The 141,211-nt window shown below is 49.2% G+C and overlaps 3 protein-coding genes, 1 non-coding gene and 1 pseudogene across 11 annotated transcripts in view; 4 read left to right on the forward strand and 1 right to left on the reverse strand.

Moving 5' to 3' along the window:
* The first annotated feature begins 5,908 nt into the window (after window positions 1–5,908).
* NANP (N-acetylneuraminic acid phosphatase) lies at window positions 5,909–13,171 on the forward strand. 2 transcript variants are annotated; one of them, XM_053578757.1, is made up of 3 exons: window positions 5,909–6,111; window positions 10,057–10,524; window positions 12,846–13,171. In XM_053578757.1, exons 1-3 carry the CDS (start codon window positions 6,022–6,024, stop codon window positions 12,906–12,908), a joined length of 621 nt encoding a protein of 206 aa, XP_053434732.1. In that variant the 5' UTR covers window positions 5,909–6,021; the 3' UTR covers window positions 12,909–13,171. The 2 variants fall into 2 exon arrangements, with proteins under 2 accessions (XP_053434732.1, XP_053434731.1); XM_053578756.1 differs by lacking the exon at window positions 12,846–13,171 and having other exon boundaries at window positions 5,915–6,111; window positions 10,057–11,982.
* A 9,844-nt stretch (window positions 13,172–23,015) lies between these two features.
* LOC128576608 (small nucleolar RNA U13) lies at window positions 23,016–23,121 on the forward strand. The gene has a single exon (XR_008377446.1). It is a non-coding gene; the product is annotated as a small nucleolar RNA U13 (small nucleolar RNA).
* Window positions 23,122–32,284: 9,163 nt separating this feature from the next.
* Window positions 32,285–104,927, forward strand: NINL (ninein like). 6 transcript variants are annotated; one of them, XM_053578531.1, is made up of 23 exons: window positions 32,298–32,396; window positions 32,730–32,825; window positions 49,090–49,287; window positions 50,651–50,747; window positions 56,885–57,057; window positions 58,798–58,864; window positions 64,011–64,201; window positions 64,835–64,987; window positions 66,491–66,661; window positions 70,623–70,759; window positions 72,078–72,218; window positions 75,434–75,608; window positions 76,243–76,353; window positions 76,824–76,904; window positions 83,122–83,245; window positions 85,076–85,182; window positions 86,017–86,330; window positions 88,408–89,517; window positions 94,841–94,945; window positions 96,542–96,611; window positions 98,675–98,833; window positions 100,287–100,400; window positions 104,069–104,927. In XM_053578531.1, exons 3-23 carry the CDS (start codon window positions 49,105–49,107, stop codon window positions 104,258–104,260), a joined length of 3,975 nt encoding a protein of 1,324 aa, XP_053434506.1. In that variant the 5' UTR covers window positions 32,298–32,396; window positions 32,730–32,825; window positions 49,090–49,104; the 3' UTR covers window positions 104,261–104,927. The 6 variants fall into 6 exon arrangements, with proteins under 6 accessions (XP_053434504.1, XP_053434506.1, XP_053434509.1 ...); XM_053578534.1 differs by lacking the exons at window positions 32,298–32,396; window positions 32,730–32,825 and adding an exon at window positions 34,868–34,943 and having other exon boundaries at window positions 88,408–88,775; window positions 89,415–89,517; XM_053578529.1 differs by lacking the exon at window positions 32,730–32,825 and having other exon boundaries at window positions 32,285–32,396.
* A 4,242-nt stretch (window positions 104,928–109,169) lies between these two features.
* GINS1 (GINS complex subunit 1) overlaps window positions 109,170–141,211 on the reverse strand; it is a 32,342-nt gene continuing 300 nt past the window's right edge. Inside the window, exons 1-7 of one of the 2 annotated variants that reach the window (XM_053578775.1) lie at window positions 139,620–140,439; window positions 134,294–134,358; window positions 131,838–131,936; window positions 131,187–131,277; window positions 124,703–124,819; window positions 115,369–115,443; window positions 109,170–110,623 (exon numbers count right to left, since the gene is read on the reverse strand). In XM_053578775.1, coding sequence (XP_053434750.1) covers window positions 110,555–110,623; window positions 115,369–115,443; window positions 124,703–124,819; window positions 131,187–131,277; window positions 131,838–131,936; window positions 134,294–134,358; window positions 139,620–139,661 — 558 coding nt within the window. In that variant the 5' untranslated portion in view covers window positions 139,662–140,439 and the 3' untranslated portion in view covers window positions 109,170–110,554. Of the gene's footprint in view, window positions 110,624–115,368; window positions 115,444–124,702; window positions 124,820–131,186; window positions 131,278–131,837; window positions 131,937–134,293; window positions 134,359–139,619; window positions 140,440–141,211 lie in introns of those variants that run through there. The other variant, XM_053578774.1, reaches the window with a different exon arrangement.
* On the forward strand, window positions 135,758–135,832 carry LOC128576642 (uncharacterized; annotated as a pseudogene).

The following is a 141,211-nucleotide window of genomic DNA, read 5'->3' on the forward strand; positions in this document are numbered from 1 at the left end:
AGTGATTTTAAGGAATTACTGTTAAAATATTCAGATTTAATTATGATATTATGATAATATTTTTAAAGAATCTCTGTCTTTTAAATATAATACTTAAATATTTGTGAATGAAATTATGTAATATATGGGATTTGTTTGAAAATAATGGGGGGTATAGGTTAGGAAATAAAAATATACATTTTTCATATCTTTGTGCATATGAAACAATATTAGCCGTGAGTTTTTAATTTTTTGAACCTGAGTAATGCATGCAGAGGTGCTTACTATAATATTTTCTCTGTTTTGGTTTATGTTTGAAATTTTCCATAATAAAAATCAAATAGGTAAATTAAAATAATTTCAAATAATTGCACCAGTATATCATCCCACAAGCAGAGTGTGGGTGTGTCTGTTTCCCCATACTGAAACTGATGATTTATTTTTCATTTGTGTTACCTGATAAATATTATGTGGGTTTTTTTTCAGTCGGTGTGTACCTAGTCCATAATAATAATAAATAATATTAATAATAAATAATATTAACATTGTTTTTACTTTAAAAAATTCATCGTCCTCATCATGATGTGGATATTTTCCCGTTTGTTTTCTTCTAGTAGTTGTATAATGTTGGACGTCAGGCTCAAGTATTTAAAATCAATTTTTAGTTGATTTTATGTATGTTGTAATATTAGAGTCTAATTTTAGTTTCTGCATGTGAATATTCAGTATTCCCAACACCATATATTTGAAGAGACTGTGATTTTCCTATGGTGTGTTCTTGATACTTTTGTCCAAAATCATTGACTTAAATTAATGGGTATATCTCTTGGCTTTTTATTCTGTTCCCTTGATTGATATGTCTGCTTTTATGCCAATATCATGTTTTGATTATGATAGTATTACAATATATTTTGAAATCAGGGAGTGTGATGCTTTCAACCTTAAGTTTTTTTTTTTTTAATCAAGGTTGATTTGGCTATTTGAGGTCTTCTATGGTTCCATACAAGTTTTAGAATTTTATTTTCAATGTTTTTGATAAATGAAATCAGAATTTTGTTAGGAATTACATTGAATCTGTCATTTTCTTTCAGTAGAGTAGCATGTTTTTTTGTTTGTTTGTTTTTTGAGATAAGGTCTTGCTATGTTGCTCCAACTGGCTGGTCTCAAACTCCTAGCCTCCTACCTTGGCCTCCCAAAGTTTCAGGATTACCACCATTCCCAGCTAACATTTTAACAAAATATTAACTTTTCGGATCTATGAACATGACATATCTTTCCGTTTACTTGTGTCATCTTCAATTTCTTTCATCAGTGTTTTATGGTTTTAAGTGTACAGATCCTTCACCTCTTTGGTTAAATTTACTCATAAGCATTTCATTTCATTTGTCACGCTATTGTAAGTGGGGCTGTTTTATTATTATTTTGGGTTCTTCATTGTTATTGTACAGAAATATTCCACATTTGTGTATGTTAAGTTTGTAACCAGCTACCTTACTGAATTTATCACTTCTAACAATTTTTTGAGTCTTTAGAATTTTACTATGCATATTATGTAATTAGCAAAGAGATGATTTTACTTATTCCTTTTCTTAGACCCCAAATTAGAAAGTACCAAGTCATGCTACTTTTTTTCTTTTTTTTTGCAATTTTGGTCAGAGCCAGGTTGGAACCCATCGCCCCCTGGTATATGAGGCTGGCGCCCTACCCCTTGAGCCACAGGTGCCGCCCATGCTACCTTTGTTGAAGGTGAGACAGAAGCCAGTCCCTTGTGAGGCAGCTGATTTCACCATCTACATTTGTTTCCTATTTTATTTATTTGACTCTTCTCTGTTTTCTTAGTTAGAAATTGTTTATCAATAATATAATGATGTGTCAGTATGTTTTATGTTTGAAAAAAACAACTAAGTTTTGTTGATTTACTTTTTGGGGGGGGGGATCTTTATTTGAATCACTTTTGCTCTGATCTTTATTATTTTCTGCCTCAATGACCTGTCTACTTCTGTCAGTGGAGTGTTAAAGTTCCTCACTAGTTACTATGTTGCTCTTTATACCTCTTCTTGGCCTCCTTTAATGAATCTTGAAGGTCTTGTGTTATGTGTACATATATTTAGGTTTTGTTATATCTTCCTGTTGAATTGATCACTGTATCATTTATAATGACCATCATTGTATTTTTTTACTGTTATTTATTAAAAGTTTATTTCAGACCTGAGATAGTGGCTCATGCTTAGAATCTTAGAACTCTGGGAGGCAGAAAATTAATAAAGAAACACTGGACCTAAACAAGATAATAGAACAAATGGACCCAAAAGATGCTTACAGAATAGTCGACAAAAACAAAACTACAGAATATACATTCATCTCATCAGCATATCAAACATTCTCCAAGAAAGACTAAATAGTAAACCACACACACAAAACACAATAAAATCACCAAGCAGATTTAACCTAAACAAGATTACTTCAAGGCATTTAGCATGTTTCCAAAGATTACAAATAAAGAAAAGGTCTTAAGAGAAGAAAAAAATAACATATAAATGAACTCCACTGTGACCGGCAGCAGACTTCTCAGTGGAAATCTCATGTGCCAAGAGAAAAAGATCTCTCTTAAAAACTATATTATATGGTTCGGCGCCTGTGGCTCAAACGGCTAAGGCATCAGCCACATGCACCTGAGCTAGTGGGTTTGAATCCAGCCTGGCCCGCCAAACAACAATGATGGCTGCAACCAAAAAAAGTAGCCAGGCATTGTGGCTGGCACCTGTTGTCCCAGCTGCTCGGGAGGCAGAGACAGGAGAATCACTTGAGCCCAGGAGTTGGAGGTTGCTGTGAGCTGTGATACCACAGTACTCTACCTAGGGCTACAGCTTGAGGCTCTGTCTCAAAAAAAAAACAAAAACACTATATTATAGCAGTGGGGCGAAGTAAGATAGCGGACTAGAAACATCTCCTTGCCAGCTGCTCTTGGTGACACAGTGGACAGAGGACTTAAGCCACCTCTGACTCTCTGACTAGGAGAACCTACCCAGAAACATTGCTCTGTTTACAGTGAAGCAATAGGAGACTCCAGGAGGTCTGGAGCTAAGAAGGACCAGCATGAGGGTAGGTGCCAGGGTATGGGTAGAGGTCAACTGGCAGCCCTCCCCAGAAGACTGGAGGTAGGAAAGGGCTGTACTAATGGTTTGGTTTTTGGTCTGGACTGCTCCCTGTACTGCTTTGGAGGGGCTTGGATGAGCAAGGGAACTGGAGCAGTGTCAGGCAGCCAAGATCATGTGCCATGTGGTATGAAGCTCCCATTAGCTTGGCTACAGGCAAGCCACCATTGAAGGAAAGCTGCCTGAGAGACACAGTCTGTAAGGTCCTAGTGCACAGCTGGCCTGAGCATGGCTGCTGAGCTTGGGCAGTCATCTTTGGGGTGAGTTGAGCACCGCCACCTCAGGGAAAATGACTTCGTTATCAGGGGCACTGTGTGAAAAGTCAACCCATACCACCTAGGAGATCTGGTGAGAGCTTTGGGATCCTAATCCCATGGGGACTGAGTGCTGGTGAAGTGACCAGGCCCTGATTGGGTGCGAGTAGGTCAAGTCAGGTCTGGGATTCTGCTGTAACTGGAGAATGGCTTCTGACCCCAATATTAGGACAACAAAAACAGCCTGCATATTCTCCGTTTCCTAACACCACAGTGCCACTTGGTGTCCAGGGAATGTATTGCAATTTATATATATGTGTATTTAAAGAGTGACCATAAAGTTCATGTGTGATTTAAACATATATATTTTCTTTCTTCTTTTGCTTTTCTTCCCAGTTTTTTTCCTTAGTTTCTTCTTCTTTTTTTGTTGTTGCTTTTTTTTGTTTGTTTTGTTTGATATGGTTTGGGTGTATTTTTATTTTTTCATTTTTACTTTCTTCAATTGTAGCAAAGGCTCCTCCATTTTGGTTATGGTTTTTCAACCCTTTTATTCTGTATTTCTTTTTCATTTCTCTCCTTTTTTCTCTAATTAGGTAGAGATTATTCTATGTTTCTCATCATATCCACATAAATTTCTCATACAACAACTGAGATATCACTTTTTTCTTCAGTTCATAAAATTGTATTTTTAATTTTCTTTTACTATTTTTATTATTTTTTTCTTTTCTCTGAGGACTGAGGACAATGATATTGATCTGGCAGGAGGTATGGCATTTATGTGGCTCAAGAGGTCATGAGCTCAAAGTGTAGGGTGTCCTTCTAGCTTTGGCTTTTGGAAAGATGGTATTGGGGTAGGTGACCACTGCAACATAACTCCATATTTTTTATTGTATTTGGCGGAGGCAGGGTCTGTTTTTGCCTAGGCTGGTAAGGAGATCCTGACCCACGCAGCCTGACCCTCCCCAAAGTCCTGGAGTTGTGGGTGTGGGTCAAAAAACCCTGCCAAACACCACCATTTCTCCTCTCTCTTTCCTTCTTACTGTCCTTGTTCTTTTTCCTCAACTCTTTCCTTCAACCCTGCTTCTTTTCTTTTTCTATGTCTTTTTCTTTTCTTTCTCTCTTCTTCCACTTTACCCTTCACTTCCTTTTGGCCTGATAGCTACAGGCCACTTTAATACCTAAACTTGGGAGATAAGGTAATTTAAAGTGAAGGAGGCACTAAGAGGAAAAAGTAGGGGAAGGAAGGGAACAAGAAGAAAACACACGAGGAGGAAACCACAGCACCATGAAAACCCAAGAAGCATGAGATAGCCACTGCAGAGGATTCCACCTACAAAGATTGAATGGAAATGACAAAAAAGGGAATTTAAAACATAGATAGCAAAGGGAATTGATGAAAAAGTGAAAAAAGAGAACCAAGAAATAAATGAAAGATATGAAGAATATAGAAAGGATGTGGCAAAGCTTAAGGACTTGAACGAGTCAATCAGGGAACTTAAATATGCAGTAAAAAATATCAAAAGCACACTAGACTATGGAGAAGAAAGAAGCACAGAACTTGAGGATAAAGCTCTTGAGCTAACTCAGGTAGTTGAAGAGGCAGAAGAGAAAGAAACCAGAACAGTCACTCAGAGAATTGTGGGACTCCACAAAGATATAAATTATAGGGATTGCTGAAGGGGAAGAACTTTTCAAAGAAACGGAGGCCCTACTGGACGATATCACAAATGAAAACTTCCCAAACTCCACCTCCCTGAGTATTAGGGGTAATGGTATTTTTAAAGACAGTTTGGTGGGCAATCGGGGCAATCTGCTGATTGGCTGGTTTCAGGGGGTTGCCATCACTCCTTTGGTGTAGGCTACTGTCTGGGTGGGTCAGTTACCTGGATGCAGGTCCTTGAGTGGAGGGACCAAGACCAACTGAGCGTGTTCCTCGGTCTAGGCGGGTCCCTTCCTGGAATGCAGGCCCTGGAAGTTAGACCCTACTCCAGGGTAAAGACGCTAACAGAGCCAACAGTGATTATTCTCAAGCAAGTGAAGAGACAATGGCCAATTACTCCCATTATTTCAGCTAAGCCTGCACCTCCGCAGAGTTACGGAAACCCTCTCTAGTTTCTTCCTTGCGCCCTTCGTCAGTGTGCAGGATGGTTTTAGACCCAGACAGTTACACCCCGGCTCGGGGCCAGCAAAGAAGCGGCCAGGAGCTCCGCGCCGACGCCCGCCTACCGGGGAGAGCCGGCTCCCTGGTGCCCCTCCCGGGGCGCGACCACGCAGAAAGTCTCCCTGACGACCGCGAGAGCAACGCGAAGACAAGAAAACTGGTCCAAGGAAAGCAACCACCACTCCTCACAAACCCCACCCACAAGCAGCCCAGACTAGGGCGCAGCCTGTGACGCAGTAGCGCCTCTCGCGCGCTTTACAGACCGGGACCCCGGAAGTCTCGCGGGATCTCGCTGTTCTTAGGACTCGGACTGGCACAACTCGCGGGAGTTGGGCGAGCCGCGGCAGGCCAACGAGCGTGTCAGGTGACCTCCCGGCTCCGCCCGCGCCTCGCGGTTCCCCGCCTGCCCTCCGCACGCAGGCGCGGGTGGCGGCTGCGAGGTGGCGGGCTACGCGGGCGGGCTGCGGGCGAGATGGGGCTCAGCCGCGTGCGGGCCGTTTTCTTCGACCTGGACAACACGCTCATCGACACGGCCGGGGCGAGCAGGAGAGGCATGCTGGAGGTAACGGCCCGCGCGCTTTCGCGTCCCCTGGTTCCTCCCCGCGCTCCTCAACCCCAGGAAGCGCCCCGGCAGCTGTCCCAGTGCGGGAAAGGGCGGGAAGCGGGCTCCGGGGACGCGGGCGGTGGGGGGCGCCGGTGCCGCAGACGCCCCGCAGCCGGGCCGGAAGGATGTCCTTGCCGCGGCCACGGTGGCGGCGCTGCCCGCAGCGTAGACGGTGACCCCGGCCGCGGGACGTGCGTGTTCTCGGTGCCCACCGCGGCGCAGGGCCGTCTTCGTGGGCTCGGTGGGTCTCTGAGGAGACTTGGGACGGTGAGCCCCAGGTTTGACCCAGCCAGCGGCACAGCCGTCGGGGCAAGCCTGGACCTGACCCCGCCGCGGAGCGTTCTGAGACCTCCCTCTGGCGTCGCGGCCTCGCCGGGACCCTGGGGACCGTCCCTGGGGCGCTGCGCCCGCTGGGGTCCCTCTCTCGCCCGACCTGCCTGGCGCTTCTCAAGCCCCTGGTCCTCCCCGCTTCCCTTCCTCTGCCTTTAGCCTCATGGAAAAAACGGAGGATTTAGCAGGTTTGGGGAAGAACGCTTTATTTTTTAATTTGTTTATTTATTTATTTATCTCAGTAGATTTGGGCCGTACAAGTGTTTTTTTAACGAATGAATGAATTGTGTAGTGATGAAGTCAGGGCGTTTAGGCTTCCAGTCCCCAGAACAGTGGACGTTGCATCTGTAGGTAATTTTTGATTCCTCACTCCCCAACCCCACCCAGAAAAGCTCCACTTTCAGAAGAAGCTAATCCTTCTGACCCTCCTCTTAAGGCTTCATCGGTTAATTTTCGTCTCCTTGGATCTTCCACCTCTTCATCCTTTTTCCTTTTTGGTGCATTTCACTCCTGCTGCATATTCATATTTGCCCTATGTTTTTTAAATATTAAAAAGAATCTCTTGGACTCGTCTCCCTGACGCTGAGTGTTGCCCCTCTGACAGCGTGATTGTCAGGAGAACGCTGTACCCATTCCCTCCTTGTTCTCCGCCTCCTGTTTATTCATAAGTTCACTGCCGTGTGACTCTTCACTACAAAGAAAGAAACCTGCCAGGTCATTAGGCGCCTCCCACATTGCCGGCATCAGTGGGCATTTTCAGTTTGTCTTTTAACTTCACCCACGTTTCCCACGTTTCTGTCTGGCCTCGGGGCCTCCAGCTGCCAACCATGCACATTCACCTGTGTGCTTGTAGCAAGCCAAACCCAGGGCATCACCCTTAAATCCTTGCTTTGGGGCCCGAATGTCTGCACCATGCTTACATGGGAGTGCATGTCTGAAATCCCAGCTACTCAATAGGCTGAGGTGGGAGAATGGCTTTGAGTCCAGGAGTTCAAGACCAGCCTGAGCAACATAGTAAGACTGGAACAAAAAGATTTCTGCCCTTGTGGGTTTATTTCCTGGTGGGGATGACAGTACACATAATAAATCAAATACGTTTATAGAAAAAATAGTAGGGGGATGTATTGCAATTTTAAATAAGTGGTCAGATTTGGTCTCATTGAGTAGTTAATATCTGAGCACACAATTGAACTTTAAAAATAACAGAAGGGCTGCTTGAATTGCTAGGTAGTCCTCATATTTTTGTGATCATGTGTTTTTAAATTTGTTTTATTTGGAATTTAGCCTTTGATACTCAAAAAAATACTTAAAAGTGGTCAGTCATGGTGGCTCACATGTGTAATCCTAGCACTCTGGGAGGCCAAGGTGGGCAGATCTCTTGCTCTCAGAAGACCAGCCTGAGCAAGAGCAAGGCCTCGTCTCTACTAAAAATAAAAACACCAGCCAGGCGTTGTTATGGGCACCTGTAGTTGCAGCTACTCAAGAGGCTGAGGCAGGGAAGGTCCCTTGAGCCCGAGAGTTTGAGGTTGCTCAGAACTATTAACGCCAGGGCACTCTAGCCTGGGTAACAGAGTGAGACTCTGTGTCGCAAAAAAAAAAAATTGTTGGTGTTACAACGTGTTAGATGTTTCCTAAAACAGCCCTCCAAAAATCTTTTAAAATCAGTTAGCTAAACTCGAGTATTGATGGCATTAAGTTTAGTTCTGGATGCAGGGAGCGGAAAGCAGAATAGTTTCTTTGTTGTGTGTGGTCAGCAAGAGCCTTAAAATAGAATTTTAAAGTAGTGAAGTTTGAGTTTATTATTAGTCTGCAAACTGATACCCTCTCTCTATCAAAGTGGGGTCCCTCTCTTCAGGCCTGCAAGTACCTGGTGGGCTCATTTTACCGGAATTCTTTTAAAACCTGCCTCATCCTGTGTAAAATGACATCATCACACCTCCAAGTTGGAGCCTCCACCCTCATTTCAGTCAAAACTCCCCTTCTTTCAGTGTAGGTGTTCTGAGAGTTTGTAATAACATGCACTAATTCAATGTAAAGGTTATTTCTGTTTGACCTAATAGTAAGTGAATGATAAATTTTTCTCTTAAAGATGCTAATATTGTTTAAATACTACTTATTGTCCTAAGCAAATCTATAATTGCTGTTTGACAAAATGGGAAAGTTAATTCAAGGGATGTAGTAGGAAGAGATTTTGAAGCTTGGGAGCATGGTGCCTGCCTTTACAAACGTGGCCTCTTTAAGGTGAGCTGATCCTGCCCTTCCAGCGCCCAGGAATGTGCTCCTTACTGTGGTGCCAATTGCAGTAACAGGAAGTTGAGTGTGTGTTGGAAGCTCTCCGTTCACTGGTTACAAGCCAGCTCCTCTTGGAGCTCGAGCATTGTGGTCCTGGGTGTTTGTTTCCTTTCTCTCCTTTTCTCCCTTGCTCTCCCCCTTTTTTTTTTTTTTTAAAGAGTTGAGGTCTCACTCTGTCATGCAACCTGGAGTGCAGTGTTGCAGTCACTGCAGCTATGAACTCCTCAAGCAATCCTCCTGCTGGGACTACAGGTGCCCACCGCCTCACTGGGCTCTCACGTCCCCGTCTTTTCACTGTGTAGCTGTAGGGTGCTGAAATGCAGGGTGTCTTGTCAGTCATAGTTTAAGACTCACTCAGCTGATGTTGCTAGAAAAAATGGGGACATAACTCTGGAGCTCAAAACAACTTGATTTATTAATTGAAATTTAGCTTTATGAGAAAAATGAGATTTAGCTTTATGGAGCAAAAATTTTCAGTATTTTGCATCCCCCTAAAATTCTTAGGGCTGGTATATTTTTAAACTGCAGGAAGAAGAAGGTGTATGTTTCTCTCTTTCACTTTCACAGTGGTGAGTTTATGGTATGAGTAGCCAACCACTGGAGGTGACACATTTGTCCTTGTTTGGCTACTGTGCTAGTCCCGCCTGTGAGACGGCGTTGCCGGGCATGGTGGACTTCCTCACGCTCACTAAGACAGGGACTTTATGTGTAGGCAATTGTTAGGGAGGTGATCCTAGAAAGCCCTGTGGGCAGGGAGTAAAACAGACGGGGAAGGAGCCCAGTGCAGGGTGTGGTCAGGAGCAGGATACTGGGGCTAGGGTGCAGGGGTCTCTAGGAGACAATACAGAATGAGGTGCAGTTGTCCTTTCTAAAGGGCAAGAAAGCTATGATATTCAAAATGTGAACCGGATTTAGTAGATGAGAAAAGGTTCGGTGAACTAGTGTTATTTTTTTCTGGGAAGAATAGTGAGTAATGGTAGTTAGAAATTTAAAGTGTCTTATTAACACACGTTTTCCTGTCTTCATAACCAGAATAAAACATGTTGGACTTTACCAAATGAAGAATTGATATTGGCTATGTATGAACAATCTTCTTAGAATAGAATGTGAATGAATTACCTAGAGAGATTCTTTGAACACCAGAAATGCTGTGGAGAAGGGAGCTGCTTTGAGCAGAGGAGTGGAGCTGAAATCTCTCAGCCACCTGTAGGATGACAACTTTCTAGGACATGACTGTTAAAGACATGCAGTGTGTTAATGGAGTTATTTTTCTTTTTCTAGGTGATAAAGCTCTTACAGTCAAAATATCATTATAAAGAAGAGGCTGAAATCATCTGTGATAAAGTTCAAGTTAAACTCAGCAAGGAGTGTTTTCATCCTTACAGCATGTGCATTACTGATCTGAGGACTGCACACTGGGAAGAAGCAATCCAGGAAACAAAAGGTGGTGCAGCCAACAGGAAACTGGCTGAAGAGTGTTACTTGCTGTGGAAATCTACACGCCTGCAGCACATGACACTGGCAGAGGATGTCAGAGCTATGCTCACTGAACTCCGGAAGGAGGTCCGCCTGCTGCTCCTGACAAATGGGGACAGACAGACCCAGAGGGAGAAGATCGAAGCTTGTGCCTGTCAGTCCTATTTCGACGCGGTTGTCATAGGTGGAGAGCAGAGAGAGGAGAAGCCAGCACCGTCCATATTTTACTACTGCTGCAGCCTCCTTGGAGTACAGCCTGGGGACTGCGTGATGGTTGGTGACACTTTAGAAACCGATATACAAGGAGGCCTCAATGCAGGGCTCAAAGCAACGGTCTGGATCAACAAAAATGGAATAGTGCCACTGAAGTCCTCCCCTGTTCCACATTACATAGTTTCTTCTGTGCTAGAGTTACCTGCCCTTTTACAAAGTATAGACCGCAAAGTCAGTATATCTGCTTAAATCACGTGGAAGGGCCTAATTACAAATGTTAGCGTCGACTTGCAGAGTTTGAACTAAGAAAGGTTAGGGCATTCCACTTACTATGGTCCAATTTTAAGAATAATTTTACCTATGCCAGTATTCGGAAGGTCCTCCCGACACTGTGGCTTTTGCGTATTGATAGCCAACCATTGACTGGTATTTATATCTGAAAATTCAGATTCCACAATACAAGTCAGTAACATAGCCCAGAAAACTTGAAGAAATATCGTTAGTCTGTGACTAGAGATTTTTAAAAATTCTTTCACTGACCTTTTAGTATCTTGGCTTGGTCATACCAAGCAGGATAGCTTACATGTGGATGCACAAATATTAAGTTTTGTGTTCTGATTGAAAAATAGCTATTTTTTAAAAAAATAGATATTCTAAAATATAAGAGATCTCTCAGAGCAATCGGATCTAGTTAATGTGAAATAAGTACTAAGTCATGCAGATCAGAGCATTTCATAGTAAAAATATTTTGCATGTTTTCTTTTTTAAACTATATTTTTGCCGATTTTGGATGTTTACTTCCTTTTCTATTAGGAATCTGATTTTTCTGCATGACCTTTTTTGGGGGTGGGGCAGTTTTTTCTGTGGTGTAGACATGACAGATAGTCTTCCAGTAAAGCTGCTAAAACCAGCCCATGGTGCTCCTTCACCGTGACATATCGTGCCTTCCCAGAGTGAGCATGCGGCTGGAGCCCCTTGCAGCCTCCTCCTTATGGAAATACTCTCCCTGCCTTCTCTCAGGCACAAATGAGGTTGAGGGAACTCGACTGTCTTGCTGGGTACAAGTATGAGCCACATAGCACCAAAAGTCATTCTGCTGCTGTGGATCCGCAGGAGGACGGTTGCCTCAGTGTGGCCTGCCCACGCAGCCTGTTCTCTGCTGGCAGAATAGTCTACCCATATGACAGACCTAATAGAAAATCAGCTTTTGCTATAAGCCATTTCCAGGGTGCCATTTTAGTACTTGAGTAACTCTTGTTGGAGTTACCATCTGCCTTAAATCTTTTTTGCACGTTTTTAGAAATAGATTACTGTTCCACATATTTCTGTATCTGATTCAGGGTTCACTTGGAGCTTGGTAAGTCTCCATAGCAAGGCATCATCTGGCGACCAGAAAAGCTTCCCTAGACGGTTAGGCTACACAGTCGGAGGAGTGTACTAACCTAACTTGGAATAAGATCATTAAGGGATAAAGTAGTTATTAAAGTGGCTAATAAAGGAAACATGATTTGAGGGTTTCAGGAGGGTTTAAAAAAAAAAAAACTAGTAAAAGAAACTGCTAATGTGAAATGTTGACTGTAAATTAAGATTATATATACAGCTATGTCTTCAAGACTGATACTCAGATTCAAATTCTAGATTGTACCATCTGTGAGCCTATTTCTTTAGATAGTTGTTTTCTGTCTACTACCAAGAAACAAGATTCTCTGCCTTGTGCAAATGCCCTTTTGTGTTTACTGCTTATTCTTGATTTTTAAAAATGTGATTGTGCCCTTGACTGTCTCAGGGTGCTGTCAGTATAAAAGTGAACATTTGTGAACAGGATGTGTTCATAATTCCAGGTACATGCCCGTATTTATACCTTGATTATCTTTTCACTATTTAAAACTTAAGTTGGAGGGTTTTGCCCAACATAGTCATGATCTCTAGTAGGTTGACTGGTGTGCGATGCTGAGGGCAGGTCCTTTTCACTGTCCACGGGATGGGTGTAGGCAGCATCACATTCACTGTGCTCATTGGCGAGGGTCCCTGCTCCTACGTCATGGTGGCAAATCTTAACAAGACACCTCCTAGCTATGAAGTGAGCAGGTCAGCAAAAATTTTATCTAGGAGGAAAAATGGAATCACCGACTTTCCTTGTCTTCACAGTGTGTATTCTACATAGCACAGAAATGCAATATTACATTCCATCTGCACCCTTCCTCAGGGAAGGACTTCATGGTTTTCTACCTTCTGAGTGGAATGTTACAGAAGATATTGTAAAATATTGGAATAAACCTATAATATTAATATTTCTTGTCTTAGAATAAATTCCTGAAAATAAAAAATGTTATAACAGTGATATTTATCATCTTTATTTTTTTTTTTAACTTTCTCCCTAGTGGCATGCTGATAAGAACCTGCCAGAGCCTCTCCCTAACACTGCACCACAGGGCGTGTTCTGAATGCGTGTACACGTCCACCCACGGGGCACAAACATCTTGGATCGGGGAATGCCCCCGACCCAGTGGGTGCTGAGTAAATACTGCAGGGAGACAGGATTTACAGTTACAGAAGTACTTGGTTTACCTGTTGCAACCTATAGTAAGAAACATTTTATATCATAACCCTGTAAACACATTTGTAATGAATATTGATACATGTGCATTAAATAGTTTTATATATTTAAGTTTCATAAAACTTATCCTCACTATGTCTGATGCTCAAATCTTTTTAATTCTTTTTTAAATTAGAATATACATTAGTTCATTTTTGAACAGTTACTATTTGCAGTACACAAATCACAAAAATAAAAGCGTGAGTGGTAAAAAGACTCCTTATCTTTTTCCCAGGGAACCACAACCCACCCGACCTGAAGGTGGCTGCACATAGGTGTTTGTGAGGCTAGATAGAATTCCTAAAACTCTGGCAGATTATTTTCTCTTTTCAGTTTTAGGAAATAATGTTCTTGCTATGATAATGCTTAGAAGAGAGTCGTGATGCTTTTGTTTAAGCCATCTGTGTTTAGCATGACATCGCAGGTCTCAGCCATACACGAGATCCCTGTGGCTCTCCACAGTCAAAGTGACAGTTTGACGTGCCTGTCAATTCACTGCAAGGGGAAGCTTGGTACAGCTGTGGAGCCCAGGTAGTTGCCTTCTCAGCTGTGCAGAGCACCGACCTGCTCGCTCCTTTTGCCTCCGACTGCAGATTTCCCGTTCTCTGTGTCCTGTGTACTCCTTTTTTGGTTGGTTCCTTCTTTTGTGGCATTCGTCATTGATTATGTTCCCTGTACATGTGTTGAGAAGCAAAAGATACTCTCAAGTTTTTTGAGATCTTATGTGACTAAAAATGTCTTTATTCCCTTCCCCCGTCATTGACAGTTAACAGTTTGTATTGGATTTCATTTCCAATCAGAATTTTAATGGTGTAAGCCTGTGTGTGTAACCAGTTCCTTTTCCTCCCATGGTCCATGGTGATGTATCGTGGTGGCTGTTTCCATCCTATGTGCTTGACACTCCAAACACTTTCATCAGAATCTTTGGTGTTTTAGACCTCACTGATAATTGCCTCCCATTTTGTTTTGTTTTTCTTCTTATTTCTCTTTCTGGAACTCCTGCTGTGCAGTTAGATGTCCTCTGCTGACCTTCTGCTGTGCAGTTAGATGTCCTCTGCTGACCTTTGTGTGTTTTGTCTCTTCTGTCATGTTTTTCCATCTCTTTAATTGTGTTTCTTCTACTTTGTCTTCCAATCCTTCTATTGATTTTTTTCTGACTGCTATCATTTTTTAATTCACGAGATTTTTTTTAATGTTCTAAAGATTCCTTTTTAATTTAACATGTTTTTCTTTTATGAGTGGAATAGCATCTCTCTCTCTCTCTCTCTCTCTCTATATATATATATATATATATTTTTTTTTTTTTTTTTTTTCTGGTAGGGACAGAGTCTCACTTCCTTGCCCTTGGTAGAGTGCCGTGGCATCACACAGCTCACAGCCCTCCAACTCCTGGGCTTTGGCAGTTCTCTTGTCTCTGCCTCCCAACTAGCCGGGACTACAGGTGCCCACCACAATGCCCCGCTATTTTTTGTTGCAGTTTGGCTGGGTTCGAACCTGCCCCCTTTGGTATATGGGGCCAGTGCCCTACCCACAGGTGCCGCCCCTGTCAAAATATTTTTAAAGCTGAGCATGGTGGCTCACACCTATAATCCCAGCACTCTGGGAGGCCAAGGCAGGAATATCCCTTGAGCTTGGGAGTTTGAGATTAGCCTGAGCAAGAGGTAGACCTAGTCTCTACTAAAAATAGAAAAACTAGCCAAGTGTGTTGGCAGGTGCCTATAGTTCCAGCTACTTGGAGGCTGAGGCAGAAGGATCCCTTGAATCCAGGAACTTGAGGTTGCTGTGAGCTAGGCTGACAATACTGCACTCTAGCCCATGGAAGAGAGAAACTCCTTTAAAAAAAAAAATTTTATGTTTTTGAAGAATACATTATTTCTTCCCAGTTTCTCTTGCTGTTTACTTGTATGTTCCTATTAGATGCTTTCCCCAAATGCCCTTAACCCTTGGTTATTCATGATTAGGCAGGGACAGATGAAAATGCTAATGGGAAGCTCTGCACGAGAGGGTGGACCTTGAACTCAGAGGTTCCTTTACTATGGAATATCTGGGTGGGCTGTTAGTTGAGGGCCCCCTGAGGTCAGTGTGTGAAGGTCTTTCCTCTTGGTTTGTCTGGTTTCCTAGAGAAAAGTCTCCCAGACTGGAGAGGAGAGGTCTAACATCAGCATGCAGGAGCTGGGTGGTGGCGGCATGCAGATGGCCACCTAGTCTGTGGTACCTGAGCCTCACTAAGCCTGCGATTCTCTACTCTGAAGTCCCTCTATCTTACGTCCTCAAGAAGCATCCCTGTGTCTGCTGAATGAGGAGATGACATTGCAGTGGAGGCAGGGATCCATTGTACCGTGAGCACCTTTTAACCCAGCCTGTCGCGTTCAGGGTGGTGGCTCAGTGCCCGCGTCTTCAGCAGTGCCTGCCTTGTAGCGCGTCCCTGCTCAACTCTCCCCACTGCTGGTGTAGACGCAGCTTTGTCTGGGTCTGCTGAATCCTTTGCCACTCGTCCATGTACTTTCCAGCTTCCAAAACTTTGTTGTAGGGCGGTGCCTGTGGCTCAGTGAGTAAGGCCCTGGCCCCCTATCCCGTGGGTGGCAGGTTCAAACCCAGCCCCGGCCGAACTGCAACAAAAAATAGCCAGGGGTTGTAGCGGGTGCCTGTAGTCCCAGCTACTCAGGAGGCTGAGGCAAGAGAATCACCTAAGCCCAAGAGCTGGAGCTTGCTGTGAACTGTGTGACGCCCCCGCACTCTACTGAGGACAACAGAGTGAGACTCTGTCTCTAAAAAAGTTAAAAAAAAAAAAAAAAAACTTTGTTGTAGCTAGTGCCTTCCTTCTTGGTCATCATGAGTCTGTGTGTATTTGTCCATTTAAATTCCTTTACTGCAGTTTTAGTTGAGTTTGGCGTAGAAGCTATCAGCTGATGTATACTTCAGCTGCCTCCTTGATAGGGAAACTTTCCTGTTTGTTTATTCCATGTGGGTTAAGACCAACAAAACTGATCGTGTCCCCGCAGTCACTACGTACAACTTCAGAGGTGCTCATTTGAGGTGGAAATTTACAACATGCCTGTAGCTTATTTTTCTTGTAATTTGTTTTGAATTTTCCAACTTTCTGTTACCTCTGTGTTCTTGTTTATGTTACTCTTGGCTCAGGTCTCATGATGTGGGTCTCCGTATGGTCCTGCATTCCTGCGTTTTCAGCATTGAATGGGTGTTTATTTTGATTGACACATTTGCACAGTCTGATCAACATTGGCAACTATGGTGCTATAATCAATTCTTAGATTATTCTTTCTTAGATTTCTTTATATAGATTTATATTTTTGTTTCTATTTTTTTAGACTTACACTTTTAAAAAGTTAACTTACTCCTAGCAGTAGGACTAAAATTTAATCAGAATAAGCTGTATTTTTTTTAAACCAGACTTCACGTGTGATATACAATAATACTTCCACTGGATCTGGATTTCTTGGGAGAAGTCATTGTGGTTTTTTTCTGATAAGTCAACCTGATAAAATCAACCTGAAAAAGTCATGGAAGTCATAGATGCTAACTCAATACTCTAAATAGTCCTATTTAAAATCATAGTTTTTAATTTTTTTTTTTTTTTTTTTTTTGAGGTAGAATCTGTTCTTGCTCTGTCTCCCAGGCTGGAGTGCAGTGGCACAATCACAGCTCACTACAGCTTCACACTCGTGGGCTCAAATGATCCCCCTGTCTCAGCCTAGCTGGTTCTACAGGCACACACCCTCGCACCTGGCTTTTGGTTAATTTTTTTGTAGAGATGAGGTCCACAAGCTGATCTTGAACTCCTGGTCTCAACTAATCCTCCCACCTCAGCCTCCCAGTGTGCAGGGATGACAGACGTGAGCACCCAGCCAGGAGTGTAAGTCCTTAAATCCCCGTGATCGTCTCCTTGGGGCTTAGCACAGACTGGCCAGTGTAAACCCCAGGTATGTGTCCTCAGCCTGTTTGGCATCTCAGCTCCAATGTTGCGTAGCCACTACCAGCCTGACTGGTCCCAACCTAGCTGGATTTCTTACCAGCTGTCGTCCTGTGGTCTCCACATCATACCCCAACAGCAGGACTTTGTTTTGTTCACAGCTGTCTCCCACACTGGGAATGATTCTGGCCTGTGGTAGGTGCTCAATATTTGTTGGATGAAGGAGTGATTGATAATTTAAAAAAATTCTTACATCCCTTCCACAAAGGGTCCCTCATCAACTAGTTGGTTTTTCTTAAAACTTTACTTTTTCTCCATTTCATATGTTGAATTGACCTTTACACAATTACCAGGGAAAATATGCAAAATTCTGTTTTGAGGAATATGATCATGACACAAGTTCACTTCCCATAATGGGCCTATTTCCAGGTACCAGCTAATAACCTGAACCACCTGTTCTGCTAATATACAAATGACAGTTCACAGAATAGTCACAGAGCTCCATTTATTTGACAGATGTTTTTCATGAAGAAAATCTTGACTGCATTTACAGACTCCAGCAGTGACGATCCTTCTGATGGAAAATATTCTTAATACATTTAAGTGTGCCTTTATTTGGAAGGGCTGATTTAAAAAGTGGATGCTGTGGGCTGTTTCCTGAGTACAGCACTGAAGGCATCAGCACACGAAGCAGGAGGGGACAAGTAGCTGGAGTCAGCTGAAGAGGGGAGTAGGGAGCAGTAGAAAATCCACTGTTGTTTCACTAATTATTGCTGAGAAGAACAGTGGATTAAAACAATTATGTATTTGCAGTATCAGCTGGGGTACTAATTTGGAAGAACTACAGTGGCCTCACAGGGCTGGCAAGTCCCACAGGCTGTCAGCCTGGACCATTGCCCAGGATGGCTGGAACAACCTGACCGCTTCGCATGCAGCAGGGTTCCAGGAAGCGCCACTCGAGGAGGCAGCCCCAATGTATAAATGCTTCCAAGCCTAGTTTGCATCATGCTTTCTAATTTATTATCTGCAAGAGCTAGTCAAATAAGATAAATTATTATACCTGTGAGTGGGGTAGGTACTGCTTCAGCCACATAACTGGACAGGGAACAGTTCCAAAAGAGGAAGGAAGGAAGGGAAGAAGGGAAATGTTCCCTCAAGTGAGGTAGCAAGGTGGATTCTGGTACATACTGAGATATCCCTTTATTTATATTTCTGTTCTTATTTACAATAAGGAAATGAACCACTGATCTCATTTTCTTGGCAAACAGACCAGCTGCTGTATTTGGTGTACTCAACCACTAGCTCTACAGTTCAGTTACTTAATTTTATACCAGTGATGTTTATCTGAGTCACTGGCACTTTGAGAAGTCTAAGAAAAGTAATTGGCCTTCTTCCTCCAAAATTTATTCACATACTCAAAAGATTCACATATTATTTCAGGAGCCCACAGAACCCCTGCTCCCCACAAGTCCATCATAGACCCCTCTGTAATAAAGCCCAGTTTATTCATTGATGTCTATCTCCCTTGTTACACTTGGCAGGTTTTTAATAATTAGGGATGTCTATTTCATCATATTGCACATCTCCCAAGCTTGAAATCTGTGCTTGAAAACATAATAAAGTAAATAAAATTACAGGTAATAAAATACACTTTGGAAACCACACAGACAGTGCTTACTGAGTGTGTAGCAGATGCCAGTAAAGTAAGACACTGACACTGCACCTCTAAACAGCTCCATTATTACGCTCAGCTCCCAGGAATGGCCAGTTTGGGGGATTCTGTGGTTTGGCTTCTCCCTCTGGGACCATCAGCAACATGAAACCAAACACAGCTGTGGTGGGTCTGCGTGGTGCAGACTGGGACTGCGTGGTGCAGACTGGGACTGCTGTCAGTGGGAGCATTTTTATTGATTAAAAATGTTAATTTTGGGGCGGCACCTGTGGCTCAATGGGTAAAGCGCCGGCCCCATATACCAAGGGTGGCGGGTTCAAACCCGGCCCTGGCCGAACTACAACAAAAAAATAGCCGGGTGTTGTGGCAGGCACCTGTAGTCCCAGCTACTTGGGAGGCTGAGGCAAGAGAATCGCTTAAGCCCAGGAGTTGGAGGTTGCTGTGAGCTGTGTGAGGCCATGGCACTCTACCGAGGGCCATAAAGTGAAACTCTGTCTCTACAAAAAAAAAAAAAAAATGTTAATTTTCATGGCTGGGCGTCCATAGCTCAGTGGTTAGGGTGCCAGCCACGTACACCGAGGCAGGCGGTTCAAAACTGCCCAGACTTGATAAACATTGACAACAACAAAAAACAGCCAGGAATGTGGTGGGCGCCTGTCGTTCCAGCTACTCGGGAAGCTGAAGCAAGAGAATCACTTAAGCCCAGGAGTTGGAGGTTGCTGTGAGCTGGGACACCACAGTACTCTACTGAGGGCGACATAGTGAGCCTCTGTCTCAAAATAAATAAAAATGTTCATTTTCTAAGGATCTTTACAACTTTTCTGACACTTTTTCTGTGCAAATGGGAAAACCAAAGCCCCACTTGATAAAATTGTTCCCTGTGCTCGCATGTGGAGCACCCGGCAGCTACGGAAACCAGAAAACAACTTTTCAGGAAACATGACGGTAACCAGGCTGCTGGTGACACCAGGGTTTAATTTCAATGAACTTTTCTATCACATGCTGTTCCTCTTACCTCTACTCAGTGAGACATGTTCTTCCTGCCAAGGGATGGAGCCTACATGAAAATGCCAGCCTTTTTTGCTCATTCCCAGGAAATAGTCCTGTGGTCACTTCACGTCATAAGCACGTCTTGACTGAGAAGCGTGAAGGGTCTAGCCCAAGGGACCATCCACTTGAATCTTTGTTCAAGGGTAGGACCACCAGTGGGGTAGGGTCCTTGCCTGTCCTCACACAAGATTGCTCACTGGGGCCTCCCTATGGGGATGAAGGTGGTGGCTTCTTTCTCCCATGCTCACCTCATAAGTTCGGGGAGAGCTGGGAGGGTGGGCAGGGGAGTTCTCACCTGGCTGGGGCCTGTGCCTGTCCTGAGTTAGTTCCACAGCCTCCAGGCCAAACTGCCTGTCTGGTGGGCACCTTTGTGGAGTGTTTAAAGGTCCTGCTGGGGCAGGTACAGTGGCTGTAATTACACCTGTAATCCTCGGCCAAGGCAGGAGGCTCACAAGCCCTGAAGTTCTAGACCAGCCTGGGCAACATAGCGGGAATCTGTCCATAAACATTTTTAAATGTGCTTATTTTTTTTTTTTTTGAGACAATCTCACTGTGTTGCCCATGGTACAGTGCTGTGGCATCACAGCTCACAGCAACCTCAAACTGTTGAGCTCAAGGCTGAGCTCTTGCCTCAGCCTCCCTAGTAGCTGGGACTACAGGCGCTGGCCTCAATGCATAGCTATTTTTAGAGACAGGGTCTCACTCTTATTTAGGCTGTTCTCCAACTCCTGAGCTCAAGCAATCCCCCCACCTCAGCCTCCCAGAGAGGAAAATGTAATTACTTTGTTTAAAAAGGTCTTTGCTGGTCCTCTCCACCTTCAGCTGAGTTTGCTCCTCTTCTCGAAGGGGGCTGTCTTCCAGCCCTGGGGCTTGGGCAGGCTGCTCAGTAGTGGGGCCCCCATCGTCCTGGGAAGGACTTGCAGCAGCTCCAGGGCAGCATCTCCCCCATGTCCCAGCCCGTCAAGATGGGAGTTGAGTGGCATCCCACCTGTACCCTCCACTGGTCCTTATGCCCCTTGAACGCCCATGGAAATACTTTCGACCTGCTCTCAGTTTCACCACTGGGCCCCACTCTCAAGGCTTGTGGCGAAGGATGTAGTTCTGTGACATCGCAAAGGAAGGGGGGACCCTCAGGTTGCAGTAGCTCTCTCCAAAGAGATCCTTTCAATTCCTGCAGTGGGTGCGTAGACGGGGGTCACGGCCGCGGTGGGCTGTGTGCGGTGGGTGTGTAGACAGGCACCGGCCACTTACACCGAGGAGGCTGGCAGTTCATACCTGGCCTGGGCCAGCCAATGACAACTGCAACAAAAAAATAGCCGGGCATTGTGGCGGGCGCCTATAGTCCCAGCTACTTGGAAGGCTGAGGCAGGAGAATCGTTTAAGCCCAAGAGCTGGAGGTTGCTGTGAGCTGTGACACCTTGGCACTCTACCAAGGGCGACAAAGTGAGACCCTGTCTCTAAAAATAAAAAAAAATTGAGGAAGAAGCAAGGGGGTGTGGGCATGAAGCCAGGGTGCTGGACTTAAGTGAACTCCTGTTTAGTTTAATGGGGAGACAGGCTGGTCAATGACGATGGGTAGGTAGATAGATTAGATAGATGGAGAGATAGACAGAAATTTATAGATACATGTCTATCCATGTCATCATATATGTTTATTTCCTGAATCTGTGCCCTGAGGGCCCCGGAAGCAGTAGCACCCCCAGTTGCAATGAACACACTCTCACTCAGATTGTGGTTTCTAAATACAGTTCTCCAATAAAGGAATCAAGGCTCCTTGGGGACCTGGCTGTGTACTAGGGCAGAGGCAGGGGACTGTGTGGTGAGCCTGGAACGTGGTGTGTTGCCAAGAAGTGCTCCAAGAGCAAAAGGACTCGGGCATGCCAGGGGACACAGGGGCCAGTCCAGAGCACCAATGGCCAAAGCTAGGACAATTTGGGCAATGAAAGAAATAACATAGCATTAGATCATTACTGAGAGTGTAAAGTAAATATACAGGAGTCCATACTGAAATGGATGAATGACTGAATAATAAAACAGAGGACAAGAGACAGATCTTCCTTACAAAGAACTCTAAATAACATCTGTAGATACTGGTGGAATTTAACCCTCCCCTTCTTGAATGTGGGCTGGGCTTAGTAACTTGCTCCCAAAGGAGAGTCTAGAGAGGGAAAATGAAAACTTAGTAGTGGAGAAACCTGGCAGGCAAGATGTGAACAAAGTGACCAAGAGTAACATCACCAACAACGTCCCTCAGTCTGATAGGATGTATGAAGGGATGACAAGGGCCCATCACCTCCAGTGTGTTCTTAAAAACCTGCAGCGTGGGGCAGCGCCTGTGGCTCAGTGAGTAGGGCGCCGGCCCCATATGCCGAGGGTGGCGGGTTCAGACCCAGCCCCGGCCAAACTGCAACCAAAAAATAGCCGGGCGTTGTGGCGGGCGCCTGTAGTCCCAGCTGCTCGGGAGGCTGAGGCAAGAGAATCGCTTAAGCCCAGGAGTTGGAGGTTGCTGTGAGCCGTGTGACGCCACGGCACTCTACCGAGGGCAATAAAGTGAAACTCTGTCTCTACAAAAAAAAAAAAAACAAACAAACAAAAAAAAAAAACCTGCAGCGTGAATCTAATCATGAGAAAACATCAAACAAGCCCACACTGAGGGACCTGCTGTGAGATGCCTGCCCAGTGCTCCTCACCCCGTCAAGACCATGAAAAACAAGGGACATCTAACTGTCACAGACCACAGGAGACTACAGGGACACGCTGAGTAAATGCCAGGGGGGGTCCAGAAAACACTGGTGAAATCCAGCTGAAGTCTGGAGTTAGGCTAATGTCATAGTTGTGCCATTAATTTCCTGACTCTGATCATTATACTGTGGTTACGCAAGGTCTTAACATTAAGGAAAAGTGGGAAGGGGTATATGGTAACTCTCTGTTGATCTTGCAACTACCCTATTCATCTAGAAGTATGCCAAAACAAAACCTACTGAAAGGAAAAGAGTGCCAGGCACAATGGCTCATGCCTATAATCCTAGCACTCTGGGAGGCTGAGACAGAAGGATTGCTTAAGCCCAGGAGTTCAAGACCAGCCTGAGCAAGAGTGAGACCCCGTCTCTACTTAAAAAATAGAAAAACTAGCTGGGCATCATGTTGGGCACCTGTAGTCCAAGTTACGTAGGAGGCCATCACAGGAGGATCAATTGAGCCCTGGAGTTTGAGGTTGCTGTGAGCTGTGAAGACACCATTGCACTCTAGCCTGGGTGACAGAATAAGACCCTGTCTAAAAAACAAAACAAAACCAAAAGTAGATCCATTGTAGTTCATAAACATAATGATTGGGTTTTCACGCTCCTATATGAAATGTGCCTCCCTCAAAATTTGTAAAGATGATGTCAGCATATCACCAGTCTGACATAAAAATAAAAACAAACAAACAAATGCAGTATCTTGTGGTCATTTGTCAAAGCGCAGCATCCAGGGTGATGGGCATTTCTCAGCTCCCCGTATCACACTGGAATTCACATAATGGGCTATCAAAGAAAAATCAGACTGTCTATATCATAGAGAAAAACTACACTTCTCTACCCTACATTAATTGAAACCATTGTCAGAAACAAAATCAACAATATAATTCAATAAAGTAAGGAAGCCTCGCTGTCTACAAGGCTTTTAACCAGGTGTTGTGGGAGTGTAAAAGCATAAAACTCGCTGTTCCTGACTGTGGGACTCAAACAAGTAGGTCCTCCTGGTAGAACTCTAGATAGTGACACTGGACTTAACACATCAGGACACCAGAATGAATGGCCCAAGTAGACCAGAACAGGCTGACTTACTCAGGGGCTGGGGCATGTTGCAGGGGCATGTTGCAGGGACCACGGGGTCTTCTCAGAAGAGGACAAAGTTGAGCACAGCCTTAATGAGTGGATAGGCGCAAGTGGATGCAAAGGAGACCTGCAGGCCGGAGGACCAGGGAGTTCCCAGGAGTCAGGACATGCACGATTATCCAGCGACAGGAGTTGGAACAGTGGGCTGAGATGTCCGTAAAGGATGCTGGACAGCAGTTGGTGAATCTGGATTCCTCCGTCCAGCAAATGTGGAGTTATGAAAGGGCTTAGGGAAAGGAGTAGTGAACAAAGCGAGTTCTTTTTTTTTTTTTTTTTTTTTAGGACACATTAAAATTTGCTTTAATACTTCTTTGGGGGGGGGAACCACACTTGTAGTGAATGAACAAGGAACATTTTTATGCTATTATTTGTATCTACCATGCCATGAATTCATAGGGGAAGAGGTTCCAGCAGCTCAGGGAGGCACCTTGCCATTGACTGTGACAAAGTGTTGATTGACTTTTGAAGTCGTGGGAAATAGGTCCCAGCACCTTGTATCACTGTTACATGGGGGCTATTGGTTATCCTGTGTGCTGTGCTGTACACGTATTATGCCATGAGCTCATGGGGAGTAAATAGGTTCTTGCTCCTAAAAACATGGGTCCACTAGTACTCCTGTGAGCTATGTTATATGCTTATCATGCCATGAATTCATAGGGAATGGGTTCCAGGAGCTCAGGCTCCTTTCCGTTAGTTCTCACAAAGTGGGCTTCTCTGGGTGGCGCAGGCTGGCGCTTCAGTTGAACCCAGGTACCTTTCTCTTTGGCTTCCTTCTTTTTCTGATCATTTTCCTTCACACGTTTCAGGAAGCTATCTTGGCTCTTAGAGTGCTTAATATGCTCAATACGAACATTAATCCTCTTCGCGAGGATCTTGCCCTTAACGTGTTTGTTTACAACAATGCATGCTGGGTGACACTGTAGACTCTTCCAGTTTTGCCATGGTAACATTGGTGTGGCATGCCTTTTTGAACAGTACCCATTCCCTTGATGTCTACAATATCACCTTTCTTGTAGATTCGCATATATGTGGCCAAAGGAACAACTCCATGTTTTCTAAAAGGCCTAGAGAACACGTATCGGGGGCCTCTCCTCTTTCCCTTTGTGTTTGTCATTTTGGTGAATTACTGGAAGATGGCAGCTCCGGCCGAAGGGCAACAAAGTGAGTTCTTGGGAAGTAGCAGCTCACTTGGTGATAGCAGACAGAGTGATGGGAGAAGGGTTTGGGAGGTACCTGTGACTCCAACGCAGTGATGTGGGAAAGGAATCCTCACAACCCTGACGAGAATGTAGCCACTTGGGAAAAAGCTGGTGAGAGAAAGGCCAGAAACCAAAGTGCATGACCACGGAAACCCCCTCCCCACCCCCTAAGCTGCTCAAGGGCAGTGTGCAGGAAACAACTGAACAGTAACTCTTCCTCTGGCCCTGGCTGGTGGCCAATTAAGGGAGTAACTCCTAGATTTGCTCTGAGTACAAAAATTAGTCCCTCTGCAGAAGGGATGACTCCCCCTGGGAACCTCCCTCCCACATTCAATCCTACTGATGGGGGGGGGAGCCTCTTTAAACTGTGTGAAAATGAGCTGGCTCCTAGTTAACCCCACTCTGCACTTTTTCTCTCCTTTCTCTACTAACAAAGCCGGACTAATCCCTGACCTGGTCTCCTTTCCTTCCTACAGACCCTCCTGACGCTACCTTGTTCCCCTGAGGCAAGGCACACCTTACATTGTGCGGGGACTCTCTCCATCTCAAGGAGAACTCTGGAGCTGCCTTTCTCTCCATCTCAAGGGTCCACTGACCGTGGTGTCCTGCACATTCAATGCTTCTCTTTTCTGATGGTATCAATTAGACCCTGCTGACATCAAGTGTGCTCTAAAGACAGAGTGACCAGGTGTGACCCGAGATTGATAAAAGTTTTCCAGGGGATGAGACTTACCAGCTTCTCCACAGTTTCCCTGGGTTCTTGACCTCTTAGTGTTGTTTTTTTCTTCTAAATCGAGGCTGAGGGTAAGACATTAGGTTTCTAAATGCGGGCTCTGGAGTCCAACTCTGAGCCCTGTCTCTGGTTAATAAATCATCACAACTCCATACCCATTAGCAATTCACGGTGAGGACAGGGAGCTTAACTTTTCCCTAACCCAGCAGACAACAGGGCAACTTCACTTTCCACTCAAGTGGGACGACTGGGCGGCATTTCTGATGCTGATTTCTCTCTGTCTCACTTCACCATGGAGTTCCTTTTCCCACTAACATATCAGCTCACTCAATTCGTGCCCATCTTTCCAGCTGAGTTTCCCATGAGCATCTTCAACAAACCACTACTTCTCTGTCTTCATTATCTGACTGACCTCGCCGGCCACTCAGCGTGGCTTTCTCCCGCTTGTCTCTGGCCTCTAAGACTCGATTCGTCGATCTGGAGGATGGGCAGTGGTGGCTCTCACATTGGGCTGTGCAGGTGGTCAGGTGAGAGGGGGAGGTGGGCACCCCCGTCAGCCTCCTAGAAACAGCCTAGGAACTTAGGTTTACTGACTGTAAGGCTTGATTAAGTAAATTAAGGCACCTGAATTAAGTAAGACCTGAATGTCCTTCAACAAATGTCTGGAAGGCTGCTTGTCAGCTGCGCCCCATACCGACTTCTTCTCCCTGAATCAGAACATTGGTAATCCCACCCGCTTGCTGGGATTACAATGAGGGTTTCCCCTAGTATGCTCCCCATGGACAGAACCAACCCAAGCAGTGTCTTCATATTTCCCCTTTATCTGCTGACTGGATGAGTGGAAATGGATGCTAAGGAGAAAACCATGGAATGCGCAGAGTGCATGTGGCGATGGAGTCCCTGCTCTGGGTGGAGGGAAACAGGATTGAGAAGGGACGTGATTGTTGCTCAGCTCTTCTAAGCAGGAACAGAGCCCAGATATTCTAACAGGACTGCACCCACTTCTGCAGACCCCTCACATGGCCCACCCCAGCCCTGGCGTGCCCTCTGGTACTTACTAGCCTGCACCAGAAGAAACTGCAAAATACTCAGTGCTCATAAAACTTGGAGAGAGGTCAACTGTCAGATACCACGGGCAGGGAGTCAGGCAGTCACCCAAACCACTCAGGGCAGAAAGTCTTCCGAGGGGGCCCCTGGAAACCATGGTCCCTCTCCTCCTCCCTAGTGAGGAAAAAGAGAAGCAAAAAAATAAAGCACCAAACCTAGAAGAAAATGCAGCCCGAGGAACAAAAAGAAACTTCCCACAAGTGTGTCACACTGTGCAGCATCTTAAGAATATAACGTTAATTTGTGAACAGGACACAGGGACAGATGGACAAAACAACAGGATGAGATGAAACAGAAGCTGTGGAGCTGAGGGAGAGAACAGGAGACTGCAGCTGGACCAGCACAGGGGTGAGGAGAACGTGGGGACGGCTAGAAGCCAGCAGGGCCGGAGGCTGCAGCTAGACCAGCACAGGGGTGAGGAGAACGCTGGACGGTTAGAAGCCAGCAGGGCGGGAGGCTGCTGCTGGACCAACACAGGGGTGAGGAGAACGCGGGGACGGTTGGAAGCCAGCAGGGCGGGAGGCTGCAGCTGGACCAGCACAGGGGTGAGGAGAACGCGGGACGGTTAGAAGCCAGCAGGGCGGGAGGCTGCAGCTGGACCAGCACAGGGGTGAGGAGAACGCGGGACGGTTAGAAGTCAGCAGGGCGGGAGGCTGCAGCTGGACCAGCACAGGGGTGAGGAGAACGCGGGACGGTTAGAAGACAGCAGGGCGGGAGGCTGCAGCTGGACCAACACAGGGGTGAGGAGAACGCGGGGCGGTTAGAAGCCAGCAGGGCCGGAGGCTGCAGCTGGACCAGCACAGGGGTGAGGAGAACGCGGGGACGGTTAGAAGCCAGCAGGGCGGGAGGCTGCAGCTGGACCAGCACAGGGGTGAGGAGAACGCGGGGACGGTTAGAAGCCAGCAGGGCGGGAGGCTGCAGCTGGACCAGCACAGGGGTGAGGAGAACGAGGGACGGTTAGAAGCCAGCAGGGCGGGAGGCTGCAGCTGGACCAGCACAGGGGTGAGGAGAACGCGGGGACGGTTAGAAGCCAGCAGGGCGGGAGGCTGCAGCTGGACCAGCACAGGGGTGAGGAGAACGTGGGGGACGGTAGGGCGGGAGGCTGCAGCTGGACCAGCACAGGGGTGAGGAGAACGAGGGACGGTTAGAAGCCAGCAGGGCGGGAGGCTGCAGCTGGACCAGCACAGGGGTGAGGAGAACGCGGGGACGGTTAGAAGCCAGCAGGGCGGGAGGCTGCAGCTGGACCAGCACAGGGGTGAGGAGAACGTGGGGGACGGTAGGGCGGGAGGCTGCAGCTGGACCAGCACAGGGGTGAGGAGAACGAGGGACGGTTAGAAGCCAGCAGGGCAGGACTCACCAGAGATGATCCGATGTGACTCACAGTGGCTGTAACAGGATCTGGACAGGACCCTGGAACTGGAGGTGGGGGCATTAGTGGAAAACTGGTAACATTTGAATAATGTCTTTCATTAATTGTAACGTGCTGATGTTAAGTTCCTGGTTTCAATGACTACCATGGTTGTGGAAGAGGCTAATGTTAGGGGAACCTGAGTGAAGACGGGAATGTCAGTACTACTTTTTCAAGTTCTCTGCATATACAACATTAAAATCCAAAGTAAAACATTTTTACAAAGAAGAGCCATCAGGGTGTGATGATGTTAGGTACAAAATATAATCAAGATCGACTCAAAGGTTCTGTCTTGAACAAATGAAATCTGCGCAGCACCCAGGGCTTGGTATTTCCCTTTTTTTTTTTTTTGTATTAAATCATAACTGTATACATTGATATGATCATGGTTTTTTTTTTTTGCAGCCCCCCCCAAAAAAAGCAGGAAGGTTTGAACCCGCCACCTCCAGCATATGAGGCCAGCGCCCCACTCTTTTGAGCCACAGGCACCACACGTATTTCCCATTTTTAAATCATCAGTGTGGACAGCTCCTAGTCTCTGCCCTGTCTCTGATGACCACCCATGATTAGCTCACTTACGCTTGGTGCACCCTGGGCACTGGCGGGTTTCACGTTTCACTTCACGGAGGACAGAACCAAAGCCTGGGAGTTCCACAAATAGCTGTAGATGGCACCGTGATTTGCCAAGTTCGTTCTCCATGTGATGAATGAAAGCCCAGGAGGAAGGTAAGGAGCGCTGGAGAAAAGACAACCCTGACAGAACTGAGGGTCACAGACTGGGATCCAGCAGGGCCGTGGCTGTGCGTCCCCAACTGGACCACCTCTGCCTGGTGTCCTGGCACTTGCCTCTTGCTGGCTGCCCTGGGTCCTGGGCACAGTAGAAAGGAACCAGCCTCACAGTAAGCTGGGAGGCCTCCCAGCCCAGAGCAGGCAGTGAGTGCCACTTATCCCCTGGAGCCTTTTACTCCTATGAAGTTTGCCACTTGGAGGCACCTGCCCTTGGCCTCCCCTGTTCCCAGAGCCTGCCCTCCTCCCCCAGGCAGTGAAGTCCTTTCCTCAGGCCAGATTGCACTTGAGCCCATCCTATAATTCTGACCTATTATTATGCTAGTAAGACTTCACCTCCAGATCCCAGCTGGGGGACACCCTGAGGACAGACAAGGCTCTGGGCAGCCCTCCCAGACACAGGAGCAGAGGCCTGCAGGGGTCAGGCACCCTTGCCCACAGGAAGCTCAGAAACTAGCAAAAAGCACAGCAGTATAGAGGTGACCGACAGCAGGAGGGAGACGTATCTTATTGAAAGTGAACGTGTCTGTCCTGGGATGGCAGAGCGCAGAAAGCCGGGGAGACATGAGGAGCACTGGCAAAGGCCTTGGAGGAAGAGCACCCAGGCCCAGGGTCTGCCTCCCGGTTAGGGCTCCAAGAGGCCCTGATGGGCTGTGGGCTGCCTGTGGAACCCAGGGCTGGGTCTAGAAGGGAGGGGTCGTCAGAGGGTTTGGGGGTAGAAGGTGTGCCTGGCTGCTGTGTGGACAAGCACAGGGACCTGAAGCAGTCCCCTTTCACAGTCTCAGGAGGGACCAGAGGGCCCAGCACCAGGAGGGGGTGTGGCAGGGACCTGACACAGAGAAGACACGGAACTTGGCAACCAGATAAGCATGAGGAGGAAGGGGTAGCTCTCACCAAGATGGCGAATCCCCTTGAGAGGAGGTGTGCTTCAGGGAAAGAGCAATGTTTCAGTTTGAGGCTTGTTGGCCAGTTGAGTTTGAACTATTGTGGTCCATGAAAGTGTACTACCCAGTGGGCCGCTGGGTGTTTCAGGGTGAGAACCAGAGTGAAAGCAGGGCTGGACACATGGAGGAGGGCACATTCTGCACAAGGCTGGTGACTTCAGTTAGGGGAGCAGGATGGAATCACCCAGAAGAGAGGCAAGGAGAACTGTGAGCCAGGTCCAGAATGCTGTGACAAAAAGCAATTTGAGGAAGGAGAAAGGAGGCCCACAAGGGAGCAGTGAGGAGGCCGTGCAGAGTGTGGGAGGACAGCCTCTGGGAGCCCAGGGCTGTGCATGCCCCAGAGCCTCGGGTCAAGGAATGAAGATAAACTACTTGATTTGGTCACTGGGAGGGCAACCGGGTCATTGGTTCACTGGCAAGAGCAGTTTCATTGCAGTGTAGGGGCAAAGAGGAGCTCCTCGAGGTGGGAGCCGGCATCATTCATTTTGCAGAGTAATCAGACATGGGACCTGGAGCCTCAGGAGCAGCCTGTGAGGACCACAGTGGCCAGGCAGTGCTGAGTGGACACAATGGTGACGAGGTGACAGGGTTCAAGAGAGAGGCACATGACTCTGAAGACCCCAGTGGCACTGAGTATGGGAACCAGATGAAAGGGACACCCAAGCTCTCTGCTCAGAGACCAGCCCGTGCCAGTGTGGGTTCCAGGATCCAGGTCGGACAGTGGGACAGTGGCTCCGGGCAGCTATGGGACTAACAGCGTGTTGTTTTACTTCTTAAGCTTCAGTTTCCTCTTTTGTAAGATGACAGGTGCCACTGTGTTATTGGATTGCTGTGAGGATTCAAATGAGCTCAGATGTAGGAAGAACCAACACAGGGTTAACTGTGGTCACTCAGGCCACAATCTCATAGTCACCTTTGATTTCTCTTTCTCTTTTCCACAACCCACAATCTGGGGGCTCACCCTGCCCACTGGACTCCTTAAACTCACTTTATCCCAAATCTGACCTCTCGCCACCTCCAGCCTGGGCCCAGCCACCGTCCCTCTAAGCTTGACAATTGCTGCGACTTCCTAGGGATGTCCTGACCTCTCCCTTTGCCTCATAGTTTTGCAGCTATTCACCTCCAAGTAGAAGGCAAGTCCTCCCAAGGGCAGCACGATCCTGCACCCGCCTGCCCGTCTCTGGTCTCTGTCTTCTCTCTGAGCTGACACCCAGACCTCTGGCATCACTTTTCCTGGCTCCCGGGACTCCCGGCAGACTCCAGCCCCAGGCCATGCTCTTGCCACCCAACCGCCTCTCTTATATGTGTTATTCAAGTTTTAAAAATTGTCTTCCAGGGTGGCACCTGTGGCTCAAGGAGTAGGGCGCTGGTCCCACATGCCGGAGGTGGCAGGTTCAAACCTAGCCCCGGCCAAAAACCAAAAAAAAAAAATTGTCTTCCAAGTATAAATTCCATAAAGGGCAGGGAATTTTTGGCCACCAGTTGTCACTGCTGTGTTCTCAGCCCCTAAGTCAAGGCCTAGCGCTGGTTGGTGCTCAGCAAACACACAGGTTGAATATCCCTTATGCGAGATTCTTGGGAGTAGAGTGTTTCTTACATGGGTTTTTTTTTTTTTTTCCGAATTTTGGAATTTTCGCATATGGTTAAGCATTCCTGACCTGAAAATCCAAAATAAGAAATGCTCCATGAGCATTTTATTTTTATTCTTAAAAATATTTTTATATTATTTGATTCTCTAAAATCTAATTACAAACAGGATGAGCATTTCTTTTCTTTTTTTTTTTGTAGAGACAGAGTCTCACTTTACTGCCCTCGGTAGAGTGCCATGATGTCACAGGACTCACAGCAACCTCCAGCTCTTGGGCTTCCGCGATTCTCCTGCCTCAGCCTCCGGAGCAGCTGGGACTACATGCGCCCGCCACAACGCCCGGCTATTTTTTGGTTGCAGTTCGGCCAGAGCTGGGTTTGAACCCGCCACCCTCGGTATATGGGGCCGGCGCCCTACTCACTGAGCCACAGGCTCCACCCAAGCGTCGTCTATGCTGAAAAAGTTTTAGATTTTGGAGCATTTCGGATTTCAGACTTTTGGATTACTAATTGAATGTATGCTGCAAAGGTGAGGACCTCAGTTTTATGTGTCCCAGTTTCCGTAGTGTGGATTTGGGGAATCAATCCGGACTAGCCGGCTTTCCAGAAGATGCTAGACCGAGGGCTGCGCACAGCCCAGCCCTGCAGAGCCCGCGTTGCGCGGGGATCAGCTGGAGCAGCGCTGAGGGTCCCGGAGGGTCCCAGTCGGCCGGAACTCCGGCCCTGCCCCGCCCTCTGCCCCGCCCCCTCGCCGGGCCCGCCCCGCCCCTCTCTCTTGGGCCGGCCCCGCCCCGCCCCGCCCTCCGCCCCGCCGGTCTCCCCCGGGCCGGCCCTGCCCCCCTCTCCCTCGGGCCGGCCCTGCCCCGCCCTCCGCCCCGCCCCTCTCCCTCCGGCAGGCCCCGCCCCGGGCCCGCTCTGGGCGCGGAGAGGACGAGGGGGCGGCGCCTGAAGGCGGCGGGGAGCTTGGTGCAGCCGCCGTGGACACAAAGAGCTGTTGGCGGTACCGGGAGGCCGGCGGCGGAGGGGACGCCCGCTGCCCAGGTGAGCCGGCGCGCGAGGCTGTGCCCCATGGGGTCCACGACGGGCACCGCGTCCGCGCCCCGCGACTCTGGGCGCGCGGGGTGGGCCGCGTCCCCGTCCTCGGTCACCCGTCCCCAGTCCCCTGTCCCGGCAGCGCCTCCGCCTGTCCGGCGGCGCCTGAGCTCTCGCACCCGCCTCCAGGAGCGCAGCCGAGGGCGCTCGCTGGGGTACGGGGCGCAGGCCGGTCTTACGACACCCTCGACGGCGGGGAGGTGCGGTCGCCGCCCTGAAGTAGCGCGTTCTTGGGAGTCCAGTGTTTGACCGAGACTTTGAAAACCACGTCTTAATCCACAGCGATGCATCCGCGTCCGGGAGCAGAGTGTGCGGTTCTCCAGCGCGGGGACCGTGAAGCCCGGGCGTGCGGGCTGCGGCCGGGTCGGGGGCTAAACGGTGCGTGGGACCGGGCCGCCCCGGGTCCCCACGACCTCGCTGCTGCCTGCGCAGGCCGGGCCGGGGACCCCTCTGCCCCCACCGTCGTCTGCACGACCGAGGGCCCTGCCCCCAACCCCGAGCAGTTGCCGGCGTCGAGTTCCGCGGAGCCCTGCCCATGGATCGCTTCCCGCCGCAGAGCGCTTTCTCCGCTGCGTCTCATTGTATTTTGTTGCTTTGAGTTTGCGCCGGGAGAGATCGCTGGAAGGGCGGACACCCCTCTAGGGGCGCAGACGTCTGTGGGGGAGTTCCCGTGCTGACTTGGTGTAGGCAGTGTCCGACCGCTTCGGGTCTTTGGAGCTCACAAGTCCTGCGGTTTTGGTGTCTCATTGGCGGGAGCCCCCTAGGGATGTGTTTGCCCAGGACGCAAGTGAGGAAGGTGCGAAACCGAGGTGAGGAAGGTGCGAAACCGAGGCCACCACGCTTTGGGACCAGGAAAGGAGCTGGGGGTACCTGGGGAAAGGTCAAGGGCTGCTCAAGGTCTGTACAGTCGGGAGTGATGCAGAGAGACTTCCTAGAGGCCTTCGTTGTGATTTTCAGGTTTTTCACGTTGGATATATAGTTTGTTTCCTGTTTTTTGAGGCAAGGTCTCACTCTGTCACCCAGGCTGGACTGCAGTGGCGTCATCATAGCTCACTGCTGCCTCAAACCCCTCGGTTCAAGAAGTTCCTGCCTCAGCCTCCCGAGTAGCTGGGGTTACAGGTGCCTGCCAAGATGCCCCAATAATTTTTCTGTGTTTAGTGGAGAGGAGGCCTCATTCTTGCCCGGGCTGGTCTTGAACTCCGGGGCTCAAGCAGTCCTCCTGCTTCAGCCTTCCAGAGTGCCCAGATTACACACATGAGCCTCTGGCTAACTTTTTAAAATGTAAACGTGCTTTGAGCATTGTTAGGGTCCTTCTGAGCATTCCTTCATTTTGGATCTGTGAACAAGTGTCTGTTGGGCATCCATGTCCCCTGACTCAAGAAAGATTTGGAAGCAGGAGGCAGAAACAGAAGCCGTTTCCTGGCCTCCCATCTGAACTGGAATTTTCAGAGGGGTCAGGAATGGGGAGGGGCTCCCTGGCTGGAGGGAGGAAGCCCTCCAGCCTGGAAGGGCATTGCCCGCAGTGTGGCCACTGTGCTGCTCAGTTCTTGGCTGTTCTGTGCATAATTGAGTAGCTGTGTTCCCAACTGGATTCCAGGTTTGAGTTTAGTCTCATCTTTGGCTTCAAGTACAAATTAGGAATTCAGGCTCAGAGCCAGAGATTTGGTTAATCACAAGCAGGAAGCAAAAAACTTTGAGTCAGACCCTACCTGGGGCTATTTGGTGGAAGGCTTTTCTGCCCCAGTTCTTTGGGGTGACCTTGAGCCCCCTGGCTTCTGTTGTTTGTGAATCCACAGGGCCTTTTATGGGAGAAAGGAGTCTTTAGAATAATGTCTTTCCTGCATCTTGGGCTATCTGGTTGTACTATTGTTGCCGGAAGATGAGGCCCAAGGGAGAGAAAGAGCACCCAAACACCATGTTTATAAGAGGAAGGGCTTTATTCATCAGCTGGGAGCTTACGGCATAGAATTCCAAATGGCTGTGCTCCCCAACTGGCTTGGTCTTTCCCTTTTTATCCACAGTCAGAAAGTTCCAACCCACAGGCACCTTTTCTTTTTTTTTTTTATAGAGACAGAGTCTCACTTTATGGCCCCTGGGTAGAGTACCGTGGCATCACACAGCTCACAGCAAGCTCCAACTCCTGGGCTTAAGTGATTCTCTTGCCTCAGTCTCCTGAGTAGCTGGGACTACAGGCGCCCGCCACAACGCCCGGCTATTTTTTTGGTTGCAATTCAGCCGGGCCGAGTTTGAACCCGTCACCCTCGGTATATGGGGCCGCCCCACAGGCACCTTTTCCATTGGCCAGTTTGAATCAAGCAGGAGATGCTATTCCAGCCCCCACAGAACTACAGGATTTCATAGAAGTGGAAATTTCCAAGTTGCAGGAAGTTAAGTTTACAAATTCCCAAGAGCTGAGTCACCATGGAGAGGACCCTGCAGGTGTATCCTTGGGGTCTGCTTGAGAAGACCTGTTCTCCTGAACCTCACCCTTCTCAGGTATCCTCTCTCCTCTTCTCTCTCTCAAACTGGTGGTCCTTCCTCAGACTTCAGAAGGATAATCGTGACCCCCAAGTGACGCTTCTCCTTTCCTTAAGAGTGGGTATAGTCTTTCCTGAGTTAAAATCATTTGTTAGTTTCTTAAATAAACCAAAGCCCTCAGGGACCTCTGAGGCACTCAAGTTTGAGAAGGTCTACTGATACTAGTTTTTGTGCATTGATTGTTATTTTATATTTCATAAGAGGAAACTGGCCCATATTTTTGTGATGTGACACATCCTCTCATAACCCACTTACCTTATTTTGGGATTTACTTTGTTGAGTCAGGAATGATTTTGGTTTGTTGGAGTTTCCCAGAGTGGTTACTGTTAAAAATCTGAGGGAAATCATTCTTCAAAATCTCTGTATTTTTAAGCCTCCAGTAGAGAATTTCACATTTATAGGTGTACGTCAATTGGAATGTTTTAACTGCCAATAATGGAAAACCCAACTCAGTCTGGCTTAAACAAGCAGGGAGGTCCCAGAAGAACAGTTCAGGGCTTCAGTATGGCTGCTGTGTGGCTGGACCAGCCTTTGGACACCCCAGTGGCTTCTCTTCTGTGCCTGGTATTTTGCATCTTAGGGGAGAGGATGTTGAGCTTCTGTGGCTCTCTAAAGAATAACGAGTAACACCAGTGCCCCCAGCCAGGCAGCGTTTGAATCAGTTCCCGGGATGTGGGATGCTCCCCCTTGCCTGCTGCTGCTCCCTGGAGGCAGGGTGGTATGGGGATGGGTCGGCAGGCCTTGGGTGCCTGGTCAGTGGAGGGCTGTGTGGGGATGGGTCGGCAGGCCTTGGGTGCCTGGTCAGTGGAGGGCTGTGTAGGTCTTGCCACATAGGTAGCACGTCACCTCTACCAGGGCCCCACACATGACTCATGTGGTCGTGGCTGGCAGAGACAGAGCCCAGGTTTCTTGTTATTTGGTTTTAAATTTTGAACAAGCATTCAGTACGTGCCTGGCACCATTGTCGGTGCTTTTGGTAAATTCTTTCATGTAGTATTCACAGCTGCTGCCCCCACCTTGCAGACAGGGAGTTGTAGGGCCAGAGAAGTTAATAACATACCCAGGTCACCTAGAGGTTGGGGTGCCCTGGTCTGGGCAGGCTCTCTGCAGAATCCATGCCCCCGATTGTAGGGTGTGGTCTCCCAGAATGTGGGGTCTTCACCCAGCCTTCACTGCCTCAGAGCCACTAGATAATTTCTTTATCTTAGAAAAAAAATAGTGTGTTTTCAGTTTGGTAAATGGCTACAGTTAATGGGACCCCATCTACATGTGCTAGGTGAGGGGCAGCATAAGAATTGCTAACTCAAATTCCTGTTTTATTTTATTTTACTTATTTTTGCTTGAGCTTTACTGTTCAAATTTCATTTTTAAGCACGATTATTGATGATTTAATGAATTGTGCTTTGCTTCTGTGGGCTTTCTGTGTGCCTACCGGAGTATCGTTTTAGAGCTGAGTCTGAGCCTCTGCCAGCCCCATGCAGAGGGGGTGGGTTCCCAGGGACCCCCTCACGCTGGGGGCCTTGAGTCTCCCTCAGCCACAGGTGGTATCAAACCATAAACATGACACAATACAGTGAAACATTCTCTAATAGGGACTTCTGGTTTCAAGGGTACAGGAATGTAATAAATAGTTCCAAATTATTTAAAAATCAGTGGAGGGTGTGGGGGGGTGCCTGTGGCTCAAAGGAGTAGGGTGCTGCAGAGGTGGCAGGTTCAAACCCAGCCTCAGCCATAAACAAACAAACAAAAAAATCAGCAGGGGATTTGCTTAGTGTAGACTTCCATGAGGAGGTTGTCACAACCGAAGGGACAGCTCCTGTATCCAGAACATCTTTACCTGTCCTGTACTCAGGTGGCCTGGCCACTTGACCTTGGGGGCTTCCCGCTGTGTTTGTGGAGAGGGTAAAACCAGGCACACAAAACTGGGCAGCACACAGTCCCCCTGCGTGGGAGATGACAGGACCTTGAACATACTATGCTGGGGACACATGTCCCCAGAGGGCGGTAGTAAGATTGTGGACTCCCTGTCTGTGATAACCGGGGAGGGGGTGGTGGTGCTGTCTGGCCCAGGGATTCCTGAGGGAGGCTGTGGTGTGGCCACTTAGCTCCCGGGTTCGGGTGACCTTTTACCACTCTCCAAGGACCTAAATGAAGGGAAGTGACAGGTGGAATTTGCCCCTCTGACTTCAGGGAGGGACAGAAATGTGGATGCTTGATTTCTGAACCCCACTGTCTATGTTACGGCCTGGCTACTGGCTACATTGTTTCTGGAAGTGGCCTCAGGAAACTGCCCCCAGCGGGATGTGTGCAGGGGTCTGGATGGAGTGGACATGGTCTACAGCCTGCTTAGTTCAAGGCCAGCTGGGCCTTGATCTGTGGCAAAGTCTAAAACATAGTTGATGACACGCTGCCACGTGGCCTTACAACGAAGCAACTCTTGATACATTTCAAATTCCTACCGAATTCGCATTATTTCCAACTTTACAGGTAAATTGGTGCTCAGATATTGTTAGATTTTACCACTTAAAATTCACATAAAATGTAACTCCCCTGCCATAGACAGCACCCTATAAAGGTGACTGCCCTGCCGCGGACAGCACCCTGTAAAGGTGACTGCCCTGCCGCGGACAGCACACTGTAAAGGTGACTGCCCTGCCTTGGACAGCACCCTGTAAAGGTGACTGCCCTGCCGCGGACAGCACCCTGTAAAGGTGACTGCCCTGCCGCGGACAGCACCCTGTAAAGGTGACTCCCCTGCCTCGGACAGCACCCTGTAAAGGTAACTCCCCTGCCATGGATAGCACCCTATAAAGGTGACTGCCCTGCCGTGGACAGCACCCTCTAAAGGTGACGGCCCTGCCGTGGACAGCAGCCTGACCAGGTGCTCACAGCCCCTGTCTCGAGCCTCCTGATGGGGTGCGCTGAGGAGGACGCACCTCACCCCTGGCGTTCTTGCCAGCCCTGCTGTCACCTGGACCAAACGGCAGGGACACTAGACAGGCTCTGAGGGACATTGTACAAGATTCCTGACCTGTCTATTCTTAAAGATTTTCCAAGTTTGCAACATGAGGGACAGACAAGGAGCTGTTCCCATTTGAAGGGGACCACAGCTGCCCACGGTACTGACTGGGGTAGATACACATCGAAGTGTTTGGGAATTCAGGGGGATAGGATCTGACACTTAATCTCAAATGGGTGGAGGAGAAGAATGTTAAAATGGGCAACATGAAAGCAGTTGGTGAAGCCAGCCTGGCAAGGGAATATTCAAGAATTCTTTGTACTGTTCTTATAATTTTTCCTTATTTCTTTAGTTTTTTTTTTCTTTACTTATTTTATTTATTTATTTTTTTTTTGGCCAGGGCTGGGTTTGAACCCGCCACCTCCGGCATATGGGACCAGCGTCCTACCCCTTTGAGCCACAGGTGCCGCCCTTATTTATTTATTTTTTTAGAGACAGGGTCTTGCTTTGTCACCCGGGGGGAGTGCCATGGTGTGATCATAGCTCACTGCAGCCTTGAACTCTTGGGCTTCAGCAATACTTTAGCCTCCCTCCCCAGTTGCTAGGATTTCAGGCATGATTCACTGTGCTGAGCTCTAATATAAATGTGAAGTTAAATCAGAATAACAAGTTACAAGAGAAATGTCTGCCTTGTATTCACTGATATCCAAAGTGCCCTTCCTGGTCTTCTCCCCTGCACAGGTCCCTGAGTGCCTTCTTTTTTTCCTATCAAGAAAAAAGTTCAGGGCGGCGCCTGTGGCTCAGTCGGTAAGGCGCCGGCCCCATACGCCGAGGGTGGCGGGTTCAAACCCAGCCCCGGCCAAACAGCAACCAAAAAATAGCCGGGTGTTGTGGCGGGCGCCTGTAGTCCCAGCTACTCAGGAGGCTGAGGCAAGAGAATTGCTTAAGCCCAGGAGTTGGAGGTTGCTGTGAGCTGTGTGAGGCCACGGCACTCTACCGAGGGCCATAAAGTGAGACTCTGTCTCTACAAAAAAAAGAAAAAAGTTCATTGTATTTCATCTTTTCTAAGATACACTTTTTTCCCCCACATAACATTTTTGAATTTGGAATAGATCTTGAAATCAATGATATTTTAGCAATGGGTCAGATTTTGACAGCAGTTTTTCTTTCTTTTTTTTTTTTGAGGTAGTTTTGCTTTTTACCAGGCTAGATTGCTGTGGGTTATCATAGCTCTCTACAACCTCAAATTCCTGGGCTCAAGTGATCCTCTTGCCTCAGCCTCCAAGTAGTTGGGACTTCAGAGGACTGCCACAATGCCTGGCTAATTTTGGTATTTTTAGGAGAGATGGGGTCTTGCTATATTGCTTAAGCTGGTCTTGAACCCCTGTGCTCAAGCAATCCTCCTGCCTTGGCCTCCCAGAGTATTACAGGTATGAACCACTGTATCCAGCTAACAGAACGTTTTCTCTTTTTTTGTCATTTGTCTTAGAATCAGTGGCATCTTCATTTGATGACATAGGGTATTTTTCTCTGGTTCCACTGTTTGAAGAATTGAGGGAAAAAGAAGACCATCCTTTTAGTAACCTTGTAGATAAGGTTTCATGCCCATGTTTATGCTTCAAGCCAGAGACCACCAGGCTCAATCCTGTCCTTGTACCTGGTAGATGTTTCCCAGAGTCAGTGTTTTCCAGAACACTCTCTGTCTTTACCTCCACCTCACTCTCTGGGTTTCCTGCCTCAGAAACCTGATTTTTAGGCTGTGATTTCCAGAACGTTCAATGAAAGGCACTCAGGGGTCTGTCCAGGAGGGAAAACCAGGAAGGAGGCGTCCCTTAAAGTGGACCGTGGGTAGGGGAAATGGAGCAGGATGCCTCGGGACAAATACCAGTTTAAACTCTGCTTATTTCTTGAAATAACTTTGGGGTCCAAATATCTGTGCCTCATTTTTCTTACTTGTCAAGGGAGAATAGTTTTCCAAAGACTGTTAAGATAATGGATGATACAACTTAAGGCGGTGTAAAGTTCTGAAGTTCTGTGACTTCAAATGGAAGGGCCTTTGAAAATGTCATCTGTCCTGGGGTCATTGAGATGGCAGATCCACGTCAAGCAACCCGCCGTGGGGAGCTCGGTGTCGATGAAGGACAGGTGTGGGTGGCTTCCCAACTCCCAGCACTTTCTCCCAATTTCCTTCTTGTACTGGTGCCAATTTCTGACTTTCTGACTTTTACTCAAAGCAGGGAATTGATTCCCTACCACCGTGAGCAGAGTGTTGTGTGCAATGTCTGAGGCCTGATGCTCCGCGTTGCCCACAGCGCTGGAGACTTATGGCACGTCTCCTGAGATCTTGAGTCCTCTGTGTGTTAGGCTTAGAAATGGTTCCCTCCTAAGTCCTTCTAGTGCTATGTAGTCTAGGGAAACTTTGGGGGAAACTTTGCATCAGCTCAGGATTGAAACATCTTATTTTAGTTTGTTTTGTTTGGCACAGACTTCAAGTAGTTGCAATAGCAAAATATGGTGATTTCCCCACTGCCTGGTTTCTCAGCTGCTGCGTTTTATACTTTCAGGGTGACTATGTCTCCGTGATTCAGAATTCTCCATTAGGGCCCTCTGGGCTGTTGGTGTTGACACTGACATTCACAGCAGGCTCAGCCTTTAGAAGTAGAAGATATTTAGTCCTCTGCTGGATTCTGTGGACTTTTGAGTATGTGCAGAGAGCCAGTGTTTGTTGTCCTTCCAGGCTTCTAGTCGTGTGCCTGGAGCTTCACACACAAACGTCGGGATCATTTGGAGTTTTCTAACACAGACGTACAGGCTGTGCCTAGTTTATTCTCTTACCGTCTTTATGTCCAACATGACACTAGGAAGGTTACACTCTGGTCTGCTGAAGAGAAAGTGTCCCACGGTTTTCTGACAGCTGAGTAGAGTGGATGGGGACATGGACTGTTTGGTTGAAGGATTGCTTTTTAATTTGGGGGAGGATTCAAGTTAATGTTCTTTCCTTATAATTAGGTTACTTAATACAGATTTTTCCATGACATTAGGACTTTCTGGTTTGGTTTAGAGCTGGAAGAGCTATTTTCCCACATATTCTGAATATCAAATTCCTGCACTTCATGGAAAAGCTTTCTAAAAAATGTTCAGAACTACTCTGTATTTTTGTATGCTGTTAGTAGGCATGAGGCGGTGTGTAAAGGTCAGAGTTCCAAGTCTGGAGTTAGACTGGGGCTGTGACTCTGAGCTAATTACTGAGCCTTTCTGTGCCTCAGTTTCCTCACCTGTAAAGTGAAGTGGTGTTAATGCCTCCCGTTCAGGGCTAAATCGTTCAGGGCTAAATCGCTGAGTACTCAGGACCCTCTCCCTGGCATGCTGTGTGCTTAGTGATATTAGCTTTCTGTTATTCAAACGATAATTAGCAAAAGAGAGCACCCCAGGGAGGGGGCTGAGGGAGGGACATCTTTCTGTGGTTCTGACCATCTAGAGCAGGGATTTTCAACCAGTGTGCAGTGACCGTGAGAGGATCTTAGGTGTGCCATGAAAGTTTTTAAAGATCATTAACTTATTTTTTGATAGAAGTTCAAAGCACTTTTTGATCAGCATAACATAAGTGTGTTGCAAAGTTTAACTATAGGTTCAAGTGTGCTGTGAGATCAGAAAGGTGGGAAAACTGTTGTAGAGAGTGGACCCCAGGACAAGGCAGGCATATTGAGAACATCTATTTATAGTCTGCTTATATAGCTATTTTCCATTTCTGTTGCTTTTTCTTTATTCCCTATTATTTCCATTCTCCATCTGAAGAACTTTGTTTAGCATTCCTGTCTTCCCCCTTCTCCTTCTCTCCTCCTCTTCCCCTGTCCTCCTCATCTTGCTCTGTCACCCAGGTTAGAGTCAGTTGTCTGCTCATAGCTAACTTTAACCTCAAACTTTTGGGCTCAAGTGACCCTCCTGCCTCAGCCCTTCCCCCCCAAGGAGCCGGGACTACAGGCATCCGCCATCATAGCTGGCTAATTTTCTTAAACAGTTTTTTTTTTTTTTTTCTTTTAAGAAACAGGGTCTTGCTGTGTTGCCCAGGTTTGTCTTGAACTGTTGGTCTCAAGCAAACCACTTGCCTTGGCCTCCCAAAGTGCTGGGATTACAGGTGTGAGCTACAGCACCTGGCCTAGCATTTCTTTTAGGGCAAGTCTGTTGGTGACTGACAACTCTTCTTCAATTTTCTTTACCTGGGAATGTCTTTATTCGTGAACGATATTTTTACTGCTGTCATTTACTTCTCTCAGAGCCTCAGATCCTGCTTCCTTCCCTATTTTTTGTTTTAGGACTCTTAGTTTCCTTCCAGGGGTCATGTTAAGGGAGAGGAGGCTGTAAATACCTTGGAAAGGGACATTAAACTCCATGAGACAGGTCCCCAAAGACTAGGAAAGTTACAGGGATCTGTTGATTCCTGGGGAAGTTGGAGATGAGTAAGGGGTAAGTATTCCCTGTATCACAACCTTGCTCTCTGGTTACAGTGAAAAGGAGCCTCAGACCAACTTCTACCAATGACATGGGCATCTATTAATATTAGGTTGTGGCTCGGCACCTGTGGCTCAAGCGGCTAAGGTGCCAGCCACATACACCTGAGCCGATGGGTTCGAATCCAGCCTGGGTCCGCCAAACAACAATGACAACTACAACCAAAAAATAGCCAGGCGTTGTGGCAGGCACCTGTAGTCCCAGCTACTTGGGAGGCGGAGGCAAGAGAATCGCTTGAGCCCAGGAGTTGGAGGTTGCTATGAGCTGTGACGCCACAGCACTCTACCCAGGGTGACAACTTGAGGCTCTGTCTCAAAAAAAAAAAAGAATATATTAGGTAGCAATCGGGGAAAGGCATACATGGAGCCGTTCTGTGAGCTCTGTGGAGTCCAGGCTGTCATCTTTCACATGATCTCACCAGCACTTTGCACTCAAGGAAGAAGCTTCAGCGGCCCTGAGGCTGGTTGTTTTACAGTTGTTTCAGCAGCTAGAAATTCCCTTAAGTAGTGCTTGGTTGGACGTTTAGGAGCCAAGCGACTGGCCTCTTGATTCTTATCCTCTTAAGAGTAACGAATGGCTCTAAAATAAATCACATCTTTTTTTTTTGTAGAGACAGAGTCTCACTTTATGGACTTCAGTAGAGTGCCATGGCATCACACAGCTCACAGCAACCTCCAACTCCTGGGCTTAAGCGATTCTCTTGCCTCAGCCTCCCGAGTAGCTGGGACTACAGGCTCCTGCCACAACACCTTTTTTTTTTTCCTTGCATTTCGGCTGGGGCCAAGTTTGAACCCGCCACCCTCAGTATATGGGGCCGGCGCCTTACCGACTGAGCCACAGGTGCTGCCCATAAATCACATCTTCTTAGAACTTTTAATCTTGCCAGTGAGAGTCCCTTTTTTTTTTTTTTTTTTTTTTTTTAGAGACAGAGTCTCACTTTATCGCCCTCGGTAGAGTGCCATGGCATCTCACAGCTCACAGCAACCTCCAACTCCTGGGCTGAAGCGATTCTCTTGCCTCAGCCTCCCGAGTAGCTGGGACTACAGGCACCCGCCACAACGCTCAGCCAACCGGCAGTCTGCTTTCCTGATTAGAAGCCAAGCCGGCTGCCTTAGCGTGTCTCTTTTCCTCGTTACAATGCTGCTCACATCTGGTCTGTGGCTTCATCTAAACTATCCCACACATAAAGTAAACCATAGGCATCAGACACCGTGCAAGAAAGACCAAGACTGGCTCCGCGGCCTCCAGCAGATTGGAGATAAGGAAGCCCTCCCACGTGCTTCAATCTGGCATAGCTTGGAGGCAGGGTCATGGACATAGAGTAACAGAGGTCAGCTCTCTTGCCACGCCACTGGGAAGGAGTCTCAGAATCAGGTTTAATTTTAAAAACTGCCATTTTTTTTACATACTCAAGTTTGTAGCCTGGACCTCATATCTATGTATTATACAAGTAGGCAGTCAACATGTAGTTACAATTTAGGCACCAGTAACACTATAAAACCATCAGAATTCAAATTGGCAGCATTAATTTAATGTCGGAAACAGTGTTTTCTGCCAGAACGAAACTTCCACTGTGGTTCACAGAGCAGTGTTGGCAGTCACACACACTGTGAGCCGTATGATGGTTCCTGCCACTTTGTGCCCTCTGGACTATCGCAAAACTCTTGCAGGATGGGCCACGATGGCACTGTGTGTCCCAAGTGTGTGATTTATGCATGCAGCTTGCCCTTGGTCTTTCCTTCTTGGCTGAGAAACTGAAAGAGAACTGCCTGGCGCCACCTCACTCATAACATCAAGTGAGCACTGGCTCAGGTTGGTCTCCAACTCGTGAGCTCAGGAGATACACCGCCCCAGCCTCCCAGAGTGCTAGGATTACAGTTTTTGATCTAAAAATCTGCTTTGCAGGGAAGGCAAATACATAATAACACTTAAATGAGGTATCAGCTTATTTTTATATTTTGGGGACCGGAATAATAAAAAAAGATAGCTGCTTAAACCTTACTTGATTAAAAAGGGTCATTTTCCAGATTCTTTTGCTAAGATATTTAGGGCCCGTGTACACAAAGTAAATAAATAGCATACATTTTGAAAAATAAGCATGGGCGTGTGGAAGTCGATCCCAGCAGCTCAGAGTGCTACAGGATAAAGCTGACACTCACTGCAGAGCCACTGCGGAGCTGAGTCTGTTCCGCTGGGACCTGAGATGGGCTTCAGGGTTTTACTGGGCTTGTAGCACCTTTCCAGATAAAGAATGAACCAACTTGGAATGGCTCCCTCGGTCCAGCGCATTCTGGGTAAGCAGGTTTTACAGAGGGCCTTCTCTGGGTTGTTTTCTCATTATGGGGCACACCCCAAACAATTGGTACAACTAGCTGCTTCTTAGAGATCACAACTCTATATTTCCTGCCCTCCACACCCGGTAGATTCTGGGGGCACAGATTAAATTCCCTCATCACCACGCATAAATTAACTGTAAGCCAACACCTTGTCCTTCAGCCTCCAGAGGCCGCATTGTTCTGCGCAGAGATGGCCACCGCGATATCTCTGATGTCTCTGGGGCACTGTCGGCATGTTTAGGGTTAGGTTTTTCTCCCCTGCATGAAAACAGAATCTCCTTCACCTGGTAACAAAGTTACCTGATACTTTAAGGTAAGCTTTATGGTATTAAAATTATGGAGATTCTCACTCCAATTTTAAAAATGAAACTGTGAGAAACCGAATGCTTCTCTGTATCTGAACACTGCCCCCGGTTTTGTAGTCAGCACTGCGATGTGAAATCTCAAGGAGTATTAATTAGTTCAATTCAACGAAGAAACTGAAGAGGCTTGACGTGCCCAGGTAAGTCATGTTCCCTGTCTATAAGGAGCCACTGTGCTGTGAGGCCCGCACTGCATTGCCCGAGGGCCCAGAAGCCAGCTGGGCCGGGCCGGGTTGGGGCAGTGGGGGCAGCGCTGGGGACTCCACAGGGTTCCTTTCTCCTTCCCATGTCTGTGGAAGGATCACAGGGGAAGGTGCCCTCAGACAGAGCCTCAGGGCGTCTGCCAAGAAGACCCAGTCCCTGTGCTATGGGTTCTCCGGGGACAGAGAGAAGGCAGATGGTCCCTCTCACCTTAGACTTCTGTAATTTCAGCTGATTGCTTTTCTAAGGAGGGAGTGGGGAGAGGCCATTTGCTGTGAGGCCTTCTGGAAACAGGACTTGAACAGCTTGAAGACTGTGATTCTGGGCCTCTGTACCAGTGGTGGCATTATACTGAGTTGTGAGGGTGAGGGGCAGTTTCTGTATCTTGAGCATTTTCTGCAGCTTTCGCTCAGCAGCCTGCCAGGAGATACTTTCATCCCCTCCTAATGACAGCTGGGCAAGCCAGTCAGAGGAGCTGTGACTTGCCCAGAAGCGAAGGGCCACCGTGGCCAGGACAGCCAGCCTTGCAGTGCTGTGTAGGTCAAGTCAGCAGGTCCCCCGGCTGTGTAGTCGGCATTGCCAATTTCAGCTTTTTCAGGGCTGTCTTCACATGGCTCAGGAAGATCCTGTTCTCTCTCTGTTGACCTTTGTGACAGATGTGTGGCTGTTTGCTGGACTTCTTACCCCCTGCCCTCCCAGCTGATTCTATTAACAGCTGGGTTCAGGGAAGACTGGACCCTTGGAGGCTTGGACAGTGGGGCTTTAGCCCTCCCTTAAGGAGTTGAGCCCGGGTCCAATGCACGTTGATATGTTTTGTCAACTCTTCTGAGTGCTTTGCTGTCCAGCAAGGGACCAAAGGGCATCCCCCACGCAGTTGACCACACATGGCATATCAGTAGGCGGGGACTGCTGGGCGGCAGCAGGTTGACAGGTGCCGGAGGCCCTGGCTGGAGCATCTGCTACACCACCATTGGTCGGACCTGAAGCCCCTGCAGCGGTCCCTGCCTCTGCCCTGCACTGCCTGGCACAGCAGGGCAGGGGCTGTGTCCAGGCCTGGCAGCAGAACCCATCCTGCGGGTACACCTCACAGGCAGCCACAGTGCACAGCCCAGGACATGACTGTCCTGGAGACCCCCCAGGGCCACGCACCATCTGTACCAGGTCCAGGTGTTGAGGGACTCCTCCAAGCTGTGCAAACTGGGAGAACTCTGGAAAGCGCATGTAGGTGAAATTCATTCTGTAGAGAAAAGAATAACACGCTGTGTGGCCCCTAGGATCGTGATCCTGCGTCTGCTGTGCCTTTTCCTTACAGATTTGCTCGGTACAGAAACGCTCACCAGTGTCTTAATTGCCTGCAGTGTTCACAGCAGTGACGGCTGTATGGGCTGTCCCACGCGTCCTCGTGTGTGGTGGGCCCTACCGTCTAGAAGCACGTCTGTGATGTTCCCCCGTTGAAATTGCCCAGTGACGCATTTCTCAGAATGTGCCCTCACTGCCCTCGAGTGACACGTGGCTGTATCTCTTCAAGGCCCTGCTTTCAGTCTTCTGGTGCCATTGCTGCATCATATGGCAATTCTATTTCTACTTTTTTGACGGACCTCTACACTATTTTCCAAAGGTCTGCACTGTTCTCTCTTCCCAGCAGCAGTGCTCAAGGGCTTCAGTTCCACTGCACCCTCCCCAAGGCTTGTTATTGTCTGAGGTGTGAGCCTGGGACTCAGCTCGCGTGCAGACTGCACCAGCAGTACCGAGCCCTTCGCCCTTCTGCAGTTCTTAGTGTTTACAGTGTGTTCAGTGTCTTATCACCTGAGCTACGTTCTGAGACTGTTGGGTCCCAGGGCAGTTAACTTCAAAAGGTGAGGCCCCTGCCCGGGTGTTCCCACATGACCACATTCACCTGGCAGAGGCGTTTTCCTTCGGACCCAGTGAGTTTTTCTGAGCTTTCCTAGCCAAGGCTTGCAGCTGTCTCAACCACTAAGCTTGTCGTGTGGTATTGGAGAGGCTCCAGGAGGATCCCCCCATCCTGGGGTGAAGGCAGGGCAGGTTCTGTTGGGTGTACATGGATAGACAGTACCTTCTTTTTTCCATTATTTTGAGAACCTGGCTGGACATTGTCTTGGGTCGGGGTTAGGAAACGTGCTGGTGGTTTGACTGACGTGCAGAACTGAGACCTTTGCTTCTCTGTCCCTGTCTCGTCACTATAGGAAGCTCCTGTTCCTCCGCCAGTGTCCCAGAGGCACAGGAATGAGGGAAGGGAGAGGAAAGGAGCCAGGGCAGGGGGCCACAGGAGATATTTTATTTTCTGTACTATAAATAATATTCTTTTTTTGTTGTTGTTGTTGAGACAGGGTCCCACCCCGTGCCCCTGAGCAAGTGCAGTGGTCATGGTAGCTCACCACAACCTCAGACTCGGGCTGCGGGCACCCCACTGACTCAGCCTCCGGAAGCCGCTGGGATTACAGGCGCTCGCCACGGCATCCGGCTGGGTTTTTCCATTTTTTTCACGAGTCGGGGTCTCACTGTCGCTCAGGCGAGTCTCAAACTCCTGAGCTCAAGCGATTCTCCCTCCTCAGCCTCCCACAGTGCTGGGATTACAGGCGTGAGCCACCGCGCCCGGCTATAAATAATATTCTAATGACCTCATATCTTTGTCTCTAACTCTATTTTCTTAACTATAAGGAATTTATGTAAGGAATTTCATGTAAGTTAAATAACTAGGTCAGATAATAAGAATATTGTAGAACACATAGCTGACCACCTCCCTGCAGAGACCACCTCCTCACGTCGACCTAATTCTCAGACTGGACATGAACCACGTGTGCCTATCAGTACAGTGGGTCTCATTCCTTATGTTGGCCACTTCTGTATGTTGACCAGTTTGTTACAGTCCCTTGGGTGGTCAACTTACGGGTTCTACTATATTTTACAATTCTTGATATATAGGCAGAGTACCCTCTAGAAATGTCTGCCAGTTTCCTCCAGCAACCTGTGTGATTCCCCTTCCTACATAGCCTCAGTTAGCATTAAAAATATTTAGTCTCGATAATTTGACAGTCAAAAGTTTCAATTTGAGTATTTTTAGATGGTTATGAATGATATATTCCTTTCTTTTGTGATTTGTTTATTAACAATCTGTGTGTATTTCATTTATTCATTTATTTTAGAGATAGGGTCTTGCTCTGTCGCCCAGGCTGAAGTGCAGTGGTGTAATGATAGCTCATAGCACTCTCGAACTCCTGGGCTCAAGCGATCCTCCTGCCTCAGCCTCCTGTGTAGCTGGGACTGCAGGTGTGCATTGCCTTGCCTCGCTAATTCTTTTTAATTTTGTAGAGACTGGGTCTAGTCTTGAACTCCTGGGCTCAAGTGATCTTCCTCAGCCTCCCAAAGGACTGGGATTATAGGGTGAGCCGCCACCCCCAACAGTGGTGTGTGATTTTGGATGGATTTACTTCTTTTTAAACTCATCTCTATTTTTGAATTATTCTATAATAGGCATTTTTTATGCAACAAAGAAATTCTGGGTTTTGTGACCAGTGACTGAAAGATTAGTCTTTCTACCCTTGCTCCGTGTTCACCTGCTCTGGCCTGGGTGGAGCTGAGCTGTTCCACCTGCACCTGACCTCAAAGGGCTCCTGCTCACTGGCTCCTGCCTGTGTCCGGGCCTCATGCTGCAGTGTGGGGACATGGGAGAGGTGGAGAAGAATGGGTCCTGATGTTTTGCTTTTTCTCTGGTGCAGGCAGCCTGCGATGGGATGGATGGAGAAGAAGACGGCCACTATGTCTCACAGCTCAGGGACGTCTACAACAGCTGTGACACCACAGGGACTGGCTTTCTGGACCGTGAGGAACTGACCCAGCTCTGCCTTAAGCTTCACCTGGAGAAGCAGCTGCCTGCCCTCTTGCAGACTCTCCTCGGAAATGACCACCTTGCCAGGGTGGGGATTGGGTTCCATTATGGTAAAGGAAGCACAGAGTTCTGTAGTTGGCTGTTAGGGGCGTTAGATGAACACCAGCTGAGTGAAGATGCTTGTCAAAGGAAGGTTCTGGAAAAGGAGCAGCGTTGTTCCCTCTGTGGACACTCTGCACCAGGTTTCCTTAACGTCGCTTTTTAGTGTGGTTTCCTGCAGAGGTTTTGTTCTGGCAGTTTGTCCTGGGGGTGGGAGTCTGATGTGGATAGGTGGCATGCAGGGTACAGACACCCACACAGCGTGGATCTGTGCACAGCTCAGAGCTCCTTGGAGGCAGACCGTCTTAATGAAGACTCACAGCTCGAAGTCCACCTAGCAGTGGGATAAAACAAATGGCAAACTAGTGTTGCAAAAAACACAGGGTACCCACATTCAGAGATGTCCCTTGATCTCATCTAGGCCAGGTAGAAAATGTGAACTCGGAGGATTCTTTCCTCTCAGAAGGTCAGTGTCATCAAGAAAGGGGGTCTAGACTTTCACGACTGAAACCCCAACATTCCTGCTTCCTAAATGTACCCAGATGTCAGTATGTTACTGTTAAAAACAGTGCCTGTTACCTTTTTTTTTTCATGCTTTAATTTCCATTTATAACTGAGTTAAGCTAGTGCAAAAAAAAAACTGAAAAAGTTATTACCATAAAAATGAGAGTAGAGGGTGGCGCCTGTGGCTCAGTGAGTAGGGCGCCGGCTCCATATACCGAGGGTGGTGGGTTCAAACCCGGCCCCAGCTGAACTGCAACCAAAAAGTAGCCGGGCGTTGTGGCGGGCACCTGTAGTCCCAGCTGCTCGGGAGGCTGAGGCAGGAGAATCACGGAAGCCCAAGAGCTGGAGGTTGCTGTGAGTCCTGTGACATCATGGCACTCTACTGAAGGCGGTAAAGTGAGACTCTTGTCTCTACCAAAAAAAAAAAAAAAAAAAAATGAGAGTAGAAACCAGGAGATTTGCTGGGAAGGAGCCCCTAGCAGAGGGGCCTTCTGGGGTGCTGACAGCCTTCTGTCTCGGTTGGCGGGGCGGCATAGCTGGCGGCTTCTGAGTAATAATAATTCACGGTTATCAGATCCTGCATTTCTGTGCTGCTTGTATTGTAATTATATTGTTTGATGTATAAAACTGTTAATAGTGTTTATTTGGTGGTGGGACTATGATGTACGTTTACTTTCCTAACATTCTATTTCAAAAAATTTTAAGTAAATATTTGAAAAGATGCAGTGAATGTTCACACTCTAAAAGGCAAACAGTAAGACGTTTCCAACGGAGAGAAAAAACAGAAGATTAACACATAAAACATATAATCTGTTGAGAGTAACATTTCTTTACTTAAATTCAACCAGGTTAACTTTGAGGAGTTTAAGGAAGGCTTGGTGGCTGTTCTGTCATCAAATGCAGCTCTTGGCCCTTCCGAGGAAGACAGTGATACTTTGGAATCAGGTAAGATGATTCCCTCCTATCAACGTTAGTTTCTTTTATTTGTTTGTTACCTTTTGGAGGATAGTACTCTAGTGAAAGCATCTAGAGCAGTTCCGAGAACTAAACTCTTACCCCTCTTTGTTTCATTGCTAAGCTGCATGGACTCCCCTCCTTCCCTCCCTCCGTCCTCTCTGTGCCCTGGGTAGAGTGTCGTGGCAGCATAGCTCACAGCAAGCTCAAACTCCCAGGTTCAAGGGAACCTCTTGCCTCAGCCTCCCCGAGTAGCTGGGACTACAGGTGCCTGCCACAATGCCTGGTTTCTATCATTAGTAAAGACGGGGCCTTACTCTGGTTCGAGCTGGTCTCCAACTCCTGAGCATAGGTGATCCACCTACCTTGGCCTCCCAGAGTGCGAGGATTACAGGTGTTGAGCCACCATGCCCAGCCTTTCTTTTTCTTTTTTTTTTTTTTTTAATTTTAAATTTGTAAGAGGGTACACATGTTTAGGTTGCATTGTTTTTGTTTCTAAGGCAAAGTTCAAGTTGTAGTTGAGCCAGTCACCCTCCCTCCTCCCCTCTGCCTCATCTTCCCCCACCCTTGCTAGACTACATTTGTTTTTTTCTTTCCTGTGGGCCTGTAGTTGTTTATATATTGGTTTCATATTAATGCTGAGTACATTGGATTCCTCGCGAGGATTACAGGTGTTGAGCCACCATGCCCAGCCTTTCTTTTTCTTTTTTTTTTTTTTTTTAATTTTAAATTTGTAAGAGGGTACACATGTTTAGGTTGCATTGTTTTTGTTTCTAAGGCAAAGTTCAAGTTGTAGTTGAGCCAGTCACCCTCCCTCCTCCCCTCTGCCTCATCTTCCCCCACCCTTGCTAGACTACATTTGTTTTTTTCTTTCCTGTGGGCCTGTAGTTGTTTATATATTGGTTTCATATTAATGCTGAGTACATTGGATTCTTGCTTTTCCACTCTTGTGATAGTTCGCTAAGAAGAATGTGTTTGAACTCCATCCTGGTAAACATGAAAGACGGAAAGCCTCCATCCTTTTTATGGCTGAGTAGTATTCCAGGGTCTACACAGACCACAGTTTGTTGATTGATTCACGGGTTGATGGGCACCTTGGGTGAATTGAGCTGTAGTAAACATTCTAGTGCAAATGTCCTTATGGTAAAATGATTTTTGTTCCTCTGGGTAGATACCTAGTAAGGGATTGTAGGATCAAATAGAAGGTCTTAGTTCTTTGAGGATTCTCTGTACTTCTTTCCGTAGAGGTGGTATTAGTTCACAGTCCCACCAGCAGTGCAAAAGTGTTCCCTTCTCTTCACATCCAGGCCAGCAGCTGCAGATTGGGGAGTTGCTTTGATGTGAGAGGGGCTATTTGCACATGAAAGTTCCTTGGGAAGGTGACAACCTGGCTGACTGGCATTGTGCGTGTCCCATGTGTCCCTGTCCACATTAAGGACCCAGAAATCCCATCCCCTCAGCGGGAGCCACTTCTAAGCTTCCAGCTGTGTCAGTGTGCAGCTGTTCTCAGTTCTTCCACAGAAATAAGCTAGTTTAGGACCTGTGCTTTGTCTCACAAATTCCAGTTTTGTTTTGTGTTTTTCCTTTTGGGGGAGGTTAGAATTCCAAAGCTTTCCTCAATCAAATGGCTGTGTGTTCTTCCTAAAACAAGTCCGGTCCTGCCAGTGGGGGCCGCCTGTCACTGGTCCTGTCCTCATGGGAGAGCCGTCTGGGAGCCCACCAGGACTGGTCTGTCCTCGTGGGAGAGCTCACTGGGAGCCCACCAGGACTGCACTTGTTTCAGTCTCCTGGCTGTGGCCCTACCTCAGTCCTTCTGGCTCTCACTGGCCCCGTCCCTTAGCCCCGTCCCTGTGCCCCCTGTTTCCTTGAACCTGTCTGCCCACCCCAGGGCTCTATGTCCTGTCCTTGTGCATCTCTGCCTCCTGGGGCCTCTCTGTCTGCCCTGCCCCTGGACTCTGTGCCCCCCACCTCCTGCCTCCTGGGCCTCTCTGTCTGTCCTGCCCCAGGGTTCTCTGCCCCCCACCTCCAGCCTCCTGGGGCCTCTCTGTCTGCCCTGCCCCTGGACTCTGTGCCCCCCACCTCCTGCCTCCTGGGCCTCTCTGTCTGCCCTGCCCCTGGACTCTGTGCCCCCCACCTCCAGCCTCCTGGGGCCTCTCTGTCTGCCCTGCCCCTGGACTCTGTGCCCCCCACCTCCTGCCTCCTGGGCCTCTCTGTCTGTCCTGCCCCAGGGTTCTCTGCCCCCCACCTCCAGCCTCCTGGGGCCTCTCTGTCTGCCCTGCCCCTGGACTCTGTGCCCCCCACCTCCTGCCTCCTGGGCCTCTCTGTCTGCCCTGCCCCTGGACTCTGTGCCCCCCACCTCCTGCCTCCTGGGGCCTCTCTGTCTGCCCTGCCCCTGGACTCTGTGCCCCCCACCTCCTGCCTCCTGGGCCTCTCTGTCTGTCCTGCCCCAGGGTTCTCTGCCCCCCACCTCCAGCCTCCTGGGGCCTCTCTGTCTGCCCTGCCCCTGGACTCTGTGCCCCCCACCTCCTGCCTCCTGGGCCTCTCTGTCTGCCCTGCCCCTGGACTCTGTGCCCCCCACCTCCAGCCTCCTGGGCCTCTCTGTCTGCCCTGCCCCTGGACTCTGTGCCCCCCACCTCCAGCCTCCTGGGCCTCTCTGTCTGTCCTGCCCCAGGGTTCTCTGCCCCCCACCTCCAGCCTCCTGGGGCCTCTCTGTCTGCCCTGCCCCAGGGTTCTCTGCCCCCCACCTCCTGCCTCCTGGGCCTCTCTGTCTGCCCTGCCCCAGGGTTCTCTGCCCCCCACCTCCAGCCTCCTGGGGCCTCTCTGTCTGTCCTGCCCCAGGGTTCTCTGCCCCCCACCTCCAGCCTCCTGGGCCTCTCTGTCTGCCCTGCCCCTGGACTCTGTGCCCCCCACCTCCAGCCTCCTGGGGCCTCTCTGTCTGCCCTGCCCCTGGACTCTGTGCCCCCCACCTCCAGCCTCCTGGGCCTCTCTGTCTGCCCTGCCCCAGGGTTCTCTGCCCCCTACCTCCAGCCTCCTGGGCCTCTATGTCTGCCCTGCCCCTGGACTCTGTGCCCCCCACCTCCAGCCTCCTGGGCCTCTCTGTCTGTCCTGCCCCAGGGTTCTCTGCCCCCCACCTCCAGCCTCCTGGGGCCTGTCTGCCCTGCCCCAGGGTTCTCTGCCCCCCACCTCCAGCCTCCTGGGCCTCTCTGTCTGCCCTGCCCCTGGACTCTGTGCCCCCCACCTCCAGCCTCCTGGGGCCTCTCTGTCTGCCCTGCCCCTGGACTCTGTGCCCCCCACCTCCTGCCTCCTGGGGCCTCTCTGTCTGCCCTGCCCCAGGGTTCTCTGCCCCCCACCTCCTGCCTCCTGGGCCTCTCTGTCTGCCCTGCCCCAGGGTTCTCTGCCCCCCACCTCCAGCCTCCTGGGGCCTCTCTGTCTGTCCTGCCCCAGGGTTCTCTGCCCCCCACCTCCTGCCTCCTGGGCCTCTCTGTCTGCCCTGCCCCTGGACTCTGTGCCCCCCACCTCCAGCCTCCTGGGGCCTCTCTGTCTGCCCTGCCCCTGGACTCTGTGCCCCCCACCTCCAGCCTCCTGGGCCTCTCTGTCTGTCCTGCCCCAGGGTTCTCTGCCCCCCACCTCCAGCCTCCTGGGGCCTCTCTGTCTGCCCTGCCCCTGGACTCTGTGCCCCCCACCTCCTGCCTCCTGGGCCTCTCTGTCTGTCCTGCCCCAGGGTTCTCTGCCCCCCACCTCCAGCCTCCTGGGGCCTCTCTGTCTGCCCTGCCCCTGGACTCTGTGCCCCCCACCTCCAGCCTCCTGGGGCCTCTCTGTCTGCCCTGCCCCTGGACTCTGTGCCCCCCACCTCCAGCCTCCTGGGCCTCTCTGTCTGTCCTGCCCCAGGGTTCTCTGCCCCCCACCTCCAGCCTCCTGGGGCCTCTCTGTCTGCCCTGCCCCTGGACTCTGTGCCCCCCACCTCCTGCCTCCTGGGCCTCTCTGTCTGCCCTGCCCCAGGGTTCTCTGCCCCCCACCTCCTGCCTCCTGGGCCTCTCTGTCTGCCCTGCCCCTGGACTCTGTGCCCCCCACCTCCAGCCTCCTGGGGCCTCTCTGTCTGCCCTGCCCCAGGGCTCTGTCCTCACCCCATGCCTGCTCTGCTCCAGCCCTGGCATCATTTCCTCCTCTATTTCTGACCTGTTTGCTGCCCTCCTCCCACCTCCCACCTCTGCCCCTCCAGGGCTGAGAGCTGCGTGATGTGACCATGTGTCCTGGATTTTGAAGAACAGCCTTGCTTCTCTGTCATTCTCTTCCTTAGCTAAAGGCCTGTTATTACTGGATGCATTCTAAGTTGGGGCTTTGTTGCATTTTTCCTGTGATAAATACATCACAAAGCCAGCCTGCTGTGCAGGGCCCTAGTTGGAAGAGGTGCTGTCCAAAGGGCCCTGCAGGTGTGCCTTACGTGCCCTCCGGGGTGGCTGGGGCCTGGCTGTGCTCACGCTGAGCAGACCCTGGGCCCGCTGACTCATGTGCTCCCCACCAGACAGGGACCAGCTTACTGGTCGGTGGGACTGGAGGCTGCCCCGTCCGTTCCACCTTACCCCCTGGTCTGTGGGACTGGAGGCTGCCCCGTCCGTTCCGCCTTACCCCCTGGTCTGTGGGACTGGAGGCTGCCCCGTCCGTTCCGCCTTGCCCATTTCAGCCTGACGCCTGACTCTGTTTCTGTTCTGACCTGCCATGTGGACATGCTTTTCTAGGTGTCTCTCCCAGATGGAGGGAGGTGACACTGCTGGGCCTCCCTCATGAGTATTGGGAACATGTGAATAAACGTGTGTTTCTGGGGGCTCAGTGTCCTGAGGAGTGCTGGCTGGCCGTTCCCATACCCGGTGGAGACCCCAGGGTGTGCCTTTCTCCACACTGGGAGCTGCCCCACAGCACTGGCTGGTTTTCTCTCACATTCTGCTGTTTTCTCTCTGCTGACGTGGAAGCATTTTCCTCCTTGTCAACACTCCCATGAGCTCTATCCCTTCTGGTGAGTTGAGCCAGGGCCTGCCAATACCTGTTGTGCGGGGTGATCCCTTACAGGACTCACAGCGACTCCACAGGTGTCCCAGCAGGGTAGGGAACTGTGAGGTCCCCTGCATCTCATCAGCTGCCTTCAGCGTCCCATAGTCGCCTGACATTCATGTCCTGAGTGGGACTTGGTGTCTTCCCCCCAGCCCTTGTCCCTGGTCCCCTGTCCCTGCCCTCACTCCCTGTCTCCATCCCTGTGCTGGCAAGCTGGGCTCCACACAGCCCCTGGCTGCTGATCCCAGGCTGTGGACCAGCAGCGTGGGGCACAGAGGAAAGAAATGAGGCAATTCTTGGTGCTAGGGAACATGACTTCTGCTGGGCTTCTGCTGGGCTGAGGTCCCAGACGTGGGAATCACTGTGAGTCCTCCAGCAGGCCACATGCTGTCACCCTCCCCTCTGATTTCCCCCTCCCCCAGCTGCTGCACCTGCTGCCCTGTCCAGTCCCTGCTGCCCGGCCTGTGGCTCGTCTGATAGGGGCTGGCATTGCACGGAGAGTCTCAGCTGCTCTGTGTGAGAGAAGTAAGGTGTGAGCAAGGAAGAACAAGGAACTGCAGGGTTTAGGATTTGATGAGTTCCAAGAGGTCCCTAGCCTCTGCCACAGGCTATGAGACCTGCCTGGGGTTTCAGAAACCTACGTGGCTGTGTCTGTGGCCTGTCTGCCCCGCCAGTCCCTCGGGTGGGGCCCTAGGTCAGTAGTCCTGGGGGGTGTCCGGAAGGCGCTCGTCAGGTGTCTTAGGTTAGTGGAGGGGTTTCTTTTGTTTGTTTTCATAAAAAACTGGGTTTTGTGTTCATCTTTGTTTACATGAACAAAGGCCAAATATGTGTGAAAAGCGTGAAGAGTGTGTGGCTGTTTCCGTCTCCGCCCAGGTGGCAGGAGTGCCCCTGTTGACAGCCCTGTCCTTCCACATTAATTCCCATGTCTGGGACCTCAGCCCAGCCCATGCATGTGAGCAGAGCCATGCATTTTGGGAGCCTCATGTGCCGAGGCTGCCCGTCTCAGAGGGCATCCACCAGGCGCCCTGAGCCCAGAGCCGTTGTGAAAAGCTCTGATACCCAATCTTTCATTGTCTTTCCAGCTGCCTCCCGTGCTGTTCCGCCAAAGTGTATGAGGGGCTCTAAGTGGTACGGCCGTCGGAGCCGGCCCGAGCTGTGTGACACTGACACCGAGGGCAGATACGGGCCAGAACAGCAAGCCAAGGCCACCCCGAAAAGCCAGCTTCGGCGTTCTGCATCTCTGGAGAGCGTAGAGGTGGGCCACGCCCAGCTCCCTGCCACAGGTTGCCAGTGTTGGGGAAATGGCATCTCCCTTAATCAGTGTTCATAACATGTGGCCACAGGAGGACCCGGGGAGGGTGGTGGCACGGCCAGGCAGCTTCAGTGGCCAGGAGCACGGGGCACAGGGAGGAATCTGTTTAAATGGTCCTGGGCCTGATGACTTTGGGGTGATCCTGGCCACAGGCTCTGTCCTTCAGACGTGGGCAGTGGAGACTGCCATTTCTTTGCTCCCTGCTCACCACCACTGCCTTCACCGTCACTGTCAGAAGGTGATGTTTGTGGCTGCCTAGGAGTGACGTGTTAACCGTGAGGATAGGAGAGGATGGCAAAGTGAAGACAACTGCGGTTCAGCCTCCAGGTCAGGGACCTGTGTGCTGACAGTTGCACCTGCCCCCACGTTTAGCTGTACTGGGGCCCACACACTTGTAACTTGCCCAGTCTGAGCCAGATGTGTCCCTGGGGCCTTGGGAGTTGACACTTGTCCTCCCATCCCCTGGCTGTTTGCTGCAGTGTCTGGGAGGGAAGGATGCACCCAGGAGCCTGCTTGTCCTGTTCAGGGGCAGGGCAAGTCACCACCTGCAAGTGACTTGGGGCCTCAGTAAACCTATTTTCAAGGATTTCAGAGGTTCCTTCTCCCCATGATGTCAGCCTCGGACAGATGGGGCTATGTCAGGAGTTCGTCTATAATAAGACAACTCAGGGGCCCCAAATTGGTTTGTTTATATTTTCAACATATCTTGAGGCCAAGAGGAAAAGCAAACATACCTTTAAATCTTAAGGTCTCTCTCAGGGCCCTTCTGTGCCTGGGTGACACCCATAAACCCAGGACATGCCCTTTTCTTTCCTTTTTTTAAATTTAGACCATGGGGACAGAGGTGAGTGAGTCTGTTTCTTGTGGTGCTTCATTCTGTCTTAAATCATCTCTGATTCCCAAAAGCTGTCTCTGGAATTGTTGGTTCAGTTGAATGCATTAGAATAACGGGGATGAACATTTATCACCAACTCACACATTCTGCCCTGATAGAGTTGGTGCCGTCTTGGAAGAGCACGGCCTCTTGGTCACCAGGCACTCATCCTGCACTCAGTCGAGGCTGCCCAGCACTCAGTTAGACACAGACCTGGACTCTGGTCAGCTGACTCCACTACAACTAAAGCTCGTTACTTAAGTCACATGTTTCTCAATGGCCTTGTTCTTATCTTGGCTGCAAGCTTGCAGGGCTGGTGAGGGACATGCTGTGCTGGGGCAGAGCCTGTGCAGGGACACAGACACTATTTCCCCCTGTGCCTACTTGCTGAGCTGTGTGGTTGATAAGGGAAGGGTGCAGATAGGCGGTGTTGCTGTGAGCCTTGGGAGAGTTCTGGGACTGATGTGGCGACAGCTCCAGGGCCGGCTCCTCAAGAGCTGTGTCTCAAGCCAGCACCACGAGGAAGGTCAGCCACAGGGAGTGGATTATCTCCTCTCAAGACAAAAGTGCCTGGCTGTGTTTTCTGTGTGGACCAGTGATGACGTTGGCTTGCGTGGAGGAGCCTGAGAATGGGTGTCCCTGCCTCCATGTCCGGCCTCCTCCTCCTCCGCAGCCCGGGCTGCTGCTGGCACGCAGGCGTCCTCTGACCCCTCCCCGTCCCCAGACATCCTATTCTACTTGTTCCTGATGCTCCAACCCCCGCAGCATCCCGCTGGGGTTCAGTATCTTCTCCTTACATTTTTCTGCAGAGTCTCAAGTCAGATGAAGATGCTGAGAGCACCAGAGAGCCTCGGAGTGAGCCGTTCACAGCCCAGGGTAAGCAGGGCCTCATGCTTGGAGCTCCTTGCTCTTGGCCAGAGCCCTGGAAGGGGGAGGAGCTGTGTGGCACTGCACAGCGTGAGCGCAGCTTCCTGGGAAAGGCACAGCGTGCTTGGTGTCCTGGCCCAACCCCTTCTCCTAGAGTGGTCAGAATATTGTCACAGCCGGGAGGTGCTCACTCAGTGGAGTCAGCTGACCAGAGTCCAGGTTCCTGAAGTCAATCACAGACAGAGGCAGCTGGCCGAGGCACCAGTGTGGTTTGGTCACATTTTGTGATCTGTGAATACCCGTGTCACCCAGATGGGAGGTGTGGCCCTGAAGTCTCAGGTCTCAGGTACTGTTCATCTGGGTCACTCCTTGGCTGGACTTTCACCCCCTTCCTGACACAGGGCTGGGTGCCGCCTTTTCCTCGCCGTGCTGGAGCAGCCTTGGCACATGCTGGATTCTCTTGTGTTCCAAATAGAGCGTAGACGTGGCTTCGGTAGTGGCTGGAAGGTTGGTAGCTGGTACCATAAGCCCAGCATGGACAGCAAAATACAGTATCCGTGGATAGGGAGGGCCGCGCTCTGCAAGGCCTGGAGCTTTGGGAGCGTGCACAGTCGTGAGTGGGCTGTGAGCTCTGTCTTGTCTTTTCTGGGTGACGTGTGTTTTCCATGCTTCTGCAAGTACAGAAACACTTCAGGTTCTAGACAAAAATACTCTGCATGGTAGATCCTCCTGGAGAGGGGAATAGAAGTTCTAGAGGGGAGAGGACTTCCTTTTCATTTTAATATCTTATATTTGCCTGTAATACAAGTTTGATACTAAAAAGCAAACAACCGTTACTTCAGAATCCTATAGTATGACTGGGAGATGAAACCAACGTCTTTTGCAAATAACGCAAAAGCAGAGAACAGTTTAGAATCAGTTGCTGACTCAAGTGACGACTGCAGAAGGGAAAGCCAGAGATCCACAGCAAGGACGTGTGGGCCCAGTGTTGAGTGGGAGGGACTGCTGTGGGTGCTGGGCAGGCAGAGCCTGGCTAACCCTTGCAGCAAGCTTGACATGGTCTGAGCATCTCTCCTCTCTGAGCAGCCCAAGGCTTGAGAGTGAGGGCATCACTGAGCTTGGCAACATGAGCCAAGGTTCAAGCCAGGCCTACGTGACCACAGCCCAAGGCTACCTGCTGCCGAGCTGCTCTGAGAAGTGGGCGGGTGCTCAGAAAAGGCTGGGGGAGGCGATGGACATGGGTCAGGCTCAGCGGCACTCAAAGGCTGGGTTTGACATCCTGTGTGGTCAGCACACATCTAGGCTGCGGGGACTCAACCCAAGGCTGTCTCAGGGTGGCTGCAGGAGGCCTCAGTGCGGCTGGGCTTCCTCCAAGCACAGCAGCTCAGAGTAGTCAGCTGTCTTGCCGGCCACTGGGGGCCCCGGGTACCTGTGGTTCCCAAAACAAGCTGACCTGGCCTTACTGAGATCGGTCCTTTCTACTGCGTTCTATTGGTCAAAACTGTCACATGGCTGCCAGGCTTGAGGAGGAAGGACTCAGACGCCAAGGGAAGAATGTCAAAGAATTTGAAAGCCACATTCTGTTTAAGGGACAGGTTGAGAGGAAGAGAGATAGCATTTTGGAAGAGGGAGGAGTTGGAACAGGTGGGTGTCACGTGCCTCCAGAAATAGAAACTGGTGGGCATCGATAGGCTTGGGGGCAAACTGGGAGGTCCCTACGTTGGGCCATACATGGCTGTTGTGGGTCTTTGAGGAGGGCAGTGATGAGAGAGACAAAGGCTTTGGGCTGTGGGCTGCCAATAAGTGGGGAGGAGAGTGTGGAGCCGACTGGACACAGAGGCCTGCTCCGGCTGCCAGCTTCCTCCAGCTGCCCTGCTGTGTGAGGGTGAGGCGCTAAGGGCATGTCTTGTTGGGGGAGGTGCGAGCTCCCCCCAGCCCTGAAGACATCAGGCCTACTGGCTGCACTGTACCCCCTGGTAAGACATGGGCAGATCTGTGGCTCCTGGTCAGTGTCCTACACCCAGGGCACCCCAGCCCCTGTCCCAGGTGGGTGCCCCAAGATAATTTGTCCTGAGCTGGGCTATAGGCTGGGGGGCCGCTGACCATGCAGGACAGGGAGTGGTACAGCCTGGTATTCCTCCGGCCTGTGAGCAGTTTCACTGCCCTTCTGGGTTTTTCCCTGTGAGCAGTGGATGCCCTACGGAGGCCTCCCACATGTCAGTCACACGGGGCTGACGGTGCAGAAACCTGGCTCACAGACAGGGAAACCACGCTGCCCTGGAATTTCTGCCAAAGTAAACAGTACACCCTGGGTGTGTCCTTGAGTGCCAGGGCTGTTTTGTCTTCAACTTTTGCTTGTCAGGCAAAATGACCGGGGGATTGATCTGAGTTTGCCTCTGGTCTGCCTTGGACATGAAATCTAGGATAGAAAAAGGAAAGAGCAGATCAACTTTAAGTGTTCTCTGCCTGGAGAACAGGGTTGCATTCTTCCCAGCTGTGGACAGAAGCCTCCGTCTGGGTCGGAACTGACATCGACACACACACATTCTGGTCAGCCTCAGGATTCCCGCCAGCCCTGAGAAAGGGCCTCCACGTCAGGACCCACTTCACGTTTCTACTCAGAGGTGTCCAGCATCGCAGGCAGGACAGAAGCTCAGAGGTGGCCTGGCCTGCTCTGTCTCCCCCGACCCAGCCCAGGTGTCATCTGTGAGCAGGACGATGGCTTCACTGTTTCCTGTGGGCCTGTCAAAGCAAGTGATGCCCACGGACTCATCTGCCTGCCCAGTCCGGGCCCCTGGCAGAGACCCATGTCACTGCCCATCTGTGCTGGGTGGGTGAGGCCCCCTCCTGCCTCGGGCGCAGTGTGTCACGTGCGGAGGGGCTCTGGGTGGACACATGGCTCCCACTCTGCCTCATGGACATCCAGCATCTGTCCTCGTACACGAGTTGCTCCCTGTGGCTGAGCTTCAAACACATCAGGAAGCCAACCAGCTTGAGAAGAAAGGTCACAAAAACTGGTCATTACCTGAGCTGTCTCACAAGTCTCAGAGACACCAGCGCCTCATGAATGAGGCACGTGATGTGCACAGCATCACCTGCAAAGGGTTTTTTACCAAAAAACTTAATTTTTCTCCTGAGGCAGAGTCTCCCTCTGTCACCCTTGGTAGACTGCTGTGGCGCCATAACTCACAACAGCGTCACACTCTCGGGCACAAGTGATCTTCTGCCTCAGCCTCCCAAGTATCTGGGACTATCGGTGCCCACCACAGCGCCAGCTAGTTTTTCTGTTTTCAGTATAGACAGTGTCTTACTCTTGCTCAGGCTGGTCTCAAACGCCTGAACTCAGGCAAATCTCCCACTGAGGACTCTCAGAGTGCCGGAATTACAGGCGTGAGCCACTGCACCCAGCCCTCCCAAAATGTCTTGAAAACCTACAAAAAGTTGAGCCTGAATCCAAGTTAGTCTCTGAAGCTAATGTAAAGTTTTGGGGAAGCGTGAAGTGTAGAGGAGCAAATTAGATGACTCCGTGAGGAAGCAGCAGATTAGTCCCAGATGCAGAGCCTTCTGCAGAACTGCGAATACATTTCTTACACAGGATTGTGTGTGGTGAAGCGAGAGAGTGGGTCGTGACCAAAAGGCTCAAGACGAATAATAACCAAGCACACCCCTGGGGGGGTTGGACACTGAATCAGCCAAGGCCCTGTAGGAAGGTATCTTTGAAACAGCTGGAAAATTGCTGTTGATTTTGTTAGGTATGTGTCATGATGTAAGAAAATAACTGTATTTTCTAGAAACGTGCACTAAATATGTGGAGATGAAATAGTGTGAGATCTGGGATCAGCTTGTGGTGGCTGCCTGAACAGTTTTCCACTGTGTACTGGTGCAGAAGTGACATGGTTTCAGTAGAACCCATGCTTTGAATACCCACACAGCTATTTTTCACTCAGTATTCAATAAATTACAGGAGGTATTTAACACTTTATTATTAATGTAAAGCAGGATTTGTGTTAGGTGATTTTGCCCAACTCTAGGCTAGGCCAGGCTGAGCCAGGATGTTTGTAAGTTAGGTGTAACAGACGCATTTTGATGTGACATTTTCAGCGTATGGTGGGCTTGTGGGGACATGACCTCAGTGTAAGTCAAGCAGTGCCTGTACTTTCAAATGCTTCAGTTTAGACAAAGGGGCAGCCGTGAGGCCAGGTTGGGCCTGTCCTTGCTGAGCTGGGGCTTCGCTTTGGGCTTCTGTTTGCACTGGGTGGATTTGGGGTTTCTAAAAATCAGGTGTTTTTAAAAACTGGCCCTTTTTGTTGTATGTACAAGCGGCAGAGTCCCCTTCATGTGCTTTCAATGGTCTGACTGTGGCAAGGTCCTTTCAGAAAGAGCTTTCCCGGGGTGGAACCGAGATTTTCCTTTAACATTTTGTTATGAAAGTGCAGCCACAGAGGGGAGAGGGAAGAGCTGTACTCTGAGCACTCATGTGCCCACCACCTAATCCCGCCTTTGGTGCTGTTTGACCCCACGTGTGCCTGTCCATCCCCATCAGTCCCTGTGGTTCTGGAGCGGCTGGGCAGCTTTGCAGTGCTGCCCCCGTGTGCATCAGCCAGTGCACGGCCCAGAGCTCTTTTTGGGTTTCTAGCTTCGTGGAGGTGTGGCTGGGAGACACTCATTGCTCACATTCGGAGAGAGCGGCCTTGTGACCTGCTGCCCACGTGCACTGAGGTGAGCCCTGCAGTCAGTGATTTACACGGGCATCGTCTCACAAGGCTGTGTGTGTCTCGAGAACTCTGGAGATCTGCTCTCTTAGCAAGTTGCAAGTGACTAGTAGAGTTGTGTCCACTGTGGTCGCAGGCTAGACGCGAGGTCTGCAGCCCTTGCATGTCTTGTGATGAAGGTTCGCGCCCTCTGACCAGCGTCCCCTCTCTGCCCTCAGCCCAGTGTCCTCCGCTCTGCTCCTGATCATGGGAGTTCTGTTTTCTCTTAGATTCCCCCCACACGTGAGGTCACAAGCGTTTGACTCTGCCCAGTTTATTTTTCTTAGCAGTGTACTGTGGGCTCGTCCGTGCTGGGGAAATGGCAGTGTTCTCTTCTTTTTAAGGCTGATTCACATACCCTTGTGTACATACCAGGGTTTAAAGGTCCCTCCCCCTTGCTTCAGGCCAGTTACAGACCTGGGGTTCTGGAGTGTTCAGGAATCCCCAGAAGTCCCGCAGCCCCTCCTCTAACAGCCCCGAGAGCCGGGTTCGGGTCATCTGGGAAGAGCTGGGTGTTGGCAGCAGTGGTCACCTGGATGAGCGGGAGCTGGCTGTGGTCTGCCAGAGCGTCGGACTCCACGGACTGGAGAAAGAGGTGAGAGGGTGGGATCGTCCACACCACATCTTGTTCTCACCCCTGGCCATGGGTTAGTGTCTTGTCTGGAAAACCTGTCACCCTTCATTCACTGATTCAAGATCCCTCTCTGGTGTAAAATCCTTTGATCATTTCTGGCATTTCTCCAGATACCTTAGAAAATCCATCTCTGGCCCCCCGAGTGGCCTGTCCAAATGCCTGCCACCCTCATACCAGCCCATTGCTTTTGATGCCTAGAGCACCTTCCCCTCCCCTGCACGGCCCAGTGCTCCTGCCCAGTCTGGACACCACACTTGAGCCTGCCTGTGTCCCAGGGCACATGTTCACTCCCCTGGGAGGGGCAGACCGAGGGCCCACCTGGGGAGGACAGTCCTCGTCCTATCCCCTTGCTAGACTGTGGATTGTGGGGCCCTCCTGTGCTCTGTGGATCTCTCTCCTCTGTGTCCATGAAGGTCCTTTCCTGTGGACGAGGAGCACTTGTGGAAGACAGACCGGGGGCCCTGGCAAAGCACAGCTAGTTATGGCCCAGATAGTTCTGCGTTTGGATAAGGACAAGAAAACTGCCTTTGTTAGGAGCAAGGAAGCCTCAGTGAGGGTGGCCTCTGAGCCTGCGGTGGGGTGGCTTTCATTTAGGAGCTGGAGGACCTGTTTACCAAACTGGATCGAGATGGAGACGGCAGAGTGAGCCTTGAGGAATTCCAGCTTGGCTTGCTCAGTCATGAGCCCGCCTTACTTTCAGAATCTTCCATTCTGGTCAACCCAAGCAGGCCCTGGTCTCATAGCGAGGTAAGTTGGGATAGTCAAGTCCTGGACTCCAGCAGTAGCTGTGGTCACTCAGGCACCACAGCTTTGCCCTGCCTATGTCACGGAGAGAGGAGCTGTCTGGGAGTTGGACAGCCTGTCCACAAATGTGAATGTGGGAGGGCAAGTGACTGATTCAGAGGCCCTGTGCACATGTGTGTATGTGGGACTCCGATTCAGAGGCCCTGTGCACAGGTGTGTGTGTGGGACTCCGATTCAGGGGCCCTGTGCACAGGTGTGTGTGTGGGACTCCGATTCAGGGGCCCTGTGCACAGGTGTGTGTGTGGGACTCCGATTCAGAGGCCCCGTGCACAGGTGTGTGTGGGACTCCGATTCAGAGGCCCCGTGCACAGGTGTGTGTGTGGGACTCTGATTCAGGGGCCCTGTGCACAGGTGTGTGTGTGGGACTCTGATTCAGGGGCCCTGTGCACAGGTGTGTATGTGGGACTCCGATTCAGGGGTCCTGTGCACAGGTGTGTGTGTGGGACTCCGATTCAGAGGCCCCGTGCACAGGTGTGTGTGTGGGACTCCGATTCAGAGGCCCCGTGCACAGGTGTGTGTGTGGGACTCTGATTCAGGGGCCCTGTGCACAGGTGTGTGTGTGGGACTCTGATTCAGGGGCCCTGTGCACAGGTGTGTATGTGGGACTCCGATTCAGGGGTCCTGTGCACAGGTGTGTGTGTGGGACTCCGATTCAGAGGCCCCGTGCACAGGTGTGTGTGTGGGACTCCGATTCAGAGGCCCCGTGCACAGGTGTGTGTGTGGGACTCTGATTCAGGGGCCCTGTGCACAGGTGTGTGTGTGGGACTCTGATTCAGGGGCCCTGTGCACAGGTGTGTATGTGGGACTCTGATTCAGGGGCCCTGTGCACAGGTGTGTATGTGGGACTCCGATTCTAGCACCACCCAGATCTGCAGCTGGCCAGTGTTGCTTCCCCCAGCTGCTTCCCCAACTCAGGGGAGTTGCCCAGAGTCTCAGGCTTGTGTGTGAAATGGGGACATCTGGGTGCCCCCACAGGGAGGATAGCATGTAGTATGTGGGACCTGGTGGCCCCTCAGCATGCCCATGCACCCTGTGGGCCTTCCGGGGAGCCGCCTCTGTGTGGCCAGGTGTTCACCCTCACTCATTCCAGGGAAGCACATTAAAATCCCTTCCCCATCTCCCTTCAAGTGAAGATGCTGACTGAGACCACCTCACTGGGCCACACAGGCGCAGGGTCTCCAGTCCTGGAGCCAGGGCCTGGCTGGGTGTCAGCAGCCCCAGGTGCACACCCCAGCTCTGTGCCAGCAGAGCTGTGATTTCAGATGGATCATGTGTCTGTCCCCTTGTCTAGGAAAAGGAGTTAGCGAAGATCTCGTGAGCTCTTACTAGACCTGAGGAGATAGCCAGGTGCTACACACAGGCTGCTGGCGCTGGACACCATGTTAGGGCGCGATGCCCCAGGGCTCACCACGCCAGGGGCTCAGGGTGTCTTCGTCCTACATGCAGGTCCTCGAGGGGAGCTGCGGCCACACCACCACCACCTCGTCCCTGGTGTCCCTGTGCTCAGGCCTGTGCCTCTTCTCCCGCTTTGACGATGGCACTGGCTTCGCCTGTCCTGAGCAGGTCTTGGCTGTGTGGGCCCAGGAGGGCGTTCGGAATGGTGGGGAGATCTTACAGGTTTGGAGCTGGCTGCTTGGCCGTCCCTGTTGGGTGATGCCTGGGCAGGGGTGGGGCTGGGCAGGGGACCTAGCGGGCTTCCTGGCCACAGAGCAGGGTGGATGGAGCCCCCAGGGTTGCACGCTGTGTGGAGAAGTCCGAGTAGAGATGTTTTCCTTTAATTTTTGCTGTTAAGATACAGGGAATTTTAATTTAAAAAGATTAAAAAAAATACAGAGAAGACGGTAGTCTGGAAAAATTTCATTTGAAGGTAGACTTTAGTATCTTAGAACGGGTGGGAAGAAACTCTTCCTTCTGACGAAGGGACCCCTGTCAGGCACACCCATTCCGTGGCTCCTGATGAGCTTGTAGGTGCCAGAACTCCCCACGGAGCCGCTGCCTGGGTGGCTAAGCTGTTCTCTGCCCCGGACCCACTGGGCCCAGACCCTTCCTGCCACAGGCCGGGTGTTGGGGGAGTCGTCCTCGCACAGGGCCAGCTCTTCATGGCCTCCTGCAGGTACACGGGGCACAAGCCAGACTCACTGTTTTCTTTTCCAAATTTTACTTTTCCATTGTTAAACTGTACAAAGTATCTAAAATAAATAAGAAAGAAAGCCTGTCCCCCCTTGATCCCCATTCCCTAGAGGAGATGGCAGCGCCTCTCCCTGTGTCATAAAAGATGCAGACATTTACACATTCTGGTTTTAAAAAATTTCCTTTTGTGAAATTTGGCACCAAACTGTGTAACTTGCTAACTTGTGTGACTTTGCCCTATCATTAAATGTGCAGGTTTTGTTCATTTTTTTCCCATTGTAAAGCTCAACATTTATAATACATGAGCATCCTCATGCTGCCTTGCTGTATTTGTCTGAAGGGCAGATCCCTGAAATTACACATTTTACTTCTCAGTAGACTCTGTCATACGGCCCACAGACATGTCCCTGTCATTAGAAGAATTCAGAGTCCTGGGGGGGGGAAAGATATGTTGCTCAAAGACAGCCTGGGAAGCCTCCACCTGACTGGGTAGAGGCCCTTCTGGGCTTCAACCCAGAATGGCAAAGGCCAGACCTGGGCACCTGGCCCTTACTGTCATGCTAAAGCCAGAGGCTGAGCCGGGAGCTCCACAAGTGACACACAGGGAGGGCACAGAGCCCAGGCTCTCGCAGTTCTCAGGTGCCCTCTGACACCTGATTCTTGGGCCCTGGGGGAGCCCTGGCTGCCCCATGGCCTAGCTGGTGAGGAGTCCCCATCTTGCCTCCATCGCTTTAGAGCTGCCCCTTCTGCTGCCCTCAGTTGTGACCTGGCTGCGCATTCTGACATTGCTCTGTGAGGACACGCTGAGCTGCTGCTCCTCCCAGATCATCACCAGACTCTGCCTACAGCACAAGATTTCATGTCACGTGGTTTCTGTGGGTCAGGAATTTGAGAGGAGCTTAGCGGGCTGGTCCTGGTGGGGCTGCCGTCAGACAGCAGCCAGCCCTGCATTTCTCGAAAGCCTGGTGGGGCTGGGGGTGCTTCCAGCAGGGCACGCTCACTCCACAGCTGCAGGCAGGAGGCCCCGCTCCTTACTCCTGGGCCTCTGTGGCTGCTTGGTCTTCCTCACAGCGTGGCTGTAGGCTTTCCCAGAGCGAGTGAGCTGAGAGAAAGAGCAAGGATGAGGCTGCCTATCTCACCACCTAGCCCTGCACGTCACACAACATCACTTCCTCAGTAGTTTGTGGTGTTTGTCATGATTCAGAAAAACCCAAGATATTTTTCCTATTCCTTCATTCACTAATCAAAACAGAGGATTTCCCAAGCCCCCCCACCACCACCACCAAGCAGTTCCACAGCAGACACTGCCGGGCTTCCTCTGACTCAGTTCAGTTCTGAGTCCGTCTGCCTGAAGATAGGTTGGTCCCCACAGGTGGGGGCTCAGTCCCACGAGACTGCCCCCACCGCTCCCGCTTCACATTCCAGCTGCAAGTACAGATTGTCTCCTGCATGTTTTACTGGGTATAAGTTGGGGTTTCCATGACTCCTCTGTGGATTCCATTAGTTTGCTAGAGTGGCTCGTAGAACTCAGGGAATACTGTACTTTAACCCATTTATTTGTAAAGGATTTTAGAAAGGAAATGGTGAAATGGAAGAGATGCTCAGGGGGAGAGGTGGGAAGGGGCCTGGACCTTCATTCCTCCAGGGTGCCCTGTGTCCAGCCACCCAGAAGCTCCCAGAATCCAGTCCTTTGGGTTCTAATGAAGGCTTCACTGTATAGGCAAGATTGACGAGACCATTGGCCACTGGTGAGCAGCTCAGCCTTCAGCCTCTCTCCTCTCCTCAGAGAGAGGTTGAAAGTCCCAGCTCTTTAATCCTGCCAGAGACCAGCCACCAGCCCCCTCACTGACTCGCAGTAAATGCTCTTATCACTCTGGAGATTTCTAGGATTTTAGGAGCTGGATGTCAGGAACTGGGCAAAGGATGGATATGTATCTCACAAAAGCACAGCTGTGGGGGGAGCCCCCATGTGGGCAAGCCATCCTGGAAGCTCCACCCTGTGGTGGCTTCTGATGACCCTTCCCCAGTTGGGAAGTTGCTGTGATGCACTCTCTGCCCGCCATGAGGCTGCACTGGGAAGTGTGTGCATGTGGCAGCCTGTGCTCCCACATTGCTCCACGAGTTTCTCCAGAGTGCCATTGCCTTCAGGAGCCCCGGTGGGCCTCTGTGAAAAGTTGAGTCTCCACTCCATTCCCAGTGTCCAGGCTGGGCATGGGCGCTGATTGATGCTTGCCTTTGGACTCAGGGGAAGCTCTTTGTAACTTTGAGGAGTCACAGTTAGAAGCAAGAGCCAAGAGTTCTTGAGGCCAGAAAAGCAGGTGCAGCAAAACATTAGTGACTAGTCACTCGAGCCCAACAGGCTTCTGGATGTTTGTTCTGTTTTTTTATCATGAAATATTTATGACATAAACTGTTCTGTCCTTTTAATTTTATTTTTAAGTTTAGTTTTCAAAGTCCTGAGGGGAAAGAACGCTCACCTCTGGAATGCTTTCAACAGTGGCCCCTCCTCTGATAAGGCATTTTACTACCAACAAAATCATCCATTGTAGATGCATTTCATGGACGTGTATTAACCAGGATTCCTCTAGTTTGAAATGGCAAAAAGCCAGTTCAAAATGAGAATGTTAGGGGGCAGCTGGGTGGGTAGTCAAGGACAGACTTCCGGAGACGCGGGCTCTGAGCCCAGTGGGTGGCAGTCAGGGCAGACATCAGGGACCCGGGGCTCTGAACCCAGCTGGGTGGGCAGTCAGAGCGGACGTCAGGGACCTGGGGCTCTGAACCCAGCTGGGTGGGCAGTCAGAGCGGACGTCAGGGACCCGGGGCTCTGAGCCCAGAGAGTGGACAGTCAGGGCGGACGTCAGGGACCCGGGGCTCTGAGCCCAGTGGGTGATAGTCAGGGCGGACGTCAGGGACCCGGGGCTCTGAGTCCAGTGGGTGGGCAGTCAGGGCGGACATCAGGGACCTGGGGCTCTGAGCCCAGTGGGTGGCAGTCAGGCCGGAAGTCAGGGATCTGGGGCTCTGAGCCCAGGGATGCTGTCACACCTTTCGGTCTCTCCTGCGCATTCTTCCTGGCCCTGGGGCTTCCTGAGACTCACGCGTCCTTCCAGCTTTTGATCTCAGAGGGAGAGAATGCCTCACACACCCCCTACTCCACCACCCCACCCACCCCCCAGCTTCCACATTATCCCTATGCTTGCCTGGGATGTGCTCCCACCTGGGAGGGGCTCTGTACAGCCTTGTACATTCCCAGATGAGGCAGAGACAGGGTGCTGGGGGACACAGTGCTAATAGCTAGCCAGGATTTCCCAGGAGGGGCACCTCTCGAGGGGCAGACAGAAAAGGGACAGGCACTGGGCAGGTCTAGGCCCCTGGACCGTCCGTGGGACAGCCAGCGAGCGTGTGCCTGGAGAAGTCCCTCACTCCTCCCCACCGGGCTTGCTGCTTCCAGAGCCTGGACTTCAGTTTGGATGAGAAGGTGAACCTCATGGAATTGACCTGGGCCCTTGACAACGAGCTCATAGCAGTCGATGGTGCCGTCCAGCAGGCTGCCTTGGCCTGCTACCGCCAGGAGCTGAGCTACCACCAGTAAGAGCCTGCAGGGAACTGTGGGGGCTTGGGCAGTGGCCAGTCAGGTGGGCCTCAAGGGGAGTCTGGGACACAAAGGACGCTGGGCCACCCTTGTCCTTCCCACATGGACAGTCCTGGGTCTGGGCTCTGTGTACCACCTGCCCTGTGCTCTTTGGGCCCTTTACCCAGTGCCAGTGGAGGGACAAGGACAGAGCTGAGCCGTGGAGAGCAGGGAGGTGACTTATCTGGGTGTCTGGGCCTAAGGACCCAAGACGCTGCCTGTTCAGGTTTCTAGATCCAGAGAATTTAAGCTTCTCTGGGTTTCCTCCCGTACGATGAGAGGCTGAGACCCCTCTTCCAAGGTTGAAAAGGGAAGGGTTTGAGCAACCCCTCATCCTGCTGATGCCGGACTTGGAGGTGTGAGAGGGACACCTCTCCCCCGCCCCCCATTGACTGGGAACGTGCCTCTAAGAGCAGCCAGGGCTCCCAGGTAGGGCTGGCAGGGGGAGAAGGCAGCACTTTTCAAAGTGTTCACGAAGTGCCAGGGTCAAGAACATGTTACCTTTTATCTGGGCTCGTTCTGCCTTAGCTGACCACCTAGGCCAAGTTCTGAGCAGCGGAATAGATGGGCAGAAATCACAGTCTCCATCCTGAGGGCTTTGCATCCCGTTAGGTATTGACAGAGGAGACTCTGCCTGGAGCAGCTCTCCAAATAGGGAAGGACTTGTTCAGATTCCTCCCTTGACCTCGAGGGGGGAGGGCAAAAAGCTCCTTCTGAGGGAAAAGGTCACCAGAATAGCGGCTGCCACAGTGGTTTGCACAGCCTTGCCCAGGCCTGGAGGCGGATGTAGCTGGAGCCATACACACAGATCACCCCTGCTCATGTGAGTCCTCACATTCCCATGAGCGCTAAGCTGCTGGTGGCAGGGCTGTGCCAGTAGGGGTGGTGGCTGTACCGCCTCTTCTGCTCTAGGCCTCCTCCCCTGGATTAGGGGTGCTCAGATCAGTGCTGGGGCGCCTGGGGTAGTCTAGGAGGTGGATGCACTGTAGGGCGTCAGGCTCAGACTCTGTGGACTGGAAACCTCCTGGAAGTCATTTGGTGCTCTCAGGATGCAGGCCTGTAACGTAGAGGTAGCAATTTAGAAAGAAACTGCCTTGAGAAGGGGTGTGTGGTGGCAGTGAGGTTTGCAGGGTACCGGCCTACCCGTATGCTCGGCTAACACAGCTGTTTTTGTCATCCACGCAGACAAGGAACTTGCTGGGCCTGACGTAGGCCCTAGTGTGGCAAGTACCAGTGGCGGCATCCCCACCTGACCCTGTCCCCTTCCTGTGGCAGGAGGCAGGTGGAGCAGCTGGCCAGGGAGCGGGACAAGGCCAGGCAGGACCTGGAGAGGGCCGAGAAGAGGAACCTGGAGTTTGTGAGAGAGATGGACGACTGGCACTCCGCCCTGGAGCAGCTCACAGAAAAGAAAATCAAGTAGGTTTGGGGCTAGGAGGCGGCTCTCACCTGGGGCAGGTGGTGGACATGGGGCCCCCAAGGCTGTGAACATGGCTGAGCAGAGACACTCCTAGTCACCTGAGCCAGTAGGAATCTGGAAGACACAACCTCCTTCAGTTAGAGCACAGAGCGCTGCTCTCTGGGGTGGAGGGGCCATACCTGCAGAGAGGGGCTGCCCTCTTTTCCCTGGGGTCTCACACGGACCAGCCGAGTCCTTCCTTCACCTGGCTATGTGCCTGTGCAGGACACTGGGCGAATTTCTGAGAGGTAGAAGAGGCAAAAACCTGAGTCTTCAAGGCACCTGTGGTGTGCTCAGCAGACCCCTTGTGAGGGGACAGTGGCCAGACTGTAAGAGGAGAGGATTTCGGATAGGTTTTTCTTTTTTATTGTTTGGGATTCATTGAGGATACAAAGAATTAGGCTACACTGATTGCATTTGTTGGATAAAGTCCCTCATATTTATTTCCCACCCCCAAGGGGTGTGGCATACACCATAACCCCCTTTCCCTCCTTCCTCCTCTCTCTCCTCCCCCTCATTTCACAGATTTATTTTTAAAGAACAGAAAACCAGCGCTCTGGTTTATTACAGAACATCTAGGGAAGTGCTGCTGGGGGGATTTCCCAGGCTTCCCCACCACCACTGTGGAGAGCCCTGTGCTGAGGTCCCTGGTGCAGCTCAGCTGCCTGGTATCCTCTTGAGGCTTTGTTAGCCTAGAGGTGTCTCCATACAGGGCAGCAGGGGGTCACTTGCTGAGATACTGTGCACTGGAGGTTCTTGGCCGGGAGAGGCAGGTGCTGCTGGCCTCCCTCCCATTGCCATGTCCAGGCGCCCTTCAGTTACTGGTTATAGGTGACCCCCTGCAGCTTACAGCACAGACCTGGTGCCCTGCCAGTGGCACAGGGATGCCCAGCTGTGCCTCACACTCAGGGGTGGCAGAGGCAGAGTCTGCTTGCTCTTCTGCTCTGCCTGTGGTTACGCTGTTTGAAGGTGACACTTTTCTCACTGCTGCCTGATGGCCTTCGACCCTGTAGCGGTGCCAGCCTGTGGGTATCCCTCGGCACAGCCCCGCACATGCAGTTTTGGGGGTTCTGTGGGGATTCTTACTCTCCCCTACTTGCCTGATGCCCAGATTTTGAGCAAGGTCCTGAAAAAGCTGTGCCCGCTGGCATGGGGCCTGAGCATTGTGGGGTTCACATGGAGGGGGCATGTGGACAGAGGTGAGGGATCTACAGGGGGCCCCACAGACAGCCGGGCCGGCGGTGCCTGCTGTGCGGCAGGGTGGGCTCAGAGACACCCCAGGAGGAGCCTCTGCCTTGCAGCCAGAATCCCAGAGGCTGTGGAGCTGACAGCGGAGCTTGGGCCCCTGGGCAAGCTCTTGAAGCTTATAGGACACTGTGGTCTCTGCAGCTCCTGTGAGTGCCAGGTGTTGCCTCACCTAAGGCCCCTGGAGTTCGCCCACACCCACACCAGCAGTGAGCGCTGGGGTGAGGCTGAAGCCAGGCCTGTTCCTGTGTGCAAGGGATGGCTGCTTCACACTGAGGGTGTGAGAGCCTGGCCACCCTGCCAAGGTGCGACTGGCCATTAGGCCTCCTGGAAATCAGACGAGTGTCGTGGGCCAGCTCTGAGGCCCAGTAGTGCTTCCACAAGCTCTATGTGCTTAGGGGGTCCACAGATCTGTATGCAGGGAGGGGGTGTCTGCAGGCCCAGGAGGGGCAGACTGGGGCGGGGCTCACCCCGTGTCTGTCCGACTGCAAGTACTAGGGCCTCTTTCCTTCCAGGGTTTGCTGGGGCCGGCCACACACAGCAGGTCCAATCCAGAAAGGCTCTGCCACACACATCAGGTCCAGTCCACGGAGGCTCAGCCTGGCTGGGGAGGGTGCAGGGTACATGGGGGGCTGCAGGGGCTCGCTGCTCACACCCCATGCCCACAGCTACTGTGCTGGGAGGCTCTTGTGAGATAATTGTAATTTTCAGGGAAATTAAGTCAAATATCCTTTTACCAAATAGGTGGAGGCGAGGCCAGCAATTGGGGTATGGAGACTAACCAGCAGTCTGGGTCAGGGCACTTGCCCTTTGTGTGGACAAGCTGGGCCAGGCTCGAGGCGCTGGCGCTCCCTTGGTGTGGAGCACGTGGTTGATCCTAGATGTGAAGTGGGTTCCTGTTAGCGGCTTTGGTGGTCATATTAGGTTTTCCTTATTACAGAAGTCACGAGCAATGCATTTTGTTATAGAAAACTTGGAAAATACAAGTAAAAGGAAAAACAAAGCCAGAAATCTAACTTCCCAGAGGGTATAACCTTAACAATTTTTATGCCCTTCACTTTTTTCTGTGTATGTAATTATTTACAAAATAATATTATATATAGTTTTCTGGTAGCCACAAAGCATCTTTATGTGGGTGTTGGGGTGGCTCTGCTGTGTTTTACTTAACCATTTTCCTTTTGTTGTATATTTCAAAGGTTTTTAAAGAGTGCCGATAGAGGGCCGATAGAATCAAATGTGTGTTTTTAAAACTGCCCAAAGGCTGGCAGGGTGTCCAGTTAGTGAGATCGGTTGCACTGTGCTTCCTCTGTCTCCTTACCCTTGGCTATTGTTTCTGTAAAGTTCTGAGTTGAAATGAAAACTCTGGGACTTATGGGCCAGAGGCTGAGCCCAGGTCTGGTCTTGTGCTGAGTTCCTGGTGCTGCCAGGTTTATACTGACATTGGAGTCCTCCTCGAGCCTGGTCTAGGCAGACGTGTCAGAGGAATCCTGAGCAATGGCTGTTGCTGTGGGAGACTGAGAGTGGCACTGTTCTCCTGCTGATGGAAATAGCTTCTGCAAAAAACACACAGGGCATCTGGGGAAAAGCTCCTCCCCTCTTCCTCAGATTGCTTTGGGGAGGCACTGTCCATGGTTCATGCCTCCTCTGTCCTGCCTCTTTTCTGGGGAGGGAGGCGGCTTTTGTGCATGTTCTATATCCAAGGGTCACCGTGTGCCCTAGGTGCAGGGGCAGACGGTGGCTGTGGGGCCCTCTCCAGAGTGCTCTGACTCACCTGAGGCTCCAGGGCACAGCTGCTGGCATTTACTAGGTGGCCAGGAGCTCCCTTGTCTGGGATCACCTCCGCGGGCCCTGGAGGGACTTGCGCCCACCCTAGACCTGCCTCTCGACACAGGTGGGGACCCCAAAGTAACACATGTATGATGCGTTGCAGGCACCTGGAACAGGGCTACCAGGGGAGGCTAAGCCTCCTGCGGTCAGAGGTGGAGACAGAGCAGGAGCTGTTCTGGGAGCAGGCCTGCAGGCAGAGGGCCGCACTGGAACAGGACCTGGAACGCCTGCGCTCTGAGGAGGCTAGCCTGCGTGAAAAGCTGACCCTGGCCCTGAAGGTAGGGACGTCCCCAGGGCCTACGCAGAAAGACGGAACCATGGGCAAAGCAGGAAACTTGGGGAGCCGAGGGTCCATCTGCCTATGCCCACATCATGCTGGTCAGAGATCCATGTTTGCCAGTGGCCTTAAGCTCATCTGTCAGGGTAGGGAGATGCCTGGGGCTTTAAAGAACATTTCACAGCATGGGGGGGCTCCTCTCAGCAGAGCAGTGGGGTCCTGGCCATGCAGCTGTGGGCCGCTCCCCTCTCCCACTCCTGCTGTCTGCTCTGGGCCAGGAGGACCTGAGGCTAGGGGGAGGCTAGGGGTGGCCAGTGGCTACAGTGGCCTGGGTCAGCAGAAAGACCAGAATTTAAAGCCCCACCTGCTGGAGGCCTGGGTTTGTGGCCTGGAGCAGAGGGGTTTTGTGGGTATTGAGTGTCCACCTGCACCCACCCCCTGACTGCAGTGAGCCCCCCACAGCCCGTAGAGTGCGCTGAGGCAGCAGTCCCAGGTGCCTCGCCTTCAAGGGTTTCTTCCCTGGTCACCAGTGCTGTTAGAAAGCCCAGCCTCTCCCTTAGGGAGAAGTAACACTGCCCTATCATGTCCCCATCCTGTGCCTCCTGCCCTGGTGACCCATGGCCTGTGTCTCTCAGGAAAACAGCCGTTTACAGAAGGAGGTTGCAGAAGTGGTGGAAAAGCTCTCGGGTTCAGAGAAGCTGGTCCTGAAGCTGCAGAAAGACCTGGACTTGGTGTTGAGGGACAAGGCAAGTCCTGCAGACTGTGAGTCTCCAGAGAGGAGCGGCCGCAGGTGCTGGGCACAAAGGAGGCAGCATCCCAGTGACTGGAGTTTGCGTTTCTCTCCTGAGGCCTAGAACAGGGAAGAAATTAGTCTGGTGCGTCCTGTTGCTCTGCTCCCCTTCATGGCAGCTCAGGCTGCCACCTGCCTGGCCTCAGTGAGGGCCGCAGAGGGAGGGCAGGGTGCTGGGTCACCGCAAGGGCCCCAGGAGGCCCTCGGATCACATCGGGAGGAGGTGGACGGGGCCGCCCCATGCAGAGTGTAAGCACAGCCACATTGGATAAATCAGTGAATTCAGAAAATCTTTCTTTCCTGAGACCTTTTAAACAGGGAAGGGAGGAGAAGGGACGGAGTGGTATGCCTGAGACGCAGAGTCAGGGAGGGAGAGCTCCCCCGGCCTGACACCTGCTGGTCACCTCCTGCATGTCTAACTTGTAGCTGGAGCCTCAGAGCACAGAGCTTCTGGTGCAGGAGGAGCGGTTCTCAGCAGTCCTGGAGGAATACGAGCACAAGTGCCGGGTATGTGCCCCGCCAGCCCTCCTTGTAGTCCCATGTCCAGACCCTCAGTCTCCGCACGCAGGCTGGTAGGGAATGGCGAAGTGTCTCCAGCTGGAGCCTCTGACCATGGTGTGCTTGGCCTGTGGCCAGGCCAAGTGCCCTTAGGTGAGGGTTCTCTGGCTCTACCTGGCCCCTGTTCTGAATGCTCCTCCTGTTCCCAGGGACCATGGTGGGCTCTGTCTGCTTTTCTGCTGCTAATGTTTAGATTTCCTAGGCCAGGTCTGACAATGTGTATGTACCCCATCCCGCTGGAGACATCTGGGTGGGGATAGTGAGTGACACTTAGACCTCACGACCCCCTTGCACTCTTAAATAAATCATCAGGAACGTAAAAGAGCTTTTGTTGATGTATGTTATGCAGGTTAGATTTAACATTTACCATGGTGAAAATTAAAGTGGAAAATAAAATCATGAATTTCTTTAAGAATCACAAACAAGAGGGCGGCGCCTGTGGCTCAAAGGAGTAGGGCGCTGGCCCCATATGCTGGAGGTGGCAGGTTCAAACCCAGGCCTGGCCAAAAACTGCAAAAAAAAAAAAAAAAAGAATCACAAACAAGCAAGTTATTTTTCACAGACTATAAATAGCACACTTTTATGAAAATAGCTGTTTTCAAAAAGAAAGAAAAATTAAAAGTGTACCATTGCTTTGCTGACCTCACTGATACCTGGCCTAGCAAGGGACAGCTGTGTTTTTGCATCTGCGTCTGCCTTAGTCTCTAGTGATAAACAGGACACGGTGCAGAGCTCCAGAAAGCTCCAGTCTGCCAAGAGAAAGTGGACATGCGCAGTGCACCTCACATCTCCTTGCTTCACACATCCTTCCCTGGGGGCCACCTGTAGGAGGCCTGGCAGCCTGTGCGGCTCTGCAGACCCTTTGGTCCCTGCTTGCCTTGGATCAGAGCCTGGGTTGGACCGCTGCCTCCTTGGCTTGTTTTAAATACTGCTGTTGCATTCTGGGCCATTCTGACAGGCCCTCCCTCCCTTCCCTGTTCACCTGAGCACTCTAATGTTCTAAAGGTCAGGTCCTCACCTAGAGCTGCGAATAAAGCCCAGTCTCAGGGCCTTGCAGGAGGGCAGTGGCTCCCCGTCCCTGTCTCACCCCACCTGCTCTGACCCATGGGATCTATCCTTGTGAAGAAGTTTTAGTATAAAAAACAAGCCAGAGTTGAGTACGGTTGGTTATTAACAAAACAGTGCAAATTTTTTTATTCTTGAATATTTAAAGTAGTTTACTGCATAATTTCTTATCAGTCACCTCCTAGTTAGGGTTTAATTTACCAAAAGTTGATTTATGTAAAACTTAAGCAGAAACTTTTTTCTTTAATAAAGAGAGGTGTATGTGTGGTTAAATCAGAAACCATCAAAAACCTCAGCCCCTGACCCACTCGCCCCTCTCATGTCCTTGGCACAAAAAAAGGTTATATCCGGGCGGCGCCTGTGGCTCAGTGAGTAGGGCGCTGGCCCCATATGCCGAGGGCAGCGGGTTCAAACCCAGTCCCGGCCAAACTGCAACAAAAAAAAAATAGCCGGGCGTTGTGGCAGGCGCCTGTAGTCCCAGTTGCTTGGGAGGCTGAGGCAAGAGAATCGCGTAAGCCCAAGTGTTAGAGGTTGCTGTGAGCCATGTGACCTCAAGGCACTCTACCCGAGGGCGGTACAGTGAGGCTCTGTCTCTACAAAAAAAAAAAAAAAAAGGTTATATCCAAGTTTTACTAGTGGGAACTGGAAAAAAAAACAAGCGCCCAATATTGCAGCTGGCCAGATACCTCACGACTCTTGTTCTGGTAGTCCTATGTCGCCTTCACGATAATGTGGGAGTCTTTCTAGGTAGCATTGCCAAGTGGGCCAAAGTAAATGATGTGCACCCTCCAAGTACAGCCATTAAAACCCTGTGTAACCCCCACCAGCAAAAATAAGAAGAAAAACAAAGGATGTCTGTAGTTGACTGGTCACTCGTGTATTCATACTCCTTATTTGCCTTAATAATAGATATTGACAATAAAAATTTTCAAGTTGGGTAGCCATAATTTGTAGCTATGTGAAGATGTGCTTGTCCAAAACTGGTTAGTTTTCCAAGCTGGCGATCTTTAGTAACCTTGTGTGGTGATACCGCAGCATGGCTGGGTTAGTTACAGCTCATCTGTCCAAAGTTGTCTTTGCTCCAAGTCACCTCATACTGAAAATAGGCCATTATTTCTGAAGATACTATTATGGTCCTTGTTACGGCACCAATAGTTGTAAAGTAATTTCATATAATTTGAAAGTTGAGCAGATATTGTGTCAAGAATATCTGTCCTCAAAGCTAGTGATTAATTCCTGAGCTGCCCTATGGCCAGAGGAACAGATTTTAAGGGTCTGTTATGAGTTCACTTCCTGATGACTTCCCTCCAATTTAAAGTTAATTGACTTTGTTCCTGCTGCACGCTGTTCTGGCCACCACAGAGGATCCAGGTGAGCCGGGTCCCTGCACTGAATGGGCTGTGTGTCCTGCCTCTGTCTGTGGTCTGGCCTCTAGGTGCTCTGCTGTCTCTGCCTACACTGAGTCTCCTGTTGGGAATGTGTGTGCTGAGCTGTCGCTCTCCTGACCACCTTGGGGGTGAGGGGTGGGCGGGGCCTTCTGTGGGGCGGGGCCGCACGCTGGAGACTGCAGTGCTGTGCTGGGCTCTGTCCCGTCCTCTGTAACATAGTAAGCAGGTGCAAAACCAGAGATCCCTGCATGAAAATGCCCCTTTAGGGCACTGGCATTTCCAAGTAGACATAAACCTCTTCTTTCTTTAACTTAACTTTGTTACTTAAAGGTCTGCTACTCTTTTCACTTTTGGTTCTTGAAATTTTATTTTTAACATTAGTGGAGGTAGTTTACAGTTTAGTGCTAACCTATTTATTTAGAGATATACCCCCTCCATTTTTTAGATGTTTTTGTCTGTTTCAAATTAATATTTAAAGTATTTAATAAACTTTTTGTTTGAAAATAGTTTTAAATTCACATAAGTTGCAAACACGAAAGCAGCATGAGAAGCGCCCGTACACCCCTCACCTGGACCCGGTCCCCCTTTTTGCCACAGCCGCCTTGCTATGTGCACACTGGCATGCTCGCCGTGTGTGCTCATGGTGCAGTGGTTGTGCACACAGCATTATTTCTGAACCATTGTAGGGTATGTCACACACATCACAGCCCATCGCCCCTCAGCACCTGGGCATGCATTCCTAAGAATGGGCTTAATCACTTTACACGGCAGTGGTGTGCACAGTTCTGCTCCTGCAGGCTATTGGTAAATGTTCAGGAATTTTGCTAGCTCCTTGTTAAACCTTTGATAGCTTTTAAAATTGACTATGATCTTAGTAATTCATACCACAGAAGATTGCAAAAGCTACAACTAGGGCTTTTTTTGTTTTCCTAGAGAGTGAGTTTCCCAGCACCCTGTGGTAATAATAGTCTCTAACATAGCTGTGGCTCACCTCTTAGCTTCCTGAATTGACATCAACGCAGCACTTCAAGCTAGTGTCCCTGTTTCATTTTTCTTAGTGAATCCACTGGTGTTCTTTGGAGCATTTTCCCTTTCAGCACAGACTGTGGTCTAGACTGTCCTGTTTCTTTAATGTCCTTTGCTCTCAAACATTCCCTCTGCCTTTCTTTGCCTTCTATGACTGATATTTTTGGAGACTACTGTTTTCCTTCCCCCACTTCTCCTCGATTATTTTTCTAATGTTTCCTTTTGATTGCATGGAGGCTGTGAGTTCTCAAGCTGGCACACCACCTGGGCAGTGCTGTGTCTATCCCTCTTTGGTGGTGCTGATTGTGAGCTGTAAACTCACTGAGGTTTTTTTTCTGTCTTGCAACTCATAAGCAGTCGGTAGGGAAACACTTAAAGATCGTGCAAATATCCTGCTCTTCAGTGAGATCCTCTCTGGATTTAGCATCTGTTGATTCTTACGCGACTCACTCTTGCTTGATGGCTACAAAATGATGGTTTCCTGCTTCAGCACCCCCACCCTTCCATCTGTCCTTACTGCTGGCAGCTGGAGTGGACTCATGAATTCCACTGCTGTGGACTCAGGAATTCCCATGTGTTCCCCAGTGATAACGCAGTAATTTGCTTAATTACGTTGGTGCTCAAACTGCATGATTTGGCCATGGGAGTCTTCATCTGTCGTGTCCCTGTCACATATCACTGTCATTTCTGCTGTTGATCGGCTCTGTTGAATAGCTACGTACTCCTGGCCTGGCAGAATACTCCAGACTTATCTGGTGCTTTGCCTGCACCTGCCCTGGGATGATCTGCTTTTTCTCCAAGGATTCCTGGTTCCTTTACAGGGCAATGGCTGTAGAGACCTAGGTCTGGCTGTGTGGGCTGCTCCTTGCTCCGGGAGTGTCACTGCTCCTATGTGATGCAGTAGTGGCCCTTAACCACCTTTCACATGACAATAGGCGCCCTGCCATGGGCCAGGGTTAGGGTTAGGGTTGTGGAGGCTGCTGGTACCAAGAGCAACACACACTACCCTTGCCAGCCATAACTAACCAGGCTTCCTGGCGTGTCCTGAGAACAGAGAAGCCTGTGTCCCTCGGTCAGCTGGGAGAACCCCTGTTCGCTGGCATTGCTAAATTTGCAGGATAGAGTAGCAGAAAGATCCACAGAGGGGCCAGGCATTAGGTAGAAACGACTCTGTTCCTACCACCCTCTGGATTGGTACTAGCCAGTAAAAATACAGTGGGGGTCGCACATGGTAGGCTTAGTGTTTAAAAAAATGGAAGAAACAGATAACATTAATTTTAGCATATTTTCTTTAATCCAACATATCAAATATGTTATCATTTCAAACATAAACAAATTCTTGAGGTATTTAACATCCTGCTTTGGAGTGAGTCTTCAATATTCCGTGTACTGTGCTCACGGCACATTCCTAGCTAGAGAGACCCCTCTGCAGCTGCCCACATGGGAACAGCTCATGTGTGGACATGGCGGTCTAAGTGATGGATGGGGCTGCCGTCACTGTGGGGAGTGAGCTAGCCGCCAAGGGGCTGTGCTGCTCTGGGTCTATCTGGCAGCTCTGCCTTCCTGGCCCTTTTTCTCCTTGGAGCAGACGTGCATATTTGCACAGGAGTTTCTGAATGAGGTGTGAGTGGCCCTCATGAATCCATGCCGCTTCAAACATCTTCAGAGCCCATTCCTTCTCCCACATGGCCTAGAATTGCTGAGAGGCTCCTTCTGCAACGGGGAAGTCCGTGACACATGTGGCAGGCCCAGGAGCAGTTGCAAGAAGATGGCCTCATCAGTGACAGGTGCCTGGGAGGCCATGAGGTGCTTGGAGCAGGGTTTACAGGTCAGGGGGACACCTGTCTCTCCCTGAGGGCCTCCCCAGGTGACCTTTCAGGGCCATTTGGCTTCCTCCCAGCATGGCAGGGGCTCCCCCAGGCGCCATCCCAGAGGAGAAGCCAGCACTTGGCCTCACTCGTGTTGTCCGGGTCAGGGCAGTCACAGGGCTGCCGGGATGTTGGTGGGGACCCAGGTCCACAGTTGTGGTGGGCGTGGCAGCAAAGCTGGTCCACACAGTCACACTCAGTCCTTGGGGAGCTGCCAGGTGAGGCGGGCTGGACGCTGTCCCTTCTCGTGGCTTGTTACCACATGGCTCAGCAAAGTGTGATGGGAGGTGCAGAAATTCAGACTCTTCCTCTTAAGCTTTCTCCCCCCACCAGTACCCCCTGCTTCTCCGCCCCTTTGGTGTCAGAGCTGCCATTGTCCCTCCAACGTGCCATCTCTGCGCTCCAACCTCCTCTCTGGTAGTTCCTCTCTGCAGAACTCTTTGCAAACTGCTAGCTGCTGAGGAAAGGAGCCCGGCACTCCCAGGGTTTCACTGCTGACAGCTTCTCAGAGTTATGATGCTGACCGTTCTCCGTGTTTCCTGTGTTTGTCTTCAGTGTCCTCTCCCCTTTTTTCTTGAGCCCCTCTCATGTATCTTGTGAAAGCAAATGATGTGGGGTAGGAGAAAGTCAGGAGAGGCCCCTGCTTTTGCTCAGCCCACCCAGTAGTTAGGGACTCAGAGTTCTGATAGTGTTTTATGCTGCAAGTGTGGGCTTGCTGCCCTCTCACCTCACAGTGTGCCTGGGCCGCAATGGACGCTCCGGTTCTCTGTGCCGAGTGGCCGCAGCAGCTGGACGAGATGCCTGGACTTGTCCCCGCAGGACCTGCAGGACCTCAACGACGAGCTGCAGGCTGAGCTGGAAGGCCTGCGGGCACAGCTGCCCCCATGTCGGCACAGCCCTTCTGGAGGCCCAGGGCAGCGGCGACCTGGACACAGCCCAGCAGGTAGGAGCCTGGCCTGGCAGGGGGCTGCCCCAAGGCCTGGTGTTGACGCCCACCCCGGGGGATGAGAGAGAGGTTCACCTTCTGGGTGGACATGATGGAGGAGATGACCTGGTCTTGAGCTCAGGGGTGAAGGTCTGCCCTGCAGGGAAGTTTCTAGGGAGGAGCCAGTAGGCAGCCTTGCAGGAACCAGAGTGAGGAGGCAGACTGAGGTGGGCAGGCTGGTCTCCAGCCCCAAGGAATAGCTGTGGCCTGGCCCAGGCCATCCTTGCATCTGAGAGTTAGTTTTGTTAACAGCTCTCAGGACTGGAGAGATCCCCTGGTCCTCAGAGGACAAAGGCCGGCAGGGCTTATGTTTTGCTGTTTGTGAGAGAGGCGTGAGCCATCGCCTTCCAGGTCTAGATGAGCTTGGGAGGGCCGGGCACAAGGGAAGGCCCCCACGTGGCCATGTGCCCCCTGCTCTTCAGCCAGTGGCATGGGGACAAGCTCTGAGCATGATGAGGCCCCATGTTGAAGTTCTTGGCTCCTTTTGGAGACCAGAACAAGCGATCCAGATGCTATGGGCCTTTTAGAGGACTGAGTGGGCCTAGCTAGTTGCTGCCCTCCCTGACAGCTGTGTGGCCTCTGTGTAGCCAGTGGTAGCACATGGTGCCTGTGGCTGTGAGGTCTCCACTGTAGGGAGCCCTTGGGACCCACAACCCCACCCACTCCCCAGGATCCCATGTCATGGCAACCTCAGCCTTTTGGAGAATATTTTGCTCCCATCTGTAATCCTAAGAGCTGTTTACTTAATAAAATAGAAAAGAACGTTGTATCCAAAACAGTCAATCTGGGCACCTCCTGGGGGAACCCAATGGACCTTCTGTGCATGTGGGTCTGATTGCCAGGAGCTCCTCACCCCAGTCTCCTGGGAGTCAAAGGCTCCCCAGGCCCACAATCTGGATGAGGCTCACAGGAAACTTCAGGAAGAAACGAGACATCCCGTCCATACCCAGGCCAAGGAGGCCAGAAGGTGTTGGGGTGCAGGTGCACACAGGGCTATGTTTGAATTCTTAGACATGGGACATGTAGCTGGGCGACTGTTACCTTCTTTTGTCCCTCAAGGAGCCTGAGTTGGCATAGAATGAGTTGAAGTTCTCTGTCTTGGGGCCCGTGTCAGGCAGACCTTGGATACAGGGGGCAGCCCTTAGTTTTGTGGTGTTGCTGATAAAACCAGTGCCTTTGTCCCCCTCTATTTGACCACAGAGGTTTAATTGGTGCCTTAAAAGGAGGGAGGGTCTGTCTGCGAGAGGACAGTTAGGACTTACCACAGTGGAGGGGTGTGACCTGAGCTGGGATTCCCGTGGTTAGAGCAGCTGCTGGGCCCAGAGGCGGCAGTTGTGGGTGGCCAGTGCCAGGAGGCTTTTTCTCCTGAGGGCTTGGCCTGAGCCCTGAGTCTGTCACTTTTTTCCTGGACAATAATTTAGGAAATGGAAGGAGAGAGTGAGAGTTGGAGGATGTGTCTTTTACCGTTTCTGGGCCCCAGCACGAACACAGATAACACCCTGGCAGTGGGTCCCTCCGACAGACACATCGGGAGCAGCATGTCAGAGCCCTCGTTGCTCCAGGGTTTTTGTTCTTGTTTTTCAGTTCTGTCAGCTGCTGTTTTATCCCCCAGGGTTTGGTGTACTGGCCTTGCTGATTGGAGCCTGCCTTCATAGTAAATAACGCAGGGCCACCAAGAAAGGGGGAGGCTTAACATACAGGGTGGAGGGTCAGGTCCGTGCCTTGAGTACAGCAGGCGACTGTCCATATCACCTTCACCTGGTATCACAAATGTCCTCTTGTTTGCAGGCATCCTCCTCATGGGTAATTCTGCTCCCATGAGTATAGAAACAGAGATAATGATGGAGCAGGTGAAGGAACGTTACCAAGACCTCAGGATGGCGCTGGAGACCAAGGTGAGGGGAGTGGCCTGCTGCACACCTGGCAGCTCTGCTCAGCTGTGCTGTGTCCCTGTGCAGGTGCCCCACAGTCCTCTGCCTTCCAGTGATCCTGCTCTAGAAGGAAGGCTTGTAGGGAAACACAAATAAAATTGCCATTCTTTCCCAAGCCCTCCGTGGAGGGAGACAGACATGGGAATGACTGGTAAGGGGGAGGGAGTGGTGTTCCACTGGGAGTGTCACAGGGACCCCTGGGGGCAGCTGTGCTGTGGACACTGTTGGCTGTGCCCCAAGCCTAAGATAATGTGATGTTTGTCCTTTGGGGGCAGCTAAGTGGCTTCATGGTCAGCGCATCCTGGCTGAGGCTGTCTCTTAGACTAATTTATCCTTACTGTGTTACGAGGTTGCCGCAGCTTTTCTGGATGTGTCCGATCCTTCCATCTGCACAGCGCAGAGGCAGCCACCCCCGTCCTGACTTGCAAACTCCCAATGGACCCTTGCCCACCATGGCCAGATGTGTTCTTCCCGTCATGTTCTGAGCCTCCCCAGTGGCCTTTGGAAGGCTCCCCAGTTCCGTCGGCAGTTGTCACGCCCTCTGCCCCTGTGCTCTGCCTGGCCACTTGTCCAGCTCAGCTTGGCCCCCAACTGCCTGCCGCGTCTGCTGGGCTTGCCTCATAGGGGACAGTGTGATGTGTGACCACGCTGGCCCCAGGGCGCGTCCCCGCTCATTCCCTGCCAGGTCTGGGCCTGGGCCCTTTGGGTGCTGCGCCTGACAGCTCCGTGTCTCTGTGCTGGGTGGTCAGCAAGGCTGTCTTTGGGGCCCTCTGATTAAGTGCATGTTTCTCTCTTCAGGTGAATTACTACGAGAAGGAGATGGAGGTAATGAAGAGGGACTTTGAGAAAGAGAGACAGGAGGTGGAGCAGGCTCACAGGTGCGAGGTCAGCATTCTGGAGGCACAGAAAACAGACCTGGAGACACTGCTTGCCAAGTCCCAGGAGGTCACCCAGGGCCTGCAGGAGCAGCTGCAGCACTCAGCCCAGGGCCTTGAGGCCCAACAGCTGGGCCTGGCCCTGGCACCGTGCTGCACCCAGGCGCTGTCCAGCCTGGCCCTGCGGCTGGAGGAGGAGCTTCGCATGAGTCGCCGGCGCCGGCGCCGACAGAGCAGGTCTGGCCTGACTGCTTTCAGGGTTCAGGTCTGGGGTGTCCTGTCCCAGACCACAATCTGAAACTGGAGTTAGATTGCGGAGAATTGCAGTGCAAGCTAACTGGGTGATTTTGCTCCGGGCAGGTGGGGGAGTGCTGAAAAAACAGGTCCTGGGATAAAGATTTTACTTTAAGTTAACAATACAGATCGAATGGAACTTGGATCTTGAGTCGTTTGCTGTGTAGAAATTGATCTTAGTGGGGCGGCGCCTGTGGCTCAGTCGGTAGGGCGCCGGCCCCATATGCCGAGGGTGGCGGGTTCAAACCCGGCCCCGGCCGAACTGCAACCAAAAAATAGCCGGGCGTTGTGGCGGGCGCCTGTAGTCCCAGCTACTCGGGAGGCTGAGGCAAGAGAATCGCTTAAGCTCAGGAGTTGGAGGTTGCTGTGAGCTGTGTGAGGCCACGGCCCTCTACCGAGGGCAGTAAAGTGAGACTCTGTCTCTACAAAAAAAAAAAAAAGAAATTGATCTTAGTATTGTTTCCCTTCTGGCCAACGGGCCTGATAGCAAAGGGCAGCATGTCCTCTGTCATCTAACACAATTTTCTCCTGTTCAGGGCAGGGAGGCCAAAGAGCCCCGAGGCCCTAAAACACTGAGAAAGATGGTCAGAGAGACCATGGGTCAGTGAGGTTCATGAAAAAGTTAAAATGAGCAAATGAAGGAATGATTTTTTTGTTGTTTGTTTTTTTTGGAAACAGGGTCTTGCTTTGTCCAGGCTGGAGTGCAGTGTCACTGTAGCTCACTGCAGCCTCCAGCTCCTGGACTCGGGTGGCCCTCCTGTGAGGAAAGGCCTATTTGGAAAAGCTGGGCTGGTGTTTTATACATTCTGGGGTCTAGAGTTACCTTGAAATAACCACATGCCCATTCTTGTCCTCTGAGTCTGACCGTGGACATGCTGATGGTCAGCCAGGTCCATGGAGAGTTACATCCCCTGGCTCAGGAGAGGATAGGCCCTCCATCATGTAGCCAGGCCACCTCCAGCTTACAGTGGAATCAGGGCCTCACACACAGAGGGGTGCTGCGTGGGGTTGGCTGGGTTCTGGTGCTGGGTCCAAGTGGATGTGGGCCCCTCAACTGCTGATAGCAGGAGGTTGTGTCTCCGACCTGGAGGAGGTGGACTGTCCTTCCTGGTAGGACCGAGTCAGGCAGCCTGGGGACATGGGATGTGGTGGCAAGGAATCAGCACCCCTCCCGCTCTACAGATGACCCTGCAGGGCAGCCCTGGCCATCAAGGTCATGGGAACCTCCTGTGTCCTGGAGGGTAGACAAATGCTGTTTATCAGTCATGCACTTCCCTGAGCTGTCGGCTCTCTTCTCTTAAGCTGAGAGTGTGTGATGAGGGTACGTTATCAGAGACCCCCCCAGATCCCTGGGGGGCAGAGGAAAAAGTACGGGCTGGCTGCTTCCTCCAGCACCCAGGCCAGCATGCACTTAGCTGCCCACTCTGAGCCATCTAGCCCCTCAGGTCTCCAGCCCTGGCTCCTGGGGAGCTGCTCTTGATCCTCAGCTAGGCTTGCGGTCATTCCCCATGGAGGTGGAGTGACATGGACCCATCTCACTGTCCTCAATTCTCTTCTATTCCACTCTCAAGGCCCCAGGCCCAGCAGCTTAAGGGGCTCTGGAGGCAGCTCTGGGTGATGAGTTTTGCGTCTCACCATATCTTGGCACTAGCACTGTCCTATAGAGTTCACTGTGCTGAAGGCCATTGTCGCCTCTGTCCAGGGTGGCAGCCACCCTCTGCCCATGGCCACTGGGCAGTGCCACTAAGACCTGGGCCTTAATCCTGTTACTTGTGCTTTGAAACACTCCTGTGTGGCCAGTGGCTTCCGCCAAGCGTGGTCCCTCTGCTGGACCCTCTGAGGAGGGCCTGGGTGTAGGCTGGAGCCTGAGGCACGTGGAGGAGGAGGGATAGAGAAAGCCAGGGGAGGGGCAAGCACGCACACAGTGTGGGTAGAGCTTGATGACCTTTCCTAAGCTGAGAGAAGGGCTGGGGGGAGAGCTGGTGGAGCCTGCAGGGTATGACACATGCGGTTTTCATAGGAAAGAGGTGAAACATGAGTTGAGCCGGAAGCTGTCTTGGGTGGAAGCCCAGCACGCTGCCCACTGCGGAGACCTGCCCCTCCAGCGCCAGCATGAGAAGGACATGCTACCTCGGAAGCACCAGCTGCAGGAGAAGGAGATGGCAGAGCGTCTGGGTCTGGAGAAGCCGTGGCTGGCAGAGAGGGAGACAGACATCCTCACTCTCTGTCTAAAGCAGCAGCTGGAGCTGCAGGAGCTGAGGAGTAAAGAGCCGGCACCACGGATTTGCAAATTATTCATGCTAGAGAAGGAGAGGTTAGACCTTGCCAATGAGAAGCAGGTGGAAGGGCCTGCCTGGGAAGTAGAGGTGCCACGGGCCCTTTGGAAAGGTGAGCCAGTGGTGGCAAGGAGCAGACAGGAGGGCACACACAGCCCCATGCCCCAGTGTCCAGGCAGTGGGGAGCAGCCATTGCCCTGGCTGGAACTGTGTGTTAGTGGACAGATGGTAGAGGCAGCAGGAGTCAAGCCTGGCTGTCCGCAAGCCAGGTGCAGGGACATGCCTGGCCAGCTCTGCTGTGCAGATGCCATGCAGAGCCCAGACTCAGCCCCTGCTCTGGTGGCCAGTGGGCCCTCGGAGAGCCTCAGCCTCAAGGAGAACTGTCAGGGTTTGCTCAACACTCCAGAGGGGGCTTCTGTTCCCTCAGAGAGGTGGTCACATGTGCAGCCACATGGGGTGGATGGAGGGCCAATCCCGGAGGAATCAGTGCCTTCTGCCAGGGGCCCCATGGGCCTGAGCCAGCCTAAAGGCCAGCAGTGGTTCCTGCCGGGAACAGAGGGACATGTCTCACCGGCTCAGCCTCAGATGCTGGGGCTGCCAGTAGGCCTGGCCTCCCCAAGGAGCAGGTGGGTTGAGAGGCCACAGGCTGCTCTGGAGGAGCCAGTTGGGAGCCAGAGCCAGGGACAGGTCTTGGAGGAACAGGCAGGGGGTGAGGGCAGCTTGCCAGCTCAGCCCCAGTTTGCCTCCCCAGAGGAGGTGGAGAGAGAGAGGAACGGCGTGACAGTCAAACTGCTGCAGCTGGAAGACATCGTCCGGGCTCTTGAGAAAGAAGCAGACGCGAGAGAGGACAGCAGGTTTGGTCTCTCCCTGTTCCTAAGTGCAGAGCTGAGCTGCTGTTGCTGTTGTGGGTCCCACTGATGAGCTAGTAGCCTCTGGTGGGGGTGGCCATGTAAGGGTTATGAGCCAAGCCCCGGCCAGGGGTCCTAGGGTCACTGGTGCTCAGCAAGTGGGCAGGGGAGGCAGGACTCTGGCTCTAGTGTCCTGCTGGGTGCACAGGCTGCATGCCGGTTCTGGGTCTCCTGTGAGCCCTCTTCTCCGCACTGAGTCTGAGAGAGGCCCCCACTGCACGTGCTGGGGCTATCCTTGGCCCTGGCGTTACATGACACAGCTAGCCCCGTATTGTTGGAGGAGCAGCCACAGAGGAGCTGACCACGTCCAGGCCCCTGTGCCACTGTATTCTGGGAGGGCTAGGGGTTAGGGTGGGGGTGGGCTGCCCCAAAGGTAGCAGAGCAGGGGGAACAGCAAGACCCAGGTGTGGAGGGTTGGTAGGGGGACAGGGAAGGTTTTCCAAGAGCAAGTGGTTGGGACCTGCACCCCACCAGCTTGGCGGGGAAAGAGGGGATTGCGAGGTAGTGGGGGAGGGGACCATCCAGGTGAGAGGTGGTGCTGGCTGAGTGGCTGGAGATGTGGAGTTAACAGGTGACAATGGGTGAGGCAGGGATTCTGGGAGCAGGCAAGGCTGTCAGCAGATGCCCAGGAAACATGAGCTACTGTGAAGGGAATAGAGCAGCAGTTCTCGACCTATGGGTTGTGACCTCTTTTTAACAATGAAAATACATGGCGGCATTAGGAAGGTTGAGAACCATTGGAATAGAGGGAGGGGAGAATTTAGCTGAGCTTGGAGAGAGTATTATGTTGCCTCCTGCAGAGAACAGAGTCAGGAAGAGGAGCCAGGAAAGGGGGGATGAGTAGACTGAGGGGTGGGTGCCTTTCAGGGAAGGTCAAAGGTTTCCTTAAGGAAGGAAGGAGCCACTGAGGCCAGTTCACAGACTGAAGGAGTCCACGGGCTTAGCAATGCAGGGTGCCTCTCACCCTATACTGGGCCCCTGCCCCGCTCCTGCTCTGGGGGGACAAATCTGTGGCCACAGTTCCCAGCACATCGACCTCACCGCCCCTTCTAGGAAACACATGCGTTACCTCCCAAACCAACCATAGCGGTGGGGCCCAGGCTGGGCAGTGGTCAGATGGCAGGGTCCAGGCTGGGCAATGGTCAGACAGTGGGGCCTGGGCTGGGTGACGGTCAGACGGCAGGATGTCCAGGGCCGTGGTGGGGATCTCAGCCTTCAGATTGTAGACACATCTGCACCTGCAGCAAGGTTCTGCTCACCCCGCCGTGTGCATCCACTGTGACTATGCTGTCTTTGCCTGAGTCTCTCCACACACACCCTGTGCTTGTACTGAGTCATTTGAAATAATTGTAGACATGCTTTCTTGCTCAATATTTCATGCTATTTTTTTTTTTAATTTTTTTTTTGTAGAGACAGAGTCTCACTGTACGGCCCTCGGGTAGAGTGCCGTGGCATCACACGGCTCACAGCAACCTCTAACTCTTGGGCTTACGTGATTCTCTTGCCTCAGCCTCCCGAGCAGCTGGGACTACAGGCGCCCGCCACAACACCCGGCTATTTTTTGTTGCAGTTTGGCCGGGGCTGGGTTTGAACCCGCCACCCTCGGCATATGGGGCCGGCGCCCTACTCACTGAGCCACAGGCGCCGCCCTTCATGCTATTTTTTAAGAATGTTCTCTTATATATCAAAGATGCCTCACATGGGACATTTAACGTTCATTCAATGCAGTATTTCAATACACGCCACCACCACCACCCCCGACTTCCCCAGCTGCTCCAGTTCTTTCCGCCCAGATTTTGTCAAGGAGCATACCGTGCATTTGTCATATTTTGCCATGTATAATGTGCACGCACATTTTCAGCCCAAACTTTCAGGAAAAAAATTTTTATTTTAGTTTTTAATTCAAATTTTATTTATGTTTAGGTACTTGTTTTATGTATTATAGAGGAATTTTAGCGTTTATTTTCTAACACATTATGGCGCAAGACATTTTATGTTACCAATAATGAAAAAACCCAAGAACAGATATAAGGTATAAGAAATTTTATGTATCGGTAACAAATGTATATTTACATATCATAGAAGGCTCTTCCTTGCTGTCAATATCAGAAGTACAAGCTTCCATCGCTACATCACTGGTGTCTCCTGAGGAGCCACTTTCTTCATCCCAGTAAATTTCGTCACCGTTGTAGTAAAGTTCCATCCACAGCATTGCTGATGCTGCATTTTTTATGTGATTTCACAACCTTTGGATCCATTTACAAACCTGGGCGGCGGATACTTTCCTGATTCTGCCCGTAGGTGTTAAATCATTACCAGCTGATGGCATCTGTAACATCCACTTTCTTCACCAGGCCTTAAAGGGCTTGTTTACTGACACATCAAGAAGCTGGTTAGTCCCCAGGCATCACAGCCAGTTGGTTTTCAAGTCTGCTGTGATCGCTTTTGCACTGAGTGTGACTTGGGCTTTGAAGTGATCAAATAGAAGCAAGGCTGTTTGTAAAGTAATCGTCCAGGCATCATTGTTAAACCAGGTTTTTGTACTGTCTTCATTCATCCATCCTTTTTCAAGATTGTCGGCAATAACCCTACCTAGAATCTTTTCTTTCAGAAATTTCTTTATGTTTCTGAGACAGAGTCTCACTCTGTTGCCCTGGTAGAGTGCCATGGCATCATCACAACTCACAGCAACTTCACACTCCTGGGTTCAATAGATCCTCCTGCCTCAACCTCCCCAGTAGTTGGGAGTACAGGCGCCCATCATCAGACCTGGATAGTTTTTCTATTTTCAGTAGAGACAGGGTCTTGCTCTTGCTCAGGCTGGTCTCAAACTCTTGACCTCAAAGGATCCTCCTGCCTCAGCCTCCCAGAGTGCTGGGATCCCAAGTGTGGTCACCACACCCAGCCAGAAACTTTTTTTTTTGACAGATGATCACAGGTGGTAGTTTTGTTCTGTCTGGACAACAGGCTAGAACAACAGCGAACTGTGTTTCTTGTGTCCACTAGTTTTAACAGCCCTGATCTTTGCTCTTCTGTTCTATGGGATGACCCATCAGATATGAATGGGACTTCATCCATATTGACAGTTTGGGACAGCTCAAACTTGTAAGTCTTTCATTCAAAGATTGATAACATAAAAATGAAATTCTAACACTTGATTATCAGGCTGCTGAATGTTTGGGGGCAACTTTTGTTCCTGTTCTCCAGCCAGAATTTCTCCCTTCATAAAGTGAAAGCACCGTTCAGGTGTCCTGAGACACCATGAGGTCTTTTTCCCCTGCCACCTTCACCCTCTTCTGGTATCATCTTGGTCAGATCTGAGATCCCAGCTGGAAGCTGCTCCAGACTCAGCTGTTCCCCTCCTGCCCCACCTCTGCCCACTTCGGAGCTTTCCTGAGTTGTTGCCTTCTGTCAGGGCATCCAGAGACGCTTTTCTTCCTGACTGACGGCCAGGTCTCTCTGTCACCGTGTCACTCAGACTGATGGCCAGGTCTCTCTGTCACCGCGTGACTCAGACTGACGGCCAGGTCTCTCTGTCACCACGTCACTCAGACCGATTCTTCTGCCTTTATCCCCACTGTGAAGGACCCTGGGATTGCATTGGGCCCTGGTTATCCGGGATAATCTGTCTAAAATCAAGTAACTAGCAGCCTGACTCCCCCTGGGAGGTGATGGAACACATTCACAGACTCTGAGGATTGGGATGTGGATAACTTCTAAAGGCTGCTTTTGTGCCCACTGTAGAGGTCATCTGACTTTTGTCCTCTGGCTAATTTAAGGTCTTCATTATCTTTGGTTTTTCATTAGCATCTCTTTCTAACTTTAGTCAAGTGTTGTATAGACACATGAGAAAAATCTGTATCTGTCAAAGGCCAGGCCTGGTGACTCAGCCCTGTAATCCCAGCACTCTGGGAGGATGTGGTGGGTGGATGGCTTGAGCTCAGGAGTTCAAGACCAGCCTGAGCAAGAGCGAGAGCCTGTCTCCTTTTCTAAATAGAAAATAACTATCTGGGCATTATGGCAGGTGCCTATAGTCCCAGCTACTCAGGAGGCTGAGGCAAGAGGATTGCTTGAGCCCATGAGTTTGAGGTTGCAGTGAGCTGTGATAACACCACAGCACTCTACCCAGGGCAACAGAGTGAGATTCTATCTCAAGAAAAAGAAAAAAGATTTGCCACTATACTCTAGCCCAGGCAACAGAACAAGACCATAGCTCAAAAAATAAATAAAGTCGGGCGGCACCTGTGGCTCAGTGAGCAGGGCGCCGGCCCCATATGCCGGGGGTGGCGGGTTCAAACCCAGCCCTAGCCAAACTGCAACAAAAAATAGCTGGGCGTTGTGGAGGGCGCCTGTAGTCCCAGCTACTCGGGAGGCTGAGGCAGGAGAATCGCTTAAGCCCAGGAGTTGGAGGTTGCTGTGAGCTGTGTGATGCCATGGCACTCTACCGAGGGCAATAAAGTGAAACTCTGTCTCTACAAAAAAAAAAAATAATAAAGTCTTTACAGTTAGACGAACCCATGTTAACCACCAGAACACAAAGTCCCCCAGAGCATCCACTGTCCAGACTTCTAGCAATGTAAATACTAATCTGGTTTATTCATGTACCTGTATAGATTGATAGTGTCACTACCTAAGCAGAGACTCTCAGAGTTGTCAGAAAACAAAGACGGCCCCAGGTGTGCTTGGGTCTGTAGCGGCTACTCACTCTTGCTTTTCCTCGGGAGGATCCACCTGGCATCAGGTGTCTCCTCCATAAATTCACTTCCCTGAGTGTCTCTTCCTAGGGCTGACCTCAGATTGTAGGACAGATGGAACTCCCACTAAAGAGAAAAATGTATCCCATGTATTTTGGCCTTTGCCTTTCTCGTGTTTCTAGGTTCACGTGGAGCTCACTGAGAGGACAAATGTCCTTCACTCTGCCCGAGAGCTCAGGCCCAGTTTGGCTTTAGTATATACCCAGTACATACCCAGTATGTGCATGTGTCCACATAGGGATGTCCCAACGGTCAGCGTAAACAATGAAACCGAGGTTCTGAGTGTGTTAGTGAGTTGATGGTCTCTCGGCTTTGTTTTCTGTGGCTTGACTCTTGGGAGGTGCAGAAGGTTAACACTGGTTAGAGGGGGAGGGAAGGGAAGAATGCCCTGTGCCTCCTCCAGGGGAGGGAAGTGGGCAGCAGGATCTCCAGGACCCCGCTGCAGAGCCAGGCTCTGCCCTTCATGTGGCTGCCAGCTCTGCGAGTGCTCACCAGCTTCTCAATTTTTCATGCAGAGTCGAAGTTCATCGGCTTTCCGAAGAAAACACTTTGTTGAAAAATGATCTGGGAAGGCTCCAGCAGGAGCTTGAAGCTGCAGAGGGTACAAATGATGCACAGAGGTGAGGCGATGGGTATGCCTTAGCATCCCGTGCAGGCCTCCAGGACACCCGCAGTGTACTGGCTATGGGGGTTTAGAAGGTGTTGTGTAAAGTGGGAAATGTTTGCAGATCAGACCCACATTCCAGAAAACCACGGTAGGTGAGCCTTGTAGACTCCCAGACAGACTGGACGGGCAAGGTGGGCAGCACCTTGACTTCCAAGCTCCTGAGCCTCAAAAGCCCAGGCAGAGCATGTGCAAACACAGCATGGTTGTGCTGCGGAAACAGAGGCAAGAAGCCAGTTTGTCCTCTTCTCTTTTTTCTTTCCTTTTTTTGAGACCATGTCGCACTCTGTCACCCAGGCTAGAGTACAGTGGTGTCATCATAGCTCACAGCAACCTCAGATGCCTGGGCTTGGGCAATCCTCCTGACTCAGCCCCTGGAGTAGCTGGGACTACAGGTGTCCACCACTGTGCCTAGCTAATTTTTCTTTTTTTTCTTTTCTTAGAGACAAGGTTCTCATTCTTGCTTAGGCTGGTCTCGAACTCCTGACCTCAACTCCTAACTCCTTCTTGTTAGGGGTTAGAGGTTCTTTGGGGCTCTCCTGGCAGGTAGAGCCTGTTGATCTTGTCCTGATAACAGTTTTAGCTCCCGTTTTCTCCAAGGTTCAGAGCTGAGGAAGAGAGAGGGGCAGACACCTGAGCTCTGAGGTAGGAGAGGAGCTGGGACCCCAGTCAGGTGAGAGGCAGGCGCAGGGCAGGAAGAGAATGGGTGTTGGGAGACGGGATTTCTGCCGTCACTGCTGCAGCCACATCCAGTTTCTTTGGCCTTTACCCCGCTAACCGTGACTTTCACGATGAGCGTAGCTCTAAAATGCTGAGTGTTTTTCTAACATGGCAGCACTGTGATGATCAGCAGATGGAATCCAGAGCATTTAACAAGTGATTACTCATATCACAACTACCTGGAAATTTAATGATTTTCCTTTAGAAACCTTTTTTTCTTGAGTTTGCTGCAAGACCCATGGACAACAGCCATCCACAGGGGTCAGGCTGTTTCCGTGTTTGTCTGTGCTGCTGGGTATGAATAGTTATATGTTGTACAAAGTAAGTATTAATGTGTGTGATTGAGGAACGTCACAGGGATGCTTATTCTCACAGTACCGGCAGTGGGACTGGGCCCAGTGGCTCCTGTCTGTCACCCCAGTACTGTCTCTACATAAATTAGAGAAATTAGCTGGGCATGGTTGCAAGGGCCTAAAGTCCCAGCTACTCAGAGGCTGAGGCAGGAGGAATACTGGACCCAGGGGTTTAAGTTGCTGTGAGCTGTGATGGGCAACAGAGTGAGAGTCTCTCTTAAAGAAAAGTCTGGCTGTGTATGACCTGAAAATCAAACAGCTTCGCATTCATAGCTTCGCTGTGTTTTGAGATCAGGGCTGGCTCCCTGTTGCCATTGGCTGGGGCAGCAGCAGTGCAGTGACAGGTCCATGAAGTGGCCGCGTCATGCCCGGTGCAGCTGCCACCGTCTGCACTGTGGCCCCTGGTGGCACACTGGGTGGTGGCCAGGGAACAAGAGCCTAGTTGGTTAGAAGTGTTATTAATTTTGCTTCTTCAACAGGAGGGAGATTGAGGATTTGAAGAAAGACAAGGAAAAGGCCTGCTATGACGTGGAGGAGCTCAGCAGACAGGTCGAGTATCATCAGTGCCTGGCATGAAATCAGTGCCCGCTGCCCTTTTTCATTATTTGGAGACAATTTCACATTTACAAAAATGAAATAGATGACTTTTTCCTGAAAGGTTTGAGAGTGAGTTGCTGACCAGCCCCCACCAAAATCAGAAACCTACCACATCCACAAAGACGCTCCCCTGGCCGGGATTGCCAGTGGTCCTGAGAGCGTCCCCATCACATGTGACGTTTCACCCGCTTTTGTCAGCCTTGGTTTCTAGGGCACAAGAGCACAAGTGGGTGGTTGTAGGAAGCCCTCCATTTCAGTGTGTCTGACGTTTCCTGGGGAGGGAGACTCAGAAATGATGCTGTGTCCTCAGCTCACCCTTCCAGGGTCGCAGGAACTTGCCCCGTTGTTCACACTGAAGTCGGTCACTCGGTGAAGGGGAGGTTGCCAGGTTTCTCCACAGTAAGGCCACTTTTCTCTTTGTGATTAATGAGTATTTTATGGGGAGAGACTTTGAGATTTACAAATATCCTCCTTTTATCAAACTCTCACCTACAAGTTGAAGCAGCCTTGTGTTTCTTGGTGGAGTCAGTTCCTGCTATGAAGGGGACCAGGTGGTGACTAGTCCCTGGGCTCATCACATTTAGTGGTCGGCATTCTCTCAAGAGGAAGAACTTTTTGTCCCCATTTGTTTATCGGATCTTTACGTTACTATCACTGGTTCCGTTTTTGTGCAATGAATTGTAATATTCTACCTTCAGATTTATTTTGATCCTTATGTCGTCCCAGATTTTGCCGATGGGAACCCCTTCTGGGTGGCTTCCAAGTCCCTTGGACAGGTCCTTATCATTATCTGAACACTTCCTTACTTTCTGATCCCCCAAGATGTTCCCGGTTCATCTGATACTTCCCCTGCCCCAGCCCTGGAAGTAGCCATTTCTCCCAGGAGCTCTTGGTTGCTGTTGTGTAGGAGCGTCTTCAGAGACCAGACGTGCCTCTCGAGCACTCTGCACAGTGCTCTCAGTGGGTGCCGCTGGCAAGTGTGCGTGTTCATATACATACGTGTGCACGCGTGCGTACAGGCTCAAGTATATTCATTTATACCTCATTTACATGCATTCTACTGAGGGTGACATAATACATAATGAGTCTCTCTGTGCTGAAAACCACAAATTCCAACCCATGTCTGCATCTCTCCCACCCAGCATTACTGGTGTAATTCTACTTTTCTGCATTTCTGTATCCTATCTCATTTCTCCTGCAAGGAGAGGCCTGGTTGCCCCATCTTGGTGTGCTTCCTTTCTGTTGGATCAGCCTCTCCTTGCCCCTCGTGTAGGGCCCTTCTGACCCACAGATGCTTCTCCAGTAGGCCCCACTCACTGAATTATAAGGGAACAGACATGCAAGCCAAGCATGTCATCCTTGTTCATTTCTTTTATTAAAATTCTTATTGGTAATATATATATATAGAGAGAGAGAGAGACAGAGTCTCACTTTGTCGCCCTTGGAAGAATGCCATGGTGTCATACTGCTCACAGCCACCTCTAACTCCTGGGCTTAGGCGATTCTCTTACCTCAGCCTCCCGAGTAGCTGGGACTACAGGCACCCACCACAACGCCCGGCTATTTTTTGTTGCAGTTTGGCCAGGGCAGGGTTTGAACCTGCCACCCTCGGTATATGGGGCCGGCACCTTACCACTGAGCCACACACACTGCCCAACCCGAAGGATCTTAATTAAACTGCTGGTTTAAAAACATTTTTTAGCTGGGTGCGGTGGTTCACGCCTGTAATCCTAACACTCTGGGAGGCTGAGGCAGGTGAATTGACAGGTTTGAGACCAGCCTGAGCAAAAGCGAGACCTCATCTCTTAAAAAACAGCTGGGCATTGTGTCTGCGTCTATAGTCCCAGCTACTCGGGAGGCTAAGACAAGAAAATCGCTTGAGCCCAAGAGTTTGAGGTTATTATGAGCTGTGATGCCATGGCGCTCTACCAAGGGCAATAAAGTGAGACTCTGTCTCAAAAGAAAAACAAAAAACATTTTCTTAGGTCTATGTTTTAATTTTTTTTTTGCTTTAGAGTCAGAAATACAAGGATCAGTTGTCCCAGCTCAACCACAGAGTCCGTCAGCTGGGAGAGGAAGCTTCTACCCAACAGGCCCAGCAGGAGGAGAACCACCTCACCATCCAGCTGTTAACACAGAGCCTGGAGGAGGCAGAGTGCTGGGGGCAGCAGCAGGTGGGTGTGCCCCAGCTCCATCGGGGACCTGAGGGGGAAGAGAGAAAGGCATGGTCTGGGAGGCAGCTGAAACAGATTAGGATGAGTCCTGGGGAGCCCCAAGGGAGGCGCCTCTCAGCTGGACAATGAGGTTCCCACACAGGCCCTGCAGAAGCCAGCAGCCTGAGCAGCATTTGCTGTTCTTTTTTTTTTTTTTTTGCAGTTTTTGGCTAGGGCTGGATTTGAACCTGCCAACTCCGGTATATGGGGCCAGTGCCCTACTCCTTGAGCCACAAGCACTTCCCCCTGAGCGGCATTTGCATATCCATAGTCTAGAAGGAACAGAATGGCCTTAAATGCTGGTGACCAAGGAGCAAATTGGTACAACCTTCCTGGAGGCCAGTTTGGCAAAATATATATTAAAACCGTAAGAATATCCCTATGAGCTCAGCGCCCGTAGCTCAGTGGGTAGGACACTGGCCACATACTCTGAGGCAGGTGGGTTCGAACCTGGCTCGGGCCTGCCAAACAACAATGACAACTACAACAACAACAACAGAAAATAGCTGGGCATAGTAGTCCTAGCTACTTGGGAGGCTGAAGCAAGAGAATTGCTTAAGCCCAAGAGTTGGAGGTTGCTGTGAGCTGTGACACCATGGCATTCTACCGAGGGTGACATAATACATAATGAGAGTCTGTCTCAAAAATAAATAAATAAGGGCGGCGCCTGTGGCTCAGTCGGTAAGGCGCTGGCCCCATATACCGAGGGTGGCGGGTTCAAACCCGGCCCCGGCTGAACTGCAACCAAAAAATAGCTGGGTGTTGTGGCGGGCACCTGTAGTCCCAGCTACTCGGGAGGCTGAGGCAAGAGAATCACTTAAGCCCAGGAGTTGGAGGTTGCTGTGAGCTGTGTGATGCCACGGCACTCTACCGAGGGCCATAAAGTGAGACTCTGTCTCTACAAAAAAAAAAATAAATAAAAAAAAAAAATAAATAAATAAATAGAATATCCCTATGCTTTGACTGCCTAATTCTGTTATGGAGATTTAATCTAAGAGCATTAAAGAAAGAGTTAGCTGGAGCATTTTCATTGCTATGCTTTTTATAATAGCACAACTTTTGGACTCAGCTTGAGTCAGCAGCAGGGGAGGAATGAGTCAGTAAATCACGGTGCAGCCTTAAAATCCATGTTTTCAGATTAGTGTCATGGGAAACGCTTGGGCCATGATGAGGAGGCAGGCACAGCAAGGACACTGCCCGTACTTTCTGGCACCATCCCCGGGCTGGACGTGCATGCGGAGATGGGCAGAGGGATTATCGCAGGAGGTCGGGGAGGCCTTGGCTGGTGGCATCCTGGGGGATTTAGAGTTTGTCATTATTTCTTTTCTGTAGTTTTCTGAAGTTTATGCATCAATTGCATATCAGACTGCTAAGATTTTTCTTATACTTGTGAAATTAACTTTTTTAAAAACAGAGTAACAAAATCCAAAAACTTGAAGTTGAACTTGAATGTGTGAATCAAGAATGTCAGAGCCTGAGACTGTCCCAGGCAGAGCTGACCAGGACCCTTGAAGAACATCAAGACCAGGTGGGTGTGAGGGCGGCTGAGGTGCCAGGTCCAGTCCTGGCCTGGGTAGTGTCACTGGGACACCAGCCGAGCACCGACCAGCCCAGAGAGGCGGTTGGTCCACCCCTGGAGACAGCTCACCAGGCCCAGAACCAGAGTTGCCCTAGCCCAGAGAAGGTCCTGTGGAGAGCTGTGGCTCAGTTCACTCACCAGGGAAGGAAGGCAGTGGGCTCAAGGCCACGAGGGTGGGAAGATGCTAGGCTGACAGGCTCTGTGCCAGGCATGCAGTGACACAGTGAGCTCCACACACTTCCACTAGGGTGGCCACTGTCCTGCCCATGGTTCAGAAGAGGAATGCTCTAGGGGGCCACAGACCAGGGTGGGCGGGGAAGGTACAGCTGAGAGCCCCAGCCAGAGCCTTTGTAGGGAACAAACAGCGTGCGGCTGCATCATAGGCCAGAACCTGCATCCTAGTTCTGTGTGACAGCGCAGCAAGCCCCACCTAGGGGCCCTTCCATGATCATCCTTCTGGATCCATGGGCTTGCTGGGCTCAGCCAGGCCCTTCTCCCCTGGGGCCCCTGGGCAGCTGCAGGCTCAGCTGGTTTCACGCTGAGGTGGGTCTCTCATGTGGTTGGCCGTGGCCCTGGCTGGTGTCTCAGAGCCCTGTGGACTGGACCCCCCAGATGGCCTCCCTGTCACACAGAGTGCTTATAGCCCAGCCAGTGAGGCCTTGAGCAGTATGACAGATGCTGCAGGGCTTGTAGGGCCTCGCCTGGGAATTCCGTGACACCCACCCACCTTGGCCAGCTTGGCCAGGCTGGGATGAAGGGCATGGGCCTGGGACAGTGTTCTGTTCAGTGGATACTTATGGATGTGTCTAGAAGGAGGCCATGGCTAATATGAACTGATAGGGCGCAGTTGGGCAAGGCCTGTCATCATGCTCTATAGGCCAAGGTCAGGAGGTTTGGGTTTTTTATTTTATTATTTTTTTTGAGACAGAGTCTCACTATGTCACCCTTGGTAGAGTGCCATGGCATCACAGCTCACAGCAACCTCAAACTCTTGGGCTTAAGCAGTTCTCTTGCCTCAGTCTCCCAAGTAGCTGAGACGATAGGGGTCCGCCACAATACCCGGCTATTTTTTGTTGCAGTTGCCATTGTTGTTTAGCTGTCCCGGGCCGGGTTTGAACCCACCACCATTGGTGTATGTGGCTGGCCCCCTCACCACTGTGCTACGGGCACCGAGCCAAGGGTTGGGGTTTTTTTAAATGCAGTTTCTGTTTGTTTGGGGGTTTTTTTTGTAGAAACAGAGTCTCACTTTATCACCCTCAGTAGAGTGCCATGGCGTCACACAGCTCACAGCCACCTCCAGCTCCTGGGCTTAGGTGATTCTCTTTCCTGAGTAGCTGGGACTACAGGCGCACGCCACAACGCCCAGCTATTTTTTGTTATTGTTGTTGCAGTTTGGCCAGGGCCAGGTTTGAACCTGCCACCCTCGGTATATGGGACCAGCTCCCTACTCACTGAGCCACAGGTGCCAACCTAAAGTGCAGTTTGAAGCCATTGGAAGATTCAATTAAGACCGTGACGTCATCTATAGTTTAAAAGTAACTTGAGGGCCAGGCACAGTGGCTCACACACCTAGTACTCTGGGAAGCCAAGGAAGGTGGATCACTTGAGCTCAGAAGTTCGACACCAGCCTGAGCAAGAACGAGACCCCATCTCTTAAAAATAGCCAGGCATTGTGACAGGCACCTATAGTCCCAGCTACTCAGGAGGCTGAGGCAAAAGGATGGCTTGAGCCCAAGAGTTTATGAGGTTGCTGTGAGTTATTAGGCCACAGCCTTCTACTGGGCTCATCAAAGTGAGACTGTCTCAAAAAATAAATAAAAGTAGCTGGGGCTGCTCTAAGGAGCAAAGCAACAGAAGGAGGCCTGTAAAGCTTGTGGTCTGACCACGGGGTATGGACTGAGGTGGTTCAGCAGGGCACTGGGGTGGGGACAGCATGGGCAGCGTCAGGAAGCACAGGCCTGGACACACACCACGGCTGCAGCAGAGTTATGTCCAGTGCTAGGAGCTGAGAGAAATGTGAAAGCCTGGGATTTTATTCCATAGTTATTCAGTAGGGTTTGGTGAATCTGAGGGATCTGGAGCTGAGCCCGAAGTGGATAAGACATTTGTAGAAGGCTCCCATCCTTCTTCTGGGCCCCGTGTGGCCTCTTGCTGTCCCAGCTGCTGGGGACTCTGGCTGACCTGTCCTCACAGTCACTTGTTTACACACCATTTGTCCCTCTTGCTGGGCAGCACCGTGATTCTGGTTAATCCTGTGGCTCTGCACATCTTCCCTGGCACGGGAAGCCTCTGCCCTCCATCCTCCATACCCCCAGCTCCTCTGAACTCCCCTAGTTATGAACTTGCTGCTGATGTCACTGAAAACCAGAAGCCCCCCAAGAGAACCTGCTTGTGGCCCTCCTGCAGCCTGGGACCCCAGCCCCTCCCCTCCCCTGGGGCCCTTGCTGTCACCATCTCACAAACCCTGAGAGCTCCTGGCCCCCCAGTTCCCTACTGCTCTTCACAGAAACACTCTTGGAAAAGCGGTTTGCACCCCCTCACCTGTGGCCCTTCCATTGTTCTAGCTGCTAGCTCAGGTCCAAACCCTCGGGGTCAAAGCTCACCACCCCCCATGTCCACATCTCATCTATATTCCCACCTTCAAAGTGGACAAACCCCACCCTTCCCACCCCCCACCTCCCACCTCCCACCTCCGTGCACGCAGCCTGGCTTCTCGCCCCTGCCCTAATTTGTCCTGATGTAGGAGCAATAGTGGCCCTCTTAAAACTTGGCAGAGGTCCTGGCCCTCCTCCACCTAGAAATGTCATCTTCCCATGTCCCTCCATAAGAGGCAGCGTTTGTGCACTGGTCTCTGAAGTTCTACCAGGTCTAGTTACTTCCCCTTGACCTCTACCTCCTGCAGCCATGGAGGGTCACCCTGAGCATGTGCCCTTCTTTGCCTGAGACAGGCGTAGCCACTAGGCTCCTCCCTTTGGTAATTCAGATCTCTGTTCACCTAGCCAAAATGGGAAACCCCCGCTGTCCCCTGCTGCATGTTCTCACACTTGGCTGTGTTTTTCCTCTGCCTCCTGGCATTGAAATGTGTTGTTTCCAGGGCAGGGGGCGCATGGGGGGGCACACAGGAGCCACCCACTGAGTGAGTGGGCACAGCATGGACCTGGGAAGCCCTGGGTGGGACCCCCAACTGCAGGGGCTGGGACTGGAGTGGCTTCCTGTCCCCACCACTGCAGTCCGTGTGGCCTGCCTCACACCAGGCTGTGAGGGCAGGTGCAGTGCGTCTTGGGTGACATCACTGCCAGCAGAGCAATTGTACAGGACTCAGATGTTTTCCATACCCTTGACAATTTCATTAATTTATATTGTACTTATTAAGAGGGCCTTCTGAGGTCTAAAGGCTTCATTTCGTGGCACAAATCCACCCAAAATTTTCTCTACAACTCAGCAAATCCTTTATTTTCTCCCCCATGCCAGAGTTAACAAAAGTTGTCATTATGTCCAGGATTTTGTCAGATCTGTAAGAATCCAAAACTATGGTTTACCAGACATGGATAAAGGCAGGCTGGAGTGTAGCATTTCCACACCAGACTCACATTGTGTGTGGCTTCCTCCCTGTCCAGTTTGAAAAGAACAGGAGGTCCAGCCTGCTGCTCAAAGAGCTCTACGTGGAGAACGCTCACCTGGCCAAGGCACTCCAGGTCACCGAAGAGAAGCAACGAGGTGCTGAGAAGAAAAGCCGCATCCTGGAAGAAAAAGTCCACGCTCTCAACAAACTCATCAGTAAGATGGCTCCTGCAGCCCTGTCTGTGTAGACGCTTGTTCTCCTAGGAGAGCACCCTTGGCCACGTGAAGATTATGAATTCTTTGGTCAGTCCCTGCTCATTTAGTGAATACCTACTGTGCGTCAGATGATGGGGAAACACGTTACAAAAGACAATGTTTTTTTATTAGCAGTCCTGAGTAACTTCCCATTGTAAAATTCTCAACTTTTCTGCTCACTGGAAGATAGATTTGGGGGGCTGTCAGCAAAGAACAGCTAAGAAGTGGTTAATGAAACACTTCCATGTCACACTTCCAACTGGGGTTGTGCAGATTACAATGCAAAGTCAGGCTCTGCAGTTGCTAATTCTCTGCTCTGCTGTGGGCGTAGACCCCTAGGACTCTCACTGGGGCTCTGTACACATCACTTGCTGTGAATTGTCAACCCAGAACAAAGGGAAGCCCCTTCTACAGGGACGGGCTCCCCCGGGGGACATCCTGACCAGGCTTATCGTCTGTGGACTCAGGGATGATGGTGTTTTTATTGTGAATGCGATTTTTTTCTCATTGAAATATCATCACACTGGAAATTGTACTATATGTAAAAACCCAAAAGGATAGTTTTATATATGAAATACACATAACTTATGGCTATATGGTTTATTGGAAAGTAGTACTGTAACATGAAGAGTCACTTGCTATAAATTTTTTCTATTAAGATTGATTTGTTACTTGTTTCTTTGTTTATTTGAGACAGGGCCTTGCTCCATTGCCCAGGCTCAGAGTGCAGCAGCATTATCCTGCCAGCCCCCTGAGGAGCTGGGACTACAGGTGTGACACCATACCTAGCTAGGAGAAAACCTTAAGAGTTAATATCATATTCAATGGTGAAAGACAAAATGCTTTCCTTCTAAAATCAGGACAGTATAGAGGTGTCTTGTATGAACACTTTAACTCAGAACCTCTACTAGAGATTCTAATCAACACAATCAAGCAAGAAAAAGAGATCAAAGACATCAGATTTTAAAAAAAAGGAGTAAAAACTTGTTATTCATGGAAAACATGGCTGTTGATGTAACTTACAAAACTATGAGAACTAATGAGTTTAGTGAGGTTGTAGGTTACAAGTTCAAAATCAATTATATTTCTATTAGCAACAAGCAATTTGAAATTTAATATTTAGTATCAAAATTATAAAATGTTGACAAAAGACAGACTGAAAACTACAAAATATTGAGAGAAATGGAAGATAGAAATAGGAATATATACCTTATTTATGGGCCAGAAGACTCAATACTATTAAGATGCCAATTCTTCCCAAATTGATACAAAAGTTCAGGGCGGCGCCTGTGGCTCAGTCGGTGAGGCGCCGGCCCCATGTATCAAGGGTGGCGGGTTCAAACCTGGCTCCGGCTGAATTGCATCCAAACAAATGGCCGGGCGTTGTGGCAGGCGCCTGTAGTCCCAGCTACTCGGGAGACTGAGGCAAGAGAATCACTTAAGCCCAGGAGTTGGAGGTTGTTGTGAGCTGTGTGATGCCACGGCACTCTACCCAGGGCCATGAGGTGAGACTCTTGTCTCTAAAAAAAAAAAAAAAAAACAACTTAAAAAGTTCAATGCATTCTCACTTAAAATGCTCGTAGGTAATGCTGTAATCCTAGCATTCTAGGAGGCCCAGGTAGGTGGATTACCCTGAACTCAGGAGCTCAAGAAAAGCCTGAGCAAGAGACCTCCATCTCTAAAAACTAGCCGGGCATTGTGTCGGGTGCCTGTAGTCCCAGCTACTTAGGTAGCTGAGGCAAGAGGATGGCTTGAGCCCAAAAGTTTGAGGTTTCTGTGAGTTGTGACACCACAGCACTCAACCCCAGGGTGACAGTGAGACAGTGTCTCAAAAAAAAAAGCTCATAGATGAGTTTTTTGTTGTCATTTTTGGTAAAACTTGACAAGGTGATCCTAAATTTCATATAAAAAGCAAAGGACTTAGCATAGCCAAAACAAATCTCATAAAGAAGAAATGTAGAACGCTAACATTATTTATTTATTTCAAGAATTAGAATATACTAGGGCAGCACCTGTGGCTCAGTGGGTAGGGCGCCAGCCCCATATACCAAGGGTGGCAGGTTTGAACTCAGCCCCGGCCAAACTGCAACAAAAAAACAGCCGGGTGTTGTGGCGGGCGCCTGTAGTCCCAGCTACTCGGGAGGCTGAGGCAAGAGAATCGCCTAAGCCCAGGAGTTTGAGGTTGCTGTGAGCTATGATGCCATAGCACTCTACCCAGGGTGACTGCTTGAGACTCTGTCTCAAAAAAAAAAAAAAAAAAGAACCCACAAACCTAGTTTTAAGAAGGCCAGAAGATTTGGAGATATATTTCACCAAAGATATGCATATTCCAAATACTCATATATAAAGATATGCAATACAATTAGTCATTAGGGAAATGCAAATTAAAATCACAATGAAATAGCACTACTAACCCACCAGAATGCCTAAAATTATAAACACTAACCACTTGCTAACCAAGTGTTGGCCAGGATGTGAAGAAGGGGAATGCTTGCTCACACACAGCTGGTATGAATTCAAGTTGCACAACCACTCAAAAGATAGTTTGAGAGGTTTTTTTTGTTTTTTTGAGACAGGAGTCTCACTCTATCATCCTGGATCAAGTGCTATAGCATCATAGCTCACAGCAACCTCAAACTCCTGGGCTCAAGCAATCCTCCTCCCTCAGCCTCCTGAGTAGCTGGGACTACAGGTGTGCACTACTGTGCCTGGCTCATTCTTTTTATTTTTAGTAGAGACGAGGTCTTGCTCTTGCTCAGGCTGGTCTCAAACTCCTGAGCTCAAGGGATCCTCCTGCCTCAGCCTCCCAGAGTGCTGGGATTAGACGTGAGCCTCCACGCTCAGCCAGGCAGTGTCTTATTAGGATACCACTCTTATTCACTCAAAAAGAAATACATGTCCACAGAAGACTTACGGGGTCTGACAATTAAGTTCACAGACTTCCCACTCCGTGTTGATGTTGGCAACACGGTACAGACATCTTGGTGAGGTTATCATTGCCTCACAGCTGTGTTTGTGTTGACCTGTAGTGATGTTTTGCTAAGTTCCTTATTATCATTTCATGTTTGTGTGTGTCATTGCTAGAATGTCAGAGCTTGAATTAGAGCAACAAACAAACATTACATTTCTTGTTAAACTTGACAAGAGTGGAAGTAAAATCAGAGACATGTTAGTCCAAGTTTATGGGAATAATGCCATGAAGAAAACAGCAGTGTACAAATGGATTAAACATTTTTCTGAGGGGAGATAAAGTATCACTGATGCAGAGAGGTCAGGGCAGTCAGTAACAAATAGAACTGATGAAAACACTCCAGAAATTCGAGTCATGCATCAAAACTCTCGGCTATGGAAACCATAGCAGACAAAGTAAACATTGATTAACAGGAAAATCTAAACTGAAAATCTGGCATGAGAAAGGTGTGTGCAAAATGGTCCAGGAGCTCACAAATGAACAAAAGGCAAAAGCTCACATGACACCGTTTGTGGGGGAGGTATTTTTTTGTTTTTTTTTTTTCAGTGTCTCATTTTGTCACCCTGGGTAGAGTGCTGTGGCATCACAGCCACAGCAACCTCAAACTCTCGGGCTTAAACGATTCTCTTGCCTCAACCTCCCAAGTAGCTGAGACTATAGGCACCCACCACAACGCCCGGCTATTTTTTGGTTATAGTTGTCGTTGTTTGGCAGGCCCGGGCTGGGTTCCAACCCAGCTCCCTTGGTGTATGTGGCTGGCACCCTACCCACTGAGTACAGGTGCCTAGCCTGTGGGTTTTTTTTTTTCCCTTAATTGGAATACCTTCCTACTCACATAATCTGGCCCCCAATGACTTTTTTCTTTACCCAAAGATAAAGGAAATATTGAAAGGAAAACCTTTTGATGGCATTCAGGACAGATCTGCTGGCCATTCCAGAAAAAAGTGGAGACCTGCTTTGCAGAGCGGGCCAGGTGCTAGCATCGGTGCACAGCTCCCCAGGGAAGGACTGCAGAGGTGACCGGAGTGACGCTCAGCAACCAGGTGTGCAGCACTTTTTCTAGGATGAGTCTGTGAACTTGTCAGATCTCATACACATAGATGTTCCAAGCATCCTTTTGTAAGAGGAAACACATCATTAGCAAGGATGGGGAGTGCGGGAAGGGGAATTTCTCTCAGTTCTGGTGGTTGTACAAATCCCTATAATTCCTTTAAGTTTTGGCAAGAGTCATCAAAGCTATTCTACAGATAAAGCTGTACTGTGCGAAATCACGTTTAGGTAAGGTTACTTTGTTTGTAAGAGGAAAGGCTGGATCCAACGCAAGTATCCATTGATAGAGAAATGGATTTTTAAGTGACATCCTGGAGCTATTTAACATCCTGTATTAGCCTGCTAGGGCTGCCATAAAATACCAGACTGGTGGCTCAGACAGCAGAGATGTGTCTTCTCAGTTCTGGAAGCTCAAGTCCAAGCTTGGGGTGCTGGCAGGCCTGGTTTCTTCAGCGGCCCTTTCCGTGGGTTGTGATGGCTGCTTTTGTGCTGTGTTCATCAAACGAATCATCTCTGAACACGCTCATGTCTGTCACACTGTGTCTAAATTCCCTATGACACAACTCTAATCAGGTTTTTTTTAACTGTACAATTCCTTTTTTCCCTTTTCAGTGACAGGGTCTTGCTGTTATCCAGGCTGGAGTTCAATGGTGTGGTGGTAGCTCACTGTCTCCTGGGCTCAGGTGATCCTCCCACCTGAGCCTCCTGAGCAGCTGGGACTATAAGTATGCTCCACCACACCCCACTAATTTTTAAATTCTTTTGATGGGGGTCTCCCAATGTTGCCCAGGCTGGTCCAAGCTGTTGGCCTCAAGCGATGCTCCCACTTTGATCTCCTAAAGTGCTGAGACAACAGGTGTGAGGCACTTGCTGAGCCCATCCAGATTACTTTTAGAGTAAAAATGTTATGAGACAAGTTTAAAATTCTAGCTACAATTCCAAATAGAGAGCCAGTCAATATATAAATTGATGTAAACTCTACAATTCCAAATTTTTCAACCAGTATACACTTCATTTCAAATGAGGGCTGTACTTAATATTTTATTCAGGGTATCAAACACAAAGGGCACCAAACAATGTGAGTTCAGGAAAGATGGCTGAGCTGGCTACATGACACCACCCTTCACAGGAGTGCCCCTCAGCTGTCCTGGGCAGCATGTACGGCACAACTGTGTGCACAGGAGTGGACGTGAGGGAAGAGGAGGTGGCCATGTACCCACAGCTAAAATATCGACATCATCCAGGCCACTCATTAGGGAAATTTTCCTTAGTCAGTGTGATCTGGCTACAAAACAAGGGGGAAATTATTTCCTATAATGAAAAAACGTGCAAAAGGGAGCCTATTGACATAGGAGGTCTATTAGAAAATATACAGATTCACATCCTTGGTAAAGTCTATTACTCATCTCCTGAATATAATTTTGGCCAGAAACATCCCCGTGTATAAAGATGAAACTGCATACACCATATGTACCGGGAGCTGGTTTATCTGGACATGGCCGTCTGGTGCTTCCTTCAGGCGACCTGGCTGCTGGCTGGGGAGAGCACTGGTGGGGACAGGCCACTGACTGCAAGGCTGGACCAGTCTGTGCCACTGCACCTCCTACCAATCATAGTCCAGCAGACGATAAAACTGCCTTCTACTGCCAGACAACTTCATGTTCATGTGAGTCTCAGGAAAAACTATACCGACAGTTCCTTCTCAGGCTCCAATTTCCATGTCGCTTTTCCTAAGGAGATAACAGTGCTGACCCACAGCCATGAACCAAACCAGTCACCACTGCTGAAAATGGGCAAAATCCACTGTCTCCTTCCCTCCCAAATAGCCAGATGATGAATTAAGTCATTAAACATGAAATATACCAAAAATGTTTGGAGACCACCATCTTCACCTGCCCATGAGATACAGAAACGTGAATTCCAGAAGTTCAGCTCCTAGCTTACACAGCACACGTACCAGAAAAGAACACAAGATGCTCACTCTTATTACTTAAAGACAGATTCAAATGTAATATTTATTTTCATTTAAAAAACTACACTAATACCTGCAGGAATGTTATGATACAACTTATCACAAAAAGGAGCAGAAATAACAGTGTACAACATAAAAAATTCTTAATACCAAATCATATTTCTTAGCCAAACATCCCTGGTTATCTTAAAGAATGTCTTTTACTTTTTAAATCCCAAGGGCAGGTGAAGAGCGTGTGTGGAAGGCACATCTTAGGACTGGGTAAGGTGGGCAGGGCCCTGCACACATACACGGTCACGACAGCACATGCTCCAGGACCCCTTGTCTGATCAGCTGCTCACATTTCCACCGAGGGAGAAAGTGCTGAGGGGAGAGGAGTGGGGAGAGTCAGAGAAACGCTTGGGAAAAGAATGTGAAATCACTTTTTGCACCATTAAAAAGCAACATTCATTATTTTTCAAACTTAAGCAACTAAGTTGTTAAAAGTTAAAATTCAACTATATTTACTGTTTTCATCCGCTGAAACTGATGCCACTTAGAGCTGCACTGAATTTTGATTTTTATAAATGAATTCACAGTTTGCTTAAATTCAACTGAAGACTTCTGAATTCTAGTGGTGTTCCTTAGTGTTTGCATTTTTTATTTTATTTATTTATTTATTTATTTATTTATTGAGACAGTCTCATTTTGATGCCCTGGGTAGGGTATGGTGGCGTCACAGCTCACAACAACCTCAAACGTCTGGGCTCAAGTGATCCTCTTTCCTCAGCCTCCCAAGTAGCTTGGACTATAGGTGCCTGACACAAAGCTCGGCTAGTTTTAGAGATAGGGTCTCACTCTTGCTCAGGTTGGTCCCAAACTCCTGGGCACAAGAAATGCACCTGCCTCAGCCTCCCAGAGTGCTGGGATTACAGACATGAGCCACCACGCCCAGCCTGTTTGCACTTTTTTTTGCACACAGTCTCAAGCTGTTGCCCTGGGTAGGGTGCTGTCGTGTCAGAGCTCACAGCAACCTCAAACTCTTGGGCTTAAGAGATTCTCTTGCCTCAGCCTCCCAAGTAGTTGGGACTACAGGCGCCCGCTACAACGCCCAACTGTTTTTTGTTGCAGTTGTCGTTGTTTAGGTGGCCCAGGTCAGGTTCAAACCTGCCACCCCTGGTGTATGTGGCTGGTGCCGTAACCACTGTGCTACGGGCGCCAAGCCAGCACTTTTTAAATTTACTCACAGAAAAACCCAGATAGGTAAGATCTGGTAAGAACTGGTCCAGCAGAATGTCAGGAAGACCAGTAAGAGGAACTCTAGTTTTCAGGTTCTAGAAAGTATTTACGACCTACAGTGGGGGTTTCTGTTCACATACTGTGTATGAAGATGCTGGGAGTCAGCTAAAGGCTTGTCCTGTGTCCCCCAGAGAGGATATCACTCCCTCCTTGATGAGGAACCAAGATGGAAAGAAGTTCTCTTTCCTCCTTGACACAGAAGTGAACATTTACTATACCCCCTGGTATGGGGTCCCTGGGGGGTGCAGCAATCAAGGCAGGAAGACGTTCAAAGCTCACAGGAGTCAAAGAAACCTTGGAGACAGATTTTAAGGAAGCAAAGCATAACCTCAGTGCACTGTGCACCTGCAAGTCCTGCCTCACAAATCACAGGCCTGAGGGAGACTTGTCACCAAAGTTTTCTAAACCAGTCACAAAACACATAGGTCAAGGACTACTGTCTAACTTGTTAACGGAATTGCTGACAAGCCTTAAAAATGTAAAATGTTAGCCAGGCGTTGTGGTGGGCGCCTGTAGTCCCAGCTACTCGGGAGGCTGAGGCAAGAGAATCGCGTAAGCCCAAGAGTTAGAGGTTGCTGTGAGCTGTGTGATGCCATGGCACTCTACCGAGGGCGGTACACTGAGACTCTGTCTCTACAAAAAAAAAAAAAAAGTAAAATGTAAAAAAAGAAAAAAAAACAACAACAAAACACATTGAGTTGTTCATTTAATAGTTCCTCTAATGCTATTAAAACAATGTGGAATTCTGAATTCTGGATAAAAAGAAACAATATGAGGCTGGAAAATTAAGTTTATGAACTCATCCTAGAAAAAGTGCTACACAGTTCCCTGCTGAATGTCACTATGGACAGCTTCAAAGTCCTCCACTAAGGAGGCAGGCACCCAGTCCACCTTCGTCTTCCCCTAGGTCCCCCAGTCCACCTTCAAAGGCCTCCCCTTGGGCCCCCAGTCCACCTTCAAAGTCTTCCCCTAGGGCACCTAGTCCACCTTCAAAGTCTTCCCCTAGGGCCCCCAGTCCACCTTCAAAGGCCTCCCCTTGGGCCCCCAGTCCACCTTCAAAGTCTTCCCCTAGGGCACCTAGTCCACCTTCAAAGTCTTCCCCTAGGGCCCCCAGTCCACCTTCAAAGGCCTCCCCTTGGGCCCCCAGTCCACCTTCAAAGGCCTCCCCTTGGGCCCCCAGTCCACCTTCAAAGTCTTCCCCTAGGGCACCTAGTCCACCTTCAAAGTCTTCCCCTAGGGCCCCCAGTCCACCTTCAAAGGCCTCCCCTTGGGCCCCCAGTCCACCTTCAAAGTCTTCCCCTAGGGCACCTAGTCCACCTTCAAAGTCTTCCCCTAGGGCCCCCAGTCCACCTTCAAAGGCCTCCCCTTGGGCCCCCAGTCCACCTTCAAAGTCCTCCCCTTGGGCCCCCAGTCCACCTTCAAAGTCTTCCCCTAGGACCCCCAGTCCACCTTCAAAGTCTTCCCCTTGGGCCCCCAGTCCACCTTCAAAGTCTTCCCCTAGGGCCCCCAGCCAGTCCACCTTCAAAGTCCTCCCCTTGGGCCCCCAGTACACCTTCAAAGTCCTCCCCTTGGGCACCCAATCCACCTTCAAAGTAAGTTTTGAACTCTTTTGGAATGGCTGGCATCAGAGCTGTCGTCATACCAGAAAAAGTGCTATGATGGGGGAAATGCACACTGGCGTTGGTGTACAGCTTCACCCTTCAGAGGTGACCACAGGGGTATTCAACAAGGAGCTGTGTGGCACTTTCTCTAGGACGAGTTTGCAAACTTAACTGTCTGACCATGTATTTTGTTTTGGGGACAGAGTTTTACTTTCTTGCCCCCAGTAGAGTGTTGTGCTGTCATAGCGCACAGCAACCTTGAACTCCTGGGCTCAAGTGATCCTCTTGCCTCAGCCTCCCAAGTAGCTGGGACTACAGGTGCCCACCACAATGCCCGGCTATTTTTTAGAGATGGGACTCTTGCTCTTGCTCAGGCTGGTCTCAAACTCCTGAGCACAAGTGATCCACCTGCCTCCACCTCTCAGTGTTGGGGTAACAAGCATGAGCCACTGCACCCAGCCCCTGACCTATATTTTAAGAAAACATCTCCCTATTAATGCTTTTACGATATGTGAATGATCTACACCACCGATTCTATAAACAACTGACATATAAGCCAGGTGCGCTGGCTCATGCCTATAATCCTAGCACTCTGCTGAGATGGGCAGATTGCTTAAACTCAGGAATTCAATACCAGCCTGAGCAATAATGGGACCTTCTCTCTACTAAAAATAGGAAAAATACTAGCCAGTATTTGTCAGGGTGAGCACCTGTAGTCCCAGCTACTTGGGAGGCTAAGGCAAGAGGATAGCTTGAGCCCAAAAGTTTGAACTTGCTATGAGCCATGACGCCATGGGACTCTGCCCAGGGTGACAGAATGATACTCTGTCTCAAATAAAAAGAACAAAATTGACACACGGTTGAATATTAGTAGCCCCTTAATACTTACTAAGGTTAATTATAAGCTTTTTCTTCTAATGTCCCCATTTTTATAATTGAGAGTAGGATCACAGCTGAGACAAAAGCATCACCACCAGGAAGTTTCCGCATGGTCCACACAGAAGACGGCGGCGGCCCAACACACTGGTGGACAGACCAGCCAGGAAGCTTGAGAAAGAAATTCCACCACGGGGCCATGTTTGGGAAGATGGCCTATATCTTGCTTCAGGAGGTGGCTTGTTAGTTCTTGTGAACCAGAGCTTCCTCATGGGACCTCCAGAAACCTAAGATTCCTGAGAGGACACTTGGGAATGAAATTGTTGCTTTAACAACCAAAGACTATTCAATCTTTTAGAAAACCATTTAAAGCTCCAAGCGTGCTAGTAAAATAAGAGGTCGTCTCACCCTGTTAGGGAAATAAGCCAACCTGTCATCCTGTACTGTAAATTCAGAAAACTGGGATAGGAAAAAAATTCAGTTAATGCTAATTTTAGCTAATGTGAATTTAAGATGTCTAAGGATATAATAAATATATTGGGATTGTTTATGAGGAAAAATTTAGGATATCCTACAACTTTACAATTTTAACCTTTCCCTATTAGATTCTGTGATTTATATGCTACCTACTTAGAAATTCTTCATCTGTATCATTGTTTGCTAAAGAAACTAAGGTTTACAAAGTAAAATGAGGTATAAGCTAAAATGAGTGCTTACCAACTTCTAATAAATGATAATTTGAAGAAAGGAACTAAATGCAACAGTCCTTGACAGCCCCTGGATGATAATCTACTACTTACCAGAGTAAGGCCCATTGTAATAATCTCCCTAGAAAATGCTTAGTGTTACTACATATGTAAGCAACACCCTAGTTAATTAACCTTTTCTTATTATAGACAACATTGCTTAAAGTCTTAATATTTAGAGATAAGTACAGAATAGGTATATTACTAAACATAATGCCTAAGATATAAATGAACATCACAAGGTCTTATTTGTTTTGCTATTAATCCCAATTTTTTTTTTTTCGTTTTTGACACAGAGTCTTACTGTATTGCTCAGGCTAGAGCGTAGTGGCATGATCATAGCTCACTGCAACCTCATACACCTGGGCTCAAGTGACCTTCTTCCTTAGCCTCCCAAATAGCTGAGACTACAAGCAATGTGCCACCACGTGTGGCTAATTTTTAAATATTTTTAGTTGAGACAGAGTCTCACTTGTGTTCAGGCTGGTCTCAAACTCCTGACCTAAAGAGATCCCACATCAGCCATCCAGAGTGCTGGGATTACAGGTGTGAGCCACCATGCCCGCCCAACACTCTTACAAGATTTAAAGTATCTGAAGACAAATACCTGGCTATTTTTTTTTAACAGGATAGAAGTGCCATCATCAACTTCAAACTCTCCATAGTCTTTTAGACACCGGACCTGAAAGAAAAAACTGATGCTTTATCAAAACCATTTTTTAATACGTAGTGACCAAAAAGTGAACAGGCATTACGTGTATGGCCACAGTAAGAGTACTACGCGTTCTGTGTGCTGCTTCTCCGTGTGCCTGGGCCTGGTACTGCTACTATGGTGCTCTAGCAGAGTGGCAAAATCTCCCAAAGTGAGCTCGGGCAGAAAGGCAACATTGTTGGATTATTTCCCTAAGCAAGTGGGATATGTGTCTATAATGAATGTTTTCCATTTGCTTCAACCTGCTTCATATAGACCCCTCCCATGAAATACTGATATCTGAGAACAGGACACAGGGAAGTCTGCAAGTTGTTTTTTGGAAGAGCTTCTTCCGGTCACCGTCAATATTCAGGCTCTCTTCCAGGAGTGCTGAGAAGTGCATCAACAAAGAACAGAGGCAGCCTCACAGAGCAGGGCTCAGGAGAGGCTCCTGAAAGCGACTGTAAAGGGAGGGAAAATTAGAAAGTGACCACACAAGTCCAGGGAAAGGCGCGGGCTCAAAACAGATCTGAGAAGACCTTAAGTTCCACCTCAGGCCGACCTTTGGCACAGAGACAGCCTACTACAATCAGGTATCAGATACACAACAATAAACAAAAATAATAACAACAGCAAACCTTGGAGAAAGCAGAGAATCTGACTTAAAAAGTTACATTATTATTTTTTTTTTTGAGACAGAGTCTCACTTTGTCACCCTCAGTAGAGTGCGTGGCATCACAGCTCATAGCAACCTCAAACTCTTGGGCTCAAGTGATTCTTTTGCCTCAGCCTCCTGAGTAGCTGGGACTACAGGCGCCCACCACAACACCTGGCTATTTTTAGAGATGGGGTCTTGTCTTGCTCAGGCTAGTCTTAAACTCCTGAGCTCAGGCAATCCACCTGCCTCTGCCTCCCAAGTGCTGGGATTACAGGAGTGAACCACCAAACCTGGCCCATATTATTAGTTTTAAATGTCTTTTTTTCAATAAAAATGAAATTACAAGGCATACAAAGAAACAGGAAAGTATGGTCCATTCAAAGGAAAATAAAATCAACAGAAACTATCCCTGAAAAAGACCTGATGGCAGACCTACCACACAAAGATTTTGTAACAACTACGTCAAAGACACTCAAAAACAAAAGAAAGACGGGAAGAAAGTTAAGAAAACAATGTGTGAACAAAATGGAAAGATCAATAAAGAGACAGAAGACCTGGTTCGTCGCCCATAGCACAGTGGTAACAGTGCTGTCCACATACATGGAGGGTGGCAGGTTCAAACCCGGCCCGGTCCAGCTAAACAATGGTGACAACTGCAACAAAAAATAGCCGGGCATTGTGGTGGGCACCTGTAGTCCCAGCTACTTGGGAGGCTGAGGCAGGAAGATCACTTGAGCCCAAGAGTTTGAGGATGCTGTGAGCTAGGCTGATACTGGGCAGCAAAGTGAGACTCTGTCTCAAAAAAAGAAAGAAAGGATGGAAGAAGATACTCCACGCAAACAGTGGACAAAAGAGCACAGAGGGGGCTATACCAGTTGTTAGACAAAACAGATTTTAAATCAAAAAAGTTTACAAGAGACAAAGGACACTATATATTAATAAAGATTCAAAGGTGGGTGTTGTGGCGTACGCCTGTAGTCCCAGCTACTCGGGAGGCTGGGGCAAGAGAATGGCTTAAGACAGCGGCTCTCAACTTGTGAGTTATGACCCACAGTCACTGTATTAAAGGGCCGCGGCACTAGGAAGATTGAGAACCGCTGGCTTAAGCCCAAGAGTTCCAGGCTGCTGTGAGCTGAGGGCGACATAGTGATAACTCTGTATCAAAAATAAATAAGTACAATGAATCCCCAACAATAAAAAAAAAAAAAAGTTCTTTCGAAAAAAATAAAATAAGTAAATAAACAAAGATTCAGTACATCAAGAAGATATAGCTCATTATCCTTAATCATCAGAGAAATACAAATCAAAACTACTTTGAGATATCACCTAACCCCAATAAGAGTAGCCCACATAACAAAATCCCAAAACCAGAGATGTTGGCGTGGATGTGGAGAAAAGAGCACACTTCTACACTGCTGGTGGGAATGCACACTAATACGTTCCTTCTGGAAGGATGTTTGGAGAATACTTAGAGACCTAAAAATAGACCTGCCATTTGATCCTATAATTCCTTTACTAGGTTTATACCCAGAAGACCAAAAATCGCAATATAACAAAGACATCTGTACCAGAATGTTTACTGCAGCCCAATTCATAATTGCTAAGTCATGGAAGAAGCCCAAATGCCCATCAACCCATGAATGGACTAGCAAACTGTGGTACATGTATACCATGGAATATTATGCAGCCTTAAAGAAAGATGGAGACTTTACCTCTTTCATGTTTACATGGATGGAGCTGGAACATATTCTTAGCAAAGTATCTCAAGAATGGAAGAAAAAGTATCCAATGTACTCAGCCCTACTATGACGCTAATTTATGGCTTTCACATGAAGGCTATAACCCAACTATAGCACAAGAATATGGGGAAAGGGCCAAGGAAGGGGAAGAGGGGGGAGGTTAAGGTGGAGGGAGGGTGATGGGTGGGGCCACATCTGTGGTGCATCTTAGAATGGGTACAGGTGAAACTTAATAAACGCAGAATACAAATGTCTACATACAGTAACTAAGACAATGCCATGAAGGCTACGTTGAACAGTTTGATGAGAATATTTCAGATTGTATATGAAACCAGCACATTGTACCCCTTGATTGCACTAATGTACACAGCTATGATTTAACAATAAAAAAAAGAAGATATAACAATTACATACGTTTATGTATCTAGTAACAATTTATCAAAATATGTGAAGCAAAACCTGAAAGAACTAAAGGGAGAAACAGACAACAGCAGCTGAAACGTGTATGCCTCACTCTCAACAACGGACGGACAGACACTAAGGAAATGGGGGCTAAAGGGAGAAACAGACAGCAGCTGAAACGTTTATGCCTCACTCTCAACAACGGACGGACAGACACTAAGGAAATGGGGGCTAAAGGGAGAAACAGACAGCAGCTGAAACGTTTATGCCTCACTCTCAACAACGGACGGACAGACACTAAGGAAATGGGGGCTAAAGGGAGAAACAGACAGCAGCTGAAACGTTTATGCCTCACTCTCAACAACGGACGGACAGACACTAAGGAAATGGGGGCTAAAGGGAGAAACAGACAACAGCTGAAACATTTATGCCTCACTCTCAACAACGGACGGACGGACACTAAGGAAATGGGGGCTAAAGGGAGAAACAGACAACAGCTGAAACGTTTATGCCTCACTCTCAACAACGGACGGACAGACACTAAGGAAATGGGGGCTAAAGGGAGAAACAGACAGCAGCTGAAACGTTTATGCCTCACTCTCAACAACGGACGGACAGACACTAAGGAAATGGGGGCTAAAGGGAGAAACAGACAACAGCTGAAACGTTTATGCCTCACTCTCAACAACGGACGGACAGACACTAAGGAAATGGGGGCTAAAGGGAGAAACAGACAGCAGCTGAAACGTTTATGCCTCACTCTCAACAACGGACGGACAGACACTAAGGAAATGGGGGCTAAAGGGAGAAACAGACAACAGCTGAAACATTTATGCCTCACTCTCAACAACGGACGGACGGACACTAAGGAAATGGGGGCTAAAGGGAGAAACAGACAGCAGCTGAAACGTTTATGCCTCACTCTCAACAACGGACGGACAGACACTAAGGAAATGGGGGCTAAAGGGAGAAACAGACAACAGCTGAAACATTTATGCCTCACTCTCAACAACGGACGGACGGACACTAAGGAAATGGGGGCTAAAGGGAGAAACAGACAACAGCTGAAACGTTTATGCCTCACTCTCAACAACGGACGGACAGACACTAAGGAAATGGGGGCTAAAGGGAGAAACAGACAGCAGCTGAAACGTTTATGCCTCACTCTCAACAACGGACGGACAGACACTAAGGAAATGGGGGCTAAAGGGAGAAACAGACAACAGCTGAAACGTTTATGCCTCACTCTCAACAACGGACGGACAGACACTAAGGAAATGGGGGCTAAAGGGAGAAACAGACAGCAGCTGAAACGTTTATGCCTCACTCTCAACAACGGACGGACAGACACTAAGGAAATGGAGGCTAAAGGGAGAAACAGACAACAGCAGCTGAAACGTTTATGCCTCACTCTCAACAACGGACGGACAGACACTAAGGAAATGGGGGCTAAAGGGAGAAACAGACAACAGCAGCTGAAACATTTATGCCTCACTCTCAACAACGGACGGACGGACACTAAGGAAATGGGGGCTAAAGGGAGAAACAGACAACAGCAGCTGAAACATTTATGCCTCACTCTCAACAACGGACGGACAGACACTAAGGAAATGGGGGCTAAAGGGAGAAACAGACAGCAGCTGAAACGTTTATGCCTCACTCTCAACAACGGACGGACAGACACTAAGGAAATGGGGGCTAAAGGGAGAAACAGACAGCAGCTGAAACGTTTATGCCTCACTCTCAACAACGGACGGACAGACACTAAGGAAATGGGGGCTAAAGGGAGAAACAGACAACAGCAGCTGAAACATTTATGCCCCACTCTCAACAACGGACGGACAGACACTAAGGAAATGGGGACTATAGGGAGAAACAGACAGCAGCTGAAACATTTATGCCTCACTCTCAACAACGGACGGACAGACACTAAGGAAATGGGGGCTAAAGGGAGAAACAGACAGCAGCTGAAACGTTTATGCCCCACTCTCAACAACGGACGGACAGACACTAAGGAAATGGGGGCTAAAGGGAGAAACAGACAACAGCAGCTGAAACGTTTATGCCCCACTCTCAACAACGGACGGACAGACACTAAGGAAATGGAGGCTAAAGGGAGAAACAGACAGCAGCTGAAACGTTTATGCCCCACTCTCAACAACGGACGGACAGACACTAAGGAAATGGGGGCTAAAGGGAGAAACAGACAACAGCAGCTGAAACGTGTATGCCTCACTCTCAACAACGGACGGACAGACACTAAGGAAATGGGGGCTAAAGGGAGAAACAGACAGCAGCTGAAACATTTATGCCCCACTCTCAACAACGGACGGACAGACACTAAGGAAATGGGGGCTAAAGGGAGAAACAGACAACAGCAGCTGAAACATTTATGCCCCACTCTCAACAACGGACGGACAGACACTAAGGAAATGGGGGCTAAAGGGAGAAACAGACAGCAGCTGAAACATTTATGCCCCACTCTCAACAACGGACGGACAGACACTAAGGAAATGGGGGCTAAAGGGAGAAACAGACAACAGCAGCTGAAACATTTATGCCTCACTCTCAACAACGGACGGACAGACACTAAGGAAATGGGGGCTAAAGGGAGAAACAGACAGCAGCTGAAACGTTTATGCCCCACTCTCAACAACGGACGGACGGACACTAAGGAAATGGGGGCTTAAGGGAGAAACAGACAGCAGCTGAAACATTTATGCCCCACTCTCAACAACGGACGGACAGACACTAAGGAAATGGGGGCTAAAGGGAGAAACAGACAACAGCAGCTGAAACATTTATGCCTCACTCTCAACAACGGACGGACAGACACTAAGGAAATGGGGGCTAAAGGGAGAAACAGACAACAGCAGCTGAAACGTTTATGCCCCACTCTCAACAACGGACGGACAGACACTAAGGAAATGGGGGCTAAAGGGAGAAACAGACAACAGCTGAAACGTTTATGCCCCACTCTCAACAACGGACGGACGGACACTAAGGAAATGGGGGCTAAAGGGAGAAACAGACAGCAGCTGAAACGTTTATGCCTCACTCTCAACAACGGACGGACAGACACTAAGGAAATGGGGGCTAAAGGGAGAAACAGACAGCAGCTGAAACGTTTATGCCTCACTCTCAACAACGGACGGACAGACACTAAGGAAATGGGGGCTAAAGGGAGAAACAGACAGCAGCTGAAACGTTTATGCCTCACTCTCAACAACGGACGGACAGACACTAAGGAAATGGGGGCTAAAGGGAGAAACAGACAACAGCAGCTGAAACGTGTATGCCTCACTCTCAACAACGGACGGACAGACACTAAGGAAATGGGGGCTAAAGGGAGAAACAGACAACAGCTGAAACGTTTATGCCTCACTCTCAACAACGGACGGACAGACACTAAGGAAATGGGGGCTAAAGGGAGAAACAGACAACAGCAGCTGAAACGTTTATGCCTCACTCTCAACAACGGACGGACAGACACTAAGGAAATGGGGGCTAAAGGGAGAAACAGACAGCAGCTGAAACGTTTATGCCCCACTCTCAACAACGGACGGACGGACACTAAGGAAATGGGGGCTAAAGGGAGAAACAGACAGCAGCTGAAACATTTATGCCCCACTCTCAACAACGGACGGACAGACACTAAGGAAATGGGGGCTAAAGGGAGAAACAGACAACAGCTGAAACGTTTATGCCCCACTCTCAACAACGGACGGACGGACACTAAGGAAATGGGGGCTAAAGGGAGAAACAGACAGCAGCTGAAACATTTATGCCTCACTCTCAACAACGGACGGACAGACACTAAGGAAATGGGGGCTAAAGGGAGAAACAGACAACAGCTGAAACGTTTATGCCCCACTCTCAACAACGGACGGACGGACACTAAGGAAATGGGGGCTAAAGGGAGAAACAGACAGCAGCTGAAACATTTATGCCCCACTCTCAACAACGGACGGACAGACACTAAGGAAATGGGGGCTAAAGGGAGAAACAGACAACAGCAGCTGAAACATTTATGCCTCACTCTCAACAACGGACGGACAGACACTAAGGAAATGGGGGCTAAAGGGAGAAACAGACAACAGCAGCTGAAACGTTTATGCCCCACTCTCAACAACGGACGGACAGACACTAAGGAAATGGGGGCTAAAGGGAGAAACAGACAGCAGCTGAAACGTTTATGCCCCACTCTCAACAACGGACGGACGGACACTAAGGAAATGGGGGCTAAAGGGAGAAACAGACAGCAGCTGAAACGTTTATGCCTCACTCTCAACAACGGACGGACAGACACTAAGGAAATGGGGGCTAAAGGGAGAAACAGACAGCAGCTGAAACGTTTATGCCTCACTCTCAACAACGGACGGACAGACACTAAGGAAATGGGGGCTAAAGGGAGAAACAGACAGCAGCTGAAACGTTTATGCCTCACTCTCAACAACGGACGGACAGACACTAAGGAAATGGGGGCTAAAGGGAGAAACAGACAACAGCAGCTGAAACGTGTATGCCTCACTCTCAACAACGGACGGACAGACACTAAGGAAATGGGGGCTAAAGGGAGAAACAGACAACAGCTGAAACGTTTATGCCTCACTCTCAACAACGGACGGACAGACACTAAGGAAATGGGGGCTAAAGGGAGAAACAGACAACAGCAGCTGAAACGTTTATGCCTCACTCTCAACAACGGACGGACAGACACTAAGGAAATGGGGGCTAAAGGGAGAAACAGACAACAGCAGCTGAAACGTTTATGCCCCACTCTCAACAACGGACGGACAGACACTAAGGAAATGGGGGCTAAAGGGAGAAACAGACAGCAGCTGAAACGTTTATGCCCCACTCTCAACAACGGACGGACAGACACTAAGGAAATGGGGGCTAAAGGGAGAAACAGACAGCAGCTGAAACGTTTATGCCCCACTCTCAACAACGGACGGACAGACACTAAGGAAATGGGGGCTAAAGGGAGAAACAGACAGCAGCTGAAACGTTTATGCCTCACTCTCAACAACGGACGGACAGACACTAAGGAAATGGGGGCTAAAGGGAGAAACAGACAGCAGCTGAAACGTTTATGCCCCACTCTCAACAACGGACGGACAGACACTAAGGAAATGGGGACTATAGGGAGAAACAGACAGCAGCTGAAACATTTATGCCCCACTCTCAACAATGGATGGATGACAACTAAGCAAATGGAGGACTCAACAAAAGCCCAGCTGGGAGTGACAGACCCTCAGCCCAAAGGCAGTAGCATCTCTGTCCTTCTCAGACCACATGACAGCCAGTCAGACTGCAAACTAAGTCTCAAGAGCTGTGAAAGGACAGATAACCCACACAATATCTACCTGAACACACACTTCTCCAAAGAAGGCATAAAAATAGTTAACATGATAGGTAATAGTTAACACATAAAAACATGTTCAACAGGACTAATCGTTGGGGAATTACAAGTCAAAACCACAATGAGATACCATTTTGTACCCTTTAGGATGGCTGTGATTAGAAGAAGAAAAAGAAAAAACAAAACACTAAGTGCTGGAGAAGATAGAAACTAGATACTGGGAACAGTTGACAGGATGAGATGTGCAGGTGCTGTGAGTGGCAGCCCCTCACAATTCACACGCAGCACCCCAGCACCCCACGTGATCCAGCAGCTCTACTCTGGGCACACACCCAGAAGGACCACAAGCAGGGTCTCAAAGACACATCTGCACGCCCATGTTCACAGCAGCATTAATCACGAAAGCTACAAAGTGGAAGTTCACTGATGGGTGAACAGATAGACAAAACGTGGCACATCCACACACGGGAACGTTACCCAGTCTTAAGAAGGAAGGGGATTCTGACGCGACTACAACATGGGGGAGCCTGGAGACGCCAAGCCCAGCGAAGTAAGCCAGTCACGGGATGACACGGTGCACAAGTCCACTGACAAGGTATCTAGAGTAGTCAAACCCAGAGAGTCAGGAAGTAGAATGAAGGCTGCCAGGACCCAGGGAGAGGGGGAATTGGAGAGGATTGTTTAGTGGGTGTAGAGTTTCACTTTTATAAGACGAAAAACGTATCTGGACATGGATGGTGGTGATGGTTGCACAACATTATAAAAGCACGTAATACCATCAAACTGTACACTAATCCACCAACTTGAAACACAGGTTCATTTGTTTGACTTTGCTTTCAGGATTTAGTGGTTTCCCATTTTTAATTAATTTTGTTTTAATAATAAGTAAAACATTTACATCATTCCAAAGTCAAAATTATTAAAATAGGTATATGCAGAAAATTTCAGCTGCTCTCTATTTTATTAATCCCACTACATTTTTTTTTTTGTTTTAGTTTACGTTTCCCTTCTTTCATAATAGAAGCTAAGATATAGTAAGTACAGTCCACATATATAAAGAAATGCACTTTTAAAAGGTATACGTACTTCAATATATAGGCTTTTCGGTGGTTTCATATCCTGTGTAATGTCCAAACCTTCATCTCCACCCAGTGACCTCATATAAGTAGCAAGAGACTTTTTATAATGATTGAACCATTCCATCTGCAAATGTAAGATGGTCATTTGATAAAGTTGTAAGAAAACTTGCACAAATTGTATACTTACCCTTTCAAAATCAATACACACCTCAACATGAATAATTATGCTGACCATTCATTCAGTTACACTACAAATATTATTGATTGCCTTTTAAGATCTAGGTATTGGTCTGGGAACTTAGGATGAATCATTTAACAAAGTGAACAAGTCTCTGATCTCATCAGGCAAAGTAGCTCCCGGCTGTAATCCCTGCACTCTGGGAAGCTGGGGCAGGTGCATTGCTTGAGCTAAGGAGTTCGACACTAGCCTGAGCAAGAGCAAGACCCTGTCTCTATTAAAAATAGAAAAACTAACTGGGCATTGTGGTGGGTGCATATATTCCCAGCTGCGTGGGAGGCTGAGGCAAGAGTACCACTTGAGCCCAGGAGTTTTTTTTTTTTTTTGGCCAGGGCTAGGTTTGAACCTGCCACCTCCGGCATATGGGACCGGCACCCTACTCCTTGAGCCACAGGCGCCACCCGAGCCCAGCAGTTTTGAGGTTACCATGAGCTATGATGGCACAGCATTCTACCCAGGGAGACAAGAGTGAGACTGACTCTCTCACAGAGCACACACACCAGCATACACTTCTTGGGCACACACTTCACTATAAACCTTAAGAACATTCAAACAGAAATAGAACCATGAAAAAGACACCCATTTCAGGGTTTTGATTTCTTCAAACTCTGCACTGATGCGTTTTTTTTTTTCTCTCCTCTCTTCCATTCCCTTCTCTCCTCTCACTCAGTCACCCAGGCTCAAGTGCAGCGGCACCATCATAACTCACTGCAACTTTGAACTCCTGGGCTCAAGTGATCCTCCCATCTTAGGCTCCCAAGTAGGTGGGTCTATAGGCACATGCCACTATGTTTTGGCTAATTTTTAAAAAGTTTTTTTTGGCGGCACCTGTGGCTTAAGGAGTAGGGCGCCGGTCCCATATGCCAGAGGTGGCGGGTTCAAACCCAGCCCCGGCCAAAAAAAAAAAAAAAGAAAAAGTTTTTTTGTAGAGATAGCATCTTGCTATCTTCTTAGGCTGGTCTTGAGAATGCCAAGTAATTATGAAGGATGAAAGGTTTCTTTTGAAGGTAATGAAAATGTTCTAGAATAAGATGGCTGTAATGAATGCATAATTCTGCCAATTGTACTAAAAACCACTAAATTGTACATTTTAAGATGGTAAATTTCACAGCATGTGAATTGTATCTCAGTAAATCTGTTATGTTTTTAAAAACTGTTGAGAGAAAAGAATGAAAATGTAAACATATGGTCAGATATGCCACGTTCACAGATTGGCTGATCCCATATTGTAATAATGTCAACTGATCTATAGATTCAATTCAATCTCAATCAAAATGTGAACTCTTAAAAATGGAACATGGGGCCTGGCGTGGTGGCTCACGCCTGTAGTCCCAGCACTGTGGGAGGCCGAGGCGGGTGGACTGCCTAAACTCAGAGGTTCGAGACCAGTATGAGCAGCAGCGAGCCAGAGTAAGACCCCGTCTCTACTAACATCAAACAGCCAGACGTTGTGGTGGGTGTCTGTAATCCCAGCTACTGGGGAGGCAATGGGAAAGAGCATTGCCAGAGGAAGAAGAAAATGAACAAAAAAAAAAAAAAAAAAAAAAAAGAGTACTTCAAACAAAGAATGAACAAGCAAGCAAAGTAACATTGCTCGGCACCCATAGCTCAGTGGTTAGGGCACCAGCCACAGAAACTGGGGCTGGCAGGTTTGAATCCAGACTGGGCCTTATAAACAATGACAACTAAACAACAACAAAAAAATAGCCAGGTGTTGTGGCAGGCACCTATAGTCCCAGCTACTTGGGAGGCTGAGGCAAGAGAATCACTTAAGCCCAAGAGTCTGAGGTTGCTGTGAGCTGTGACGCCACAGCACTCTACCGAGGGCAACACAATGAGACTCTGTCTCAAAAACAAAACTAATAAAAATGGAACTTGACAAATTTAATCTAAAATTTACATGGAAAGGAAAAGGGCCAAAAATAGTTGGAATAATCTCGAAAAAGAATAAGACATGTCATAAAGTTACAGCAATTCTAACAGTGAAGCTGTGTAAAGACAAACAGAAGAAAAGAGAAAGTCTTCCCATACAAAATCCACAGAAATATTGACACTCAGTCTATGACAGAGATAGGATGGGGGCACAGGGATACACAAAGGAGGATCTTTTCAAAACGGGTTCCAAGTCAAAACAATATCCATATTCAAAATGAAATGTGACTCCTATGGTATATGTTTACACAAAAACAATCTCAGTACTGTACACCTGCTTGGGAAAGGTAAAATACAGGTCTTAAAAGCTTACACAGAAAAATATCTTAATAACCTTGGGGTAGACAATGATTTCTTCAATTGTACAAAAACAAAACAAACAAAAAACCTTTACCACAGAGAAAAAAATAAGTTGGTCATTAATAATAATCTAGAACTTTTTTTTATTACCAGATGCCAGTAAGAAAGTGAAAAGTCAAAAGCCACAAAGGTGCAACCAGTATCTGCTATGCACATAACTAAGGACATAAATAACTAGAATATGGACATTAACAAATCCTGCAAAGTAATAAGAAAAAGACCCAAATGTCCACCAACTGATGATGACTGGATGTGAAGTAAAAATGAGTAGGAGACTTGAACATACAGTTCACAAAAAAGGATGTCTCAATGGTCAATCAACATAAAAATATGCTCAGGTTCATTAATCAGTAAAATGCAAATTAAAATCAAAATGAGATACCACTACACGTTCCTGCAGAAGCTGAATTTAAAGAGACTGCACAGGCTCAGCACCCGTAGCTCAGTGGTCAGAGTGCTGGCCACATGCACCAGGGCTGACAGGTTCAAACCTAGGCCCAGGCCTGCTAAACAACGACAACTGCAACCAAAAAAATAGCCGGGCGTTGTGGCGGGCGCCTGCAGTCCCAGCTGCTTGGGAGGCTGAGGCAAGAGAATCACTTAAGCCTAAGAGTCTGAGGTTGCTGTGAGCTGTGACGCCACAGCACTCTACCCAGGGTGGGAAGGGAAGGAAGGGAAGAACTGACTTTGTAACTTAATAACCACAGAAAAGTGCTACCCTTAGAGATACAGTGCCCCATGAAATCTAGTGGATATGCTTGAATAAGTATAGTTTATAGCCATTTATGAAAATATAAAAAACATACTAATCTAAGATATTATATGGAAAAAATCGCTGCAGCTGTCATCAGAAAAGCAACATCATGGGCGGCGCCTGTGGCTCAGTGAGTAGGGCACTGGCCCCATATGCCGAGGGTGGCGGGTTCAAACCCAGCCCCGGCCAAACTGCAGCAAAAAAATAGCCGGGCGTTGTGGCAGGTGCCTGTAGTCCCAGCTGCTTGGGAGGCTGAGGCAAGAGAATCGCGTAAGCCCAAGAGTTAGAGGTTGCTGTGAGCAGTGTGACATCAAGGCACTCTACCGAGGACAGTATAGTGAGACTCTGTCTCTACAAAAAAAAAAAAAAAGAAAAGCAACATCATGTTTGGTTCACCATTATACACAAGGAACATCCAAAAGTTCAATTAGCACGAAGCAGATCTGAGCACAAAGAACACGGAAATAAATTAGAAACTAAAGTACTAACATGTTACCAATTTTATAGGTATTGGCAAATCTGAGGTAGAGAGTACTCATTTATTTATCCTGAAAATGGAAAAGAATAAAACAAATCAGTGAAAGTCAGCTGGCAAATAGATTGCCACTTTCCAAACTGTGCAGAAGCCAATGGCAAATGCACTGCACACCTGCTACCTTAACTGACTGCTGGTGTCCGTGCACTGTCCAATGCTGTGTTCCATACGAACCGCCTGAAGTAACCCTGTTATACAACAGTGAACTTGGCTGGCCTTTGTCCTCTGTTCCTGGGAGGTGGCTTCTAAATCCTTGGACTTTCTCAAGGGATAATTGTCCTGTGATTTGGGCGGCGCCTGTGGCTCAGTGAGTAGGGCGCCGGCCCCATATGCCAAGGGTGGCGGGTTCAGGCCCAGCCCCTGCCAAACTGCAACAACAAAAAAATAGCCGGGCGCCTGTAGTCCCAGCTACTCAGGAGGCTGAGGCAAGAGAATCGTGTAAGCCCAGGAGTTGGAGGTTGCTGTGAGCTGTGTGAGGCCACGGCACTCTACCGAGGGCCATAAAGTGAGACTCTGTCTCTACAAAAAAATAAAAATAAAAAAAAAATTGTCCTGTGATTCACTCTGGGCCCTGATCACAGGTGCCAATGGGGAGACTCAAGGTGGCCCCTAGATTAGTTTATACTCGCTAGATGACTCAGAGTGAAGGCTGCCCATCCTAGAAAGAGGGACAGGGCGTGTGTCCCTTGATATCAGCGTGACTTCACAGAGAAGAAGAGGGTGGGGTTTGGCCTAGATTTAATCAGTCTATACAACGAAGCCCCTACAAACACTCCCCCAACAGCAAAGCTTGTGTGCGCTTCCCTGGCTGTCCTCTGTGTGACCATTACACACATTATGTGCCAGGACAGCAACACATCCTGATCCCACAGGGAGAGGATGCCACAAGCTTCAAGTCTGAGACCCTCTCTGGCCTTACCCTACGAGTCTCTTCATTTAGCTGGTTCTGATGTGTATCTTTTTTGCTATAAAGACTACAGTTTTAAGTTTACTGTTGAAGTATAGTGATTTCCTGAGTTCTGAGTCATTCTTGTGAATTATCAAACCTAAGGTGATAGTGAGACCTCTGAACTTGCGGCTGGCATCTCAAGTGAGGGCAGTCTTATGGAAGACTATGCACTTACCCTGGGACATCTGGCCTAACTGCAGTTAGTGTCAGAAGTCATTGCAACCCATAACTGGTAGATACTATGATTTTCACTTTGTAAATGGGGAAATTTAGGCACAGAGAGAGATCAAGTCACTTGCTCAAGATTAGACAGTGGTGAGCCAGGATTTGAATCCAAGCCAGCCCGACTCCAATCCTATCTCCTCAGGTGCTGACTGGGTTAGGTCAGCACCTTGGCGTATGGTAAATCAAGAGTTTCACTACAAATATGAATTTGCAATGTTGACCAAGAAAGTACACACGCACACACATTTTATGGAAAACCCTCAAATAATGCCAATGTTTTAATCCTACTGATGGATCACTCCTCAGTATTACAATTTTGTAAAGTAATAATATAGTTTTCCACATAGCATTTAAAATTACTCCTCACCATATATTTCCTATCACACTCTATACTAAATAAACACAGGCCAAAAAATTGCTGAAAAGAGATGTTAAAAAACAAAAACAGAGTAGCTAGGCATGATGGGTCATTCCCGATATCCTAGCACTCCGGGGCGATCACTTGAGCTCAGGAGTTCGAGACCAGTCTGAGCAAAGCAAGACCCTGTTTCAACTAAAAATAGAAAAACTAACAGGGTGTGGCAGCGGGTACCCATAGTCTTAGCTACTCGGGAAGTGATGTCAGGGTTATCACTTGCCCTAGGAGTTTGAAGTTGCTGTGAGCTACCATGAAGTTACTGCACTCCACTCAGGGCAGCAGAGTGAGACTGCTTTAAAAAAAAAAAGAAGGGCGGTACCTGTGGCTCAGTGAGTAGGGTGCCGGCCCCATATACCGAGGGTGGTGGGTTCAAACCCGGCCCCGGCAAAACTGCAACAAAAAATAGCCAGGCGTTGTGGCAGGCGCCTATAGTACCAGCTACTCGGGAGGCTGAGGCAAGAGAATCACCTAAGCCCAAGAGCTGGAGGTTGCCATGAGCTGTTACGCCATGGCACTCTACCAAGGGTGACAAAGTGAGACTCTATCTCTAAGAAGAAAAAAAGTAAGAAAGAAAGAGAAACACCAGGCCAGGAGTGGTAGGTAGCTCATGCCTATAATCCTAGCACTCTGGGAGGCTGAGGCAGGTGGATTGTTTGAGCTCAGGAGTTCAAGACCAGCCTGTGCAAGAGCAAGACCCTGTCCCTAAAAATAACCAGGCAATGTCCCGGGTGCCTGTAGTCCCAGTTACTCTGGAGGCTAAAGTGGGAAGATCACTTGAGCTGAAGACCAGCATGAGCAACATAGTAAGACCTTATCTCTATTAAAAAAATAGAAAAACTAGCCAGGTGTTTTGGTGTCTGTAGTCCTAACTCCTGGGGAGGCTGAGGCAGGAGGATCGCTTGAGCCCGAGAGTTTGAAGTTGCTGTGAGCTACAACACCAGGGCACTTTACCCAGGGTGACACAGCGAGACCCTGTCTCAAAAAAAAAAAATTAGAAAGAGAAATACCAATGACTATTATATAGCAATGCCAGAACCTCAGCATTTTCCAAACTGATAAGCTTGAACAAAGCCAACTTACTTCTTCAGCAGACATGTGGAATCGTAGCGTGTTCGGCAAGACGCTGCCATATTCCCACCTGAGCGCTCTGATGCGAAGTAACCGGTCATACCTAGGACACTGAGAAGGCGTTAGTGACATTAAGAGTAAAAGGGGAGTGATTCTGACAAGGAGACTCAGGACTCACAAGAACCTGAGTGTCACAAGTGGACATGGCTCCTGACGCCAACGGCCAGCTGTGAAATGCAGGGGGCCAAACGCTGGGGACTGCTGCTGTCCCCTCCCCCAGGTGACAGTAGCACCAGGCCCTAGAGGAGAAGATCCCAAAGGGCCTATTTCTTACATAAGAAAAACCCTAAAAACACTCCCGTAGTCAGTGACCATGACACTGAAGTAATGTGGCAAATTAATAAACCATTAACCTCTAAGTGCCTTGACTGGGAGGCTCCCTGGGGCTCTTGGCAGGGGCTTCTCCCTGTTCCCAACATTCTACGAAGGCTGAAATGTTTCATAATGAAAAGTTTTAAAAATGAAAAAAAAAAAAAAAAGAAAAATTTAGAATGATACAGAGAGATACAAATCTAAGATTTCAGTTAGATTTGTTAACCAGGAAACTACATAGAAAACCTTCCAGCATTCTCTACCACCACAAGCAAAAACCCAGGAGCTTACAAGTATGCTACAGTGCAGCGACGGTTTCTTAACAAAGAACAGTGTCGAAACTTGATGGTTGGTATCAAATCACTTCGTCCAGCTGACTTTGCTTCATTCCTAATAAAGAGCATTTGAAGAGGGAAAAAAATGTACATTTCAGAATAAGTAAAATTTTCCAAGCCCACTGACAACTGATTCACACTTGGCTTCACCCATCTATGATCAGCAGTGAACATGAGAGCTCTATCAATGTGTCAAAAGATAAAAGCCACAAGCTAAATGACTTGCCATTTCATACCCTGTGAGATGCAGGGGGCCAAACGCTGGGCCAATACCATTGGGTATTTTGCATTTGTGAACACTGATTAATCTCTACTACAATTTCCAAATGATAAACAGTGTGTTTACTCATTTTTTGGAATTCCCTGGTAATGCTGAGAAGACACAAACCCAAAATTTGGTTCATTAGATGACGGTCTGTCGTGTCATCCTACACTTGTCTGTCAGTGGTACTTTCAAATCTTTATAATAATACCGGGAGTTGAAATGAGGTCAAAACGGTCTTTCACGAAGTATGTGTGCTGTACTTCAGTATTCTTCACTCAGTGGAGAAAATTTTGGTTTTACGATATAAAAAGTACATATCTTTGGGTGGTGCCTGTGGCTCAAAGGAGTAGGGCGCCAGCCCCAGCCAAAAAAAAAAGTACACGTCTTTAGATATTAGATAAGTGTTACAGAATGCATAGGAATTGATTTTGGAGTTTTTAAAGGAACCAGATGAACATGGAAAGGATTCATTTACGTAGTGCCTGCTCCCCCCTGGCCCTGTACTAGACCCTGCTAATTCAGGAGAAACACAGTCTGATCCCATCAAGTCTTCCAGGTCTGTTCTACACACTTCAGCCACTCCATGAAATCTGATTTATTCTCTATATATATTGTTTACAATGTGCTCTGGATTATAAGGAAATAGCACAAATAAATACCCCCAAACTAATATCAATGTACTTTATTAAAAGAGCTTTCTAAAGATTCACATTTATACATGAAGTAATTAAGAAAGATTTCTTTTCACAAATAGTTTTAACTAGAAATGTAGCAAAAATATACTCCCTAGAAAGAAACTAGGAAGGTGACTCATGAATTTGCAAATGGGACAAAATAAAGAATTCAGGAAAACCCTCCTTTACTGGACTGAGGCCTGTCAGGTCGCCTCTAGAACACTTCTTTCCCCGGCTAACCTTTTACCAAGCCTGGGTCACCTCTCCAGTCACTGGCATGACCAGCAGCACCCCTTCTCTCAGCTCTCCCAGACTACCATCAACACAACAGCCAGGATGATCTTTCAGCTCACAATCCACCACCTGCCCCACAGTCCTCTGTCAGTTTCCTGGGTTCCCCACCCTCCCACCCTCTTTCATGACTTTGCATATACTGTTCCCTCTGCCTAAAATGCTCTTTGACCACAATAATTGCCTCACTAAAACCCACCTCTCCTTCAGGCCTCACCTAACATGTCTCTTTCTTTGAGAGAACTTCCTGATTCCTGTCCTAAGCTAAACGGTTAATTCATTTTTTTCTTTCCTGGCACCCTGCTGCTTCCTTCACAGCATGTGTCCCAACTTGGCACAAGGGTATTTAGCATCTGTCTTCTGCACTGTACTGTGGGGCCACAGGGACGTGGATCCTGACTGCGTGCTTCACCACTGGAAGACCAGAGCCACCTGCCAGCACAAACTTGTTCAGTCATGCTTGTTGGATGGATCAATGAATGGCTTAGGACTTGAGTGCAGGAGTTTACATTTGCCTTACATTTATTGCAGACCTGCTGGGCTTCAGTTCCTCATTCCACCTGTAAAGACTTCCCTGTTACATAGCACAACAGTTGGAAATGATCCTATCATTCTGTGTACCCTACAGATCTTATCACATTCTCTTGATTTCTACATCCAAATAACTGATTAAAACACTGTAGCTAACAAGGCCAAAGAGGAGACTGCATGTCACAAAGAAAGACTTCTCTAGGCTGAGGTCTGAATAACTCAACTTTGACCCAGCACCTGGTTCCCTTTTGTGTTCTACTCCTCACCAAGTCACAGGATCCCATGGCCTTTGTCACGCAGCCCAGATTCTGCACTGTGCCAACTACCATGCTCAGCTATAAACCATTGTCACTTTAGAGCCCTCTTTGGACCTACAACGTTGCCTTCTGCAGCACTGGTCCTCAGTAAACTCTACTTGGGCCAGATCATTTCTTAGGTCTATCTTAACTCATTTCAACTCATTATCAGTCAAACAACAAATGTTCACTAGGCACAGATCAGCACAAACCCTTCTACTCTGTGCTTCTATAGTATGACCAGGCACACAGCAAATTAAGAGAAAAAAATCACATCCAAAACCTAATGCAAGGTTATCTGATTTCAACATTTTACTTTTAAATTGTTTTAAAATATCAATCTTATCAAACTTACACATCAGACTGATTTTGTTCGTATAAAGCTTTCATCTCCTCCAGAACTTGTCTGAGTCCATCCTCCTAGAACATACAAACTGATATTGGTACGTATTTATTAATTTCCCCCACCAATTCTGTGGCAATATCTATCCATATTATGCTGTATTTATCTTTGATTTATATACCTTATCGAAAAGCAATAGTCCTTTCCCACCCTACCAGTATGTTCATAGTAACAGCTCCTGGCAAAATGTGCAGAAACTAGAGCCCTTGTACACTGCTGGTAGGAATGTAAAATGTGGAAAAAACCTGATGCTCCTCAAAAAGCTGAACACAGAATTACCATATGATGCAGCAATTCCTCTCCTAAGGTGTATACTCAAGACAACTGAAAACATACAAAAACCTATACACAAATGTTTTTAGCAGCATTATTCACAATAGTTAAAACGTGGAAACAACCCAAACGTCCATCAACTAAGAGATAAACCAAATGTGGTATATCCATTCAATGGAACATTATTCAACCATAAAAAAGGATGAAGTGCTAACACATGCTACAAGGACAGACCTTGAAAACATTACGCTAAATGAAAGGAAACAGAAAGGGACAACTATTGTACGATTCCACTTATCTGAAATGTGCAGCACAGGCAAATTCATAGAGACACGAGGTTACCAGGAGTTGCAAAGAGGGGGCACTGGGGAGTTCGTTATTGCTTAATGACCGAGTATTTGTTTGGGGGGAATGAAAAAGTTTTGGAAATGAATAGTTGTGATGGTTATACAACAATGTGAATGTAATTAATGCCACTGAAGTATATATGGTTAAAATGGTTAGTGTGGTGATGGTTAATGTGGTAATGTATAATGGTTTATAACTCTGTATATTTTGCCACAGTAAAAAAAATAAATAAATAAGAAGGCTGGAAGCAGTGGCTCATGCCTATAATCTCAGAACTTCTGGAGGCCAAGGCAGGAGGATCATTTGAAGCTAGGCGTTTGAGACCAGCCCAAGTGGCACAGCAAGACTATATCTCTATAAAAAATTAAAAACTTAGGGGTGGCACCTGTGGCTCAAGGAGTAGGGCGCTGACCCATGTACTGGGGGTGGCAGGTTCAAGCCTGGCCCCAGCCAAAAACAAAAAAATTTTTTAAAAATTAAAAAATTAGCAAGGCATGGTAGTATGTGCCTGTAGTCTCAGCTGCTTGGGAGGCTAAGGCAGGATTGTTCTGTCCATGTATCTGAGGTTGCAGTGAGCTATGACCATGCCACTGTACTACAGCCTGGGCAAAGAGTTTGAGATCCTGTCTCAAAAAACAGAACAGTGGGCGGCGCCTGTGGCTCAGCGGGTAGGGCGCTGGTCCCATATGCCGGAGGTGGTGGGTTCAAACCCAGTCCCGGCCAAAAATAAATAAATAAATAAATAAAAATAAAAAAAAATAAAAAAAAAAAAAACAGAACAGTGCTCGCTTCAGCAGCACAGTACACAGAAGATTAGCATGGCCCCTGCACAAGGATGACGCGCAAATTGGTGAAGTATTCCATATTTTAAAAACAAAACAGGAAATAAAGCACAACAGAAAGGAATGAACTACTGACAATATACACAACAATAAGGACAAACTCAGAAACATTACACTGAGCTGACAGACATGAGTATATCCATGATTCCATCTGGCCCTCCACAGAAAAAGGAGGGCACACTGAATCCAGCAATGTGTAAAGAAGATGAATACAACCTGTAGTCTGAGAAAACCAATTTGTGGTTGTGTAAGGTTATAGGTGAGAGGTGGGTGGCCACAAAGTGGGACAAGGGCACCCCTGGGCAACAGAAATCTTCATCAGGATGCTGGTTATAAAGATATTATTTGTCTGCTTCGGCGCCCGTAGCGTAGTGGTTACAGCGCCAGCCATATACACCCCACATAAACAGAGGCTAGTGGGTTCAAACCCAGCCTGGGCCAGCTAAAACAATAATTGCAACCAAAAAAAAAAAAAAAATAGCCAGGCATTGTGGCAGGCACCTGTAGTCCCAGCTACTTGGGAGGCTCAGACAAGAACATCACTTAAGGGTGGTGCCTGTGGCTCAAAGGGGTAGGGTGCCGGCCCCATATGCTGGAGGTGGCGGGTTCAAACCCAGCCCCAGCCAAAAAAGGCAAAAAACAAAATTGCTTAAGCCCAAGGGTTTGAGGTTGCTATGAGCTGTGATGCCACAGCACTCTATCAAGGGTGACATAGTCAGACTGTCTCAAAAAATAAATAAATATACATTTGTCAAAATCCAAAAACCCATTAAAATGTATATTTTGTTGTATATAAATTATACCTCAATAAAATTAATGAAAAATCAATAGCCTACAGAAGCAATAAGACATAACAAAAATACATAAACATTTATTACTTACTGAAAAACAGTATTAAAAGCTTAATGCCAAGAAAAAAGGAATAGCGTTTTGGGTTTGTACTTTAGAGAAAGTCAAAAGTCTGCTATCCACATTTTGGGGCAAATCTTCCCTTGGAAAGATAAAACATTAGAATTCTGATATCTTTAAATGTCGCACAATAGATCTATCAACAACTAAAGAGAAGGGATCCCATCTACTTTTCCCAATTTATTTTTAGGGCCCAAATACATGTATTAGCAAAAATGCTTTGGTATACTACCGGCAAATTACAAGATCAACTACTTGGCACTGCTCAAAAGAGAATTCCTGATGAAAAAGCATGAGTCCTATCTTCCCTTCCATCACCTCATTAAAAAAATATCATGAGGGCGGCGCTCAGTCGGTAAGGCGCAGGCCCCATATACCGAGGGTGGCGGGTTCGAACCTGGCCCCGGCCAAACTGCAACCAAAAAATAGCCGGGCGTTGTGGCGGGCGCCTGTAGTCCCAGCTACTCAGGAGGCTGAGGCAAGAGAATCGCTTAAGCCCAGGAGTTGGAGGTTGCTGTGAGCTGTGTGAGGCCACAGCACTCTACCAAGGACCATAAAGTGAGACTCTGTCTCTACAAAAAAAAAAAAAATATATCATGAGGTTGGGCATGGTGCCTCACACCTACAATCCTAGAAGTCTGGAAGGCCAAGGTAGAATTGCTTGCGCTGAGGAGTTTGAAAACAGCATGAGCAAGAGTGAGACTCCATCTTTACCAAAAATAGAAAAACCAGCCAGGCCAGGCATTGTGGTGTGCACCTGTAGTCCCAGCTACTCTTTTTTTTTTTTTTTTGTAGAGACAGAGTCTCACTTTACCGCCCTCGGTAGAGTGCCGTGGCATCACACTGCTCACAGCAACCTCCAGCTCTTGGGCTTACATGATTCTCTTGCCTCAGCCTCCCGAGTAGCTGGGACTACAGGCGCCCGCCACAACGCCCGGCTATTTTTTTTGTTGCAGTTTGGCTGGGGCTGGGTTTGAACCCACCACCCTCGGTATATGGGGCTGGCGCCCTACTCACTGAACCACAGGCACCGCCCAGTCCCAGGTACTCTTAAGTCAGGAGGATCCCTTGAGCCCAGTAGTTTGAGGTTGCAGTGAGCTATAACACCACTGCACTCTACCCAGGACAAAGAGCAAGACTCTGTCTCAAAGAAAGATCTGATTTATTAATTACAATTCAGTTAACTATTTATTTTATCAGCAAATATTATTCTAAGGAATAGCTGAAACTCTTGTGCAATTAACATCTGTAGGTATATAAAAGCCACAAAATAATTTTGTAAAATATAAAATACACATTTTTGCCTAAAGTGGGAATTATCTTTATTCTGTGCCCCTACCTCAGGGTATAAGCTCCTAAGAGCCCAAAGTAAGTGTCTTAAAAATGTACTTTTTAATTAAAAAAATGGCCAGCTCTGCATGTAGAAAGGGGATAATCAATTTTCAACTTGGTGAACCCAGCATCTAACCATGTATGATTTTGAAAGCAACAAGACAGAGCCCCTGTTCTAAACATACTGGCTATCACCCGCCTGGAAAAATTATTCTTGAATAATTCTGGGCTTCTCAGATCCACCCTCCCTGCTCAGCTGAGTGAGAGTCCCTCCTGTGCAGGCTGAGTCTTTCAGGCTGGTAGGTCTATCAGTGAAAGGCATTAATGAGACAAAGACCTAGAAGAGAGAGGGATTTCACAATTTCTAAGACCTACCCCAACTCACCAAAAGTGGTAAACCAGCACTTTTCTTAAAATTTGAGTGAAAAAGAGAGCTAGACCAAGAGTCAGAGCCCAGTTCCACATCCAGCTCAGCCAGTACCTGTTTGGACAAGTCTCTTGCCTTTGGGTTTGTGCCCTCATAGGTCTATGCCTCTAAAGTTCTTAGCTCTCCAACCCCTGCATGGAGCCGCATTTTAGAGCTCAAATACCTACATTCCAGCATCTCTACTGAGCTTCACACTGTTGTCATCTAACTTTTTATTTATTTATTTTTTGAGACAGAGTCCTGCTATGTCGCCCTCAGTAGAGTGCTGGGGCGTCACAGCTCACAGCAACCTCAAACTCTTGGGTTTAAGGGATTCTCTTGCCTCAGCCTCCCAAGTAGCTGGGAATACAGGTGCCCACCACAATGCCCAGCAATTTTTTGGTTTTAGTTGTCATTGTTGTTTGGCAGGCCCAGACTGGGTTCAAACCTGCCAACCCCAGTGTATGCGGCTGGCGCCCTAGCCATTGAGCTACAGGTACTGATCTGTCTTCTAACTTTTTTTTTTTTTTTTGTAGTTTTTGGCCGGGGCTGGGTTTGAACCCGCCACCTCCGGCATCTGGGGCCAACGCCCTACCCCTTTAAGCCACAGGCGCCGCCCCTCCATCTTCTAACTTTTTTTTTTTTGTAGAGACAGAGTCTCACTGTACCGCCCTCGGGTAGAGTGCCGTGGCGTCACACGGCTCACAGCAACCTCTAACTCGGGCTTACGCGATTCTCCTGCCTCAGCCTCCCGAGTAGCTGGGACTACAGGCGCCCGCCACAACGCCCGGCTATTTTTTTGTTGCAGTTTGGCCGGGGCTGGGTTTGAACCCACCACCCTCGGTATATGGGGCCAGCGCCCTACTCGCTGAGCCACAGGCACCGCCCCATCTTCTAACTTTTAAAAAGAGGTAGCTGTTTTGAAGTTTAAAGAATAGATTAGAATCCAGAAAACCTGTGTTCAAGTTGCGCCTCTGTCTCCAATATGCTGTAGATTCGAACAAGTTCCTTAACTTGACTCAAATTTCTCTTGGCTCAGTCTCACTTGTAAAATAACCTGACAGACTAGATATGCTTTTATGTTTAAAACAAAACTCATCACCTTCCCTAAATGCTCTTCCTCTTGAATTCTGATGTTTACTCAGTTACCTGAGAATCCTCCAGTTACCTGAGAATGCTCCAGGGACCCTGATCCATCCTTCTCATTCATTATTCACCCATCTCCTGTCTGAAAAGTTTCAAGTCCTGTTTGTCTCATGTCTGTAAAACCCAGAAACTGATCTCAGTGCCACCAACCTGATGCAGTTTGGATCACACACCTCTCATGTGGTCTCCCACCCCCAATCTTTCCTGTCTTCAATCCATTCCCTATATTGCTTATTAATATATCCAGTTATCTTTAAAACACAAAAATTATCCTCCCCTATGTAAAACACAAAACGTAAAATCTTCTACCAGCTTCCAAAATCCTTTACAAGTAAATGTCAAACTCTTCTAGGCTATCAGCCACTTTTTTATAATTTCCCTGAAGATCCTGTTGGTAACCCTTTCCAAGGTGACCATGTGACTTTGAGCTGCAGCATCCCTTGAATGGGATGTCTCAAAGTGGTGACTTCATCCTTAAAGAAGAGAAGGCTCAAACGTACCCTCTTCGACCTCAGCTCACATGGCCTTTCCTCTTTGTGTCTACATCTTGTTGGTGTGACTTAGCACATTCATTGTTTCCTGTTTTGTGCTCCTCTCCCAGCAGAATGTGACCCAGCATCCACACAGTGGCTGCTCTATTAGAGAGGTAGTGAAATAAAGATTTAGTGCAGGCTTTGGAGCCAGAGTGCCAAATTCTAGCTTTACTTCGTCAAGATACTTACATTTCCCCATGCCTACATGTATAGAGCTGGAAAAAATTCAAAGGGTTATTATGATGAAGACAAGAGATAACCTAGGTCAATTGTAACAGCAGCAGCAACAACAACAGTAGTAGAAATAACACTAACAGTTAACACTGCCTCAGCCTTCACTGCACGTCAGGCTTTTTTTTTTTTTGTGGTTTTTGGCCAGGGCTGGGTTTGAACCCGCCAACCACCTCCGGCATATGGGACCGGCGCCCTACTCCTTGAGCCACAGGCGCCACCCGCATGTCAGGCTTTGTTCAGAGACCCTAACACACACCCACCTACTCTGCCCTCACCACTCCGAGAGGTGGCCGCTACGATCATATTTCTCCTCCCCATTTCTGGTTGAGAAAACTAAGGGCACAGAAACCCTGAGTAACTGCTTCAAAGGCCCGCTGCAGAGCCAGAATCCCAGTGTGGTTCCAGAGGCCGGGCCTTTAATCGCCACACTTCGCTGCCTGGTGAGCGATACATGCTAAATTTTCAGGTAACCAGTAAATGTTCAGCTGAACATAGGAACAAGGGTATTCACGGAAGGAATTCGCCAAATCACTAGGTGATGGAACCATGGATTTTTTTTTTTGTTTTTTTTTTTTTTGTAGAGACAGTCTTACTTTATCACCCTTGGTGGAGTGCCGTGGCATCACACAGCTCACAGCAACCTCCAACTCCTGGCCTTAGGCGGGATTCTCTTGCCTCAGCCTCCCGAGTAGCCGGGACTACAGGCGCCCGCCGCAACGCCCGGCTATTTGTTGTTGCACTTTGGCCGGGGCGGGTTTGAACCCACCACCCTCGGTATATGGGGCCGGCGTTCTACTCACTGAGCCACAGGCGCCGCCCCCTACCCACGCACGGATGCTTCCTCCCC

This window comes from Nycticebus coucang, chromosome 24 (genome assembly GCF_027406575.1).
Source record: "Nycticebus coucang isolate mNycCou1 chromosome 24, mNycCou1.pri, whole genome shotgun sequence".
NCBI classification, from domain to species: domain Eukaryota; kingdom Metazoa; phylum Chordata; class Mammalia; order Primates; family Lorisidae; genus Nycticebus; species Nycticebus coucang.

Coding starts and splice junctions, on each gene's coding strand:
- NANP (XM_053578756.1), top strand. CDS start 6,022: ATGGGGCTCAGCCGCGTGCGGGCCGTTTTCTTCGACCTGGACAACACG. Junction 6,112..10,056: donor GCAGGAGAGGCATGCTGGAG/GTAACGGCCCGC, acceptor TTCTTTTTCTAG/GTGATAAAGCTCTTACAGTC.
- NINL (XM_053578528.1), top strand. CDS start 34,869: ATGGAGAGGACCCTGCAGGTGTATCCTTGGGGTCTGCTTGAGAAGACC. Junction 76,354..76,823: donor ACTTGGTGTTGAGGGACAAG/GCAAGTCCTGCA, acceptor TCTAACTTGTAG/CTGGAGCCTCAGAGCACAGA. Junction 85,183..86,016: donor GGATGGCGCTGGAGACCAAG/GTGAGGGGAGTG, acceptor TTCTCTCTTCAG/GTGAATTACTACGAGAAGGA.